The 144,179-nt window shown below is 39.2% G+C and overlaps 1 protein-coding gene across 1 annotated transcript; it reads right to left on the reverse strand.

The window, feature by feature from the left end:
• Positions 1 to 14,375: 14,375 nt before the first annotated feature.
• Positions 14,376 to 99,692, reverse strand: SPTLC3 (serine palmitoyltransferase long chain base subunit 3). Its single transcript, XM_053974638.1, has 14 exons — positions 99,621 to 99,692; positions 96,153 to 96,234; positions 94,029 to 94,200; positions 65,389 to 65,580; positions 63,761 to 63,915; positions 62,709 to 62,857; positions 51,734 to 51,858; positions 49,489 to 49,582; positions 40,824 to 40,929; positions 33,284 to 33,503; positions 31,069 to 31,195; positions 19,623 to 19,758; positions 18,515 to 18,644; positions 14,376 to 16,181 (listed from the first exon to the last, which is right to left on the reverse strand). Exons 3-14 carry the CDS (start codon positions 94,146 to 94,148, stop codon positions 16,068 to 16,070), a joined length of 1,668 nt encoding a protein of 555 aa, XP_053830613.1. The 5' UTR covers positions 94,149 to 94,200; positions 96,153 to 96,234; positions 99,621 to 99,692; the 3' UTR covers positions 14,376 to 16,067.
• Positions 99,693 to 144,179: the final 44,487 nt, after the last annotated feature.

Consider the following 144,179-nt stretch of genomic DNA (forward strand, 5'->3'; position numbering starts at 1 on the left):
CAGTGATAATTTAATGGGATGTTTTCCGAGAGCATCCCAGTGATTTACAGTTTGTATTACATTTTCAGATGTCACATAGAATGTGGGAGCCTGTATTAATTAGTAATGCAAATGGCAAATAATTAAGGTTGGGGACCTGTGGGAAAATTGAGCAGTCATGTGATGAGAAGCTATCCTAATCCCTATTCACAAGGAAAATTACTTTAGTTTGCACAGATAATTTAATCCTGGCATTTTTTACCATTTGAATACCTGAGATATACTTTCTTACCTAAAAGGACGAACCATATTAACTGTTCAGTCTTGCAGGGTTTATGAGTTTCAAGAATGCAAGAGTGACCCTTTCCAATGAAACATAATCATTTATCCATCAGATCTTTAGTGATGTTTTGACTTTGATTTCCACAGGCCCTTGTTTCCTCTCTTAAAATTTGCAGAGCTGCCCTAAAACTTGGTCTCTTGTCAGGTAATTGCCAGGTGTGATAACTGGCAACCTTCACTACAGATGATAAGGCATTTCAGAGGGTAAAGAAACATTTAAGTTTCAAGTTCAAAATCAGATACTTCTGCTTTTTTCCAACTTGTGGGAAAATGGGGGAAAATTGTCCTAAGCAGGAAAATTTTCACTCAAGTCTACACAGTGGTTGAGAACAGAGTGATCTGGCTAATGAAAACAACTGATTACAGGGATTTAACACAAACAGATTTTAGGAGGTCTGAAATTGGATTTAATCTGTACTTGTGCATGCACTGGCGAAGCCCACAGCCTGTATCTGGGCCAAGGCTGTCACAGTCACTGCTTCCAAGATGTAAACTGTCATCTGCACTCTTTGTTCTCAGATATATGACCTTGCATTTTGCTGGTTTATAACACATGTTCAGAGGAGTCCACTTGTTTGCAGTTTGCCTCACAGACTTGACCTGTCTTGTTTATTTACCACTGTGGCATATCTGCAACTTTTCCAGCAGCTGATTTTTTTTTTCTTCCAGATCCTTGATAGCAATAATGAATAGCTTGGGGGCAAGAACAATTCATTGCAGGATCTTGATAAAAATACCCTTCTGGTACCTTTCTGTTATATCAATTTACTCATTTAATATGTGCTGGGTAGTGACATGTAAAAATTATTTTGTACCACTACATTTATGATCAAAGCTATAATGACTGGTGTCATTTATGTCATGGTCTCTTGAACTTAATGCTAGCTCCTTTGTGCACCTGATTTTTTGCAGTTGTCAGAACTGACATCAGGTTCACTGGCCTGTTTTTCCTTAGGGAGCCTGGGAGAAAGAGGTCACCGCCTTCATCCTTCTAAAATAGTGAAGTGTTTGCTCAGTTCTAGTTCTCTGGAATTTCCTCTATACCTTATGAGGTAAGAATGTCCCAAGAAATGTTGATATAAAGTAGAGCGTGCAATAAACAAGAGACAAAAATCTCATCCTCGAGGCTTGGACACAATGTTGTAACACTTGGCTTCAGCCAGATCAGGATGGAAATGGATAATATTTGTTTCTGTGGATTAGTAATCTGTCCTGGTTTTGAATCTGATCTACTGAGCTTCCTTAAAGGTACACTCAATTTCTGCAATTTAAGTCCATCTAAAATCTCGAATGGCAAATTGCTGAGTGGTGCTGACTTCAGCAGAAACACCATGTGGCTGGATTGCCAAGCGCTGCCTTGTTACAATAAATTTCCTGCATTTCCACACAACTGTGCGCCAGCTTGCAAAACAACTGACCTGAATTGCAGGATTTTATGAAACCTCCTAAAGCAGGCAGTTATACCTGGTTTTGAGTTTCATTAAAAAGCTTTGCTCCAGCTTCAACCATTTTTAAGGATACCAGGGCATCAGCAGTTAAAACTGGAGACAAAGATCCATCCTTTAGGAGAACACCACTGCATGGAGACATCACTAGGAGAAAGTCTTTGACAGCAGACATGTTTCTCTAACTTTCTGTCAACCAAATTTTAAAGGCTAAACTTTAAAATTATTTTACCACAGAAAAGGAATTGTATCCTGTTTTGCACTTGTGTATTTTAAGGCTGTGCATACACGGAATCATTTTAATGGGACGGGAGAGTGGCACTGAAGTCACAGAGTGCCTCTGGAGGCAGATAAACAGATAGCAAAAAAGTGAGTTCCTAGGCAGTGAGGAGCAGCAGTCAGTAGACAGAGCTCTGAAGAACAGCAAAAAGCATACCCTGCAGTACATGCAGCTATGTCCAGTTGATATTTCTCCCATAAACACCAGAGAGAAATTTATGCTATTGAAATTTGAGCCTGTCTTTGGCATTAAAATTATCTGAAATAAAATCCTAAATTGTGAAGTAAAAAGGGTACTTAAACATTTTTATCAAATTAGGACAAATCCAGCAAGAGAGAGCTTTTTGTCTAATGATCTGTCTTTAAAAGACCCCCTATAGATTTTCAGAAAACACATATATTCATCTGCTTTAGCTCATTCTTCTGGTGGGGAGGAAGAAAAGAACAAATACTTTGCTAGGAGTTAGAGATCCCTCTTGTCTTTTTGTGCTTTATTTTTGTTAGGGTGCCTCCTGTCCGTGTGCTCAGAATATTATTTTTTTTTCATCAAGAAGCATGGTTTTCACAGATACTCTGTTTACATGGGCACAGGGTCAATCTCTGCATTTTCTTCCACCACTACTCACAACAGAAAGAAAATAAAATTGCAAAATCAGGGAAGAGCTTTCACCACTACTTTTAGGGTGTCCCAGATGCAAGGCAAGACGTATTCCGTTTGCCGTCTGTATGGCAGTTGTCTTCTGTTAAGCAATCAATTCCACAATCAATTCTTCCTCCTGGGAGACATCTGCTGTTAATGGCCTATTGAATGTTATTGCATGTCTGATAAAAGTTACAGCAGCCCGTTGTGAGATGCTCCGCCCAGAGGGTGGAGCCAAGCATTCCTAACTGGATATAATCTGGGTTTTTGGGACACCACACTCAGGCTTTTCCACTGGATTTCCAGGAGGACTGCAGCCATTCCAAATTGGACTGCTACCCACACCCTGACCAAAAAGATGTCAGGTTGTATTCTGACTTTGTCAGTGTTTTTTTCTTTTGTATTATTATATTTTTAAATGTATTTGTATTATTGTATTTGTATTAATTTGTATTTTGTTTTCTTTTTCCCTTTTCCTACTAAATTGTATTTCCGACTTGGAGTCTCTCACTGATATTGCTTTCAAACCAGATCATAGGGCTGATCCAATATCAGCAATCCTCTTTCAAGTGTAACTCCCCCTATCAAGATCACTGATGTAGAACTGGTCTTGATTCTTCATTAAACATCCAGAGGGCCAGATATGCTGCAGGAGTGTGTTAGGGTAGAGGAAGCTGAGCTCAGAGAGAAAGAGCTCTATTTGATCCATAATTCCTTGCAGTTCTTGTGGACTCTGAAGGTTGGTTGCCCCAGATGAAGGCTCAAGTGCACCTGCAGAGACAGATTCCTAAGCTGGAGAGGCAGTACCAGGTCTACATCCTCATTTTCACACCTTTTTCTTTAAAGATTTATTCAGGAGGTCAAGGTCTTTGACTGATGCCTTTATGTAAATCAGGGGTACTCCTGTTCAGTGATTATCCATTGCAATATCAAATTGACCAGAAGGTTTGGTCAAGAGTTTGTGAACAAGAGTTTTTGAACAAGAGTTTGTGAGGCATCCCAGTGGTTTAGAGAGGGATGGAGAGCTCCAGCTGTTACGATTTGCTATAAATAAATTTATGATTTAAAAGGTTCCTTCTAATCCTTATATGGCATTTCAGGACATATCCTATATCCACTTAAACTTTTACATTTATGTTGCTCAGAACTGGACTGAACAGTGATGCAATAATTCAACCAGACCACTTTGATTCTTGGCATTTCATACAACACAAATTTGGGAGCACCAGATAAGACACAGCGCAAGGGCTCTCCAGCAGTGGCCAGGCAGGGACAGCCAGCCTCTCTCTCAAAAATCTCAGCAGTGGTGTCCCAGCTGCACTTTCCCTCAGGTATGTTATTAGATCAGGAGTAGGAACCCCCTGTAACAACTGCCTGGTTCAGCTAATTTTACTGTAATCACACCCCACATCTTCTCTGACCTAACTGGGTGCAAGCTGTCAGCAAAAATATGCGGGCTCTCTCCGGCAGTATTAATTCTGTATGTCATACAGATGTTATTTCAAAAAGATGGAAACCAGTTAAGAACAACATGTCTTTTGTCTCCATTAATAACAAAGGGTGGAATTTAATGTTATCTTGATGCATTTGCTGCCAGAAGAGTTTCTTCTAAAGTACAAAAAGCCACTGAAAATCAATGTGTTTCATTGACATATGCCAGAGAATTTTAAGAGGCTTTGCCATGTCCGTAGAGACATGGGCAAATGCATAAATTTCTGTCCTTAGCTCATGTCTTGGGCTGCAGCAAACAAGCACTGCAATTTATACTAGATATTGGAGAATATGGATATTTTCTCTACTACTCAGCTCTGGGAAAGGATAATTATTATAAGCAAAACCAGATGAAAATCTGAGAATATTTTATGATCCACTTTCATTACCACCCCCCCAGCAAAAAAAAAAACCAAAAAAAACCAAAAAAACCCCAAAAAACCCCAAAAAAACCCCAAAAACAACCAAACCAAAAAAACAAGGAAAAAAAAACCAAAAAACTGAACAAAAACCAAATCTCTATTAGCCTTAGAACAATGAGACCAAATTCACACTTGGGGTAACATGACTGACATCAGTAGAGCAGTACACTTAATTTGGCCCATGGGATCTACTTGAAAATATAACATACTGTCACAAGGATGACAGCCAGATTCTGTGGAGAAAATCTTTCTATACTGACTAATTTGGCTTTAAAAAGACAGCACAGCTGTACAAGCAGCAATGTAGAGGGCTGAATCTTCAAGTGCAACTCTGCTCACATCTGTATGATAAAGTTCAGTTATAACCATATGAGAATTTGGCCAAGTGTCTTTTCCAGACCAAATGGGAGATAAGAATATAAGCATTATTAGGCACCAAAATGATACTTGCATGACATGCATAAAAACAAAGCGAAAGGTACTGGGAGGTAGAATTCAAGAACGACCAGGTAGCTAAAGATCTAAGTGAAACGCTGATATCCCTTGCTAATCCTTTCTTATCCTGTCTCCTCTCTCTCCCACCAAGTAGTCTCCTGAAGCATGTTAAGCTGCAGGGAGGATCAGAATAAAAAGCAGAAGGCTCTTTGGCTGTTTCTGTCGTAATTTATTTATTTTTAAACAAAAAATTCTTGTCCCTTGCAGTGATGACGTTTTAATGAATCCATCAATCACTGCAAACTCCAAACTAGAATCCTACATAAAAGAGACCTATTTGTAATACGTGACCTAAGCCCATACCTAGCGAAATTAGTTCTCAGGGAGACAATGGAGGTCTTTCATTGCTGTCTCCATGGAATCGTAGATGATTAAGCTGGACAGGGCCTTGTGGGTCCTCAAATCCAACCCCATACACCTAGCATCACTTTATCCCTGCCTTGTTCCCCTGAGTGCGTTATCTAATCCTTTGCTGACTGATTGTGACCCACCCTACAACTTCTCTTCCATGGGAAAATTTCCATTGTTTGTTGCCTAAGCAAGCTCTTGATCCTAGAGGATTGATAGTCCTCTAGGTCTTCAGTTCCCCTGTATCAATTAGTTTTAGGGTGTTTGGATCCAGGCTATCTCCCCTCCCCTCAATTATTTTAAGTCTTTCCCAAATTGCCTCTTATTTTTCCTGGTTTCTCACCCATATTCTGTGTACATCTCAGTGCTGCAGGCTGTGTTGCATCACACCTCTGCCACCATGTTGGGCTCTTCAGGGCACATTCATAGTCAAATCTTTGACTTTATTTTGTTGCTGCCATAGGCAGTAAACTTCACTAAGTCATGACTCAATTTTTTGCTTCTCTTTTTACAGCTAGCAGACCCATTACAATTTGCTTTCATTTTATTTGCACCATTTCTCCCAGGTAGATGTTTCAGAGCTCTCACTTGGTGCTTTCTTACCACAACATTGTTTTTCCTTGCTGCTTGTCCTGTGCCTACAAGAGCTGAGCTAACTTCTTATCTCAGATTGAGAGGACTACATAAGTTATGAGGTCAAGAAGATTCTCCCTGCCCACTCTTCCTCCCCAGGACTCTCCCTAGTGACATCACTGAGATGCAAATCTATAAAATGATCATGAAATTAAAATCTGACTTAGAGAAGACCCTGAATCCACATTCAAAACTTCTGAGCTTTCCACTCTTCAGTGACTGTTGTTTTGGCTGCTGGTGATTTAACCGTAGGTAGATAAGAAACATACTTAGCGTGCTGCATCCATGGGCAACTCTATGGACAAATATTCCTGCTGGCTTCAGAAGTATCATAGAAAGCAGCTGCTGCTCCCTCGTGGTCAGCAGCATCATCTCTGTTTTGAAAGTTACCATCACCTAAACTTTGCAGCAATTTACAATCTTGTATCTCCTATCTGCCTACTGAGGTGCTTTTATCCACAGCTTGGTTAAGTCAAAGCAAACCAAGGTAATGGAGATTTATTATTGAAATGGCTTAAGCCAAGACATGTCTGCTGCCTCATGGGATATCTCGACAAGACTCAGACTAGGAGACTGTTACAAACAGTAGTTTCTAAAGCAACTGGGCAATCCTGAAGTCAGTGATTCCCCTTTGAAATAATTACCCCCGCAGCCCCCCAGAGTTACTAGACTAGCCCAGATCTCAGAGGGCTTTGGGGGGAATATTTCAGGGTCAAGGCAAAAGATTCCAAAAGAGGCTCTAACCCCTGATGTAGTCCAAGACGTTTATTCTTGAAGGTTTCCAGGGGAGAAAGAGACCAAACAAGGAAGAACAGGGCCTTTATCTAGACTCCTGCTCAGGAAAAGATAATTGGCTCTCAGCCATTTAGGTCAAGAAAGGAAGGAAGGGTTAAACTAACATGGTTAAAGCTACAGGGGTTTCTGCAGGGGGAAACAATTTCCCAGAGGAATACAACATGCCTTCATCCTTTTGCACTTTCTTTTTTACCACTTGGTAAAGTGTTTTCACTGACTACATCTCCTGTTGGTACTGTCTAGCATAACTGTGCATCCATTTAAAAAGTTAGGTGGCCTCTTAATTTTTAAAGAACAGATAGAGACCAGAACATTTGTATACAAAGCTTAGATGTCATCACACAGCTGAACTCCTTCTGTGTTCACCCTGGATGGCATCACACAGCAAATCTGCAATTATAAAGTGAATGGTAAGTCCAAAACCTTTAGGGAAAAAAAAAACCAAAACAAACCATCTTCATGTATTGGGACCAGCACAGAATGAATACTTTGTTGCCAGTATTCCTGTCTTCTTTTGGGGTCCATTGTCACTTGCTATATTCACCACCAGAATATTCCTTTACCCATCTGTTAAAACCCAGCATGAAAATCAGACAGGGCTCTTGTGCCCGTTTCTCACTGTTTTACACTTGAAAACTGGCTTTACTCACTGCAATTTTCAGTCCTGGAAGGCAAGTATCACAAGTAGCCAAATGGAGCCTGCCCTCAGAGGAATCAGCTTTAGCTGCTTGCCTCTCAGCAGCTTCCTTCACACAGCTAGTTCTGTGGAAATATAGCTTTTTTATTAGTTTATCATTTTCCATTGGGACTGGAAGAGTTTTGTGGAGAAAATCCCAGAGCATCTGTAACTTACAGCACTGTCTTCTCTCTCTTGGGGTTGTTCTTCAACTGTTTCTACAGTATCACTTGTCCTGAATAGAAGACAATCCTCAATTCCACCAGTTTTCCTTATTTTCTTTGCCCTTGGTTCACATCTAACATTCCTACTCATGGAAGAGCAAGGCGTCTCTCTGCTTTTTTTGGCTCCACATTGTTCCTCCCATGTTCCAAACCACCAAGGAACCTGTCTGCTCCCATGGACACCCCTGTCCATGGACACCACTGGTGTGGTGGGATCTCTTTTCTCCCTCTTGTGTGAAAATGTCTGTCTTTTATTTCCCTCTTCATTCTTCACTGTGGAGTCTCAGTCCTGGCTGTCTCCACTGCCATGTCATTTGGTCTTTGAGGGGTAGTTCCCCTTTCTTTCTTCTTCGCCTCTGAATTGTCTTCCTTCTCTAGCTGAATAAATTTGTTGCTCAGCTTCATCTCTCCCACACTAGCTAATTTCATCCTCTCTCCTACCCTTGGCTAGAGTTGTCCCATGGTTATCCCTTTCCATTCTTTTGTTCTCAAGGCCACCTTCTTATTGAGGAGTTGAGTGCTAGTGTTGCTTCTGCTCTCTCCTCAGGGTGTTCCTCAATCACATCTTTGAATTTCTGTCTGAATCTCAAGTTATGTCCACTTGTCTTTTGCACTGGCATAATTTCGTCCATGAGTGTGGTCAAATTATGTTCTATATTTATATGCCTTCTATTTTGTGCCACACCACCCTGATGTGAAACTGGGAGATTCTGTAACCATCCATCATCCTGTGAACTCTTTCCTCTTTTGTCCCTTTGAAATTATTCTTCAGAAGAGCATAACTGAATTAAGTACCAAAATTCCATGGACTCTTGCTAGGTGCACTGGTTTATAATATTTAGAGAAACAGAAGACTATCACAAGCTGTTAGACAATAAAAATCCCTGCAACATAATCTGTTGTGGTTGGACATTTTATTGAAATCCTGGATAGTCATTTACAAAAAAGCTGACATGCAGGGTTTGGATTTAATCTTCGCATTTCCACTGGAACTGTGGCATTGTTTGAACACAACAGCTTTGGGATCCTGGCAAAAAAAGAGTAAAACTGTCCAAGCTGTTCCACTCTGGTTTGAATTATCCCTCTTTTTATTTATTTGTTTCCAGCTTTGAAGTCTGTGTACTTTAAAAATCAATGAACATTATATTAACAAGCAGACACTAATTACATTTTAACAAACTGGAAAGGCTTGGCTACAAATCTTTGAAAAGATAGATTCACATTTTAAAAAGCTTTCTAATCCAACTGGCATCATTGCTGTAAGACACTGACAAAGCCTGCACAGAATGGAAATGTTAAAGGAATCTGTTTACCAGAATTTTTTTAGTATGATTTATAATTAGTCTTCATCATTGTACTCTTTCATACACTAGGTCTTGTAAACAGAGTACTTGTGACTTTTACAGGATTAATGGAGACATTCTGAGATGTAGAAATTAAAAGATCACTCAGCTCTTCTCATCAGTTCAACTTATTGTTTTAGAAACAAATTAGGGTTGCTATCAGAGTTCTATAGAGGGATAAATTGAGACAAGGAACACTAATGTTTCTCATCTGCAATTGCTTGGCAGAACAGAGGCAGATCAGAACTGGGTCTCTTGTATGCAGTTTAGAGCTCTAATTCTTAGGTTACAGTGGTTCATTGAGCAGATTTTAAAATATGGGTATTGGAGTATGCAGTGGGGGTCAGACAGTTTGTACCAGGATGTTCAGCACATCAGGAAATGCTAAAAGTGTAACTAGATGGTCCTGGAATGATAAAAAATATCATGCCTCTTCTGACCACTCTGAGAGTAGCTGTGTCCTTGGAGTGAGGGTTGCTGGAAAAGCAGCTCCCACAATGAAAGCAGGAACCCCAGCAAAGCACGGAGCAGCTTCTGCACAGATGTTCTGGGGTGACTTTATGATGTTTGTATCCCCAGTCGTCTGTTCTGTTTATGCTGAATAATAAGTTTTGCACCTTTAAGACTTGTTCTGAGAGTGAAGGGGGAGAGAAGAAGTGCGGAGTTTGTTTTCAGAAACTGCACTCACTCCTCCACATTCCTGCTCCTGGGCTGTGTTGTCTGCGGAATAGACAGTGGGACAGAGCTCTCCTTTGCTTTTAGTTAGATTTAGCTAGCTGAGGTGAAGAAGTTCCCTGGACTGTGGCTTTTCTTTTCTTTGGACCTACTCAAACCTGCTCTGGACCCAGAAGAGCAGCGGCAGCTCGCACCTGTGGCCTGGGCCGCGGCATTTCCAGCGCTGGAGGGACTGATCAGAGACTGAGTGAGCTGAGCTGCAGCCCACCAAGGGGACTTTCTGAGTTTGTCATCTCTTTTGGAGCGGCGAGAGGTTATATTGTTCAATATTGTTCATTTTTTTTTTTTTGTGCTGGTAAATGCTTTGCCTGCTAAATAAACAGGTTTTTCCACTTTTCACCAAGGAAATATTTTTCCTGAACCCGTTGGGGGAGGAGCCACTTGACTTTGTTTTTCTAGAGGAAACCCCTTTAGAGGTTTTTCTCCCAAAATTGCCCTAAACCAGGACAAATACAATTTTTGGTGCCCAACGTGTGCCTTGAGAAAGTGGAAAAAACCTGTTCTGGTTGCATTTTAGTTGTGCTTACTCTGTATTGGGATAAAGCAGTCAGTAGCCATGTTGCTTGAATTCGTAATGTCTCTCGGGGTGGAGGTCTTCATGTGGTTCTGGTCTCCAGGCTTTTTTGAGGTTTTAATACCTTTCTAGTCCCTAGGATTATTTTCTTATCCAGAAATAGCTCCAGTATTGTCCCTAACATGTAGTTTTTGCAGTAGAGGGGCACAGATTAGAATTGTGCTGGGCTCGGTGAGAATGATTTATAGGGAGTTTACAAAGGTACTGGAGTCTGTTCAAGTTAAGCATGGTTTATGGTTTCTTCATCCTACCCTGTGTCCTAGTTCCAGTAGCATGTCTTGGGAGTCTATTAGTAATTGCACCCAGTTTGTTAGAGGAGGAGCAGGGGATGAGGCTTTTCAGCCTTTCCTTTCCTTCTTCTCCTTTGAATCTGTTATGTCATTTTTTGAGAATGTTCAGTTTCCCCTGAATGTTAAAGGGAGCCAAGACATCACAAAGTTTGTGTGGTAACAACAAGGGGAGAGCAGGACACAAGAGGACACAATCCTTGTGTCAGAGCAAGCTCCAGGAAACACTCAGGAGAAGCTATGCTTTTGAAATGTCCCCACTGATTTAATCACTTCTGTGCATTCTAGAACAGCTGCTTGAGAGGCAAATGGACAAGGAACCCACTCCAGACGACGCTGTCTCGGCACACCAAAGCCAGCCTGTGCCAAGGAACCCTTACTCACTGTGATATGCTGTCACAGACCACATGGGGACTTGTCAGAACCCAACAGGCTCAGTGGGCCCCTCCATGCTGTGCTCTGAACTGGTGAGACAGAGATGCCAAAGATCAGGGCAACAAACTTGATGGCACATCATGGTATGAGTGATCAGTTCTGAGCTCTAGGAACTGGAAGATACAAATACTCTGGTCCACCCACAGGATAGCAGAATCAGCTCACGTCCATAGCAAATTCCTTGAGACAATTTTAATGGAAACAATAGCAAAGCTCCATTGCTCCATCACACACATCAGCATTTCTCTGTAACTACAAGTACTTGACTTGTGACAACTGATTTTCTAGAGTTCCTACAGAGTCCTGCTTTCCTGGCTTCTGGCTGAGCTGAAATGCCAGAAAGAAGCTCATCTCCTGGAGTGACCTACAGGCCAAGTCCTGTATCTGCAAAGATGAGGACAGACTGTCATGCCTGTCCTGGAGCCACATCAGGTATGCCTGGCAGAGGAGCACAGGCAGTTGTCACCTCAGCACAGGCAGTCCCAGCAGCAGTGATGCCCAGTAAGGATATTCCAATCATCAGTGGTTCTGTGCACTCTTGTCACTTAAACAATCTCCTAGTAATTTCTACCATCAGCTATAGCACAGCTATAGCACAGCTTGCTATAGCTGATGACTCAAGCAACCATGGCCACCCCTGCAGCACAAGCTGTGGAATTTGGGTATATTGATAACACTTAACAGTTTTGGGCCCTAGCACAGCATCTGGCAGAAGTGACTCTCAGAAAAGGTTCTAGGAATAGAGTACCAAGTGTCAGGGTCACCTGCTATGGCACCCTATCTGCCCTTCCTTCTCTTCATAAGCAAACTGGAGCAACACAGGTGGTGGGATGTCTCTGTTTGCCTCCTTCAAAGTCATTATTTTTATACTAAAGAGCATGTTTTCCACTATTCCACCTAGCTGGTTAAAAAGATTTAACAACTCTTGTAATGCTTGCACAGCTGGATCAAGAAGTCCCTGTACACAACTGGATCTAGTCCAAGTCTCCAGGTCTACCACATCTCTCCAGATCCTGTGCCACTACACTTACGCTTTTCATTTGGTTAGCACGTGATATAAGTGGATTTATCTTTGCTTCCTTATGCCACTTGTCAGTGACATGCTACATGTGTGGAAACACACTCCCCTCTTTAGTAAGTGCTGAGCAACCAGTCTGACTCAGGCCCTGGACTCCTGTTCCAATGGTGCTGAACTATTATTTTGTGTGGTCAGGTGGATGGTGGTTTTGGGACCATCCTGACAAGTCTGAAATTCTGTCTCTGAAATGGATAAAGTGAGTTCTCATTATCTTGTGACTGATCTACACAAACCACCCTGGATGTGGGAGTAAATGAGGGAAACACCTAGATGCTGTTTTTGAAGGCATCTGGAGGCTCAAATGTTCAGCTGCCAATCATGGCATGACATCTGCCATTTCTCAGCTGGTGGTGTGGTTTCTTTAAAATTTGGTCCTGATCTATGTTTTAAATTGAAGAGCAGTTAAACTTCATTCACAAATAAAAAGCAGATCATATATTAGAGAATCTCTATTCGATTTTGAAGTAGGCTAGAAAGTACATAAACACCTTTAGTACAGCCTGCTTTTCCTACATCACTACTTTGTTCCCTGTCTTAGTAGGACAGGGAAATATGCAACACACCTTCAACCAAACATTTTGGAAAAAAAAAGAAAAATAAAGAAAATAAAACCCAGCTGAAATCCTACCTTAAATAGATTCCATATCTTGGTTCCCTGTGAAGAGCAGCGGCTGTGAAACAGTCCAGAGACAGCAGTGTTCAAACCCTTCTGAAACAAATGCAGGCAGCTCACCTCACACTGACAGGTTCCTCTCACAGTTGTACTATTTTTAAATAGTACTAGTTGTAAATTGTACTAGTAATTAATTGCACTAGTTTTAAACCAACAGTATTGATTTCAAAGCAAGACTTAACCTGATCTACACTTGCATAAATGACAGAACAAGCCCATTCTTGGTTCAACAGCTTGGGCAGATCAGATTTGGTTCATCATAGGAATTTATCACCATCTGCAGAAAACTTTTCTGCTTGAAAAGGAAAGATTAAAGTCTGCAAGAGCTGATGAGAATACCAGGAAAAGCAGGCAGTGAGGCTATGCCCAGAAAGCCAACTGTTGTGCTCAGGTCCACTGCAGCTGCCTGTGTGTTTCCCCCAGCAGAGAACAGCAGAACAGAGAGAATAATAGAAAAAGACAGAAGTGGAAGGGGAAATACAAGATCCTGTGCTAGAGGTGCAAATTCCCTAATGGGTACTCTATCAGATTTTTTCAGACACCAGCTAAAATAGAGTCTTCAAATGCTGATCAACTCTAAATCTTATAAAAATTGAAGTAAGACAGGAAAAACTCCACACGGTCAGAAAAGCAAGTGCCAGACTATAAACCTCATGGGGAAAATCTAGAAGACTGAAGTTCCTGGGAGTTTTATTATTGCATGAGTAGAACAGAGATTTCTCCCTAACTGTTCCCCGAGCCCAGGGGTAGTCAGTCTGTACTTTCTCTAGTGTGTAAGGGATGGAAGAAATCAGAAGAGAGCACATAATAAATCAACTGACAGTCTCTAAAAAAATAGCTGTCCTGTCTCCTTAATATGAGTGAGAGTAATGTTCTGAGGGCAGGAAGAATTTGGCTTTAGACTGAAAACATTCCTCTATTGGAGTAAAGAAAGTGATCACTCTGTAGTTTAATCAATCTCAGACCTCTCTTTGAGGGAAATGGCGTGTTGCCTGCAACAGTACATGTAATAATGTTTGCTGAAATTTAAACTATGGCTGTATACCCCAAAATGGAAGGTCAGAAGTCAACTGAGGATCTGGCCGCAGAAGTTCAGCAACAGAGATCAAACAGCAATATATCAAATCCAGTACTTTTCCTCAAGGAACAGGTTGCAGAAATTTTTCAACCCATCTCCTTTCAGAGTAAGTGCACTCACCCTGCATTTAACAAAGCTGTGCACCACAAACTGCCAGGTTACTCAAAGATGAAGTTCATGTTTCCTAATTTCTCCTTGTCCTGTGCTCGAGTATTTAAATATTTGTACAGTGAGTTTGCTCTTATCCACAAACACAGCTCCCCTGAACCTCTGCAGTGCTTTACAAGTCCGTCTACCACAGTGAAGAATCACATGGCACACCACTTAGTCCTCCCCCAGCCCTTGATAAATATTTCCTAAAGCCAACATTTGGTATTACGGAATGTGTTGTAATCAATTCTTAAAGTTATAGCACCACTGGATTTTTATTAACTTGCACAACAACAACAACAACAACAAAAATCCAACAAAAAATGGGCCCTCATAATCAGTCAGCCTTGTTATATCCTGAAAGCTGCTTTAACAAGCAGGGAGTAATATAGTGTAATTGGTACTCCGCAATTTAATTGTTCTGTTCTTAAATCTAATATTGCAGCTGTGGGTTAAGTTTACACCACAGCTTTCAAGAGAACATGAAAGTGTGGTACATCTGTGCAACAGAAAGCTAAACATCTCTCATCTGATGTGTTTACAATGACATTTGATAGTGTGGAATTGTTTGGAGTTCATTCTTAAAGCTGCAGAACTGCTTTTCAATGCTGGGAAAAAAAAAAAAAAAGGAAAAAGCCTCCAAACTCCTTCCAGCAACTCAGCCCACACAACCCTGATGCTTGTGGCTGCTGGCATTGCAGTCAAACTGTTGGCTGGAACAATTCCTTCAGGTAGCCTTGAGCATTTGTCACTCGGGCAGTGTACAAGGGGACAAGGGCATCTTCTTCTTCAGAAGATATGATAATTATTTGAAAAACAAATGACTCAAAACCCCCCCTGGACAGAACAACCCCTGTCATATATAAAACAGATGAAAATATTTCAAGAAATGTTATTTCATGGATGACTGTATCATGTATAGAAATGGTGAAGTTTTCTGTTTAGCAGGTGGCAGAACTGCTTATGGTATCTTGAACTTCACATTCTGCATTAAGTAACAGCTTCAGCATTATGTACTTGTTAGTGAATTTATGAGGCCCATAAGTAGTTCAAGAAACTTAGGAATGAGCCCACAAATGTCATCTGCAGTTTGTGAACTGTAAGTATCTGACTGTTTTGATCAAGGTTTTTATGGGAAAGTTAAATGTTTATTAAAATTATTTAGTACTACCCCACAAAAAGGGAGCAAGCCTGTGGAAGAACTTAAGTAGTGATAAGATGTGATCGGTTGTAGGTCAAATGAGTTGGCAGAAAAGCATTTCTGTTTATGTTTAAGCCCAAATTTTTATACAATTCAAAGTTTAGAGTGCATTTAGGTGACTGAGAAAAGGTCTGTGGAGAGGAGGAATTTTCCCTTTCCCATAACCTGCTGTCAGAAATACATGATCTCATCAGGCCACTTTTCATGTTCTCAGCATTAGCCTTTTTCTAACACTTTCTGTCCTTGGAGAAATGCATGATAGTGAAACTTAGCTAAAGAAGTCACTTTCTGCTCATTCCTTTGTAGCAGTCCACACTGGCATCTCGATTTATGCTCTTTAACAGATCAGTCTCACTGATGAAGCTCAGCTATATTACACTGGAATCTATTAACTTTTTAAACTTTATTATTTCAGTCACAATTAAGACTATCTGAAGCCTCTTCATAAAAAAGGGCCATATCAAAAGCTGTATGTTAGCAACTGGATCAATGGATGCATTCATTCTGCATCAAAATTACCTTAAGAAGGACAGATCTCCAAGGGAGGCAAATCTGTATCAATATTTCAGTCTCTTGAATACAGAAGTTTGATACAACGTGATGCAACACCTGAGCTTCCCCTCCTTTCAATTAACTGAGAAATAAAAATTGTCCTTAGAAGGGAAGAAATGCATTTGTATTGTTTAGTTTTCAGGTTTTCCGCCCTTTCATAGCATCATAATGTTCTTTTCATGGGTGGAAAACTTAATCTTCAAGTTCAAGTCTAGATTCTTCATACAGTTCGGGATGAGATGACTTGGAATACCGGGAATATTTCAGATGTAGAAAATCACCCAATTCATCCAGAGCATTCAAAACCTGCAAGACCATGATACTTTGTCAATTCTATTGGAAAATAAATGAACTTTTACTAACTTTTACTTTACTGAAGAACAAGAAGATTATAAAAAACATCAATTAAAGTTTAAAGGACAAATGGGCAAATTTTCCATTCAGTCTACATCAGTGAATATCAGTGCAGTTGTAGATGTACAACAGCATTTATGAGAAAGGAATTTACTCCTTCAGTAATGGTTTATTAGTAAGTACATTAATTGAGCACAGATGAAAAAATTACTTTTTCCAAAAGCACAGAGAGGTAACAATCAAGATAAAAAGTTATCTTCGCATGTACAAAGGAAACATGTGAGGCTATACTTCAGTATTCCTCCATAGCTCCCAAAGACTGGAGTTGCCAAAGCATTTTCTTAGGTAGTACTCAGCTCACAGTGCTGAGCAGAGTCAGCATAAATAGTCTGAATAATTTAAGATAATTTTAGTGAATGCCATTATTTTATATATCACGGGGACAAATTTTTGTTCATTAATACTGTAATGCAATTTGCTGAGCTGTGTCCCCAGCTCTCAGTGGATTCAAAAAGTAGCTGAGGAACTCTGTACCACAGGGAAGCAGCTCAGTGTTTTGCAGCATCTGACCCCCATTCAAGAGCAGCCAACTTTTTGGCATCAAAGAAGGAAACAGCAACTTTGATTTTAAGCCTGTTTCTGTTAAGCCACTAAAACAAGCTCATAAACAAAAAGTAATTTAGAACAAAGAGAAGTAATTTAGTAATGGTTTATGCAGAAAGATAGCTTCCAGGTCATTAAGGAAGTTATTCTTGGGAGCTTGCCCTTTCATGGATCTTTTCTCTTTAGTTCTAGGCTGAGATACAAAAGGGAAACGTTTTCATTGTGCTTATTACCTGTTTTTACCCTGGGTTTAGGCACAGTCACAAAGTGTTTTGTCCAAAAAGCTTTCTTTCTGCAAGTAATTAAACTCAGGGCATTTCCATTCCCCATGCTGTAAGAGTGCCACAAGTACTGTGGCAAAAGCACAGCATGTTCAGTGACGACTGGGGAGTATCAGACCTTCCCTGGAATCAGCAAGGTGCAGATAGGAGGAAGTGAATGCACAATGATGGCCCAAAAATGAGGTGGGCTTGACATTTGGGGGTGGGGAGAAAGGAAGAAAATCAAAGCAGCAACCGCAAGAGATAAATCTTCAGATCAACTTCATTGCCTGTTACCAGTTACATTAGCCAAAATCCTCACAGTCAAACAGTGAAAGCTGGTAAGGACCAACAGAAGAAGCTATGCTCTGTTCTACAAAATACCACCTTTATGGTATTGTACCTTGTTAATAACTACTGAACCTTTAAAAGCAGCAGGAATTTTACACTGCACAGATGCAAAGCAGGTTTTTGATGTTGTTTTAAAGCTACCTACACTGGTATGGGAGCTGCTCAGCAGGGCAGGCCTCCAGCCCCCACATCCAGGTATATCTCAGGATGAAAAAGGAGAGTCAGGAGCTCTCTGCAGGCCCTAGTGCTTGTCTGCATGAACCAGTGGCACATTTAACTCAAATGCCTTTCCATGTTCAAGAATTTTTCGCTTTGACCATTAGCACTCGTGCAAAGAGAGGAAAAAGCAAAGCCTGAAATTTATTGTTAATCCTCTTTGTTTCATGCCTCTAAGTTGGCTTATTCTGAGAATGAAAGAACGTATCTCAAGCCAGGCCAAAAACACCTTTGGCAAAAAAAAAGGAAATGAAAAATTTCAAAGCGTTTATTTTAAACATATTTCCATGTTGGAACGGAGGTTTATAATGGAAGTCTCAACACACTCTTTATGGTATTTCTGATATCAGAGAAAGACACAGAACTGAGACTTTCCAGGCAGCACCAATTAAACTTGATTAAGTTCAAACAGTTTCAAAACTGTTTGCAATTTCCACCTGTACCCCCAAGGCTGTCCCATATACTTCTGCAGTTCAAGAAACACATGGAAATATGGAATGGAACTATGGGTATGGAAAACCTGATTTTCAATTATTTCCATATAGTTTCAGGTTTCCTGCTATAGTTTTGACATAGCATTTAACTTTTGTCTTGCTGTGATCTTCATGTAGGTTTTTATTAGTGATGACAGATTTGGTCACTATTAGAAATAGAAGAACATAAGAAGTTAACTGTCTCATAATTTATTTTAGAAAATAAAATGTATAAGGCTCAAATGCCATTAAAGATCAAGTGACAAGGCCACAAAAACAATTGTAAAAATGAATTATTGAGATTCAAAGTAACAGAGGCACAGCTTCTCCCAGCCTCCTTTGCACCTGAAGTTAATTTGGGCAGCACATCTGCTGCACTTACCGTGTCTAACATCTCCCGTGTATGTGCAGCTGACACGCAAAACCGAGCCCTGGATTCTGTGATAGGAGTAGCTGGAAACCCAACCACAACCACCCCGATATTTTTTTCTAACATGCGTCTTGCAAAAGCCCTAAGGAGAGAAAAGGTAGAAGGAGAAAAATCAAAAATTAATTATCCCAAATAAACTGAACACAGACAGAAAACATTCACATATAATGCAACAATAGGTAAAATCCTGTTTTCAATTGATTGAATATTCCTACTGATTTCCATAAAAGCCAAAATTTTACCAGCAGGATTGAGATTCTTTGCTGTTTAGCAGCTCATGAAGCCAAGTGAGTGTCAAATACTAGGAATGTGATGGCACAGAGGGCTCTGCAGGGAGACCATGATTCATTTATGTCAATGAAAGCCTCTGAGTACAAATCAAACCATGTGGGCATTCACAGTTCCAAAGCATGGAAGAGATTGGGCTTGTGGAAGGTATAAATTCTTGGTTCCTGAACACCAATAGGAATAAACCAATCTGTGTGATGATTTATTTGCTCTCACAATTGATCTGCTAGTAAGGAAGGCATGTGTGGCATGTATGAGACCTAAAGCCCACAGCCACCCTAAGCTACCTGCAAATACTCCCTACAGCTCAACACTTAACACTATGCTACTACTGACTTCTGGTCTCTGTGTCCAAGTCAGTGCACAAATGTTGCTTGAGATGAACTAAATGGTAAAACATGCCAAGACATGATCAGATGGGGGGAAAAAAAATCCTTGTAAACCAGTTCATACATCAAAGGCAATGTGTCTCCTTTAAAAATTACAAGTTCAAAACAAAAACAATTAAAATTCAAAATGTTATCAAAAGTATTATTCCAGACCATGTTAAAAAAGGAAAAGAGAAAAATTTTAAAATTCTGATCTCTGGAACATCTCAAAATTAAACCTAGGGGCAAAAAGAAAACAGGACTAAATGATGAATTCAAACTACAGTGTATGTTTCTCCTGGGAAGCACCTAGCACAAAAAACGTCATCTTCTGCAGTGTGTACCAAATAACCCACAAACTTGAATAGTGCTTGTTTTGCCAGCAAGGTTTTTTCAGTACTTACCCTATCTTACCAGGCATATAAAGGAGCAAGGGAACAACAGGAGAATCATCATTGCCATAAATAATGAAGCCCATTTCATGCAGTTTTCGTCTGAAGTACCTTGTGTTTTTCTCCAGCTGACGCACTCTTTGGAGCCCTGAAACAAGCCAGTCAGGAAAAAAGTCAGTGCAAAGATCATAACAGGAGTCTAGTCACAGGCAAGAATCAGGGCTTTGGGTAACAGTTTGGTTGAAATGTAAATGTTGCTATTTGATTGAGAAGAAAAACATGGAATGAGCTAAATGCAACTACATTGATTATTATGGCATTGTAGGACGGATGGCTGATACTCCTGTACTTGTGAGGTGCCTTCCCATGGACAGAAACAGTCCCTGTCTGGGGATAGACATGTGGACAATTCCGTGGACTTTGTTGTGCTAAATAAAGCCTGCTAGAGAAGTAGCGCAGACAGGACATGGAAATCAAGTGTGTTCTTTCTCAATGTGACTGACTATTATCTCTGCATTGTCCCTGGCCTCATTTAGTCATGGATGCACAGATGGGACTCCAGCAAAACTGATAGGAGAGTTGAAAACAATTATTTTTAATAAAGGAAAAATACAAAAAAACAGCAGAGAAAAATGTGCTTGAAAAGACATTTCAGCCATTTCTTTTGCAGTGCCACAAAGGAGGTGGTTTCTGACAAATGCAATTGCTTCCCAACCCATTGCATAAAGAGGCAAGAAACATGCTCTACATTACTGTAGTAGGAGATATAATATGTCTTTTCACCATTCCACCTGCATTATCTCTAATCAGTGATCTGATCTATGTGCTGCTTTTGCACCGCTCTGAGGTGCTGACAGGCATGGTGCCACCTCCTCCATATCCACATGCCTACCCAGTGCCAGCTCAAGTTCACACAGCCAAATTGAGCCAGGTCTGTCATCTGCTCGACCTTGCCAGAAACAAAACTGTCAAGCCACCATTAAGCAGATCGAGCCTCTAAACCTAATCGCTGTTCAGTAGCTTGTGTCTGCCCAGCAGAGGTGGTGAGAATGTGTGGTAATACTGGGATTTAGCAGGACACAGTTACACTCTTAACTTTCATCTTCCTGCTGTTCATCAGCCCTTACTTTCAATATCACTTACATTATGGCACCAGACATGAACATTGAAACCTCCAGTGTAACTAATTTCCTCTTTTCCCCTTGCTTTTCCCTTTGCCTTTGCACAGATACTATGTTTTCACTCTCCATTTATGTTTTCATTTTACTTTACATTTCATTATTCTTCATTTACCACTTTTACATTCTTCATTCTTCATTTACCACTTTCTGCTGTCACCATTCTCTGACTGGACGCCCACTTCCTAATTCCCCATCTTGCTCTGTGCAATCACAGTGGCCAGTAAGGCATTTGTAGCATAAAGCTACAAATTTGTAGCTACATGCTACCTTTGGCAGATTTGTCCTCAGACCACATTCTGCCCCCATCATCTGCTCTGGCTTTTCTTCCTTTTCCCTCTTGGCTTAAGTGGGGATCAGCACACCTACATGAACCTCTTCTACATTAATATTTTTGAACATGTGTAGGTTTGAACAAGACCTACTTCTTCATTTGTTCTGTATTTCCCAGAGTCAAGGTTCTGTCAGTGTTCTGGCTGGGAAATTTATAGGGAAACTGGGACTTGCTTCATAGTGTTCGGTGTTTTGCTTGAACAAATTAAAAGATCTCATAAAAACAGTGCATTTGTAACTTCATGCACAAAACTGCCCACGCAGACAACCTGTTACTTAAAGTCTCAGTCATTCAGTTTAAAGCACTCAGTGGAAGAGATCTGCTGGGTTAGAAAAGGCCACAAATAGTTTAACTATCTCTCTAATGCTGCTAAAGCAAAAACAGCTGTGCCAGAGCAAGGAAAACAAATGAAACAATAAAACATCCTACTACAAAGCTTTCCCATCACTAATAAAAACAATAGTCTGTGGTATTTCCAAAAATATTTTTGGTGTAGTAGATCTCAAAGAAACAGGGGAAAGTATTGAGGAGGAGGAGAAGGGAAGGGGAGAAGATGGTAAGGACAGGGAGTTAGAGAACTACAGAATAATGTGGTTGAAGTCTAAAGAGAAAATTTTTCCCTTTTTAGAAATTGTAAAAATGTTATTAGCACCTCCTTAATTTCCAAGTTATGAGGAGGAGGGTGAAGGAGTAACCTGAACTCAGGGCTCAAAGCCACTGCTGTTTCTTGCTATCTTAACAGCCCCTGAGCTAGTTTCCAAACTCTCAGTTGGAAAGCATTTGAAACTACTAGATTTTCAATTAGGGAAAACTTTTAATAAATGCAGATGTTCTTGACAAGCGCAGTTTAAGACTTGCTGCCTTCTCCTTTCTATTCATGTGTTTACCACAGAGCTGGAAACACAGTGTGAGCCATGCAGGATTCCAGGCTGCACTGTTTGCTATTTATCAAACCATATGTGCAGGACCCAGAGTTGAACAGTTTTGTCTCTACTTATTTTTGGTGCTGAACATTTAGACTCCAGCTAAGGAAACTTTAGAGCTGAAAGAGGAGGTTCAGACAACCCCCCAAAAGTCAAACACCTCTTCCTTTTCTAATCTTCCTTTCCTGATTCTACATCCTCAAACAGTTTGTGATGTGAGATCCCCCCTTTCAAGGCTCCCTGTGGAGCTCATTTCAAGCCAGCCAGTGCTGATGCAAAAGAGCCACTTGGATGTTTTAGCAATATCCCAGAATACTAATTTCATTTGCAGGGATGCATTAAAGAGTCAAATAAAAGATCAGAGCACTCATATATATCTGGAGGGAAAAAAAGCACATTAGGAGATCATTGCTACACCACACTGTATTTGTGGGTGGGTGGCTGGGAGGAACCTATTTCTTTACCAAATGTCAACACTTTCCTTTCTCATGTTAAGTTTCGTGGTCAAAGACCACAGACAGACATCATATACACAGACTTCTTATATGCTGTCCCAATAAGAGCAATAAAACCATTAAAATTTGTAGCTGTATTTCAACACTCTTTTTAATTCTTTTATGGGACCTTCCAATATCAGATAAGGAGGCAGATCTGAGCAAAATGTTTATTTTTGTCTCACTGGTCTGATTTTTCCCCCACACTGCAGATTAAGAGTGATGAATTCAGTTTAGAATCAGGTCTTAATCCAAATTCATTGTGGGAGGTTTAACTAAAAGCACCACATTTTAGAAATAATTTTCTTTGATTCCTGAGCCTGGGATCTTTAATATTTATTGAGTGAAAATCTGCTGAGCAGACCCTTGAGCTAAAAGAATATGACTGCATCTATGTAAGTGTAAGAATTTACCTGTATGGGACTAATTAGAGGATCAGGTCCCTAGATAGTAAATACGTGTTACAAAATTCTTACTTTGCAAAATCCTTGAGGATTTACAGTCTATGTAAAGAGCTTAGAGCACAGCATGCAGTATATCCAGAGAGTTATATCCCATGAAATATGTGAACCAAAACACAGCATATGTTTGGAAAAAACCAGCCTGGACAGGGAATACCAACACTCCTCTATTTAAAACTAAGCACACTAATGCTCCAGAATATTCAGCTAAGGCTGAGAACAACTTTATTAAGTGCTCTATATCTTCTTATTGGCTAAATTAAGAAAGGACAGAAGGAGAGAAAAGTGAACGATAAACAATTTCCAAATTTCACAAGTTATCTGCACGCTCCTGGGAACACACACAGATGGTTTATGGGAATTTTTCTGAAATAAAGGATTAATTTCCTGGATGGTACATGAAAAGCAAATTTACTGCACCAGCAATCCACCTTCTGCTGACAAATTTAGAGTTTTCATTTGGTTGCACCACTTTAAAAATATTTGGTTTACTGCAAAGTTCTAAGGTGTTGGCAATTCTGGGAAAAATGCTGATTACATTTTTATGTGACATTCATCATTGCATACTGCTGGCTTTAGCTCATTAATTTATGCAGGCTTTTAGAAAGCTTTATACCTCAAAATTAATATGGTTTAGTTGAAAGAAAAATACAAAAAGAAGGCAAGAGAGAGATAAATAATAAAATGCAGTAGCTTATAATTTCTTTGAAGCAACAAACTTTTTAAGAGAGCCAGTTGAAGTAACAGACTTGGCAGAAGCTTTGTCACACATTTTCAGGGCACCTGACATCAGGAAGGCATTCTGACTAGATATCTGAGGGCCTGATCTTAGGCTGGCTTTACCTGTCACAGCTCCATGCACTTCAATAGAACTTTGCTGTTCATGCCAGCTGAGGACCTTATCCTGGCAGCAAAAGAGGCAGTAAAACTATCAGCCCTCTAAAACAAAACTTGGTTTTCCTCTTCCAGGGATGTCTGCTTTTGCCTCCTGCAAAAATGCTCATAAGCAGAGAAGTTGCCTGCGTCCAATTCCTGCACAAACATTCCAACTTTGAACTCTTCCTGTTGGCTCCTACCCTTGGAAGTTGTGACTCAATCTATTGAAAAGAGGAATAAGCAACCTGTAGCCTTTCATATCAAGATCTCAGGTGTAGGAGGTGAAGGAGAGATATTTTCCCTGAACCCCCGCCAGGAAAGATAACCCCACACCGTACTGGTTTTTGGCATGCAGTGGACTTTTCAAGACACAAATCCACCTGCTTTAATCTTCTCCAGCTGTTGTTTCATAGTGTCTTTCTAGATAATTAGTTACACAATTGAGCTTGTACATACTAGTGTCAGTGTTCCTTGGACGGAGCACTCAACTCCCTGCCTTCCTCCACTAACAACTAGATAGGAAAAAGCAATCTTCCATAGGCTGAAAAAAACTGGAAAACAATAGCTCTTTCCCACTAAACTACTGTAGTGGACAGATTTCCTTTTTTTCCTCTGGTTCCATTATAAGAGTAACACACATGTACTGCCATGTGCATTAAATCACAAATAGAATGCTATAAAACCAGGGTGCCTAAAGGAAATGTGTTCTCATATAAAACAATCTTCATAAAAAGTAACTTTGCTACAAACTGGGGAAAAGTGAAGACATTTACTTCTACTATCTAATGCTAACTAGAAATCTAGTCATTTCAACTCAATTCAGCTGCTAAATAATCCCTTAAAGACTTATTTTAACTGTGAACTGCTGTAGAGCTCTTTTCAGAGAAGATTAAGGGAAGAAAAATAGCATTTTCAATTGAAGCAGAAAGGAGAAAAACTGTAAAGATTTGGTAATTTTTACTTTATTTCTCGAATGAGTCAGATCTGCCTACCCAGCACCTTATCTATATTCAAATATACAGTGCAGGGATAGAGCAGCCAGCCTTGGCTGAGCCCTATTTACTCCCAGAACAGGTGATTTATCATAGAGTGGGTCCATCCCACCGCTGAAAATCAGCCAGTGCACAACGCACTCCATCTGCATCCCATCAGGTGTTTCTGAGGTGCCAGGGATCCAAATGCTGCTAGGATCAGCAGTGGCTTGGTGCTCGGGAGGCTGAGAACAGTGCTGGACTCCTCGGGCACTGCAGTGCCAGCAGCATCTGCAGCAGAGGGATCCTCACTCCCTTCCAGCAAGAAAGACACCCTGGAAAGGGGACTGTGTCATGGAGCTGCCTGCTGCTGTCCCTGGGGAAAGCACAGCTTTCACTGCTGGGGGACTGGCTACAGGTGACAGCCAAGTCTGACATTCCTCCTCTGCCTGCAGTTGCTGCTTCTGTCAGGATGCAGGGAACATCAATCCATGGGCAGGGTCTACTAGAGGATTACAGTACTGGTTTAACTTTGAATATGAAATAACTTTGAATATGAAAAAAAGGAACTGCAAATGAGATAGAATTTGATTAATCCTCAGAGAGGTTGCAAATCACTGCAAACACTCTTAGTCCAAAGCCCCTGATTGTTCAGATCAACAGACCCTCCATGGACACATTTGATGTCCTGTGGCAGGTGGATCACATGGCAGGTGTCTGCACTAAGACAGCATGTCTCCCTCATTTTGAGCAAAGATGTCGGAATTTAGCTCTTGTTTCATCATCCACTGCTGGGAGAACATCTGTGATGTTCACCTTAGACAAACAATAATTGTGGCAGCGTATTATCATCATTAATATCTTCACTGTTGTCATGACTGGGAGCCCTAGTCATGGAGCCAATGCTGTGCAAACAGAGAATAAATGTGCTTAAGGGCTTGAATTGTAACCACGTACTTATTGGGAATATTAAATTAAGCCAGGGTTCAAGCATTCTGCTTGCTAAGGACCTAAGAGAAGCAATCCCCACCGAATGAAGCAGCAAAATAAGAATTTGAAAAAGGCTTTATTTAGTATGACTCATTCTGCAAGCTGTTTTGAGCAGGTCCAAGGGGTCCATCACTAAGTCACTTGCAGATCTAAAGCTTACAGCAATAGTTTCATGATCAGTCCAGTCTGGCACAGATTTATTTTGCTGCAAAATGGATTGTTCCTCTCGGCTCCAGTTGCTCAAGTCCCAACACTGGGACTCATGGAGCCATATGGCAGATTGGCTCTGGGAACCAGTTTGGGTGTAGGCTAACTATTTTGTGGGAGGGTTGATTATTTTTCAGATACATCAGTGCTCTGATTCAGTTCATTGCATGGCTGCATGAACACTCATGCTGGCATAGGGAGAAGGGGCATGAGAAAGGGGATAGGCAGGGGGAGGAGAAACTGAGGACAGGGCTGCACTTCCTTGCACCAGTGTTGGTTTATGTCAGGTCATAGCGATGCGGAACTAAGGTTTCTGAATCTATAGACGATCCTGATAGAGCAAAACTAATGTTTTCAAAAGACTGTTGAGGACAGATAGCAGAGGAAGATGGAAACTGATTTTAAGGAGCTGATCCTCCAGTTATATAAAAAATCGGAGACTGATGAAAATATCTTTAAAAGGAACCTTTTAAAAACAATTTCTTTAATACCAAACCAAAACAGAAAGTAGCATTCTGCCGTTTCTCACAGTCTAAATGAGCTCAAATGCAAGAACTCAAGTTTGCTAAAAACACAAATGAAAACAAGTAGTTTCAAAAAGATAAACCAATCAGCACAAATGGCAAAGTAAATGAACATTTTAAAGAAACACAATCTAAACAACTTCGGGAATTATCTTTTAACAAAACATCTTTTATTAATAGATTCCAGAGGACAAGTTTTTAAATGTTTCAGCATCCCATAAAAACATAAAAAATGCCCACTTCTGTTAGTGAATTATTGTTTGCCATGCATTAAACAGAAGAAATGTTTCCTTTACAAATGATGCAATTTGCTTTTTACACCAGTATAATCTATTATTAGTCATCAAAAAAATTGCTTTGGACTTCCCAGGAGTTTTAACTCCGTCTGCCTAGTGGTTCTATTTTATACCTATCAAATTTAAGTGTAAAAATATGCTTTGAGTATTCTCATGCAGAAAGTGAGGAGGAAGAAAAGGTCTCAGGTCACAGCTGGAGGGGCTGTGTGGCATGCAAGTAAGTGTACTTGCAAATTTGTGTGGGGTCCAACCACTCTGAGTCAACTCCAGTGTCATCATGGGATAAAACCACTAAGGCAGCTGCTGAGTTTCCTGAGGTATCTCCAGTGGTGTAATGAGAAAGCCACGAGGAAAACACATAAAGAATGTCTATATTATGAATTATAAAGAGTAAATGCCATGGGAACTTCTGCTTCCCATATTTCCTAATAAATGAGCAGAGACACATTTGAGATGAAAAGGCCACAAAGGCTTAAGAGGGATAAAATGATTTTTTAAAAAAATAGACTACATGAGCTGAACTGCGGAACTTGCTGCCTTATGACATTACAAGAGGAAATACAGCTGCCAGAAGTTCATACACTTTTGAACAACTCTATTATAGGAACTATGAAGGTGTCTATGGTGTTATGGTACTAAGAACAAATGTGTTTTGTTCTACAAGACATCGATTTTCAGAGTTCTGTAAAACATGGCACTGAGAAAAACAGGTCTTTTACTCCATTAAAGATTTGATTTCACATTTGCATATTTTGTAGTCAGTTTCTGATTCTTTGGATATAGTTGCTCAAAAAGTACTAGTAGTATTGATCTCAACCTGTTCCTCTTTCCCTGGCAGGAACAATGCTGTGTATCAGTTTTGAGGGAGCTATTACATTCTCCTAATTTAGCATTTCTCACCCTTCATTTTCTCGAGTCACCACAGAAAAAAAACCAAAATAAATGAAACTGTAATAGCTGGCTGTGGGTTCTGTAATATCCTCCCAGTAACATTATCATGACATTGATGTCTCACAACTATCATAAATATTGATGTGGGATATACCCACATGTTTATGCCTTTCAGCGTGGAACAGACACCGGCTGTGGTTAATTTCCAGCTGAAGAGTTTAGGTTTCACAGAATTACTCTGAAGGTGCTAACTTGTTCCTTCCTTGTGATGAAGCAGTACTCACTGGGCCCATAAACATCTATTAATATCCTGCAGTCATGCATCCCCTATACTGATCCTATCTTGGAAATGCCTATCTTGATTCCTTTTCCAAACAACCATATTCTTACTAACTGAAAATAAAAGAAGAAAATGTGGAATCAATTGGATATACATCAGGATACACAAGCAGTATCTGCACCTCTGGGCTCTGGCATCACCCACTATATAATTGGATCTGTGGTAGTCTTTTCTAAATCAAATTAGACTCTTTTCTTAACAAATTAGTTAGATGTTCCCTGTATCCTGACAGCAAGAAATTCAAGGGATTTTAATAGTCTTATATCTGGGAAAATAAAGAAGACAAAAAAAAAAGGATTTTTCTGAGTGGCAACTTAAATGACCAAGTCAGTCTTCCTTCTCTTAGTTGTCTATTAATATGCCAAGAAGTCACAAAGTTGAGACTTAAGAACATGCTGGGTTAACACAATTTTGTCCCCTTATTTCATCTTCTTTCCAACAAACACCCTCTAATTCACATGGAACTTTTTAGCAAACTCTAATTTCATTATTTTCTAAAACATTCCCAGTGATTTTTGCAAGGCTGACTCCCCTAGAGAAATGACCTCTGGAAGATAAGCCCTTGGTGGACATCTCCTTATAAAGGATTCTCCAAATTGACTGGTGGGAGGAGAATGCTATTTGAAATAAATTGCAAAATAAACTCCTTCTATGGATCTGAGAGGCTTCCAGAGAACACATGGTCGACACTGCCCTGCGGCAGCTTCGGTTTACTTGAAACTTCTCTGCTCCACAGCTCATGCTCTCACAAGAATGACTCTCAGGACCAAACAGTGGACCAAAAGAACTCTGCCAAGGTCATTGTCCTTGGAATGAAAAATATCTAAGGAGAGACAGCACTGTCTCCTTTCTGTTCCTTGCTCCTTTCTAAGCCACCACCTTCCTCTCTCCAAAGCCAAAGCAACGCATTGTATGTAGTGTGGTCTAGCATAGCATTTTTTTCCCGTATTTTGGCTTGTGGGGTTTTTTTGTAGACCACAAGACAGCCCAATGAAGGGAGGCCCACATGAAAGAAAACCCAAAGACTAAAATAATGAGTCTGGCTCAGAAGAACAAGAAACATTTTTACACATCACAGCCAGCTTGCTAGCCTTTGTGCAATGGTCTAAGTTGTGATATATGATTTATTCATTTGTTTTTCTACTCATTTGCATTTCATATTACAAGACAATTTAAAAAAATGACAGAGTACTAATTTACTTCATAACGGATTTGCAGAAGACTTAATAACCTCTTATTTTGTGCAGAAATCCAAACATTGTCTCATTAAACAGCACTGCTTGTTGAAGGGAAAGTGCTTCAAACTCTTAGACCTAAGACAGACACACACATCCTAAAATACTCCATCTTGAACCCAGTTCTCCTTTTATCCTGCACTGAACTGCATGCAGAATCACGCTAGCTGAAGAGCATTTTTAAGAGGCTTTGAAGGACTGGAAATGCTCTGCATGTTTCGTGTTTTACACGCAGCAGCTGGGAGCGCCTGAGTCAGCGGGTCCCGGGCAGGCTCAGTGTCAGACCGCCCTCTCACGGCAAGCACCAGGGCAGGAGCGGCGGCCGGTGCCACAGCCCCAGGCTACGAGAAAGATGTCAGAGACGGTCTCTTATCCCGACCATATGTAGGCATCAGCACATGCAACCGGGACCTTCCAAATTTCAAGCTGGAAGCAGTTTTTATGCTCTGGCTTCTCTGCCAAAATGACAAAAGTATCGCTTTCTCATTGTCTGCGCATCACGCTGGAGTTTTGCTGCCTTTTGTCCTGCACTCAGCAGAATTTGGCACAGGGACTGGACTCTCCATCCCTCCTTCTGTACTCTAGGTCTTGTAAATTCTGGCCTCATCAAAGCACTGCGATGAATGTCCTAATAGCCTTGTATCTATCATGGCTTGAAACAGCCCTCTAGGGCACTGCAACAGAACAGTGCACAGCAGTGTCTTACCTGCTCTCATCTACCCTTTCTCTTCCATTCCCACCTTATCCCAGTCATATCTATCAAGGAGGACTAATACAGAATTAATTCTCTTAGTCTCAGACAAAGTAAGAGAAAATAGCACTGCTGGACCAGTATAAAAGAGATTGCAGTTCACAGCAGAATCTGTATCTTCAGCTGCACGTTAAAGAATATCATGACTCTCCAGCATTTCTGAAAGAAAACTACACAAATTCAATCACTTTTTCTCCCTATTGGGATTTAAGTCCTAGACTATCGAACACATATCAGCATTGCTTTGAAACAGTAACAGATAGGTATGTCACAGTTGTTTTGTTACTTGTTGTATAGAAAACATATTACACAGAAGATAAAACATCACACAGAGGATAAAGCATGTCACAAGAGGATTGGACAGTAGCTGCATCTGCAACTTCAAGAGATGAATAGAAATACACCTAATTTTTCATAAGGACACCAAGTAGTCAATTCTTTTGGGACAAAATGTAGTACAAAACTAGGCTCAGGAAACCATAATTGATGCCTGAGTGAGGTAGGAATTATTATAATCATCTTCTCATACTATTATTTAACATACAATACCTGTTCTGAAATGTTGCACCATGCTTGAGTTGCTTGCCATTTTGAAGGTTTACACTTACAAAGAAGCTAAACTGACAGCATCTAGTCCATAAATGAAGTCATATCCTTATGAAATCTGCTACAAAGTCAGACCATATACTCCAAGGGAAATCTATGTATTTCAATTTGTTGCTGCAAAGCAGGATGGGCTGGCAACTATACAGCCAGAACTCCAAAATATTTCTATCTCTATTGTATGTGGATGAGTATGGAAAAAACCTCAGGGTTGGCAGTACTTAGAAGTATGATGATTTGGATATTAATTTTACAATAAGAAGGATTTCTTTTGCACTGCTATTGCAATACTTCTTTGCTGCTGGATGATGTTTTGCTCGTGCATGTACCCAGAGAGACACTCTGGTAGCAGCTGAAATAAATGAAGGAAGGAAGGAGGCTTACCTTGTGTTGTCCCGTCCAGTCCCATGAGACATCTCATTGCCCTGATGATTTGCTCTGCTACGGGGGGACACATAGATGTGGCGTACACAGCACTATGAGAATGAGTTCGTAAAAAGTCCACAAGGTCCTTACACAAGCAAAACAAAGCATGAATGAGCTTTGAGCTGGCCAAACAGCAGATCTCCCTCTTAACTACTGCAGGAGTGGGAATGTGCAAAAGGAAGAGGCTGTTTCACCAGCTACTGGATTGCATTCTTGGCTGTCATTGTTAATACACGGCCTGAAGAAACATCAGGCAGGTCCATTTACTATATAAGTGGGACAATTACAGCTGAAACAGGAGTCTGGAATAGAATAATGTTTACTTCTGTGCTCAGACTTATTATAAAGGAGCCAAAATAATTTCAAGACCAATGAACAGCCGCACTTAAAATAATGCTGCTCAGTTCCCCTCTGGTAATGTTACAAAGGCGATATGACATCAGTATACGTCTTCTGCTATGTGACCTAGCCCAGGAAAAGCAGCCTCACTGTGATCTATCTTTGTCCATAAGCACATAAATTTTCAATCAAAACTTTCAATCAGTGTGGCAGGTATGGTCATGTCAGAGTTAGTATAATTAATTTTAACATTTCCTAAGAACACAATCTGTCCTCTTAGAAAAGCCATTGATATACTGTAGGCATGTCTAAAACAATAGTAACTCTCCTGAATTCAGGCATGCAGTAGGAATTCAGATCTTACTAAAATCATCATTATTATAACAACTTATATCTCCTAGTGCAAAATATCAGAGTTACAGTTACCATACTAAAAGTTGAGTGCATGTTAGTGAGAAAGGGATGAGGCCTGCTTGGAAATTGATTTTGATAAAAAAATATAATCAGAAAAGAAAATCCAGTGATGAGTCTATGCAGTAACTCCAGTGCTGAGGATAAAGATTTACCTAACTTTACACAGGCTGTGCATGGCCATATTGCAATTGTATTCCTAAGGGTTTGGCTAAAAGCTAAGAAGGCTTCTGGGCTCCAGCTGATGCAGAATAAACAGCACCATTGTGAGTTTTTGGCTACAGAAAGGAACGTTAGAGGCTGAATGGGTGACCAGCTTTCCAAGGCTGAGAAGCCTGAGGCAATACTTAGTGATACACATAGGTGTGAAAAGAGTGACCTGTTTTCACTAAAAAAAAACTCCCAAGGATTAGAGGATATATTACATGAGACTACTTTTCACAGGTCTATACTTTCTAGCTACATTACCCACTTTATTTTTGGTAAGGAATAAATGTACAGATACAAATTCAGGAAGCCAAGAAAGCAAAGCAAATTGATTCTTGATATATTATGACACTTGGTTTTAAGATCTCCAGGGGCAAACCCAAAAAAGACAGTAATAAATACACAGTATATACTTTCTTATAGCTCTTTTATTCTACTGTAGGGCTACCCTTATTAATGTTATCCTGACAACAACCATATGGGCTGAATAAACAGGCTTCCCACTCATTCAGCAGACTGCTAAAAAACTGCATTCAGATGGGTATGAAAAGAGAAAATAATCAGCAACCATTTGATCTCTCTGTCAAGCAACAAAACCAATGACATTTCACAATGGTGCTGATTATGCTTTCTCTTCTACACCCCCAGTTAAAGCAAGCTCAGCTCTACTTTTGTTGACATCTGTTGTTGGCAAGAGATTGTTAATGTATGCGGAGCAACTGAGGACACAGAATTTACTATTGCAAAAGGCCCCCAGTAACCTCTTTCTCCATTCTCCTAAAAAATGCAACTATGTCAATTCACAACTCTTTAGGAATTTTATTATCAGTGGATGAAACTGTGGTTTTAGTCTCTCAATATTGCTTCACATACTGTTTACAAATGTGAAACAAAGTAATGAGCAATCCACATGCAAATTAATGTAGTGAACTATATTAGCCAACCACAACATGTCCAAACATTTCCAAGACAAACAACAATCATCAGAGTGGCACAGAATAATCCAACTCAAGCAAATTACATAATATGAACATGAGACAAAAATAAGAAAGTCTGACTGTTTGATGTGCATTTGGGATCCAAGCAAAAATGATGCTAACTTTAGAACAGTGCTTGTGTTAAGCAGTCTGTTCAAAAAGATACTGAAATATATCATACATCATACAAAAGCAGTTCCCACACCCTTGATGTGAAATTGTTTATGATTTCCTCTTACCTTTTTGCCAGCTATGTATCCTCCAGCTGCACCAAAGCTCTTTGTGAACGTTCCCATTAATATGTCAACATCATTGGGACTCATTCCGAAGTATTCCACAACTCCTCGGCCCGTTGCTCCCACTGCACCAATGCTGTGAGCTTCGTCCAAGTAGAGGTATGCTTTGTATTTGTTCTTCAAGGAGACTATCTCTGGCAGACGCACGATGGACCCTTCCATGCTGCACATGGAGAGAATCAGGGGTGAACAACAAACCCTGTACTCTTTCCCATACTGGCAGAAAATATAGTCATTAATTGCCTTAGTCCACCAAAGTTCTTCTGGAATCTCAATTTTTACTTACAAGCCAAAAAAAACCCTCACAACCCATTCCCACTTGTAGGTGAGTACAAAACAGTTAAACAGTTTTAGAATTCAAACCTTGAAAACCAGTCAAAAAGTCTTTGAATGTTTGTAAATTGTCAACATGTCAGAGGAAAGAAGGAAAGGTGTAAAGCAAGGCGGAGATACTTACCCTAAGCAGCACACTACAGTTCATCTCTACAAAACAAATATTATAAAGAACAGTTATAATTCAGTCTGGTCCTTGCTTACTTCATCGTCAGCTACTGTGGCAAAATTTGGGCATAACAGCTCTAGAGCAAACTCATCTGGTGCAGAGGAGTTGGGTCCAACATACACTGGAGATGGGCCATGTGAAACCCACAGCTGGTGCCATAAACTCTAAGCATTCCCAGACTTCACAGAATCAGGGCTTAAAACAGGCAGCTGAAATCCAGTCTTGCCAATTTTTGCTTTGATATGAACTTTTTAGGAAATATAGCCTGCTACAAAGTAGTCAAAAGTAAAAAAAGTTTCCATTCCTTTTCTTTTTACTTTCTTACAGCCATGCAGAAAAACTAAATATTCAGAACTGGCACAGGTTGCCCAGAGAAGCTGTGGATGCCCCACACCTGGCAGTGTTCTAAGCCAGGTTGGATGCGGCTCTGAGCAACCTGGTTTAGTGGAAGATATCCCTGTCCATGACAGGGGGGGTTGGAACAAGATGAGCTTTCAGGCCCCTTCCAACTCAGACCATTCCATGATTCTGTGATTAATGGTGTACTAAGATTTATAGAAATGAGAAGAGAGGCTCTTTTGCACTGTTGGTGGTCATGTCAGTAAATGGGAAGGCACAGAGGTGTCCAGCAAAATGAAAGCGCAGGGAGATAAAGAAGAAATGCTCTCTGATCCCATGAAGATGACATATGCAGAATACTGCTGTGAAGACTTGTATCTTGAAAACCTTTGTGAGATAACTACAGCTATGCTTTGATATGCTCAGATGCACTCAGTATTCATTTCATAATGAGTTAATAGTGTCCTCTTCCACTAGCTCTAATAAGCAGGTCTTTAAAAGCTAAAAACTTCTTATGAAACACAAATTCAGTGTGCCATGGGCCAGGAAAACCAGGGCTCTGCAGCTAAGGCCTACAGCTAAGGCGTATCCACTTGCAAATGCAACAAGTTTCAGATGACCAGAAAGATGGACTTTGGTCCCAAATAGCAAGTACAAAAGAGAAGTGCAATCAGTAGTGTCTTGGAAATTTTTGGACCCTGGACCCCAATGGCTTTCACAGGCTGCTTTGTTGCCACTTGCACTGTGTAGCTGGAAGTTTGGCACCACAAAATGAGCACGATGTGTTTTTAGCACTCTGGAAATTTCTTGCAATTTTAGTCCTTCTTCATCTTTTGGTCTCCTGAGTAAACTTGGAAACTGGTCTCCAGTTTTGAAGGAGACCTGCCCAAAGACAAGTCTCCATTAGTGTAACAGCGTGGGGGAGTAGCCATGGACAAGGGTTGCCTGTGCTGTTCACACTAGGAGAGAGTCTGGCTGTGTGTGCCTGGAGGCATATTTTTGGCTGTTGGTGACTGCTGGCAATCATGTCCTTCTGTCTTGCCCAGCCATAAAAGAGGCAGCTGTAGGACTGTGTGTTGGCACCATGGCCCCTTGCAGCAAAGAAGGGTGGGCTTGCAAGCTCCTGAGGACTGGGCTTTCTCACTTTTCCCAAATGGCACTTGGCAGCTGGGGGAGAAGCAACTTAAACCACCACAGCTATTTTCCTAGTGAATACAAGGGCAGGGCCCACAGTCCTCACATAGCCCAGAGTCAAAGCATTAGTCAGCTAAAATGACACTGAGCCACTGGATGTGCTTGGACGTGCACCATCATATGTGCTGGGCTTGGCAGCTTTCAGCTGTGCCTGGTCGGTCTGCAGGGAGAGCCAAGGAGCACCTCTGCAAACTGCAATCCCACCCTCCACCCTCCTGCAACGCTTGGGCACAACAGCCAGGCAGAGAAGGACAATAATAATTTTTCCACATTTATATGTGTCATCATTAGGCTTAGTGGCTATTGGAGATTCAGGCAGGAGAGACAGCATTTAACTTCAAAAAGAGTAAAAACCGGTAAATTAAAAATGCTGGGTATTTGTGTAATGGAAGGAAAGTTGTGCTGAATCCCAGAATACATGAAGCTGGTACATGGCTGATGCAAGATTTAACCATTTAGAAGATTTAATGAAAACTTTTTTTTTCTCATATGAGTAGATTTCTCTTGGAACTCTAAGCTGCTTAGCAAAACGAGACACTTGTATTCAGTTTCAGTTTTGATCTCCTGCTCTTGAAAGATGCTGGTTGACATAAATGCAACAGTTGACAGAGGTCTTAATGTGGCCTTGAAGCATCCATGGAACAGATAAAGTGCTGCTGTAGTCGTGTTCGTGTTCTGTGCTGCCATTCCAACAGGTCTCAGCCATCCTGATGACAGAGATGAGAACTGTTTTGCTGCCAGCTCTGGTCTTGGTCTCTCTTTTGATCCTGGGAGATGGTTAGTGATATGCACATCACTCTCTCTAGAATTGCTTCAAGATAAAAGCTCACATGACCCCTTGAGTAGCCCAAATGGAAAGTTTACTAAATCCTCCAGTAAATATTTATGTCAAGTGAGCTTAAATTAAAGAGCCAGAAGTGAACTGTACTGGTTCGGTCTCACCCTGGCTGGGCCTCATAGTTTTGTGTATTGATCTGTTTCCAGATCTGCTCAAGCACACAGGGCATATAAAAAAACCCCAGATGCAGATGAACTAAAGCTGGCTCTGCCCAGGCCAGGTGTTCTCATTATGTGGTATGACATCCTGTCTGGTAGCACAAATTCCTAGCTTGGTGGCAGGGATGGAAAGCTTCTAGATTGCAGCTGACCCTCATCTCCCTTGTGTGGTGGACAGGCACAAAAACTTGGGTCAGTACACACTCATTTTGAACGTACTTCCAGATGTGAGGAGATAATCCTAAATTTTTAGAACACTCCACTTTGAAACTTGATTCAATCTCCACCAAAGCACTGATGTTCTCCCCGATGCTGTTGAATTGTGGATCCAGGTGCTTTGAGAGACAGGAGGTGTGTGCTTGTAATGGTCACTTCACTTGGAATACAGGCTTGCCCTTGACATGATATTGATGGTTTTTTTGCCCAGTTTATCTTGAAACTTCTTGGGAAAAGGGGTTTCTACATTCTACTATGGTACCACATCCTTTTTTTTTTTTTTCCTGTCAAGAAAACTAATTTACAAATATTCCACCTCTTATCTACTTCATCTCTAAACATGCCCTAGAGTACCACTATCTTTTCAACATTTGAAGAGCTTATCTGTTCTTCTTTCAGGCTAGTTTGTAATTGGGAAAAATCCCTCCTTTCCTGGCCTCCTACTCACAAGACATATACATTCCACTTTAACAGTTACTTTAGGTACTGTTTTCTTACATAAACCTTGGACATTCATACAACAATCTCTGTTTTGTAGTTTAGAGTAATAATTTTAAGAAAATGTTTCAACTCTGCCCTCAAATACAACTCCATTTCAACACTGAAATTATAGAAATTTTAACCTTTAATGCTGGTCCTTGGCCAAAGATATTAAATGCTACCTCATTTTTTTCCTGGAAGACCAGTCACCTAATCCCAGGAAATAAAAAATAACCCTGCTAAATTTCCTACACTATTGGCATTGAATCCCAAGGAACTTCTAATGCATATGAAAAGGCATTGGACAATATCTAACTGATCAGAGCTATTTTCTTAGCTGGAAGGGAAAATACACAAATTGAATTAAAAGTAAGGAAAAAACAAATGAAAACCAATCTGTTTCAACCAATTTCTGATGCTCCATAACTTCTGCCCTGAGCCTTGGCCTATCCGACTCCTAAGTAAATATGCATGGAAGAGAGCAGAAGCCTACCACAAACCATTTAAGAATACAGTAACTGATTAATCCTGAACTGGAAATGGTAGAAGCCAAGGAAAACATTAGCTGGAATTCAAATAATAAAAATAATATTTAGCAAGTCAGTTTAACTTGTGCCCTGGTTACTGCCAAAACTTGTTCATGCTTTTTGGAGTCAAGATTGATGGCTAGATGGACTCCCTCATTTTGGAACACAAACGGAATATATTTGCTCCTAGGCTGGTCCAAGTTAAAAACCAGCTTTCACTAGGAGTTATATTTACTTTTGATGATTTTTTTTTCTTTTTAAGATAATAGAGACATTAAAAAGAAAACAAAAATATACTTAATGCTATTTATTTGACATGTAGCTTGAGTGCTTCCCAAGTGAAGGGGCCAATTTTGCATTCAGTTGTAACCAAGCAAAATCCGTGGTTTATGGTTCCAAACACAAGTCTGATTTCCAGAAATGCTCATGTTGGCTAACAATGACCCTTTTCAAATTTTGCCAGCTGGTAAGTGTAAACATTTTAAGATACTCCTAATGGAAACAGAAGGCAAATTTCTTTCCATACCATAAACCTCACCACACTAAGACTGTGGTGTCCCATATAACAGTGTTTTTTTGAAGAAGGAAAGCTTAGTGTTTCCTTTTACATCTCTGGAAAAGGCATTTCTGTAAAAAATTGCCTGGGCAAACTTGCAAATCAAGATATTTTAACTTGGAGAATGGCTCTGACCAAGTCATTTAAATTCTATATTTGCTGTCTCTGAAGCATAACTTAAGGAAAAGAATAAAAAACAGTATTAACTATTGTAAGAAGAATACATTAACTGCACTCTAACTCCTCTTAAACCCTCTTGATGAATGTTAATTTGACATTTGGTAAACCTTCAAGAAAAATATAATTAGCCAATATGGGGCTGGAAAAATTTAGTCTTTCAAAAACCTGGGCCAAGAAAGGAAAGAACATACATATAAAAAGAGTATTTCTACTTTTTTTTTTTTTTTTTTTTTTTTTTTTTTCATATGAAATGTTCTTTGCTACCAACGGGCTCAGACTGCCCGGGCTGTGAGCCAGCTCCTGACAGTGCAGCGGGGCTCACCCAGCTGCACGTGTCCTGGGCTGGCAGCGGCGGCAGGGACACAGCGCGATGGCACATGGTGGCATTTGCCCTCAAGCCACAGCAGATTTGCTTTACAACCAAACCACACTCTCCAATTTCTAATCAGCTTAGACTGTGAAAACAACTAACTAACTAACCAGCCTAGCTACTGCTAGGGATAGATTCCAACGAGAGACTATTAGAGACTTGAGCTTTGTTTTTTCAGAACCTTATGCCTTTCAGAAGCGTAGACACTCAAGGCATCAGTGGTCTTAACATTATTTAACCTTTATGCAGCTGAAGGAACTTTATGGTTCCTTTAAGTAGGTACTCTGAGGTTTAAGGTGCTTTTATTTTGCATTCCAACAGAAGGTTTTTGAATTCTGGCAAATTAAATCTCATTTGAGAATGAACTGTAAAACTACAGGAAAAGAAAACTCTACACCAAACATAAATCTGGAAATACAGTTATAAGTTAGTATAGTTAAATAGCTGACAATGGGTTTGTTCCACTTCTTGGACTGACCCACACCTCTGTGTTACCAGTCTTGTCATTCCCTAGTGGTCAATATTCAGGGTAAAGGATTTAAAAATGAACAAAGCTCAGCAGCTGGAGCCTTTTCTGCCAGCCATGTGACCCATGGGAACATTTGTCAGTAAAATGTTGGTGGTCCACTTAATTTCTGTGTGATCAAAGTCCTTAAATCCAAGCTTTCTTTTAGTAGCGCCAAGCAATGTTTATTTGTAGTTTTGCTCTGTTTATTCTGGTTGAAAGGACATGTTCAGCCTGCTTTGGATCAGCTGATCTGCTGATCCTGTTTCACCTCTGAGTGACAGGTGTTTAGATAAGGACCAATTTGGTCTGTTTGCAGATGGAAAATGTTAGGCAAAAAGAAAGCACTGGCAACTGTGAAGTTGTGATGACATGAGATCCTAGATTTCTTACAAAAAAAAGCTAATTGGCTAGGCTGTGCCAGCATTTTGCAGTAAAATGGCGTGACTGCCTGTCGAGACTGGTTGTGTTTCAGCAACACTATACAATCCCCACATATAAAGTTTTAATGTCACTTTTATAAACCCTGTCATGTCCAGTGAATGAGTGGTTCTGGTTTCCTTCTCTCTGAGGCACGTGTTGCTACTCCCCAAACCACCCTTGTCCTGCTCCCCCATCTCCTGTCATCACTGCAGTAGCCTTGCCTACATCTCTGCAAACCCTCTTTCTGTTCACACCCCTGTTTTTTCAGCCCTTCCTGGTTTCCCTTCTCCAACTCCCACCCATGAGCGGCTCCTCCTCCATGAGCAGCTCCTCCTCCATGAGCTCCCTGGATGCCTTCCCAACGACCTCCTCCAGACTGAAGCAGTTGCCAGGATGAAGCCCAGGATGATGGGCCTGGCTGGTGCCACTGCTTTGCTGTTCAGCTCCAGTGAGTGTTTGCCTTTCTGGCTGGGTGCAAGCTGCACCACACGAGTGCACTACACTGTGTACCTATCTGACTTAGGTGCTCTACAGTTACATTGTATTATTGAAGCTGCTATCAGATGAATTCTCAAAGGCACTTTGCTCATTTGAATTCCTCCAGGGAAGGACTAGGGCTATGTTAAATACCACTATATAATTCTTTGAAAGCCAGTCTTTCAATTTTCCTGTTAAATTGTGAGTCTATTAGATCCAGCACTAGTTACTAAAAAGGTTCTGATATCACATAACCTAAGTTTAGCTTAAGATTTCAACAGCTGGGCAAGAACTGGGCATGCAGAGCTTAATCAATTCTATGTAGTTGTCTTTTGATCTGCCCACGTGTAACAAACAACTCTAGAAAGCTCGGCTTACTCAGCAGAACTCCTCACCAACTATAGTTCCACAAACTTTATCACATCTATCACAACATACATCACTTTACTTGTCTTGCTTTCAGTATATCTCCCACTCAACTGTGTTGTGCTAAACCAACATTCAGCACAATGTACAGGATCTAATTGGAGCTACGGGATACAAGGTTCAAGCTGTCATAATGGAAATCAACATATTCATGAGATCACAGAAAGTTATTGCAACTTCCACTCTCATTAACATTTCCCTCAGATACCTAGAGTCAGAGTTTGCCCCACTCAATTCATAATTTTGTCCTCAGAAATGATAGAATGCTCATCTTTCTACAACACAAACATACCTGTAAATGCCCTCCACGAGGATGATAATTTTTCTCCATGCTCTGTGAGTGCGAGGCTGTCCATATATTATTGCATCTCTCAGCAACTTCTCGAGGCTCTGCATATCTTTATTTAAAAATAAGAAAAAGGAGGAAGGAAAAACATTAACAGTTTTTTGTCAAGAACTTCCAATTTTCTCTTGGGTGCTATTTTTCCTATTCAGTAAAAGACGACATTAAAAAAAAAGAAGAGTGTCCTAAAGATAAACTTCTCTTATTAGTAGGCAAGACCCACCATTGGTCTGTGATGTGAATGCAATTTAGTGACAAGAAGAGTTACAAAAAGGTTCCAATTATGCACCTGATCTGGTCAACTTCTAGAAATAGCATACATTTGTATTTAAAGGCAAAAGGGAATCACTTTGCTTCAGTACTGAGGCTAACTGCCAGCAGTTCTGTGTAGAGGCTGCTGACACTCATAATTTATCAAGGCTTCAGTGTGAGTTTTGGTTGCTTTCCAACCACAAGCTCACAAACAACAAGCATTTTTCCAGCAAAGGTTTTGATAGGGCTGCCCGAAGCATGTAAGCATGGCAGCAAGAGAAGTCTTGTCCTCCTCAAGAAGGCAAGCAAGTGGAAGGTTGCTGATGAGAGAGGAAGAGGCAGGTGGATACAAGCACCTGGCATGGATACACTAATCTGGTGCCTGAATGCTTGGCACTGGTGGGGCTTCAGTATAAGGAGGGCTTATGATCCTTAGCTGCTTCCTTAAGGGCTGAGTGTGGGTCATCAAAAATATCATGAATAAAAGCCATTGAAATTTTAAAAGATGGAAGAAGCAAGAAAAAATACCACAGAAATAAGGGTCAGACCAAATGTGACTCTCAATGCACCAGCATTCTGGTGTCTCCAGTGAATGGACACTTCAAAAGGAGCTATTTGGGTACTTTTCAGGAATCTGGATTGGCATTTCAAAGTGTTTTCCAAGAACATCCTATAGAGTCTCATAATACCTAAATAACACTACAGAGCAGTTCAAACTGTGGGCTGAGAAAATCAATGGTATTTTTCCACAATATAACCCCATTTGCTTCAGCAACACATCTTAACACAGTTGATACAACCTTCTACAATAGCACAAAGTTAATGTGTAAAATGAATTGTTCTGAGGAAAAAAAATACACCTTAGAAATATTAATATTGATCCATAGGTTGGTTTCTGCCCTAGGGGAATGGAGCCATCTGCACATTAATTGCCCATTGTGAGTAACCTGCGCCCTGAGAGATGGCCAGGTTATGACATGACCCATTCCACATCCTGATGCCTCACCTCTTCCTAGGAACATTCAGTGATGTTGGTGGAAGGTGAAGTTCTCAGTAACGAAACTGCCACTCTGCACCTGACCTAGCAAGTCCCTGCTGTACTCTGCAAAGCACAAAATAGGCATGGACAATATCAGTTGCCCCTTCTTTCAGTGATGCAATGGCCTGCACACCTCAGTGAGCTCTGAGATGGAAAATGCTGCTAGGAATAAAGCAATGCAGACAGCACACTTTCCACTAGATGGCAATCAAGGAAATTAAAGTTCTTTGGTGCTTTATATGGGAAAGTTATAACCAAACTGAGAGTTTGCAACTGCTCACATTCTCTTTTGTTTCAAGTAGATAATATTTAGAACTCCTCTTAAAGGGCTCCATCAGGATGACAGAGAGCTCACAGTAAAATTTGGACACCCCCTTTTCTCCACCACCAAATTATTCTCTACTGATGTCACTGTCTTCTAAATCCTTTTGGGACCTTTGAACCCCTTTTCTGAGTCACACAGAGTTTTCCAATTCAGTGCTCTATGTGTCAGTCCAGATCGGCTCTTGACTTCAGAAAAGTAATTTTGCCTCTGAGCTAAAAGCATGGCTTGAAGATTTAGTTGTTTTAGCACATACACATGAAGAGAAAAAAAAAAAAGGAGAGAGGAAATGAAGTTAAATATATATAATTCTATTTTAAAAATACATGTCTGTGAATAGGTACTCTGTCCGAACTACTGTGGGACATGAGACCTCAGACTGGGGAGAACCTCTCCAGAGACGAGGTTCCCTGATTTTACACATAATATAGTCCTGCTGGAGTACAGGCTAAGAACATGTCTGTTTGCAGGATCAGGGCTAGCTCACTTTCTTTCTGACATCTCATTTTGAAAAACATATATGTTTGACCCTTTCTGAAGCCTGTAATAGTCAACACATACTTTGTTAATGTGCAAATGAATTTTACTGATCTATTAACTGCCTCATTTAGAAAGGGGATATAGGCAGAAAGAAAAAAATCTTTAGTATTCCCCACAAAAAGCTGCTTCTGTTCTTCAAGGTGAAAACAGTGCTATATGTGCTTATGCTTAAGCTTTTCAGAAAGTGGGATATACTGAATGCCAGGAAAAACAACAGCACAACCCAGATGACTTTCAGATATCAAATTATTTACTCATTAAATATAGTTAGATTGAGAGACGTTAGGATATTAAGATGATGAGCTGCACAAGTCCATCTTGAATAACCAGTTATAGAGAAAATAGCAGTCCTTCCTTGTTTGACCATCACCAACCCAGGGTTTTCAGCGGCAATGGCCAACAACTGCTCACCAGCTCAGGAAGTGGTGTTAAGAATTTGACTTGATTAATCAGTCAAAGCACAACCAAATCTATCCATGTTTCACTTTCCACCTTCTCCTTATAGCGTATTTCCCAGATATGGAGGATAAAGTTTCCTAAGAGGGGACAGTGGATCCATCAGTGGGTTGGTGGACTTGCATAATCCTTGTTTAGGATCTCTCATAGTTAAATCAAGAGTAATACCAAGAACACAAACTGCCAGTGGGCTGAAGCAAGTCTGAACCTGGGCAGGCAGCATGTCATACTGCCTCCAGTGCAGGTGGGACAGCAGGCTTCTGGCGGGAGCATGGCATGCTCAGGGAGACACGATGTCTCCACCCCTCAACCTTACACTGTAATGCTGGGGATGTCATCATCATTCCTCTGTGTGGGCTGGAAACCTCCTGTGTGATGTCAGCTGAATCCTGTTTAATTAAAATAAACAGGCTGCTGCTACTCTTGTCACATTCTTCCTTTTGCTTTGAGCTTGTAACTCTGATTTTCAGTTTCTCCCCTTTTGCACTCTCATGCACGGTGGCTACACACAAATATCTATGTTTGGGACATGAGAGTGGTGATCACTGCAGCCACAGTAACAGTCTGAGACTCCCCTCCCTGCCCCTCAATAAATACCGATCTCTGAAAGTAAAGGGCAATGGCTCAAGAAAGCTCCCTGTCCACACCTGGCGAGTCAGATGTCACTTTCTCAAAGCGCAGACACAGCGTGCAGGGAGCAGGACAGACCAGTCTCCTTGCCGTGGCAGCGTCTGTATGTGTCACACGGAATTACACGCCCAACTGGACTAGGCTGCAGTCCACCTATCTGGGCAACAATCTTGTCTCTGATAGTGGCCAGAGGCTTCAAGGAGCACAAAACCTTAGTGGGTAATGTGCCTTTCATCCTGCTCTGTAATAGCTGTAACACTGCCCTCCCTTCTGAAATTCAAGGGCTACCTACACAGTTGGAAAAAAAAATGTCTTGTACTAAGCCACCACAAACTCCTGGTGTTTTGCAACCAAAGAGATCTCTTTCTTATTTTTATCCATTTATTTATCGCTTTCATTTCCCCCCTATTTTATTTGCTTGCTTAATTAGTTGCACTTAGTTTTCCACTTTCCTTTTTTTTTCCCTTTTATTTCCTTCCTTTTAGCTAGAGAATATATTTGCTCTGAAAGGTGAAGGCCTTCTGCCACCTAGAAGTTCCTTCATTATTAACCACAGCTCCTTCAGGTAGCTGTGCATTCTCAAGGTGTCCTCATGGCACTTCTATCTGAACTGCAAAGCAGTAATTTGACTGAGTAGACTGAGAAATGCCAGAGTTGGATTAACATAAATTCACAATTGTTGTCCAATCTGGAAACTGTGTTTTTTATGGAAACCTGGACAGCTCACACCTGCATCACAAACTTGTCATCAACTACTTGATCTGTGAGAAACTAAAAAATCCCTTACTACTTTCACAACATTGAAAAGGTGCATAAGGAGGAGCTAAGAATGTATTGCCCTGATTGTCATTTCAGATGCTGATTCAAGCACCAGATTACAGGCTGGATTTTCACCTAACCAATGTGTTTGGTTATGCTTTGCAATTTCCTGCCTTCCTCATAGGATCACTTGTTCTGACTGCTCAGTGAATGCAATGCATTGCAATCCCTCGCAATGAAGAGAACTGCAGTTTTTTTTTCCCCCATGGCCTGAGGTCTGTACCTTGTCACAACATTCCCACAGACTTTTCATGCAATTGCAAATCTAAACCTGAAAACAGGACTGCTATTGAGTTGCTTGATGCTACATGGGGAAATGTAGTAGAATTAGAAAGAATAAACAAATCTTAAGCCTTGTATGGTGCCTTCTTTTACAGGCTGGTAAGAATAGAACTCACTTGGATATAATTAGTCCATAACACCCTCATTTGTTCACTGAAGGAACACCTGATACCAGTATAAGACCCAGAACTGCTGTGAGAGAAACACCTTGATAAAATCACAGGCTGATTAATAGTTAAATATTTGGTTTTGCTTTTCAGGTTTTATTGGAAGGGTCAAGGATTTTGGCTAATACTTAACCAGATAAAGGTCAGCAGTCCTGAAAAAGGGTTTTTAAATGTATGATGTTAGTAAAAGATTACCTTAGAAATTAAAAAAAAAAAAAAAAAAACAAAACCAAAAACCTACAGTCAGTCTCTCTCCGAGCCAGAAAGTAAAAACATCTGAGTTTAGCCCCCATTTAACTGAGGGACCCTCAAGCCTGTCACTTGGGGAAGGTGGGAGACCAAGACTGGTGAGGGTAGCATCAGACAACTTCTGGCAAAAAAACTAACCAAGGCCAGGCCACTGCTGCCCCAGTGGTGGAGAGATGTTTTAGCATCCCACCTTCTCCCACTGTACACTTGGCTGTTGGACTGTGCTGCTGCCTGCATTCCTGTGCAGCTGTGCAACTCTGTCCTATCTTCACAAAAAAAAAAAAAAAAAAAAAAAAAAAAAAAAAAAAAAAAAAAAAAAAAAAAAAAAAATCACTGCCTAGGAAATGGCAACCTGAGTGATGTCCACACCACAGCAGGGGAGATAAAAGGCAGGTGCTTTATGGGCAGGTCAGAATGATCTTCCATTAAAACACTACTGCATACATTTAGGACTGCTTAGACCCTAAAGTAAAATTGAAAAAAAAAATTAAAATCCCCTAGACCTGTGATTCAGAGCAGGGGCTCTAGGGAGCTGAACTTTGCTGCTTGCACCCACAAAACCTCACAAATGCCTGAAACAGAAAACCTCCCTTAAAGGCCAAAACCTGTGTGCCAATACTGCTATACCCTTAGCAGGGTGAAGACTAGAGACAGTGCTAATGAGAGCCCACAGGAAGGGAAGGCCCTCTTCAGTGGATTTTACTTATGGGGCTAAAATGGAATATTCTCTTACATTTCTCTCACACAGATGATCTGTAGGTGTGTGTGCCTGTGCATTTCTTTCAGCCCAGGCCTGTAAATTCCTGTCTGTTTACAAGGAAGGGATTGTTCACTGCCAGTCAGGATGCAGGGCACATTCCTATGTCCAAATAAAAACAGACTTATAGGTCCACAGCACATTTTTTTTTTCTATTATTCACTTTAAGGCTTGAAAACCTTCTCATACACCCATGCAATGTTTTTGTCAAAAAGGAAAGATATCCAGATGCTTTTTAGTTCACCTAGGAAAAGCATAGATGTGTAAGGATTTTGTCTGTTCTAGAAAAGCTATACAGAATTTTACGGAAAGTGTAATGTCTAAGAGAGCTACCCACTTATTGAAATAGAACTTCATTAACTTTTGTAAGAATAAGAACTACATTATACATAATTAAGGTAATAGGTGAGATTCTTTTATGTCTTACAAATGAAATAATTCTCTATTAATAATAAAATAATAATTATTTACTTTTGAAAGATGACAAATCAGTCCTCTATTACAGATTTCATGGTTTAAAATAAAGTAATAGTTTTACAGAATTAGCTACAGTACAGCCTTTGAAAGATGAAGGTACGTCATAGCAAGTTTAAAATGGTAGATTTTACTCTCTATTCTGTGAAATATTTTTGTCACAGAACAAAGTTTTGTATCATTTTTCTTTAGACAAAGAGTTTTTCAATAACAGAGCAGGGAAAGTAAAGAGGAAAGAGATTTATGCACTTGTTAGAACCTGATGGTGAAATCAATGCTTATTAAAGATCATAAAATGGTAGCTTAAAGTGCAAAGTTTTCTATTCATGCACAGGGACAATACAGCACAAGGAACCTTGCATTCACACCAAGCAGCGTGACATGGAGCATGGCTCAATTCTCCTATTCCTGGGCATGACAACAACAGCACGAGCACAGTCTGACAATTTGGGCATGCCTGTATATGTCACATACCCACACATTAGCAAGAATGACTCTGGGAGCATTAAGAACACGACTCTGGTCTAACTAAATAAACATCTGTCTAACTGAAAAGAACTCTCCCAACCCAAGCTGGAATTTTTGGTTACTTAATTAATACAGTTTTGGTCCTTAATTTTTTTGCTGAACTGACTTGTGTTACACTACTCCCTGACAGACTCAGAGGGTACAAGGCTGTCTGCTCCATTTAAAAAAAAATGCATCCTACAAAGGCAGTCCTGCTGGGTTATGCTTTCCACTGGTATCTACCCCAAAACACATCCTATTTCCCCCAAAGCAAAAGGCACTTACATACATCTCTGCATGTGTGATTTTAGTTGTTAGTGATGTGTAACTCATGGTATGATTAAGGAAATATTAAAAGACACAACTTTCTAAACACAGAAATAACAAGCTGAGAGACTCAGAGTGAGCTGAGAGAAAGCATGGGCACGTGAAGCTTCTTCACGTGAAGTGATCTCTAAATGCAGCTTAGGCTCAAGACTACAAAATTGTGACAACAAAAGCTGTCACTCAATTCCAAACAGTACTTGCAGAAGTTTCCAAAGTTTCATTTTGGAAGTAAGCTAAGGTGATGTCCCAGCAATGGCATATAAGATTGTCTTTGGTAATTAAGATCTTTAATCATGAAACGAATGAGTTTTTCCAAAGCAACTTGGATGGGCTTCCACTGAGGTTTGCCAAGATCCTTAAAGGAACTGTCTGCATTTTCCAGTGCTAGATTAGTGCTGTTTGGGTAGCTCACTATTATTTTTAGGTTCACCCATTATTCAGAAAAGCATCAGCTTTAATTTACTGTCAGTGCAACAGAAGCTGGTTAGGTATCAGGTTTCTGGGGAGGAGAATGAGATACTGAGGAGTGGTTAGAGGCTGAATTCCTTAAAGCAAGCATGACAGCTCCAGGTGATATCTTCACAGCTGAGAGTAATATACTCCTCAAACTGGAATGTTTTCTGAAATGATGCTGGAAGTGACAAAAGCCATCTGGACTGCACACAGCATAGGTGGGTGGAGAGGCTGAATGTTTGGATTTGGGTGTTAAAAGGTCAACCTTCAGCATGTGATGTAACCTGATTGAATGGGATAAGGCTTTGAACAACCAAAGAAAAGTTGAGAAAAGTCTGGTGTGACAACCATGCTTAGCATATCCAGATTTGTGGAAGTTGTCCAAGTTGGGGAATGCTACAGTTATTCTATGAATAATTAATTCTGTAAAAATATTCATGCTCAGATGGTCTTTAATCCTTGAATGATCTTCAGAAATTGCTTCTTGCCCAAATTATGAATTGATATTAATGATAACAACATCATATAGTATAATTATAGTGTGCTTTTCATTCCAACTCATCCTTAGGCCTTTTACAGCATATGCATAATTCATTTTTGCTTCCCTTAAGCAACACTTAGTAACGACAAGGGATTGTATTAGCCATTAAGAAAGGTAATCAGACCACTCTTCTGATTTCTCACCACTACACTAGCTTCTAAACCTTTCTTACAATCATTGCCTGGTGGCAGCAGTGAGGATGGAAAAGGGAATTGGAAAAGGGAAAAGAACAAGCTCTTGTCATCAAAGGCAGTCCCAATGTCTCTGACAGTAACCACAGCAGCTCTAACTAAATAAAAGTTAGCATGAACATTTTAGAAGATAACTATACAATTGCAAAGCTAATGTGTGATTTCTATACTAAAATTCTATTTCAAAGAATATTTAGGATGATGCTGTTGATATAACCATCTGCATCTTCACTATTAGATCCCTGGGAATTCAGAGCAATTGCTTCAAAGGAATGCCATATTAAGGTAATTCTGGTTTCACTGAACCTGCAGAAAACAGGCATGTTTTTGTAAGTATGTTTCTACTGTTTGGGCTACAATGACAATAACAATAAAATTTGTGGCAGCACACAGTCATTCACCAAGTCAAAAAGACACAATAGCAATTATAGTATTGCACTATTAATTTTTCCCATCAGAAACCACTCATAATATTAAACAGTTGATCCTCCTGCCTGGACAAAAGTATCATCTGGCAACTGACAGCAAAGTAAGCATTAAAAGAAATCATTCTTGCCTTTGAGGTGTGTATAACTCTGTCTCTAAAGTTTTCCAACTTCAATACTCACTATTATGCTTGAAGATTCTAATAGTGGCACCTGAAAGCCTCGCACCGAGAACGAGAGAAGTGTGGTTCAACTCATCACTTAAAATGAGGCAGCCCTGTGGAGAAGGAGTACAGTGAGCATCTGCATGAACTGGGAGGCTGCCGGCTCGTGTGCATGTGTGTGCCAGCATACACACGTGCCTATGACAGAGCATCGCACCAATTAAGCTGTAAGGATTAAACATTAAATGAATTTTCTGCCACTTTCCTGAAGGTGCTGGGGTGCACTGCAAAGGCAGGCTGAAATAGTGGGATCAGATTCTCAGGCATTCCCAGGTGATGCACAGGGGTCCAATATTTCCTATAACTGGAAAGCAGCAAATAACCCTATTAAAGACTGAGTGCTTTATAGTAAAATCAGGCAATGTTGCTTCCTCTATCACCTGTTTACAGTCCATTTTGAGTTGTAAGGATAATGCAGCCACCACCCCACATATAAAGACTGTATGACAGTAGTGTAAGGAGGAGTAATACTGAGGCTGGCCTGACATCAGCCCTTCAGACTGCAGAAATGAGATGAGGAGAGACTGATGCCTTGTAAGTCCCACCTCCATTAAGATGTGAGTGAAGTTTAGGAACCAGAGTCTTTCTCTGGTAAATGCATGTAGAGTTGACCTGTAGTATACTTTTTATTAATTAACTCAGTTCAAAACTCCTTTTGTTTTTAGAAATGAAAACAGAAATGCAGGATAAGTAAATTTCTCTATTATATTAACAAGGGGCAGGACTCACAGTTGAAATTCAAGCTTGAACGCTTGTTTAGCTCTGCTTTCTATTGAACATGTTTTGCTGTGTTTCATTACCCAAAGGATAACACATAATTAAATAAAAACTTATTCTGGAATCATAGATTAGGCCTAGGTTTAGAAATACTCACACAATCTCCATAGAGACTGGTTTGCAGAACTAACAGTTGCAGCTTGACAAGAAAATGTAGCTGCTAGGCTTAATTATAGAGGAAAACATAGGAGTAAATCTCTCAAACATAGGGTAGTTGAATAATATTTGTAATTTATATAATAATACATACAAAATTTTCAAATATATATATACATATATTTATTTATTAAAAATACATACAGTAATATCTATATTTGTGCCACTTATATCTATCCCACCTCTGACAGAGGCTTGAATCTCTACATGAAGCCAGGTAAGGGAGGAAAAATGATCATACAGCTAAGAAAAGTGTCACACACTGCATATCTCCAATTTTATATATTTACCTTCATTAATTCTCTGTATCTGTTCCCCTTGAAACTGCTGGACAAGTTCTCCAGCACTGCTGCAGACTGAAGTTCAAGTTCTGGATAAATGAAACAACTCTCCCTGCCCAACACTTGTGTACATGTATTTTAGAGATCTTGCAAAAGCTGCAGTCACTTTCAACAGAGAGTGAAGAAGTGACTTCACCTCTCCGCTGGTGTTTCAGAAGTCTTGGTCATACACCACAAACTGAATCCATTCTACCTTCACCAAGAGGGAGGTCATGATTTGTGCTTGCATGGCACACTTCAAACTGCTCCACACCTGGACAAGCTAAGGAGGAGTTACCCACTTTCCAGCTAGCAGCACAGTGCACCTGTTTGTGATGTCTGCAGCTACCAGTGACAGGATGATGGATATCCATGCCTTTGAGTTAGGTACTCCAAACTGGAGAGGAGGTCCCTTCAGCACCAAGTAAGAACTCAACTTTTGTAACATGATCACAGCTTTAGACTTGCATTTGCTGCCAGCTTTCTTTGCAGGGCTGGCTGGAGCTCTGTTCACCAGGAATGCTAAGCACTGTGCTTTTCCTTTTCTCATAGTGTTGAAAAACTATCCTAATCATCATCTTTCATTACAGGCAGCTGGGCAAAATCTCAGCAAGTAGCCTAAATACTTCATCCCACAACAACTGGACATGGGATTCAACATTTGGTTACTTTTTAAGGAGAGCAACTTCATTAAGAGAAGCTAGAGAGCTGTATCACTGATCCTTAAGCAGATGTTAGGTATGTGTGATAGCAACACTCAGTGCTAGCACAGATGATAAAAGAGCATATTTAAAGTCACAAGGTCATCAGCTTTATGACTCACACATTCCTGATACCAAGCTTTGTTCCTTGATCAAGCCTTTCCACTCACTGAAAGCCCAGAGTACTGCAACAGTAGTTAAAACAATTAATAAACAATTGTTCTAGGTGTTCCTTGAAGGAAGTACTCACCTTTCCAACAAGGGCTGGAATATTCATTGAGTTAGTTGCAAAGCCCATGCCAAACACCATAGCATCTTCCACACCAAGGAACTTGGCCACAAGTTTCTCTAGTTCTACATGTTTGTCTAGCGTGCCTGCAGAAATAAGCACAGGGAATATTAAATCTGATTTAACTGTGAAAGTTATTATGACACAAAACATACAAAAGACCAGGCTAGAAGTGTGTCATTAAGCTATGTGACATTAAGTTCTAATGAGGGTTTTCTATTTGTATCCTGTGCAGGTGGGCTAATGCAAGAGGTGCAAACCAGCTGTGACTAATGCTAACAAATACTGCTGTTAGGGCAGCAAAGCAGTTGCTATGGAAAAAAGCTTCCTTTTCCCACAATAACTTTTGACATAGTTTATTCTGAAGACTAAGTTTTTGTCTTTTTCTCTCCTCTACAATGAGGGCAAAAATATGTCCTTTTTGTAGGAAATACAGGACAAACATTTTAGGCATCCTTGAGTTCTCTCCAGATGTGGAAAAAAAAAAAAGGTGACAACAAAATTCTTCCTTTTCTATTGTCTGTTGATACATGTGTACAAAATTCTTAATTAGGATTTTATATGGATAGAAAAACAAAAGCATTCTCCATATTTTTCTCCTTTGGAAGGTAAAAGCTGTTCCACTCCCCATAACTGATGATAACTCTGCTCTTTCTTTCCTCTCAACAGCAAACGTAAATGATAATGCAACACTAGAGACTCTTCTTTATTGCATATTAATTATCTAATACTAGTGCTTGAAGTCTCCAAACAAGTAAGGTTCTCCAGCTCTCCAACAAAAGCAGTATCCTTCCTGCCCAACTCACAGTGAAGGATGACAAAATACAGAAGGCAAACAAACAAAAGAGTGGTGTTAAGAGACTGAGATAACAGATAGCTTTGAACAGTAAGGAATCATCTCAACTTGCCAGCTCTCTAGTCTTTGGTTGCCTGGCTGTGCATTGCAGGGACCAAGGCAGAAGGAACTCTTACAGGATGATCTGTGGGGAAGAAAAGACAGTAGCCTGTGGATTCTGAGAGAGCATTTCCCCTATGAATAAGGCTGTAATCAGAGAACAGAAGAAAAAAAATAGGCAAGTGAATATGTTACCTCGCTTGCACTGCACAAGCTGATGGCACAATAATATAAAGTGAATTACAATGGATGGAACAAGAAAGCTGTGTTCACTGTGGTGGACAAAAGGCAAATGAGTGGAGGAACCCAGAGGCTTGGCTAGAGTGTCTCAACAAGAATGATGAGTCAGGATATTCTCTTCATCATGGAGCAGAGCTCATTAAAAAAAATCAAATATAAATGGCAGGAGAACAGTTTCAGCAATAGCAATAAGTCAGCTGGTTACAGTGAAGGAGTGTTTTCATTATTTTTTCTCATTAAATATCTGAAGTAAGAATGACATCCATTTGGAAATAGAATGTGACAAATACCTATCAGGCAGGCAGGTAACTCTCCAACTATCAGGGAGATAAGGAGCAAGGATCATGTGGCTTCTTGAAAAACCTGGATTACATGGACAGTAAAGAACAGCAGTACTGCTGAGATTCTGCAGAGCCTTCCTGGGTTGTTCTAGACCTGAGCCTACTCCAGCAGAGCTTCAAGAGTGTCTCTGCACTCCTTGTATCACATTGCATGTACCTGGAGCTGGGTTGTCTCTGTGCTCTGAGAATTAGGTAATGTGACACAGAAAATGTGGCTCTACAGAAACTCCACTAAGTGGGAGCTGAGTCTGTGTGAAGCTCTTTGAGGATGACTATTTTTTGAATTTGTACATCCCAAGGCACACGAGGATATGAGCTGGCTCTGCACACAGCCACTGTTTAGGACTCAGGTTCCATGAAATATAAGCTAGTGTTTCAGAGCTGAGCTGCTCCCTGGAAATGTGGGTAAGAATCTGTCTTAAGGTGTAAGCCCAGCAGGACTCAGCATGTATTTCTGTGGTTCTGTGTTTTTTGCGAATTGGGCCCAGCTAGTCTTCAACCTACAGCACTCATGAACATCTAAGAGTTCCAGCAGGATCAGCTGCCTTAGTGTTCCTTGCAGATGTTATTTTGTCACTCAAGGGCTATCAGCACACCAAAAGAAGATGAAGTCTGAAGTGGAAGCTCGAAGCCAAGCACACTATGGTCACAGCTTGAATTGGAAGGTTTGTGAAAGCATGAGAAACAAGCAATGTGTGCTTTGCAAGGCAGGCATTTTAAGGCATGACACAATAGTCCCTCACTCTTCTAGGGATAAGTCTGACACTAGGGTGGAGTTAAATTGCTTTTTGGGGTTGCATCATATGTTTTCTGTTTTTATAAACAGGAAAGGTCTGACTCAATACAGACTGTTCTGTTAAAACTCCTATTACATGATCAACAAACAAACAGCACATTCTGCATCTATTTTTATTGATTTTGTCATGGTGAAGAATGACTCATTTTGACAATGACTGATTCCTACTTATTATTTACTAATCCTAAGTGCAAATGCAGATGATACTGTACATCACTATTGCCTACAAATCCTGGAATACAAATTGAAATTGTTTAGCAAAACACAATTCTGAATGACAAAGATTTGCAAAATGAGCCCTGGTTTTGAATCATGTTAGTTGTCGTGGCAATATTGTTGGTGGTAGGGTGTTGCAGAAGCAATACAACACACACCAGTACTGTCAGTGGGAGGTTCATGACAGCTGTATTACATTGAACAGAGTTGAAAAAGCATATAATTATGCAATTATTTAATCATATCAGGAGATATCTCTACACAGAATGACCTTGGACACTGTACAAATGGCATCAATTCTATCAACTCTCTGCACTGGAAGAAACAAGTGGTCAGATATGCGCTGCTGGGATGAGGTTTGTCCACTAGCATTCCCAGCTGGTCACAGTTACAACCATGACAAGCATAAACAGCACTACAAGACAGATGCAAATTTGATCCAAAGGAACTGGCACAAGCTGAAACATCTCAGCATCTCAAACTACGTAACAAAGGTAGTAATTACACAGCTCTTCATTAAATACAACCGTAGAGATGTCAAGTAAGGTTAGCTTGGCCCTTAAAATGTTTTGTATTGTGCTAGATTCAAGACCAGTATCATGACCTGATGAATGAAAAGTGATATATTAGATATATCTTTTTAATACACTGTATACACAGATACTTTCTGTGCTTGCCCTGTAAACAGATATTAGAATTTCCCTGCTGACTGAGTACAGCTTGGCTTGACCCAACAAATGAGGATACAACTAAAAAATGTACGCCAAATCACCAGGAAAGATTTAAGACAAAAAAAGAGAAAGGTACCTGCATCTTTAAGAGACAAAATTCTTTTGAAAGTTATTCTTCCCTGCTGAACAGCTGTATGTAATACAATACAGCAGGAATTACTGTGATCCAAGACTATATAGGTATTAAGATCACAGATCATATCAAAAGTGGACTTTCACAATGGGAAAAGTGAAAGTGGACTTTCACAATGGGAACCACCTCCACAGATTCCCACACTTCTCACAGCAAATCCCCTCCTTTTCAAAATCTGATGACCCAGTTCCCTCCATTAACTTGCCACTGCACTCTGGTGACAGGTGACATGAAGTACACTGTGTTTTGACAGGCTTTTTCATACACTTACCCATGCTGTTGAGCTGAAAGTCACTGCCAGACTACTAGAGAGATAAAGCTGGAAAATGGACTTCCCATGATCCGTAGAGTCATTATTTACTTTGACACTTTCAGCTTGGACAAGGTGGTTTATACCACTGGTTAGTCTGCCCAATACAGTCTTTCAGGTTCTTATACACTAATGACACAGACTAGTTGAACTGCCAACACTGGCAACAGTATCCTGTAATAGAATTTTATGTTTGGAATTCTAAGACTCAAAGAAGAGAGGGAAATACCTGCTTGCCCCAGGTTAAACAAAAGCTGGAAGAGTAAACTGATACAAGCAACAAGCCCTTGAAAGAAAAAAGAGCAGCTGGGAACACTGTGCATCCCTGACGTGACTCACGAAGGTGACTGAGAACCATTATACTATGAAAATGAGGGTTTGTCAGCAGCATCCTTGGGAGGGTGAGAAGCAGAACAAAACATCTGAACTTCCTTGTCACATTTGAAACTTAAGGTCACGAACTCACTCTGGTAAGATGCTTGTCACAGATGAAAATATCTCAATTATTGAAAGACATACAAGCTTTTACAAAAAGCAAGATCAGATGAGTTATTAATAGCAAGGTAAAGAGACAGAAGCTGTGGAAATGATCTTATTTCTTTACACTGTGTTACCAGAGCAGATGATGTAGATGGTATCACTGTCCTACAGACCCACTAGTAAAGGAAAGCCTCAACTTGCAGAATGAGACTTGTTGGAAAGAGAGGGAGAGAAGCACACGGTACTGTTATGCAGTTGCCTCATTTAACACTGTCTGTGCAGAAAAGAATCTCCAAATAAGGGGGTTTTGATGAATCATTTGATAGAAAGGAAACACTCAAGTTTTCTTAACATTGCTACCAACTGACAGGGCTTTCATACCACAAAGATGCCGTGGGTGTCATAAATCTAATAATGTACCTGTGTAATTTAGTGATTCTCAGAAAAAAAAGTAGATTAGTTTTAACAGAACTTCCAGCTGAATTTAGATCTTCTGGTTTTTTTTTGGTTTTTTTTTTTGTTTTTGTTTTTATGTTTTTGGTTTTTTTTTTTTGTTTTTGTTTTTGTTGTTGGTTTTTTTTTTTTTTTTTTTTTTTTTTGCCTTTAGAAAAACATCAAATTTCTAGTGGAAATCCAGCATCTTCATGCCAAAGTCTGTATGGCAGCATCTTAAGTATCTAAATATTTGCATGCAGATAACATCATATATATCAGAGATACTTGAGGTATTAAACAAGTCACACAACCCTTAATTCCTATAGATGCCTTCAATTCCACCTGCTATAAAATGGGCTATCCAGACTATTAATCTTGCATTGCAAAGCATACTTTTGCAATGGTGAAATACAAGGAACAAACCTGACCCAATGATTATAAATTGATTGTAAGCTGGATTAGTTATTTATGAGAAGGTAGGCACAAAAAGGAAAAGGATGTCAGTGGACATGACAAAAGAGAATTCTTTGCATACACTGTTTCCTAATTTATACCATACCCTACCAGAAAATAGCTAAGATTATGAAATATGTGTGTATATACATATATACATACATACAAATTCTCATTTTTGTGGCTTCATTTCTTCTTAAAATCTCACTTGGAAACTGTAAATTATGGGACATTCAGTTCTTTATCTCTTTCTCCAAACTGAAAAATGAAACATTTATTCATGTTTTTACAGTATTATGTTTAAAATGAGACTTGGCCCTAATTAAAGCTTTAAAGTAGTATAAAAGAAAGAATGGCCAAATAACTATTTTTATCTTCTTAAAATGCTGCTAGAAATTCACATTAGACCTTAAAACCCAGTGGAAGGAGGTTAATGAGTTTGAGCTACTTTTGTATATTAAATGTTGGCACAGATTTTCAGATCTGCTTTTTAGAAATGAGATCACAATCAAGTTTAAAAAAATCCTCAAACAAAGAAAAAGCCCTAAAACTGAGTGCAAGTTAGGTGTTAAAGGGTAATCTCCTAATATGCCCTCCAGAGTGAATCACCCTGCAAGTGTTCTGTGCAGGCTCCATCCTGTTTTTTGGTCCAAGGTATAATCACAGGAGAAGTATTACAAAAGGCAGGAATCCTGCCTGGCTGCTTAACCAGCACTAATCACAGGTTTGCTCCGGTTACTCACGTATGTCATCTCCACGAGGAATACTGGTGAGTTAGACAAACAGAGCATTGGAAGTACTGGCTGTCCATGTGACAGTCCTGTCACCAGCCTGGCCCTAGGAGCGCTCAGAGCACCATAATCTGCCTTATCTTAAAAAGAGTGTAACTTGGCTGATTTTGTTATCATCTACAAGCAGCAAGCAGGAAACTAATTTGCATGTTTCTCAATAATTCTCAGTCACGTTGCTTAGAAAAGGCTGACTATCAACAGGATGGGCTCAGACAAAAGGCTTTTGAATCTGCCTTTAACAGTAGCCAACTCCCACTCCAGCCATTAAAATACATTGATTTGCATGGGAAAAAGGACTTTACATTCAAGTTATTCATTTTACATTCTTTTATATTTTTTATTATATAGAGGGAATGCTTGCTATTTGATATTTATTTAGGTTCCTATGTGCTGGCAGTTTTATTAAGCTAAGAAATAACACTTTTGAGAGAAAAAGTAAAACACATATAACAGTAGAGATATTTTTGTGGGGCAGTTTATATGGAATGCCCTAATATTCCCAACACTCCAGGTAGTTGAACAGTTGGTGTCCAGTTACTTACAGAATCATAGAATGAATCACAGAATAGTTTGTGCTGGAAGGAACCTTAAAGATCATCTAATTCTAAGGCCCCCAAACTTGGACAGAGACATGGATACCTTTCACTGGATCAGGTTGCTCCAAGCCCCACCTAGCCTGTCCTTGAAAGCTTCTAGCAATGGGCATCTACTGGACAACCTGTTCCAGAGACTCACCACCCCCACAGGAAGAATCTCTTCCTGATATCTAATCTGACCCTGCCCTCTGTCAGTTTGAAGCCATTCCCTCTTATCCTGTAACTCCACGCCCTTGTAAAAAATCCCTCTCAAGCTCTCTTGTAGCCACCTTGAGGTACTGGATGACTACTTAAATCCTTCAACACTCAAGAATAATTTTCTCAGACCCAACATTTATTCCTAAAAACCAAAACTTCCTACTTCTTTTTATGCCCCAAGTTGGTTTCTTGACGTATAAGGAACAAGGCAAAGAAATAAAAAAAAATTCCTTTTCCTGAACGCACAGGAGAGACTGCTGCTGAGAAAAGCTGTTTTAATTTAAATAATACCCATGGTCAATTTTCTCAGATATAATAGGTGTAGATCTCTTTGTATCCTCTCTTGGCATCTCTCAGAGTTAATACAGACATTCTGAATCAGGTACAGTCTGGGTATTTCTATCAACTATCAGTGAGCACTTCTCTGCACACATGGCCAGTGTACCTTAGAATACAAGGGAATGTGAAGTTCTGCAGTGTTATAGATGCATATTATAAAATTGGCTTTTCGCAAATATTAAAATGGATTTTATATGTGGGATGTTAAAGTAACTTTGTTATAAAGATTTAGTTTTTATTTCTGTTGTTAATTAAGCTTAGACATAGTAGTGAAATAGCTATGCCTGTGTTAAAATGCCTGCTTGGATGGGATAACATCCAATGAACACAGGATGAGGACACCTGCTATCCTCTCACCGTCTGAAGGCAGCGCGGACCAAGGCCCAAACTGGAAATGAGAAGGAGAAGGAACCAAAACCACGGCCAAGAAACTCGCATGCCCTAAAAAGGCGGACCCAAGGAGAGGCCATGTAAAATAGACCCAGGAATATGTAAACTAGGTTATGGATATGCATAAGGGCTGTGAATATGCAAAAGGCTGATGGAAGGGAAAAGGTATTTAAGGGGTATCCCCGAAGGTAAGTGTGCTCTTGGCTGAGTGCCAAGGTACACCTGGCCGTAATAACCTTTGCTCTGTGGTCCTTGTCTCCTGTTGTCCTTTATTAAACTTCTAAAATTTTCACAGGAGAACGAATGTGTTTTTCACAGCAGCAATGGTCTCCTCGGGTCTGGCAGCATTTAGGTGAAAACCTTCTACCAGCTTCATACACTGCCCTGTATATCTGGTAGTGGGAAAGGACAGTGAACCCTGACCACTCTTCCACATCACACATTATGTTGAAAATGTCTATAATTTCTCTCCTTAGGCTCTTTTTTTGAGACAGATGACAGGCATTTGTGACAGCTGGAGACAGCAAGCTCAGTAGTTCTTCACCCAGAAGCTGGCTGAGGCCTTTGATGATCCCTGTGGCTCTTCTCATACACTTTCCAGTTTTGCTAAATATTTTTGATCAGACCTGCACAAAGTACTCAAGACAACAACAAGCAGCAGCTTTATCCAGGAGTATACTGAGGCTCTATAGTTGGCTTTCTGTGTACATTCTAGTAATTTCTAGTGTTTGTTTTGCTTTCTGATTGTGGAACAGCAAATTAATTCTTTCATGGATGTACCACTTAAAACTTCAAAATCTTGCTCCTAAGGGCTAATAACTAGCTTGGTCTTAAAAAAATGAAAGTATTTTTATTTCACATTGAAAGTTCCACAAAACCCTCAGAATCGTGTCTCAAATGACCCTATTACAGTAAGAAAGTAATTTATTATTATTAAGAAGAGCATGGAATTCGAAATGGATTGAAAAGCCTTAAATCTTTTTATGGGGGATAAGTCTAGGAAGGTCAGCTACTGTTTTCATCAGTTTTAACCCTGTTCTAAGAGGTAACTACCTGCAACAGCATTCTGATATGATAGCATTGTATACCTTCTCCACAGCCTCCATAGTTTTAAGAGGAGGGGTGTAGGCAGAAGACCATAAAGGAAAGTTTTACCATCTTGTATTCTTTCAAACATCACTCACATTACTTTTACTTGTGTCCTCTTTGTTTTACCCTCTATCTGAAATCCTCTGAAAGTAATGGAATGATCCTTCTCAGAAAGAGAGCTACCACTGCTTAGAGAGAGACCTTGGTAAAACTCAGACATGCCAGACACTTAAATGCACACAAGCAGAACAGTACTTTCAAAGTGAATTAGCTTGAAAATACAAATACATTCAAGTGCTGTCTTGGCCTAGAACCCTACAGGCAATTTACAGCCTTGGCTCTTGCAGCTCATTGCACTTTTACTTCAAAACACTTTAGCTCCACATACAATAACAACAGAAGTTTTGAAATGTGATCTGCCCAGAAACAAACTCATCCTGTTTCTTTTATCTTAGATGAAGATGAGAAATGATAATTAAAAAAGGTAAGATGTTTCATTCAGACCCTTCCCCGTCTCTCTCTTTGATATGTGTAACTCAGAATTTTTCTGTTCGACTGTGATGAGAATGGAGCAAAAGAACATAAAGGAACAAGGAAAGAGGGTATGCACTATGAATAAGAGGCTGTTTTCCTTAGGTTGTTTGTACAAATCTTGGTGACAGACGAGCTCCAAAGAGCCAGCACCAACAAAGGAGCCACTGCTCAGCCCTGCCCTGTGGAGCCACCTCTCTCCATGGAGCACACAAACACAGACCCTCTGTCACCTGCCCAGGATAAACTGCTGTGACTGCTCCTTTACACCAGCTAAGCCTGGCCTAAACACTCTGCTTTCCTTTCTTAGCAGGTCGATGTCCAAGCTGCTCTCTGATATCCACTTCCAAAGGACTGGGACTCACAAGGCTTTTAGGATGCTCTTTATCTATAGCCCATTCTTGCATCGTGAATAGTCTTGATGCAGTTCATGGGACTGTTTGTTGTGAAGGCAATTAGAATGAATCTAAATCCTTGCTCAGTCAGTCAAGACAACTTTGAGTACAGCACAGGGGTTCAGATGAAGAGAATATCCTAGAAATCACTACACATCTGCTCTCAAATAGACAGGGTGAAGTTAGTAAGATTTTTAATATTTGGACACAGAATCAATCTTTTAATAAGCTGGGTTGGTGGTTTTTTTTGTGTGTTTTTTTTTTTTTTTTTTTTTTTTTTTTTTTTGTTTTTTTTTTAGTTTTGTTTGTTTGTTTGTTTGTTTGGTTTTCTTTTAAGAAAAAATCTTCCAGTAAAAAAAATTTGGCAAAAGCTACAGAATAAGGAACACCAGCCATAATCTTAGATGTCCTGAAAAGAACTTGAAATGTTCTTAGACAAACTGGAATCTGGGAGAAAAACAGAGAAAGCTTCCTTCAATACCTTAAAGGATTGACTAGCAATGGTGACCACTTTCAAGCATGCAATTCAGGTTAAATAATATATTGCAGTCACCAGATGGGTCACCTACAAAAGGAAAGTAGGGTCAATCTGTAAACCTTCTCTGAGTGGTGTCACTGACATAATCATTATTGGCAAATCAAATCACAATGACAAGATAAGAAGCAGACCACAAAGTTTGAATTACTTTTTCTTCTGAAATGGAGACTTTAAATAAAAAGACTAAATTAAATACAGTATGTATTAATGTAATTTTTTTAGGTTGCTGGATTAGAAAAAAGAAATCTTTTATAGACTTCTCCATTCTGGGAAGCTATCTTTTTTTGTTTTTTTTTTTTTTCTTTTTTAAACTTCCCCTTGCATTTCTCTGTCTGGCTTGAAAGTGTTTTACTGGGTTTTCTTTTTTGTTTGTTTTGTTTTGTTTTGTTTTGTTTGTTTTGTTTTGTTTGTTTGTTTTGTTTGTTTGTTTTGTTTTTTTAATGTAAGATGATTGTACCATAAGGAATGCAAGGCTTTGTGTAAAAACAGGAAGCTGAAGGTAACACTGCATGCAGCCTACAAACTAACAAAGCAGACAATCATAACAGATAAAACCAAAAATGTCAGATGGAGCCTTCCTGAATTTATTTGCTAAAGCCAAACTAGCAATTTCTGCTTTGTGCCAGTAGTATCTCATAAAACATTCCAATACATTCTTAGGACATGGGATTAAAAACATTATGTAAAAGATCATTTTACTAATCCAAAACCTCTGTGTGTGGTAACTGATATAAATCTGTGATGCAGTTGAATTTGCCCCAGAACAATTGTTGAAATCTCAATGTGTGTGTGTTTCCATCATTAAAAATCCCAGGCCAGTAGATGACACATTTGGTTTAGCTTTTCCAAAAATCAGTATTAGCTTTCCTTTTTGAAAAAACCCTCACATGAGAACAAATAAAACCCAGCATTCCTTTTAACTGTGAAACAAGTAATTGCTGATGTGATTAAAGTTCCCTGTACCGAATTCTTTTAAGATATCTGTGAGAAAAGGAGCATAGTTACAGAATGTTTGGTGGTCATCTCGCTGTTTACTCACCCATTTCTTGCCTGGTACTGCAGACTCCCGTCCCATATTTTTCTAACTCTATGGTCACAGTTTTCAAAGCATTAACATCTGTTTCTGCAAAGCCGAGGTAGTTATAAGAACCCATATTGATTACATTCTTGATAGTCCTTCCTGTAAACCTACAATTAAAGCAAATTTTGAACAATAGTGCAATTTTCCTTCCAATCCCAAATGAAAAGAAAAAATCTCAAAATTTTCCCACCAGATTTTGTTCCCGTGTCAAATTCCTACTTGCGAATTTACAATCCTCATACTCTAACAGTCCAAAAATTTCTCTAGCCTTCCTCTTTTCCTAAGTACTGCTTGGTCAGAGTGCTTTCTAGAAGCCATGCTGTAGATGGAAATATACTGGTGTGGGATCAATGGCTGCTTTTATGGATTTAAATAAACAAACAAACCTATGACTTGATTTAAGGAACAACTTACAGACATTAATTTTTCAAGCAAATTGTCAACTGCTTCCATTAAGTCATGAGTGTTCTCATACACACACAGAACTTAAACTTAATGAAAATATGGGAAACACTATGATACATTCTCAATAAGCTCAAATATAGCCAACCTACACATTGTCTATGCTGTGGATTCCCATAGCTATGTAATTCAGCTGCAATACACCAAAACCTTCAAGCTGTAATCTGCTTAAAACCCACTGCCAAAGACTCACTATGAAGGGAAGAAGCCACATTCATGCAGAGCAAAAAATTTTTATATAAAACCTAACCAAGGGATAAAACAAATTTTGTTGTAATATTCAGAGTCAAGGTCTGTTGTTCTGAATGGTGTGTGAGCAGTCTTGTGCTGACACAGCCAAAACCATTTGCAATTGAGTTGGAAATCTATACTGCATTTCCAAACAGATACTCAGAAGAAAAGGGTCAGATTGTCAGCATGATACTGACTGCAGAAAGAAACATGCTGGTGGATATTAGACAAGGATCTGGACACAACTTTCTGTGCTTTGTAGAGGTGTCAGTAGTATGCTCATGAGGCTGAGAGTGGCAGAGGGTAAGATGACTCACCTAAATGTCCAGTTGTAATCATCTGTAACGCGCTCCATGAGGTCAAACTGTGGCCCAGGGACACTGCAAATTGGACGATTCCAGTTATCCCGTATTCTCAAATAGAGGTTTCTGGTGTAAAAGTTCTCAAAATCTTGATAAAGTGGCACAAAATCCTGGTTTGAAAACATGCACAGGGTTATGTTGCGGTGAGAATATCTCCTTCTGTACCCAAGTCACTCCTATTAACAAGGAAAAACTGATTCATCAATAAACAGAGTCATAGCAGCCACATGGTCCTATGCCACAACTCCAGACAGCAATACTGTATACTTACTATAATTCTTTTAAAACACAATGTTGTATTTCTTAGAGGGTAGAGTATTTTGTTTCTGTTTAAAGATTTTTGGTGTCTTTTTTGATTGGTCAGGTTGTTGTTTTTTTTTTTTTTTTTTTTAATGGTAAACAAGTTGGTCTAACTCTCCATATATATCCTGAAATTTGGAAATGGAAAAAAAAAAAAAAATCAAGATTCTTTCACTTGAAGAAACCAATTGCTTCAAATTGAGCATTTTTAGAGCAGATTGAAGAAAAGTAGGATAAACAACTCACTACATTTCATGAAATGATGGATGCATTAGACAAAAGTTAGTGCAATATATGTCATTTTGGCACGACTGGCCTAGGGTGGAGATGCAAACATCCAGTTAAGACAATTTTTTTGGTTGAGAATTAATGAATATCCATGGATTTTACTTGGAAATTAAAGTTAAACAAAGCTTTATATGAAACAGCAATATATCCATGTTGGGCACTGCATACAATAAACTGATAAAATAACATGGCGTGCAGTTAACATATGTGGGAAAATTAAACATGTAATCCATAGTGAAGGACAAAAAAAATGTAACTGGCACAACTGGAATTAACAAATGGCCAGATCATGAAGTGAATTGAAAGTGATATTCATTAAGTTATGCATGCATCTTTGAAAATCTAGAACAGGAAACAATTTCAGGATTTTTATTTGCAAGAGAAACAGTAAAACTCTTCATGTTTTTCCTTCATTATGCCAGGTGTTACCATAAATGATGACTCAAACTGCACAGAGAAGGAGGAGGAACCAAAAATTTTAAACAAAGTTGGAAGGCAGTTGATCTTGCTAAGGTGCAAGTTTCACTTGGAGCCATATGGGATGAAAAAAATTTGGGAGTTACAAGAATTCAATTAGAACAAAATTAGAACTTCCTCACTGTGAAAGACAGCATAAGATAGCCAGATGCGACAAAGGAAAATCGGGGTTGACGAAATTTGGAAAGATGATATATTTAACAATAAGGCATTTATGAATTTTCTTTTTCTGTGGCTTGAACTAATATACCGAGATTATGTTTCACTGAGAGTATTATGGCACTCTTAGAATGAGGTGAATATGTCCCTGGGTAAAAATGATGATTTTACATAAATGTAGGTACATAATCATACACATGCATACAACTCCACTGGCATGGTGTGTCACTCCTCTCACCCCTGTGCAACGTTCTGTAAAATGAAAGTTGTCTGCCTTGTTACTTCCACAAGTTGCTGTAAATCACTTGCAATCAGAGGAAAACTCAGCTGTGGGTACATAATGACTTTTTCATACATACTTTTTGTTGTTCTCTCTCCGCAGCAATGTTACGTTTTTCTAGTCCCCAGGCTCTCATAAAATCTCGCAGGTAGCCAAATATTGTTCCCACTGCAAACCCCACGAAAGTAAAAACTGCAACATACATTGGTGCCTGTTCAAAGTGCTCAATAAATGTTTTTTTGTAGAGGGTTCCATTTGATACTCCATTTTTCTGAAAAAACAGAACAGAAACTTTTGATTAATACGTTTAATCTCACCAAGCTTAGACCCTTTGACCTCAGGGCAAAACTTTTTCTCTAATTAGGAGAGACATTTAGACCTCACACTATATATCAGCTGAAGAAGAGGACCTTTAACCCTGCAGTTGCTACTGACCACTACAAGTATCTTCCCTTTTCCCTCCTCTCATGTCCTCAGTTGCAGATGTCTTCAACACCACTCCCTCGTCTATTTTGAAACATATGAAACTTATGAAAGATTGGCTATGTATTATTGTGCAATTGGACAATTATTTCAAAGGTGATTAAATGGAAACCACAATACTCTGTCTCGCAAGACAGAGCTATAAAAAGGGAAGGGCAGCATTAAAAGCTCACCTACACTATTCCTGACTGCTTCTGGAAGTCTTGTGTAACCAACCCATTGCAGCAACTAACCTATATAAAACAAATCCTGCCTAAAACAGGGCAGCTTTACCGCGATGTTCTCCAGACCTGAGGAAGTATCCAAAGCAGTTATGATCCCTGCCTTCTATTTCTGTTCTGATTTCACAAATGCTTTTAATCCTATTTTCAGTAACGTCTCCCCTAATTCTAAGGCTACTTAATACAAAATAGAGAAGAGGGAAAGTAAAGAAAAAAACCTGAAGAAGACACACAGACAGCCTTGCTTGTTGGAATTAGTGATCCCATTGTGAGCAAATTCTAGAAATTTACAACAGTGTGTGGACAAAATATTTTGTCATTAAAATATATTAATATTTCAATTTTCAAATTAAAGAAGATAAGTTTTTTGGTTGCCATATTCTATAGGCTCATCAGACTATTCTTTGGGAGTATGGTAACTCCCTTATTTCTGCAAAACATGATGACCTTTACAATTACTGTCTAGTAACAGCCAATCTGCTAAATCAAAATTATCAAAACACAATCCAGAAAAAAATAGTGCCCTGTTAAAAAAGCCAAAACCAAACAAACAAATACCCAAGACGTATATTTTGACATACTATAAAGCAAAACTGTCAGTATATGAATAAATATCAATAATACATTTCTGTCTGTGGGAAAGATGAAGTAAAAATGTAGATTATCTAGTTATGTAATGTAGCAAGCTGAAATAGAATATTCATATTAAGAACAATTGCCAATTCACTATACTTATAAGTACAGAATATTATTGATCTTCATATTGCATCAAAGTGTCTTTATCCTCACAGGATTTAGATTACTGTTGTAACTTGCTGGTCCAATCACTGGGCTCCCCAATGGGTTTAGGAGAGAAAAAGAAATTAAAAAAAAAAAAAAAAAGGCATTGTTGGGCAGAAGAGAAGAGAAAATAGAAACACAGTTAAGGAAACCCAAAAAAAGAAAAAAAAATGTTGGTTGGGCTGAACAGAAACATATTTCTACTTTGGAAACACTTACTGCCCTGCAAGAGAAAAGGAATGCAGGGCTGGCCCTCAGCATGTGAGGGAACACCTTTGAAGAAATGATACACATGCACTTCTACCTCAAGCTAATTGGTCTTTTAGGGCAACCTATTTACCATGAAAAATATTTTATGAGTATGAGTTAAATACATGGTGAAGTCAAATTTCACATGAGTCACAACAGCTGTGTGCACATTGTGATGAGATAAAGCAAATATTTCAGAAAGGATTAAGCTCAGTCCTATTACTTTACACTTGCCATGGGCTAAGAGCATGTTTATGGTCATCTGTGGAAATTCAAGTGGCATTGTAGTTTGATGTTCTTGAATCAACTGGCATCAAGCTATGATGATGTGATAATGCACCTGAGCCCAGAGGAGAGAGTTATGATGTTTCTGTTCATTGACTTTATTAAGAAACACTTTATTGCTGTAAACCTTATTGGTGAAGGAACAGGAGAGCTCCTATCAGACATCTGCACTGTAACATCCTTCTTCCACAATAAAACTCTGCTGTTGTGGAACTCTCATTTCAGCAGGTGCCATTTGATGCAGTCAGTATGACACATGTATTTAACCAGGTAACCACTGCCACTGTCTTTAATACAAACGGCTGGGAGGAACGAGCATAGATGGTAGTGAAGTATGAAGAATATGGAGCCAGATGTGACCCACATTCTCCAGGCTACGAAGGACAAAACCCAAGAGTCTTTGAACAGTTGGTACAAGGCTGGGAGAACAAATTCAAAAAATACAGTGACACCTTATATAAAAATAAAGTGAGAAAAACAAAACCATCCCTAGAATCCCACAAATAAGTAAAGAGAGAAAAAGAATAATCAAAACAAGTGGATTTGCTGCTTCTGGAGAGTGGGAGAGTGGAAGCAGGGATGTTTTTGTACTGATCCAAGTGTGGGGTGTATGAGTGACTGACTGAACATCATGTGGATGTTCAATTTCAGCCAGTCTAAATTGGCTGAATTGGTCAGTGAAGCAATGGCTGTCATTTTGCACTATGTTACTGTTGACTTCTTCTATTTTATCATGAAGTTTTATCTCAGAATAAGGAGGTGGATTTGGAGACTGTGCATTTAGAACAGCAGCTATACAGTGAAGGGAGATGTAATTCAACTGTTGCTGGCACTGAAATCAAATTCAGCAGATTTCCTACAAATGCCTGAAACGATTCAGAGGTCATTAGTTACACCATTACACAGCAGATGCTCTGCTGAATTATGTCTTATTACCTGTAATAACACCTGCAGTAGACAGTACATTTTCTACTCCATACCTTAAACTGTAACAATTGGTTGGGTAAAGATTCTAAAAAACATATATATCCTTCCAACTTTAGCAATTGGTGGCTTTGAAATTTTATGACTCTAAGACTGTCTTATCACCTTATAACAGTCACCAGGGAATAACTATGAATGTGTTCATCATTTTTGAACCTGAAAATGCCGGGGAAATAAATTGTGACTTTTGATAATTCATTTAACCTGTAAAAATGTGTGTCCTTTTTTATAATGAAATTACCTGACTGTGTCATGACAGTTTACTTTGACTGCTGTGCTTTCCTACTCAGTCAATTATACAACTCATAATTTTCTATACCTAAATAAATTCTGCCTCTCCATTTGTCTCTTCCCAACCTAGAAGAATCTTAGTCTATATAATTCTAGTCCAGTCTCCGTGTCCTTACATGGATTTAAACTCCAAAAAATAAATTAAAAAATTCTATATTTTCATGCTCAACTTTCTCTTCACTCTGCAAAAATCAATAAAACCTTTTTGAGATGCAGAGGATGCAAATTAAAATTGCATACCCCACTTGAGGGCACAGTACGGATTTATACATCTGCAAATGATGCTTTCTCTTCTTATCTGTTGCTTTTTAAAGACGGTTAACATTCAATTTGCCTTCTTGCCACAGTTTACGGTTTCACCTCATATGATTACATATATCCTTCCTCAGACCAAATCTATAGAACACTGCTGTTTGTGCATTCTTGGGACCATTTCCCCTTCCAATTAATTATTTGGTTTTTATTTAGAGACCTGCAATTTTTTCTGATCTTTTGTCAACTGTATACACACTACCAACAAGAAACTTCTGCAGTGTTTCTTGTTCAGACCTAATTTTTCAGCAACCTGAAGAATTCTGTACTGTCAACACATATTGTCATCTGCTTCTTTTCAGCCCTTTTTCCACATCACTGATGAAAATATAAGAGCACTTGTCCAAAAAGTGTTCCCTGGGGGACTCCATTCCCTGCATTTCCCTCATTAGCTTTTCAAAAATTGTTTATTTGTAACCCCTAATTTCTCTGGCAAAAAGGGCAACATAAACAGCAGCCCAGAGTTACTCAGCAACTTCATCTTTGGCTTCCTCTAAAAATCTTGAGTAAATACCTCTTGTGATATGTTAATCCACAATTTACTAGCTTGTTTTAAAAATTCTGCTGGCCTCTCAAGTCAAAATAGTTTCTCAGTGGCCTGTCACAAAGTATGTTTACCTTCCAGGCACAAATGCAGGGAATCTACTGGTGCAACATAAAGCCACTCAACACAGAAAGGCAATAGGTGAAATTCAAAGAGAATGGATGTTTTACCAAGGAGTTTTACAAGTCTAGGATTTCATCAATTTCTTGGAAACCAAAAGCGCAATCAGGATATGCAACTTTTGTGTGTTCATCCTCTGCTTAGCTGGTTTCCAGTAAGATACTGCAGCAAGAGAATTCCTTACAGCAAGATTTTGATGCCAAGGAAGTCCACAGGAGTGATGGCAATGCAGCAAAGTCAGCTTTAAGTACAATACCTCTTGGATTCCTATTTTCCCATTAGCCATAGTATTTCAAAACTCTCCCCTAATGAAGAACCCCTTCCAAATTGCCTTCAGATTTTCAAATGGAGAAATCAACTCTGACAACAAATCTGAGAGTGCTATTAGAAAGGACATAAGTAGAAAATACTGAATATAAGGGATACACAATTTTAATTGAAATAGCTTGCTCTAAGTATAACGAAAACTCATCTTGAAGTCTATTAAACACATTTCTGGCAACACCTTTACAAGCAATAGTTACAAAATACATTTTCATTAGCAAAGAAAAAAATGATAGCTATGCAATAGCACGAATAATACTTAAATATTTGTTCATACTACTGTTAAAATGAGGAGATAATTTTTCATTGTATTTAGGTCCTGCAGGCCTTGGAATTGTGCTAATTGGCATGAGCCAAATTTGCATCAAGGGGAGAATGGAGAATTGAACAACACAGAGTGCCACAGTACCAAACCTGTGTGCTGGCTGTAACTCCCCAGAAAAGACGTAACCATGTATGCTGGGTGAGTGGAGCTGTATCAAGGAAACTGAGCTCCAAAAACTCATGTTTTCATGCAAATCTGTTCTACAGAGATAACAAGCTCTAATTAAATATTTTCCTGCTATTGCATCCACTTCCAATATAGCAGCAGTAGGTGCAGATAGGTATATCCTTGAAATAAAACTACTGGGAGAACAATAAAGTATTTTTCTTTAAATATAAGTTCTCTACCAGTAATAAAATCTGATCCAGGGGTGGATGTAGCTTTATGTATGCTTCTGGATCAGATTTTATCAAGTTGTTGTATACAACCTATTAAAAAACAATGCAAGCTCACTGATCTCCATAATGCTTTCCATACAGATATGTATATGAAGTGGGAGGTGTTGAAAACTGTGAACCAAGTGACAGCCATGTTTGCTCAATATCTGACAGACCTACAAGATGACAGTGAAATCTTAAGCAAATTAGGACAGTGTGCTCCTACAGCAAAAAAATGATGGGAGAATAGACGTAATTGCTAATGCAACATCTAATTGCTTGCAGACAGTTTGGTTCTAAATAGATGTTTCCTCCTCAGCATTTGAAGAGGATCTGGGACAGGACCCTAAATGTAGATTATTTTAGATGTCCTAGGATGTGTGAGACAGCCACATGTGGAAGAGTATAAATATCTACATAAATAATGACACAAATGAGTGACAGGATCTACAGAGGCCTGTAATCTGGAGCAGAAGCTGAAGATGGGATACTACAGGATTCCATTTCAGCCAAGGGAAGGGCATGGTCCAGTTGAGTCCCACTTAGCATGTGCCACTGGATAGTCACAACTTTAAGTGTCTGGTGTGCAATTCTGTCTCCTATAGATCATTGTCACCAGAAGGCTGGGTCCCAAAGAATAAAACTGTCAGGTTCTGTGCAAACTCACCATGTTGACTGTCACAATTACTAAATTTTCCCAAAATCACTTAGGAATCCATTAGACATTGGAGGAATCTGGGTGATTGTATACCGTTCCCAAGAGAAAAAAAAAAAAAAAAAAAGCGAATTGAAATTATGAAAGCAGAAGTTTTCTGTAATGAATATACTATTGACACAAATTTAGATTACTTCATAAATCTGTCCACTTACTGGCAATGATATCCTTCACTTTAAATGAGTAGTTTCTTTTCTGTAACAACACATTTCAGATCTTATAGACTCAAGTTTCTAAACCATAAGCCAAAAATAGCTACATGGGGAATTCATAGATTACTGAACTATAAAGACAAGACTTAAATTAAAAATAGTTGTGAAACTTACAAGTCTAGAAGGTGCTAAAATGAAGGTCACTGCCTCTTGCAATGTGACAAAGCCACAAGAAAGTGGTTACAACACAAACTACAAGTAGCAACCAAGCCAAAAAAGTTATTAGTGTGCCTGCAGAATCTTTGTTTAGCCTGATGATTGATTTCTACTGAAGTTTCAAGAAAAAATATACACCTGGTAGTAATACAATCAATAAAGACTAAGAGTAAAATCTCCAAGACAGTCCAAAAGGTTTAGGAAATATAGGACACCCTTAAAATAACTTAGGAAATCATGTACTCTTGAACTTGCAGAGATTTAGGATTTAGCAATTCAGAAACTCTAAAAGTTCACTCCCTGTAAACAGTATTAAATGCTGCTTGTTCTGCTGTTTGAGGTTTGTTTGAAGGCTGGGTCTTCACCACACTTTTCACAAGCATCAGGAAATGTTTTTTCATTTGTTAATGATCTGTCATCTAATTCCTGACTAAAAACTTGCAGCCTCTCCTCAAGACGGCACACTACAGGTAAACACCACAAAGGTATGAAAAGACAGGTTCTTCACCTTCCAGACTTGCCTAATCTTTTCAGTTGAACACAAATTAAACTACAACATATTAATCTTGCAGCAATTCTTCCAGCATCAAATACACAAGCCTAGCAATTCTGACTATGACATTAATACTATGAAAATACAGATGTGAATGACAAACACATTAAACTATACTGTGAAATGCTATTATGTAATGAGGAAAAAAATACCCATACTGTATAATTTTCAGGCTAACACTTTACTCTGATGCTAAAATGAAACTTTTGATTGCAATATAGGAGGTTGGGAGGATGCAGAAGACTTTCCCATAAATAACATTCAGGAAGAATATTCAACAGTGGCAAGGGTGCCAAACAAGAAGAAATATGAACTCAGAAAGTACACATTTTATCTTAGTTTTGTAAGATTTTATTTAGATATTTATATTAATTTAGTAAGTCTCTTATCTGATATATCAGAAATTCTACCACTGCACACATTGCAAGCAACATGCACTCCAGCATCAATGAATGTTTAATTTCAACTATTGAGAAACTGCCTTCTGTGTGCAATTTTTGCAAAACCTACAGAAAACATCAGCATGTGTTTTCATCTTGCATGAATTTAGTCCAGCAGGCAGAACTGCACATTGCAGAATGGTCACGCCACAGTGCTTGTCAAAAGAAAAGCCACCTGTAACTCTTTATAGCACAGAAGCTTAGACTACTGCACACAGACTCAGGACAAAACCCAGCTGCAAACCATGCTAATGCAATCTGATGAAGGGGAGAAAAATCATAGAAAACACTATTCTGAACTTCAAGGTTCATAAATTGCAATGTAAATCATAACAGCTACTACCCAATACCAAATAACTAAGGCACTTATATCAAACAGTACACGGGGGATAAAAAAACCTGAATAGCAAACTCTTTTCCCAATGGCTTTATATTTGTACGTTTCAAGCAATAGTAAGAAACATTAGAAAGAAAAAGTAATGTGATCGTCTTATACAGCTGTTATTCTCCTATTACTCCCAGAAACTTCAAAGTTACTCAACATAAATAGGAAGATATAAGGGCAAAGATGGAGTTTAATAATTTTAAATTATTAGAGACAAAACAATGAAGTTCACTATCCAGAGAGACTATCAAACACTAAAAGGTATTTCCTAACCTTACAGCAATTACAGAGCAGAAAGCCAGGCATGTGGAATCAGAGAGGAGTGGATTAAACACCTGGGTTACAGCAATCCCCACATAGTTTGTAATGTCAAGTTGCAGCATTTGCTACGATTTCCAAAGCTTAGGGTAAGTTACAGGATTCACACTGCTTAGCTGCATCAGAATATTTCCTGATCATCCAAATTCTATGGCTTTGGCTTTAAAAATACACAAACAAACAAGATGATGATGAAGTGGCATCACTTCAAAGGCTGCCAGTTTCTGCACATGAATGGTGATGATCTGCTAATATGGGAAGCTACTTCCAGAAGTGATCTAGCATTTAGAAATTAATCCTATGGAAATCACATATATCTTTGATATGAAACTGTTTATTGGGATGAAGACCATAATAGGGTAAAGATTCTCAAGATGTGATAACTAGATTGCTAGAGATTTTGCCCAGTGTGGATTCTGAGTTAAGATCCACATGATGCAATCCACCAACTCCTACATATTTCCTACACAGTGACTGTACACCAGAAAATATTTTAGTTAGCTATCAGATTCCTCTTCATGCAAAATTCCCTTGTGGAGAAAATGCTTCATCTTCTGATATAACTCACATAATGAATCCTCTCTGGATCCCTGACCTTTCCTCATTATATGGCACAACAGCCTCAAACAGGGCCAGGATTTTGCACAGATTTAATAATTAGTTTAATAATGAGACACACATTCCCTATCAGAATGGATGTGGCCGTGGATGCTGGATCATGCCAAATAAACATTCAGAAGCAGTCTCAGGGCATTCTTCATTCCTAAGATTATGGCACCTTTTTGGATAAAGACTTCTGGAAGTCACAATACATTCCTTGTTAAAGGAGGACAAATGTATTCACACTTCTTACCTGAAAGCTTCATATCATTAGGATAATTTGTACATTATTTTCCTGATTCTGAGAGTTATGCACAAGTTAAGCTGAAACTGTGTGCCTTCCAAGACATTCCTATGATTGCAAGGAGTACCTTATCATATTTCAAAAATGTGATGAAAGAGAAAGTCATTGCCAATTTTGTTAATGCAATCAGCCTAGCTGGATTTATGCTACCTCCTCCAAGGTAATTAACTACTTTAAAATTATATTTAAATACAAATATCTTGACATACCACAGATGGAAAGGAGAGAGAGATAAGAAATTCCATAGCAAAAATCCCCAACAGGGAAAGCAGAATTTCTCATGAACAGGTGAGAAAGAGGCAATCAAATTTGTTCCGCTAGCTTGACAGACAGGAGGATTAAAAACTCAGTTGGAAGATGACCATCTGGGTAGACAAGGACCACCTCTGACTTAAGATAAGAATTCAGCATCAAAAGAGAGTCCTAGGGTGAAAAAAGAATCAGAAGAAATTCAGTTAAGGCATAGCATATAGGTTTGTAGGACAGAAGATTTTGAGGAAGGCGAAGACAATACCCATCGTCATGAACATGTCAAGAAAATTAATAGCTTGACATCTTCAAACACAATAAAAGATGTTTTAAGCAAGAAGACAAAAACTCATTTAGCCAATCATTAGGCAACTTGGTAGTAGTGAAAATGGCTAATTAAAGTCAGTTGTCCTACACCAAAGCCAGCATCACAACTGGTACATGTGATCAAATCACTACACCATTTAATTTAACAACATGACGAAGGCGATCAACCCACCTATTGTCAAAGTGTCCTCAGAGAACCCCAGTCTAGAGTAACCCAGATTCACCAACTTGTTCCCTAGTGTAGAAAAGCCACATAGATTAACCAATGACAACCAATTACCTTTTTCTTTTTCACCTAAAAATCTACAGAAGCGGTAACATCCTGCTCTAGCTACTTTTTTGTTTGAAAACTATCAGGAAAAGGCAGTTTCAAACTATTATGGTTAAGTAGTGCCCACACCTACACCGATGAGAAACTCACAACAGGATGCCTCCAGGTACAACAGTTCTGCAAGAGGCTCTGTCCTCTTCCCATCAATTTCAATTTCTGCCTTGTACTATTGGAAAAGATGATCTTGGCCTATACAACTTCTTAATTGCTATTTAATTTTTATATTAATTAACTATTATTAAATTGATTAATTCAATCAGAGCTCAAAAAAAATTCATTTTACTCCAATTGCTTGAAGATCAATTAAAACAATCTAGAAATAAATTTATGCTTTTTTTTTTTAAGTGCATTATACACTGAACATTTCTTTATAAGCTGTTCCAGTAATTATCTAAGTCATAACACTGAACATGAGACCTGATGGCTTTCACCTTTCACTCATCTGAACCTTCTGTACCTATCCAGGTTTGCAGAAACACCCTTAAATAAATGCTCCCCTCAGGTTTTACAGCAGCCTAGATACAGACAAAAAGGGAAGTCCTCACCCCACCAGGTACTGATTTTCACCAGTGGATCAATGTCTACCTAGAAGTAAACACCTAGAGCCTGTAGTTCTTGGCTGAAAAGATAAGGGTTAGGAAAAAGAAGCACATGAGAAGTTCAAGAGACAAAATCAGGTGCAAAATTACTGAGGTAAAGGGGTGACTGAAGTGTTTTTTTGTTTCAGCAAAGGAAGACACCTTTTCAAATGCATAGCAAAAAAGCGACTTGAAAATTAGCCTTTGCATCTGAACAATCTTAATCTTTTTTTTTTTTTTTTAAGAAAGCAATGGCCTACTCCCTCATGTTACCCCTATGTCTGCAAGTACCCATCTACTAAAGCTTTTGAGCTCACAGAGCAATTTCAATCAAATCTGATTAGGCCTCCGTGATATCAACTCTTCTAAAAACTTCAGGAAAATGTGACCTTGACAGCGCAAAGGGATCCAAATCCCTGAACTGAAGGACAGACAGCAATAACTTGGCTCTTTAGGCATTCTTGGAGTGAATTACACAAGTGCAATTGCAATAACCCATGAACCAGCATCTCTTTAGGTCTGAACAAGGTTCAGCACATTCTGCCTCTTGGCCCTCTGGAAAGAAAGGATGTGGTAGGCAAGCTGGGATGTTCCAGGTTGGTGGAAGATGCTGGATGTGTAACAACATGAAATCACTGCTTGTGGAAAAAAATGCTTACAGGCATTTCACAAGTCTTTCCCTTACCTCCATTATTATTTCTTCCCATATTGCCATGGGGCAAATCGGAAGACAATACTTAAAACATTGCTGCACTTTGGAAGTAATTTCAGGAGACATTAACGGTGTATTAAGTCGAGGTTTTCATTTATACTGATCATAAAATGGTAGAAATCAAGGGACTTAGGAAAAGCAGGAAATGGAACAGCAGAAGCACAGATTTCAGGAGAGCATAACTGTACCCAGAAGTAGCAGGTATTGCTATAAGAAGCAACATTAAAAGTAAAAGGAGTTAGAGAAAAAACAGCCATCTCTTAAGAAACTCATGTTAAGGGCAAAAGGACAAACCATTCTAGAGCTACTAAGCAGTACTAATGCAGGTCTCAGCTGAAGTGTCCATCCAGCTTCAGACACTGCTTTTTGAGAAAGAAGAAGTGAACCAGATGGAGAGAACCGGGAAAATAAGCATAAAGTCTGGTCAAGTAAGTTATGAGGAAAGAATGAACAAATCTGAATTGTCTAGTTTAAAGAGAAAACCCTAATGACTGGCAGCCTAAGAGTCTTCAAACATAAAAGATAACTGCAAAAGAAAGACAGTAATCTGTGCTCTGTTAAGCATCAATACATTAAATTACACCCAAAGTGATCTAAATCAGATATTACAAAGAACTTTGTACTGATAAAATGAGTTAAATGTGAATCTAGAGCAATAGAGGTGTTTAAGATGGCTATAAACCTCTAGCAGGGACGTTTTATGCAAAGTCAAAGCTGATATTGTCTATCAGAAGACAGAAGAAAGCAGTGCTGTCAGTCTTAACAAAACCCCAAAACATAGTGACACATCTTATGAGTTAAGAGGCTCCAGAATAGCCTTCAAGATATTCCAGCTGAAAACCAGCCCTGGATAAAAGTGATTTGCAGAAATTGACTAGATAACATCTCAAAATACTTTTAAGCTTCATGTCCTATTTTTCCTACTTACCTCACGTTCCTAAAGTTCATTATGACATGAAATGTGGAACAGAAATGACTGAGAACTGCAAAAACAACTGGTACATATTTTCAGAGGGTGAAATGTAAGCAGATAGAAAGAACCTTTGATTCATAGATGCTGGAAGAAGGAAATAGGTATAGAGACTTTCTACTTAAATTTATCAATCAAATTTGGGAAGTACAGAGATACAGCAACAATAGTTGGCAAAGCAAAGACTGGCAGGGTCATCTAGAAGGATCTAGAAGCTCTGATCAAGAACACACTCTCCTGAGCTACCAGATATGTTTCAAGAGCAACAGAGATGCCTAGACACCAATCAGATTTCTTGTCAGCACAATCCAAAAGGAAGGCTCATGTAAATGGAATGTGGTTTTAAAGCCCAACAAAATGTAAAGATTTTAAAATACTAGTAAAGTAGTCTCTTACTTCTGAAAGAAAGAAGTTACTGCTAAACCTTATACATGATAAGCAAATAACAGTAAAAGTTCACACAGAAGATAAAGTGCTTCATTATTAAACTTCTTTTTCAGAAGACCTCATATTTTACCTCTACCCTTCCTCATCTGCAAAAAAACCCAACCCAAAATACAAACCTGAGCATAAGAGAAATGTTGTGTCCTTCTATAATGACTGCTACAAATGTATTTCTGCAAAGAGGCAAATAATGAGCGATGACAAAAGGTCCCAGTTTTCTCTCTCAGCTGCAGTGAAGAGAGGTCTCAAATTTGTTCCAACAACTTTAGTTTGTCCAGGAACTCCCCTGAGAGGATGAACTACATACTTACAGCCTACCATTCAGCAGAGAAAAATATAATTTACTTGTGAAAAATGTCCACATATGCAAAATCATCCCAGTAGCGTGTTCCATGATAGAAATGAGTTAATAAAGAATGAATAAAGTTCAGCTACAATAGGGGAAAAAAACCCAACAAACTACCTGAGGTCCCATGACAGAAGCTCCTAGCAAAATCTGTCCAAGGAGACATTCCTTTAGGTAGGTATTTAGAGATTTCAGACATAATGCTTTACAGTGAATTCTGAAACAATATTAGTATACTCTGATAACTCCCGATTTTATGTTCTTTCCCAGTCCATGGGGAAAGCCGGGAACTCCCCTCATACTCAATATGAAATTAATAATAATTAAGGAATTTTATGTGCCCATCCTAACAGCTCCCTTATGGACAAATGGAATAACATCAGCCTGTGCAAAAAATATCAGTTGATACAAAATCAAGAATGGCAAGCAGGACATGCAGAACAACCATCATAATTCAAGAATATCCCCCTCTGAGGACCAAATTCATACTAGATAGTATTGTCTCTTTTTCCACCCCTCTTTTTTTTTTTTATTTTCATGGATCAAAGCTAATCTCTTAAAGCTGCTGGAAAATAGTAACTATAGTAAAATACTATTTGCACTTCCTATGCTGTAAATTTTTGTCTGCATTCTGTTTAGGAGGAAGACAGTGGAAGCCCTTGAACAAAACTCAGGTAGAGCTGCCCCCCCAGCAGGTGATGAGGCAAATCCAGAGTCTCTCGGTGGGGAACGCAGCTAAGGCAGTATGAGCTCCGAAGAAAGTGCGACTTGGTACTCGGGAAGCACAGCTGTGGGCACCAGAACAAGGTCCTAGAGAAACTTTGAAAAACCATGAATCTTGCTTCCAGAAAAACAGTTCCAGAGCCTAATCCCTGAAGTGCTCTACAAGCTCTAGCTTTGAGTCAAGAGAGAAGTGAATGAAAGTTTTCCCCTTTTGGATGAAGGCAGTTCAGACTAAGCCCAGTGCTCAGTACAGCCATGTCCACTGGAGCTGTTGTGTGAAAATGATATAGAAATGTCCAGTGAAATGCAATGGCTTCCCCAAGAGACCTTGAAAGGTACCAGCAAAAAGTCACGCCAAATTTGGAAGAGCCAGACAAAAGCATGCCAAGAGATGATATCGCTTCATATCAAATATGCTAAAACATAGATTCTGTACGAGTAGTTTACTTAAAGGTCTGCCTTGACCAATGCATTTCTGCTTTATTCTGACAGAATCCCAGTAAGTGAAAGCATGGGCTAAAATCCAGTATCCTCCATTATTTGTTAATGAACAAAACAGATCAGAATTTAATTTAAAAAAACCCGACCAATGGAGGAGTATCCAAATTGGGATTCTATCAGCTAAGGAGTAAGGTTGGCTCCTACACCAAGAGAACTGAAAATGCAATAGGCATTGCAGTGAAGATGTACAGGAAGATACAGGAAGAAAAGATAATTATGTTTAAGGTTCAGATTATCACATAGGTCTTGATTGGAATAGAATGTAAAATCTTTAAAATATCTTCTCTCAGGTGCATCACACCATATAGATTATTTACATTAAAACAGAGCATAACCTCTGGGGGAATAAATCCACACCAGGAATAGAAAATATTTGACACAGGCATTCCTGCACCATCAAGAGAGAAGACCACAGACCACAGAATTTTGAAATACTTTTATTTTCTATGGGAGCCATTCCAAAAATCTGACCACTTAGTTTGCAAAGCTGAGTGGAATTATTTTGAAATTCCATATATGTTCCTTTGTCTCTGTAGCAAACTTAAGTGCTAACAACTTTTTCCTGTGTTACAAATCTTAGTAGAATAATGTGGAAGTATCGCATTCCTACACAAATCCTTACAATTCTATCCTCATTTCCCAAGATTCATCTCAGTCCACACAACCTTCAAATCTGCTTTTGGTATCTTATGAGGTATGCTGCAGAGGACACCACATTTCCCCAGAAACACTACAATTTTGGAGCTAGAAAAAAAATTTTTAAAAAGTTAAGTGTATCTTTGAAGAATGTATGACAAAATGGATTAAAGCACTCTTACACACTCAGACAAAATGAAGAAAAGTATTGCACGAGTTACAAAAGAGCTAGAATTTTCCTAATGGGAGTATAAAATAGAGCTGGCAGTAGCAGCTGTTTTGTTTTAACTAAACGCTCAGTCACCACTAAAGTATTTCATTTCCAAGTACTACACGCTAGTCAATACACGTGCCAGCTGTAAAATTATTTGTGATTCTGCAGCTACCCACTTTACAGTCTTACTTCTTTGCTATTTATGAAGAAAGAAAAACAAAAAGAAAATCAATTCCCTTCAAGGCTGCAGTTGCTTACAGATCTCCATCTTCCCCTTCTCGAGCCACTCCTCCCTGTGGTTCCTCGCCGTCATCCTGGCTGAGGTCACCTGCCACAGACTCAACCTGTCCACCTTTCACCTCCTCTTGGCTTTCCCTCCGTAGCCCGGGGCTACGCCAGCAACCCCAGCGCACCCGGCACGCCCCTGCCCCAGTTCTCACAGCGCATTTTGCTCCCTCGGGCAGCTCCACCTCCCTCCACCCGAGCCCCACCGCACTGCTGAACGCTGCTGACAGCAGCTCGGCACAACCGAGCGAGCCAGACTCTCCGGTCCAGCCACTGCTTTATCTGACTCCCTCATTTCCACCCGGCCTGGCCCACTGGCGCTTGGAGAGAGCTCCTTGTCCCTTCACGAACAGAGATTGCGCTGACCTGGGCTTGAAAATGAGGAGGAGTTACAACAGTTCAACTGTGATTCCTTGTCCCCGATATTGACGCTTGAATAATTACAAATTGCTGCAGACGTGAGTGTCTCATTTCCAAGTATGTCCTTCGCAGGTGTGAAAGTGGCACCTAAACCGAAGTTTATAGTTGTTTATAGTTGCAACATGCTTATGACATAAGCAGCTTTGTATCCAGCTGATGATCACCCTTAATATGAAACTAACTAGTATTAGGTAAATTAGATATTAGGTAGCTTGAGAATAAATTTTTCTTGCGCAAAAGTGACCACTATCCATACATAAAACCTATTTCTGTCAGTGTTTGAGACATCCCTTTCAAAGTCTTTCATGTGTATGCACTTTTTAATTCCTCCCATCTTCCCCATTCAATTGAATTCTCTTTTTAAAACTCAGTGTTTCAATGCACTGGTAATGTTTTTATCTACGCAACTGTTAAAACACTGTTGTTTATGAGCTCTGCTAAAACTTACATGTTGAACAAGAGGACTGAAAAAACCCTCCAAAATCACAAACTCCTATTCAGTTTTGCAATGATCTGTCAGAAGATGTGAATAGATAAAGCACAGGTGTGTCAGCTTGTTTTATTAATGAGGCTAATAAAGAAACAAGACTCCAGCATCTGCTTCAAGTTAAGAAAAATATTCCTTTATCCAATAGCACAGAAAATAACACTGGTTTATTTGCTTCTACCACAAGTTTCAAGAAATTGTGTCAGAAGATTTATCATCAGACTTGGTAAATCTTTTTATCACCATAATCTTGCAGATAAACCTGTCTCCTATTCCAAGAAGGTACAGATGATTGATGCCCACCTCTGCTGAAATACTGCATTGCAAACCCTGCAATTTCTTTCCACATTTTCCTGTGGAAAATGTCTCTTTTTTTTTTTTTTTGGCCATGCATCTAAGTGGGGATGTAGCGCAGCCAAGAATGCCACACATTGTGCAGAATGATTAAATGTAGCCTTGAAATGTAGCCATAAACCAGGAAGATGTCCAGGGCTAGAAAAAGGAAATATAGGAATAAGCAGCAAACAGTGGAGTCTGTGAACAAATTATTGTCAGTCAATCATGGTGATTATTTATTGAGAAGTGTCAAAGTGCAGAGATGTTTTGATTAGCTTTTCCAGAAAAAAATCACTCAATAAAAAAAGAAAACTAAAGAACCCTCAAACTATCCTCTACCCGTCTCTTTCAGCTATATTTTAAAGGCACAAGCCTTCTTGGATATCTGGTTAAAAGCTTAAACTCTTTCCACACTATTAAAGTAATTCTGTGTGTAGCCCTGAAAAAGAAAATATTCTCATCATGTTCATGATAATTTTGTGAATTAGAAGTATTCAAAGCCCTCTAAAATGCCTGTCCATCAACTTCCAGCCTGAGCTCACACCAGTTACCTGTCACAGAGTGAGAGGTTTGCATTTCTGTCTTTAAACTGGTGTCCTGGAACACAGCTCCAATGAGAATGCTGTTGCTGAGCAGGTGAGAGAGTTGATCAATAGGAGGTGAACTGAAATCACATGGCCCTTGTGAACAGGAGAAACAGCAGCCAGACGACAACGATGGGTTTGGAACTGCAAAGTTCCAAGTCTGATCCCCTTTGGATCAGACTTCATTTGATCAGACTTCTCTAAAGATGAAGAACTGATGTCTGACTGGGTTAGAAATAAAAATTATGGAAAAAAATAACATTTAACATTAACTCAAGTTTCATCTGTTAGATAGACTGGTAGAACAGAAATGTCCCATGAGAAATGACACCAACACACACTTTATTCTCACTTAGTAGCATCAACTAGAACATGAGACGGAGCAACTGCTTTATACAATACTGATGACAAATCACTGACATTTGAAAAAGTGGCACACTTGGATAAAAATCCCTGTGAATAAAGGTACCCTTAATAGATACTGATCCCTTGTGTGCCAAGTATTTCACAAGTAGAGAACAAAATGAAGTGTCATTATCTCAAAGTTTATGGACTAAACAAATTTCTGAGAAATGCAATGGTAAGATACACACCATGCAGAAATGAGTGGGAGCAGAAGTAAACAGGGCACTGTGAGCTCCGGGAATAATAACTTCTGGAGGTTTTTATGTATGCCTCATGTTGGCTTTCATGTAATATAAAGGAACACTCTGACAGAAGCTTCTTTCTTATTTGGAGCATAGGTTGAATCTCCTTCCTGCTGCAGATTGCCCAGGTCACTGGAGGAATGAGTTCACACTGCAGCTTCTATTATTTCAGCAGGGAAGGTGCTGGGCCTTTCTCATGCGTCCAAAAGCCCACTTAAAGCAGAGAGTGGATGATACAAAAATGGCTCATGAGTTCACAAGCTGTTAAGGAGTTGACAGACAGATAGCATCACTATATAAATTTTGTTTCTTTAGGAAACCAGCCAAGATTTTATAATGCTACCATGCTGAAAGCTCAAACTATTAGGTGGGGTTTTTCCCCTCATATAATTCTCGTCTCCCCAGTCACATACATTTCAGACAGCTACAAAGTGTTCAGTGGGGAATAAAAACATATATGTCTACCTGAGGTTTTAAAAATCTGCATAACTTGCCATTGATTGAAATTTTGTTTCCTATAAATGTTAACATCTTTATAACAAAATCACAAGCTTACAACACTGGTTCTCAGCAGGCACACAATGAAACAGTAAAAAAAGCCCAAATCTCTGATAATGATCCCAAAAAACCAGATTGAAATTATGCTTCAATTTACTTAAATAAACCCATGTGATTCTCAGCCCACATGCAAGAATTCTAAAGGTCTTTGGTTATATTATAAAGATATAAAAACCTACTAATGTTACCTTATCTCTGCAAATTATGATAGATAAAGCTAATTTTTACCTTCTGACTTGCTTGATTTAATTATGCTGTGGTGGAAGCATAAGGAAGCTAATACAAGATTTTCAAAAGTGTAAATGAATGGATATTTTGGTTTGGGATGACATGGAAGCTAAAAGAGCTCCATTTTTGATCTGTCATGCTTGGTCATACTATACTGTCATACTATTACTAGTAGAGTGTCTGTTGACTTTAATTCTTGCATAAGCTCCAGAGATGTATCTCTGGTGCAAAACCTACTGTGATTTCTCTACCAAATCATAGAGGTGATGAGGAAGACAATAAAAGGAAAAGATTTCTCTCATCTCAACAGAGATGAGATTAAGAGCCAAGCCACTAATGAAGTGCAGAGAACATTTTGTTGGAAAAGGATGGGCGACCTTGCGTGCTATGGAAGACATTGTACGTGCAGGGAAGTGGAATGATCTTGCAGACATTACTTTATGCTGAAAACTGCTGCTGTAACAACAAATCCTCTGCTAGAGGACCAAGGGGCCAATCTGTTCAGCTCCTCACCCTTACAATAGACATGTGGACAAAAGACAGCCTCCCTGAAGCCCTTCTTGATCCTGAATATCTTTGGCTCAAGACAGTCATCGTGTGCACAATTTTATTTCTTTACCTTTCACTGCTGAGTAAGAGATGCAAGGAGGTCAATTAATTCCTTTTCAGGGAGGTAATAAATTACACATCTTTTCAGACAATAGGTTCAACCCAAGGTGAAACCAGATTTTATTAAAGCTGCACCTCCATTCCCAAAGCACAAGTCTCCTGTCTCTGGACACAACCTCATAATTATTTTGCTAACTTGCTAGTGCTCGCAGCATATCCCACATTTCACACTACGCACACCACTAATATGCATCTGAAAATAAACACAAATTATGGAATTGATAAATTTTCTAACCCTTGAAAACAGATTTTAAGAAAAAGCAACTAGATGTGGCATATATCAAGATCATACTTGTCTCAGAATGAAAAAACAAAAATACTAACTTTTTTCTTTAAAAGTTGTAGATTTTGGCAAACACATTTTTTTTTTTTTTTTTGTTTTGGAATCTGTACTTCCTGTTTGGTTATGGGTAAGAAATAGATTTAAGAAGCAAAGGTTCTGACTTCAACCTGAAAAGACACTGTTAAAATATGTATTGAGAGCCAAAAAGTAACAATAGACAAGTTTTGACCACATGAGATTCTTCCCAGATCATTTGATAAAGTAATTTCTTATTTGGGATAAAGCTGGGTTTTACACTGAGAAAAATGAGAATCTGCTTTGTAACACCCCTTACTACTTATTTACCCACAGATGCACCAATCCAATACTTAAAGGCTTATTTCCCCAAGAGTTTTTTGTAACCTAAAGCAAGTGGAAAGAAACCAAGGATAAGCCCACAGGGGTGGATGATTGTGATTACAAGAGAGGAAAAGGGGTGGAGATTGCATCAAAACAGTTTGATGAAGAGTTTTGTTTCATTTCTGTTCAAAATAGATCAAAAGCCAAGAAGATTCCCCTCTTCAAGATTAACACACCCTTATATCTGCTAGAACCTCCCAGACACTTTTACCACCCACATATGCAAACAAACAAGCTGTTTATGTAACAGTGATGCAAGGAAAATATTGCACAGGGGAGAAATTTATAAAGACCCTTTTTTATAAACGAGATGGCTTCAAGAGACTTGCAGACACACATTCTGTGCCAGAGACAAAGTAAAACATTCCCTCTGAGCATGACTGATGTCAAGGGATTGTTGGAAGTTCAAAAGCTCAAACTCAGAAACTTGTATGAATATGATCTCAAAAAGCAGAGGAAACATGATTTTTCAAATGCATTCTTGGACCATGAAATGCCTTCAAAAAATCTTGTTCACTTTGAATTGTTTTATAGTTTGGTGTTCGGATCTGTGTAGCAGCCAAAGTTTTGAGGCTGGTCAGCAGGAAATGCATTCGATCGGATCATGGGGCTGGGATTCTTGCAGGGAATAGCTGACAATGAGGTACAATGTGACAGCCATAGGTGGTCTTAAATTTATTTCTCAGGTTGTATTTCCTGACCTGCAAGATCTCATATAAATCACTAGTCACTGACACATGGCTGCTGGGACTGGGTGGAAACATCTGTGTCCTGCCCTCTCCAGGCAGCAGTGTGGCTGATCTTTACAGATTTCCCCCACAACAGTGTGCATAAGAACCTGACTGCAGCTCACCTTTACCTGCAGGAAGTGCAACCTGGTGATGACAGAGGAAGAAGTGTTCCTTTCAGAAGACAATCCAAGTTTTGTGGAAAGACAACAAATGGGCAGGAAATGGAAATTCTAAGCTAGATTGAGGCATTCTCCTGCAGAACAGGCCCGGGAAGCTCAAGAACATAGAAATTGGCTGCTGTGATACCAGGTGTAAGCTGACAGCTTTGGGCTGTGAGATTAGCCAGGCTGAAGTCTCAGATAGATACATGTGAGTCACATGGAGAGATGTATGGCAGCTTTTCAGACCGTATGAATCAGCAGCAGCAACAGGGAACCAGAAACTCAAATGGAAATTCCTGGAGGAAGCAGAGTGCAGCATTATGTGAGCTGAAATGGCTACAAGTCTCAGCTCTGCATCTCAAATTTGTCTTTCCATATTTCTTTTTTAGATGAATAAATCCTCATGTCTTGGTAGGCTGATGGAGAAGACCAAATATTCTGGAAGCGGAGGAAATGACAGAGCACATGCCTGTGCTTGATCAAAGGAATGAAGGCAAGGATACAGCTGAATGACTTCCAAAAAAAACCCTGAGATGATCAGTAGAACAGATAAGGCATTACTGTATTACATCTACACTGGATGTTCAGGAAATTCAAAATACTTCAGGTGGGAGAAAGACACCTGGCCAGAATAGGTTAAATATTACTTTGTTCTGAAGACATGGGTGTATGTAGATGGCATCTACCCTGGAAATTCAGCTCTTCACCTCACAGTTTTATACTAAAGGTATCTCACAGAATGTTCTGGTCATCTGTCTGAATTCATGTATCTTTAAGCGCAAAACGCTTCAGTTCCTCTTCAGTCTGGCACAAAACACTGCTCTTCTCCTTAACTGGCATTTTTCTTCCATATTCCATCCCACAATTCCATATCCATCCCACAGTGACAACTCTCAGACAATAGCCTCACAAAATTCCTGGCTGGGTTGCTTTCTCAAAGTATTTTCTGTCGAAAAATTAGCTGCCAGGAATGACAGAAATTCTCTGGCTGAGCCACTGGTCATTGTAGGGAAATTTAATTTCCTGCTTTGCTGGTTAATGCCACAGTCCTAGCCACAACAAAAATTACTTTTCTTTAAAAGGAAAGTAAAATCCAAAAATCCACGAGAGAGTTCATATGTCTATTGGCAGAAGATACAGACCTGCATATCATGATGAATTAGGATCTTTACAGTTGTCTTGTACCCTGTAAACCAGGATTTGAAACACCACTGCACACATGCAAAGAGAAAGCTGTGAGAGAGGCAGCATGATGCTAAACATTTTTCTGGTGAAAAGTCTGATTTTATAGAAACTGTGGGAACATAACAGAAGATTGTTGAGGAGAATTATAAACATGCTGAAGTGATCTGCAGCTGAGGTGTAGAAAAACACATATACCAATAGTCGTTTAGGTTTGTGTGTTGGCTAAGTTCAATGTCTCTGTTTCAATAAGAGACCTGAGATAGACTTATAGGCACTCAATCAAACATGCTTGAGATTACATCCCTGCTGTAGGAAAGATCACAGCAGGGAGGTAATCTACACCTGTGACAGCCCCTGAAATACAGGTGAAAACAGCATGTTCAGAGATCCTTTAGCAAGGACTGAGCAAGAACTGGTGTCCCTGCTCATATGGGTCTGCCTAGGTGCTGTGTTGGGGATCCCTAGTTTGACAAGGTAATTGAAATAAATTTACTGTTTTCATTTCATTCAGTGTTCTGTGGTCATCCCTGGGTCCTGTATATGCCAGCTCACAGAGACCCAAACAGGCCCTAAGCAACCATTATCTTATCATTCAGCTCATTATTATTCATATTGCTTCTGCAATGGAACACATCCAGCCACATCCCTCGGTGACATAGCAGGTAGAAGATGCATTTCACCTTTCACGTTTCTGAAAGCCAGACTGCCACTTAAAGCTTGCAAAGGTAATTAATTCTCATGCTGAAGGGATGTAAATAGACAGGCAATAGCACTACCCATGTCATGGCTTTCTATTACTTATTACCTCTATTGAGCACAAATAAGCTTCTTGCCAGACAAATATTCATAGAAGCCTAACTGAGGTTCTGCATGAATTCCATCCATTTTTGGATCACTGTTGCTGACTCACCACAGAAATGCTGCCTCCTTGCATTGAAAGGTCACAGACTCACTTTGACTGGATGGTCTCTGTTTCATCTTCATATTTTAAAGGCAGGTCAACACCAAATTCCCAGCAGGGCACTTAGGGTTTTGCCCTGAAAGGCTCCATATGTTCCATTGCTATAACCCATATTTTGATTCCCACTCCCTCTGCACACATGAAACCCCTCCAGCCTGCAGGCAAAGTATGAACCATTAACCACCACTCTTTGAGCCTGATGATCCAGACAGTTATTACCCATATAGTAGTCTGCCCATCGAGACTGTAATGTCCCAAGTAACACATGACGGTGGTATGACCAATGTCAAGGCAGGTGACATCTATCACTTACCTCTCATAGAAAAATCTAGTCACCTCAGCATAGAATAAAGTCAGTCAAACATTATTTATCTCTGGCACATCTATGCTTGCTGTTCCAAATCACCTTCCTCTCCATGCTCCCAGAAGTGACCTCTGCTAGAAATGATCTGCCTTTTGAAGACAGGTGGGACATTTCTCTTATCAGGGATCTTTGACACCTGGGAGCTTCCAAAGCTGATAGCATGTGGTATCACCTACCACACATGAGTGCAACCCTGTATGGGTTGCCATTTCTCAAGAGATCCATGACTCAACCTTCTTTCACTGCTGGTAGTTTGACAACACAGAGACTTGGATGACTTTGATTGTGAAAAGTGAATCAAAGAAAGCACAGAGTACATCTTACCTGTGGTCACTAAGCATCTGCAGTCACTAAGTCACCCCATTTCTTGATGGGACATGTTTTCCTTGTTCATTCATCTCTTACTAATGTAGCAGTAGGATCTGTTCTTGCTTCCCTTGATACTCTTTGCAAATGTTGATTCCAGGAAATCTTTGGCTTACCTAATTCCACTGCTACATGCCCCCAGAATGCTTCAAAATTCCTCTTTCAAAGGCCATTCTTGTTTCTATCTCTTGTATACTAATTTTTGCACTGGAGCTCAGCCATGGGTTATGTGTGTGTAGCTAAGCCAGTCTCCCAACACAATTACTTGCTTTCATGAGCAGAAGGATGGGCTGTTACTGTGCTAAGTGGAGAATGACCTTAAAGATCTGACATGCTGAATCTTTCAAGCCAAAATAAATTACTATCTGCTCTTTCTGTACAGGCTTAACTGTCCAAAATTTAATTACCTGAATTTAGAGATTTCCAGGAGTTAAGAAGGTAATGACTTTATACCAACCTTATATATTGAGCTATGTGAAAAATCTCAGCCTTGCATGTAAAGTCTCATGCAACACGCTCAAAGCACTGCCACAAGAGTCAGAGACTGTTACATGTGCCCACACAGTGGTGACACCTCAGCTGCAGAAAGATGTCCTCAGTGTTTCCTGCTTCCAATGCACTGAGCTCATCACATAGCAGGGCAGATGACTGAAACAAGGGTGTGGATCCTAGACCTGTGATTATCATCTGAGAGGGCAGGTGCAAAGCAACACATTTCTCAGGCTTGAAACCAAGGAGAAAAGAAGGCAGGACTGAGGATGAGGAGGTCTTATCTGTCATGCAGCTGAAGCAATAGGTACAGTAATTGGCAGAGAATTTGATTGAAAACCAAATCTCAACTTTTTCCTGAGGGAAAATTGCAGTTGCACTTTCCATGAACACATGCACAATGAAAAATGCCCAAAATCCTGAGCTGCTGCAAGTGAAACAGGCTGGACTCAATGAAGTTCCCTTTCAATTTGTTTTTACCCAAACCAATATCAAAATATGAAGATATTTCAGGAAAAAAAATCTTATTATGTTGGTAGATCATTATGGCTGCACAACTAAAGCTGCAAGCAGCTGGAAAGGCCTGATCAGCCTTAACCCTTTCTTCTTGCTCTTCCCTTATTAATAATAACCCTTATTGCTTGACTTTGATTGTGGGAATTAATTTATTTCTTTTCCTACCAGACTCTTTAACATTTATATTGAGTATGCATCTCAAATGACCCACTTACACCTGGTTTGCAAAAACACTTGAAGTGCTGTCCGCATTTGTGAAGAGAGAGCAAAGAAATTACAAGAGACCTTTACAACATACAAGAAAGTTACTGCCGTGAGAACATTTGCATGGCATATTCCTTTCATGACTCTCTTTCTAAACAATCAATGTTTTCTTCAAGATTGCCATTGGGCAATAAATGACATTTGAGAGGAAAGAAACTAGGGTGCCAAGAGCATGGAAGGGACTGAGACTGAATGCTGGAATATTGAACTAAATAGCTAAGTAGAACAGCTAGGAGGAGATTCAGATGTAACAGGACAGAAGTTAAACATAAACAGCTTCTGAATTTTGGAGCCTCCAAATGTTGGAGACTATCACATTTTTGGGTCATCAGATAAGTGGGGCAGATGTTACTGTGCTGGATCTCATCCCAGGTTCTTTTTTGGTTTCACACAGGAGCTTGAAATCCTTGGAAAAGCCTATAGTCTTATTGACTACATGTTTCTTCCAAGCCCTGCCTTTCTCAATGCAGAACATAAAAGTAATGAGTTCACAAATAGCTTTATAATGTCTTGGAGGCTAAGGCATCCAAGGAATTAATCTATCAAAGAAATGGAACTGTTGCATGTGTTTTATAGGGAAAAAAGTTTCCACTAGACAAACATATTTATTGTTTTAAAAATCCAATGTCCCCTATTATTGATACCCAATCAACAGCAATATAACAGCAAAGAAACCATCACTAAGAAAATACCTTCTCCTGGCCAATGCAGTTACATAAATAAATAGGTTAGCTACTGAATTGTGCTTTGGGCAAAGGCAAGTCCAGACTATGGATTCTGGAAGAACACAAAGCATCTGTCTCTGTTAAAAGCACTAACAAAGTGGAAGACATGATCCACAACCCACCTCCCAAAGTTCAGGTCTTACTATGGCCCAGCTTCCAAAGAATACCAGGATTCAGCATGGCTGTGGGGACATGGTAAAGCCTGATGTCCATTAGTACATGGAGAGTCTGTGCTATCAGCTAGAATTGAGTGAATCTGACTTAAAATAATCACAGAACCTATCTGAACAAGCAGTTCCACCCCAAAGCACTCTATCACTTCCCCAAAAGCAACAGCTTCTCTTCTGGTAGGATGCTTCACTGCTTCTTTATCACTCAGCTACCTCCTTTCTGTCCTTGGTGTGCCACAGAATGCTAGAAGCAAAGAGAGCCTCCCTGCTCCCTCACATTTGATCATCCCTAATTACCTTTCCCAACCCATTAAACAAAATTCTTTCTTTAGAAACCCAGGGGGTTTTGTGGTATCAGAATTGCTTCTCTATTTCTGTTAAGCACGCACAGGCACACAAAATGTTCTTACATCATTAAGATGCAAAACACATTGTTCTTGAGCAAGTGTTTTCAAAAACAATGTTTCCAAAGCTAGCATTTCCTGAAGCCAGTGCTTCCTGGGGATTCCCTTGGAAAAAAAAAAAAAAAAAAAAAAAAAGTTTATAGAGCTGATTTCTGCAAAGCCTGATGTTCCAGTCAGACAATTGTGAAAAACGATTGCTATAAGCCTAGAAGCCTTCACTGTGCCATTCACTCACTGCAGTCTCTGCACTAGCTGCCTCTCTCAAACCACAGCATCTCTCCCTCCCCCCCTCCTTGCAAAGTAGCACAGCTGTAACTAAGCCCAAAAGTTTTGGAACTATCACAAGTCTAAAAACAGCATCACCAATCACATCCCTTGAAAATACTAGCACTATATTTCTGTTATATAAGGTGTTTAATGGTCAATTAATTTACTGCATGGGCAGTGAAGTACATAAATGTGTGTGTCAGAGTGTTAGGGAAAATAGGGGCAAGGTGGCTGAAGAGCAAACGAGGAAGAAGGAAGAATGACTGGAATTAAGAGAAACTTGGAAGCCTTGTACAGGCTTCCTTGTGCACCAAGCTGCCATATTCCTTGCTTCTCAGATCCCAGCTTGTAAAATGGGAAGCACACCCCAGCGAGGAGTAGCCAATACAAGCGCACGGAGGACTGTGCGCACACCTCCAGCAGTGAGGCTCCTAAACAGCGCAGGGAGGAAGGAACAGTATCTGTTCCTGTAAAATAGCATCAAGCATAAGCACTGAACAGGGTGAGGCGGCTGGGGCGGGGAAACAGACCAGACAGGAATGGGGAGATTCCTGCCAGGAATGAGATTCCTGGTTCATTCAGGACTCCTGTCTGTTATTGTTTCCTTCTTTCTGTGTTTGGAAGAACACTTCCCCTTGAAGAAAGGGGAAATGGTGTGTAATTTGGTGCACGGTGCTCGACCCAGACTTACCAAATCCGCCTTTGATAAGCCTCCTGAACTTTCTAAGTCTTCACTTCCTCACCACTTCCCTCAGCCATGGATGGCATTTACAAGTGGCTCAGTGCTACTGTCAGATGTCACACAGCAGGGTAAAACACTTTCTCCTCCGACCATGTGGTGCTTGTGAGACTTCACTAATCTTCAAGGTACATCTAATAATATTTCCTTCATTTCTTTGCCACCCTTTCAGGCCAATATTTATTTCCTTTTTTTGCTCATGCTCAGTAATATTAGTCATTACTTTTCTAGCTGTTTACTTCTCTTTTTTATTAAGTAGGAAATCCTAATTAATGCCCTCCTGGGATTTCAAAATCACTCATTTGCAGCAGGTTAACAGTAACTGAATGACAAAGCTTAGCCCTTGAAATCTGTCACAAGTGGAAAGCAAAGACTTAGAACGCCATTGTGGCAAATAGTTAATGTACAAAATGACAAGGAGGTGTATGTGTTATATAAGAGGATAATGAATTAGGTTTTTGGAAGCAAATCCAAGAAAGGCCTTTTTCAATAATTGTGCAAGATTTTTTGCTTTCCTCAGCCAACACAAGTCAGTGATTGGGAAATACTTATATCAGGGGAGACACCTAAAGCCAGACAACCATTAAGCATGACACTGGGCGTGCCCTCATTAGAGTGCTAAGGTGTGTGAGCGCCCCATTTAGAGAAAGATAAAAGATAGCAGTTTATTTGTAAAACAGCAGAGCCCTCACCACAGTCCTCGTCTAAAGCTTCCAGCAGGGATGATTAGGTGAGCGCACAGGCTCCGCAAGCAACCTTCTCCATCCCCCCTGTCACTATCACACCGTGCTGTAAAGCCAGCCTTCTCACAGTCACAACAAGACTTTCCCCTAATGATCACATCAAGATCCAAAATTAGGACGTTCCAAGACAGACAGTAAGCTCCCAATCAGAACAGGTATCACAGAGAGACAACCTTTAAGATTTGGGCTCTTTTGGTAAAAATATACTTTTAGATTTGTTCATTGGATAGCAGGCATCAGTGAAGTGCAGGGATCAGCTATGCCATCCCTGCATAAATGTAAACATCGTGAAAAGACAGCTTTGCCTGCCTACATATTTTTGTTGTTATACTTGAACAGCAACAAATCACACTTTAAAAATTATTCTACACACTTGAAGCTGACAAAACAGCTTTCCACTAGTGATTAATACATTGCAAAGTCAAGTCCACCACCGGTTAAGCTTTAGAAGGAAGTTACTACTTGTGTTTGTTGCATTTGATATGAACTAGATGCTAAGTCAGTCCATGGGATCAACACCATTTGCATGAGCATTCCCAACTCTCTCTGCAGTTTAGGAGAGACAAAAGCAGCGTTAGGTCTCACGATTACAAATTAACACACAAGCCTAATCCATACAAGGTGTTCAATGGACATTAAGATGACCATAAAAATAGCTTAATAAGTAATGTTGCAACTACCTATTTGTTTTCAATATTGAGGCAATTAGGATAAACAATTAAACCTTACCTTTGTTCCTTTAGTGATTCCATTTTTCTTAGATATTCCACTTTTTAAGAGGTTATTCTGTTTCTGATGATGATGATGATGATGTAGATGTCCATTGCACACAGCACTGGGATTAGCCATCTGTTTAAATTAGTCAGATTCTCAGTTCTTAAGGGTGTCTCGGGTCTTTCTACTGTAAAAAAGACAGTGGGATGAGAAGATAAAGTTCTTGGTTAAGGCCTGAAAGGTATCCAACTGGTCTGTCAGGATTTTCCAGGATGAGAGGAGGAACTATCTTTTGCAATCTCTTCAAAACATAAAACTTTCTTTCATATAGCTTCAGCCCCAGCAAGCTAGAATGTGAAATACATAGCAGGAGGTGTGCTGTTAAAATCTCTGAAAATTACTGCTCATTGCTGGCTCTTGCATGAACACGGCTTCTGTGAGTCAACAAGACTGCTGCAGCTACCAAGAAGTGGGTGGATTCAGAGGCGGAGACACTTAAAGATACATAACCTCTTAAATACCTCGAAGGGAGAAACTTTGTTTCTTTTCTCCCAATTACACTCAGTGTAGAGTGACGTCACTCCATAGAAACTGCCAAAATGTTTTGAAAATTTTAACAGTGTAATCTGTGAAATTACATGGTTCATTTTACGAAGAGTATACTAGCTGAAAACAAGTAGTATTGCCCTGAGTAAAGCAGACAAACACTTAAAAAAATTTCTTTTAATCTCTACTTATATGTGTAGCGTGACAGACACAACATTATACCTGCAAAGAAATGGAAAGCATTTTAGTAATAAAATGAAAATTTATCTACAAGTAGATACTACAGACATGTGCACAAGTGTTCACTAGAGTGAACTGTCCCTTTAAACTCAGTTTGGTCAGTAGTAGGATAAATGGCATGCTATAACAATGAATGAGAAATTAATTTTTATAAAGCTGATTCATTTAGTTTTAAAACAAGTCAGGCTTTAATTATATGTGAAACTACTACGGACGACTAACATACATCCTTTCTTTTATGAAAAAAGGTTTTTAATTGTGAAAATGCATATATGGTCTTTGCTGAATCAAATTCTTGTGCTTCAGATTTTAGTGACAAAAAGTAAAAGTAGAAACATCTCTGGTAGCATTTAATAGAATCTCTTCCTCCCAAAATAATTCAAATTAGTGTGGAGATAGATTAAAGGAAAGCTGTATTATAATATCAATTTTGGAAAACAGTTAGGAGGAAAGGCTGGGAGAATAAAAATACTTGAAGTTCTTTAGTTAGAAAAAATTGCTATGCCACCCTGGCAATGAATGTAAGTTATATACAGAAAGAGCAGCTTAGAACTTGAGTACATGGAATGCAGGAGATGAAATGTTAAATAAACCACTGTGAAAATACACAGGGAAACACACTGTGTTGGTTTTGAAAACTTATCTTAGACACATATGAAATTGCTAAAATATATTTTCTTCTTTGAAGTAATTTGCAAAGTGAGATATCATCAATGTACTAGAAAATTTTGGGTCCTGCTTAAGAGTGATCTAAACTTAAATTAATAAGACTGTAGTATTTTGGGGGAAGAAAATAACCTATTAACTCATTAAAATGAACAGAAGCTGTAAAACACCAAAATGTCTTGCCTCACAGTTTTACAAGATTCACCATCAGAAAGCAGATTTTTAAAGTTTTACCTTTTTGGTGCGTTTCCTAGGCAAGAATACCTCATTTCTGTATGAATCAGTTTTGTTTAGGTTTCATTAAGGCATCTGTAAGTATAGCTCACTGACAAATTATTTGTGAATTTAATAATGTCAATTATAGTGGCAAAATAAATTGTTGGTCTTAAGTGGTTAAGAGTTCATATTTGCAAAGAAAAAAGGAGACTGAGATGAGGATAAGCCTGCAGGAAGAATGGTTGGTAATATCTCCTGCATACCCATCCCCTATGGGCTGCTGAGAAATGGAACAAGGTAATGCAAGGCATTCTCTCTGCACCTGGCAGCCCTCTCCCATCAAGGAGCTTTCTTAGCTTGGGAATTGTGTCCTTGATTGTCACAGCAAATCAAACACCTGTAAAACATGCCATCTGCTCAGTCAGTTACTGATCATCTTCCCCCTGTTGTGATAAAGACAAGGACACTTACCAGAGTAGTGCTGTTCCCCTTAGCAGCTTCCCATGTCCCAGCTAGCACCTCTGTCAGGTGCTTTTCCCAACAGGCTCAGCACCTTTCAAGGCACAAAGCAATAAAATGAACATATAGTATGTGTCTTTTTTTCTTCCCCAGTTAAGTTCATGAGGGAAGTGGAATCTCCAGTTAAAACAACAGTTCACATAAAGCAAATTCTGTTGCTAGTTCCAGGCTCTAGGTCTATACTTGCTATCTGTTTCAAGACCCCTGAAATACCAGTGTCCTTACATGAATAAAATTAAATGTGTTATGGTAATTCTAGTTTTTAATGTCTATATTATTTAAGATAGCAAACAAATAGAACTTTAAAAAATACCACATTTAAATATGAGTTTAAATGAGCAATTAAAAAACAAACTCAGAGAAGAGCTGCCCATTTGGATATCTGTTAACCATGACCTAAAAGCCAGGGTTCACAAAACAAATACCACTAGAAGCTGACTAAAATTCCTGCCCTGATCCTATTCAGAGCAAAAGATTTATAGAAGGGATGAGTCTGGCCAAATACACAAAAACCAACCTAAAAAAACAAACAAACAAAAAAACCCCAACAACACCCCCCCAAGAAACCTCCGCAAGTTCCCCCCAAACAGAAACAAACAAACAGAAAACCCCACAAAAACCCAAACAAAACAAAAAAAAAAAAAAAAAAAAAAAAAAAAAAAGCAGAAAAAAAGCCAAAAACTCAACTCAAATCAGAAAAAAAAAAAAACCTCAAATATCATTGTGCCCTTCAGAACTCTATCTTACTCAAAGCCACCTCATCTATTACTCAGGCTTCTATATACAAATTTATCATGTTCCTTGCTACCTGCACCTAAATCTGTTACTCAAATGTATGAGGATCTGTGCTGCCTGGACACTGGAGAAAGGACTCAGTAATTGTCTACTTTGCAACACCAAAACCACCACTAGCAATACCCTATTTTTATGATTCTGAGAAGTGGGAGGAAATCATCTGCTGTGCTGACTGTACAAGAACTGTGTGTATTTAACTGCAGGGGACACCAATCCTACTAAGATTGTATGTGCACTTCTCTTTAGTGGCTTGTGTACTGGTCACTCTTCATACTTTGACAAGAAGATGGTGAATTTCTATGAATCCCAGCAGACCACATACAATGTTCTACAAAAATGCTAGTAAAGTTTCCAAGATGTGACTACAATTACTATAAATCTGTAGGAAAGCCATCAAGGAATTCCCAGGTTCTAGGTTATGAATCCCCAGGTTCTAGGTTTTATTCCTTGCTTTGTCATCATCCTGTTAACACCATCGCATTTTTGCTAACTCACACTGATACCAGGAGAAAAGTGTTTAAGTCCTTTTTAAATGCTCTGAGACCAACTGCTGAGGAGTATGGAGCAAAAGTGAAGTAAAATATATGCAGTTTAATTAGCCAAGGTTTAACAACAGGGCAGAGAGAACAGAGAGGGATAGGACTCTAAGTAGTCTCTCAGTGTTTGAAGAAAATTACTTTTCTGGTAAAAATTCCATTGTTACATAGGACAGGTTAAAAGGCTGAACTCTGCTGATGCACTCAAGAAACAGGGACAAAACATTCTATTAGGTTTTTGGCCCAGTCAGACATGTAGTGTCATTATAGTGGTCACAATGTCCCCATTTAAAATAACAATACTGGATTCACAATGTTCCCATTTATAATAGCAGTACTGCATTACCTACCAAAAAAAAAAAAAAAAAAAAAATGTTGCAAGAAAGCATGAGAGCTCATCCCAGAAAACTGTCATATCATAAACCAGAAGGATTTCATAGGATTCCTGCTCATCCCAGAGTACAGTTACTTACAGCAGTGTTGTGAAATGGTCTCGCAATCTAATGGCAAGACCTTGATAATTTCTGTTCATGACAGATTCCCATTTACATACTACATGAAACAATAAGGGTCTAAACAAAGACACCAGGTAGTGTTATGTTTGTTTTGAGTGGACAAACACCGATGTCAAACAAGAGCTGAAGAAACTAGAAACCCATATTTATTCCTCTGTTAAAATCCAAGATTCTAGTAGTGTTTAAATTGGCAGCAGAGCATGGTGGTAATGGAGTACACAGTAAAAAAACCTTTTTTGTTCTCACGATCATTTCCCTACAATAGGAATCCATCTCATAAATTCCGTGTACCATTGATGACTTATATTTGCTGTATGTGGATACATGGATGTTGGAGGCAATTCCTGCTTTGGATATGTAGAAGACTTCATGAACAAACAGGGAGACACCACAACAACAAAGCAAGAGCAAGTACCAGCCATCAGCTGGTCAGTCACCCCCAGGGTGTCTTTTGAGTCATCCACATTTCACCAGCACCAGCTATAGAGTAAATTTCCCTAAATCCTTACATGGAAGACCCCCCCATCTGTGTTTGCTTCTTTACACCCTATCTAGCAATACATATGTGGAATGCCACATAGGGATATGCCACTACACTTGGAAATAAAACTGCACACCAATACTGAAAGATCCCTCAACTGCCCTTGCACAACTTGAAGGATACGTAAAATGGTTTGATATTGGTCAGAGAATAATCTAGAGCAACTCAGAGCCGTGGCACAGGTGGACGCATGCAACCAGGGTTGCAACAGGGCAGGGCATGGTACAACATGCAGGGCTTCTCTGTGTCTGGCAGGTCCATGCAGCCCCTGCAGAGCCCTGGGGCTGGCACAGCTGCTTCTTGACAGCTCTGCACCATCTTGCTCTTCATGGGGCACAGTAAGATGACAAGACAATGCTTGAAAACCTTAAGCATTTAAAGATGCCGTCAGCCTGGTTTCTTAGGCAATATTACCAGAACCAGTTTTCTGACTGCATCTGGGTGTCAACAGGCTTTGAGTACTCATGGCACCAGGAAATTGTTGGGATTTTCGGTCTGATACAAATATCTGATTGATATATGATACACAAATCTAGTTAGGAATCTGTACCTAACCTGAGGACCGTTGAAGCATTTGCGAGTTTTATTTCCTTTCAAGGATTAAGGCTTCTTAAATTGCACAATTGATACAGTTCTGTCCTTATCTTCTGATACAAAAATAAAATAAATCTGACTAAAATGTCACAATCAGACAAAACCAACATAAATTTTAAAAAATCATACCAAGACAAAAAGAATAACCATATAGCAACTAAAAGCCTGCTGCAAAAATCCAGCATCAAGTGCAAGAGAGCCCAGTGTGCCTTCTGCTCTATCTTCTTGCAATTACAAGGCTGATGCCATTACTACACTCTTATCTGGAAATTTCTCATAAAGTTGAACCTGCAATTCTTACTCCTTAAATAAAAAACTTAGACAGCTAGATCCAGTGATGCCACTAGAACTACTTAGCAAAGCCAAAGGATAAAAAAAAAAACACTTTACAAGCACTAGGTAGAGGCAAAATCTCTTTTGTGGGACATTTCTCACTGACTTCTTTCAGCAGCAATGTGATCCATAGCCATGTAACCTCTAGAGCTGTGCAAGGCAGATTTCAGTTTACTTTTCCAAGACCTCTGCCAGTCAGGCTGATATGTTTGCTGAGCTCTGTAACTTGCCGAGAACCAGTGTGGTATTGTCATTGTTTCCACTGGACATGATGGATGGAGCAGGGGCAGCTCTGTGCCATCTGCTCCTCCTCTGTGTCATCACCACATTGATTCAGACAAGTCATTCTCCACCACAAACATCTGGAACATTAAAACGACTGATACTTAACCAGGTAGACAAATCTCATTATTATTATTACTAATAAAACTGAACAAAACAGACATAGCTTTAACCTATGTTTAACGATGAAATATCAGTCTCTGAACAAGAAATTATGAAGTGATTTCACACAAAAGTTAAAAGTTATTGCTTATTGTTCTTATAATGTAATTTTTCAGTGCTTCCAGAAGCATGAGATTTATGCAGGCCAAGATGAGAACTCGTAATGCTACTCAGTTGGGAAAAAAAAAAATAGCATTGCAAAATACCCCATTTTTTAATCTAACAAGTGGCTCTGTTTTGCAATTCTTACTCACTCAATGAAGCACTTCATTGAATCAGACCCAGTGAGGTCAATAGCCCTACCCATGCAAGTAGTAGTTATGCTTCAAAATCTTTTTATTAGCATTGCTAAATTTAGATTAGTAGATTATTTGCCTTCCCCATTGCCAGTGAACAAATCATTTCAAGACATGCCACAGAATTAGATTTTTGTGTTAAATGTGACTCCATACAGGGGGTCTCTGGAGATTTATTTCCTCTTGTCACTGCCTACAGTTTTGTTATTCACCATTTCAGTTTTGTTTGTCCTATCTCTTAGGGAAGTACAGGTTGAGAGATAAAAAAAAACCAAACAAAATGCCAAAACCTGTGGTTGCCAGTTATGGTAAAGGGGTGGTAGCTGTGTTGCCTTATAAAAATTTTATATTTTTCATTCAGTTGCCTCATGATACTTTACTATGGTTGACATTAGATATTTTTACCCTACACTGTCAAACAGGTGGAAGAAACCAAAATACTGTTCACTTTATCTACTTAACTATAAACATTCAAACTTTCAAAAGCTTTGTCAGATCAAGTTTTTTCTATTTTCACTTGTAGAGGATTTCTTTTGACTATTGAGAGTTTGGTCTCCCTATGGCTTGGCACAAACGGTTGCAATTCTGTTTTAAGCAGACTTCACTGCAATTCTTTCTCAATTTCATGCCTCACTGAAGTCAGTGGAGCTCTGAAGAGGCACCAAGTGTCAGATGTGAGAATGAAAGGGGGAATGAGAATTGAGAAATTTATTCTAGAAATTGTTGCCAAATGCAGGAAGGACAACTGTACAAAATTATCCTGAGAGTTTTTTAAATCCATGAGTTCTGAGAAAGGTGCTTTTTAAAGCTGGTTTAAGATTTATATTTATCATTTTGACATGCAGATTAAATGTTTTTCCTTACTTGAAGTTATTTGTATTAAAGGTTCAGTGCAGAAGTCTGAAACACTCTGCATTTGTTACAGAAGCTTTAGGAGCACAGTCTGGTATTCCAGAAACCCTGCCATGTTTCAGGAGCTACAACTCCAGGAGTTCAGTTCAAAGCTGGTACATATACCAGAAAATAAAATCAATCGAAGGCTCCCCAGATCAGCAGGTCCTATTCAACACAGCTTCAGTCACAAAAGATTTTCATTAAACCCCCTCAAGTTTATTGGAGTCTTTTAATTCTCCTGCCAAGACACTAGAAAACTAAAGTTACTTTCCTGTAATATCTGTTTGTTTTTACATTCCACGAAATCTCTAACTTTAATATTATGCACAGTAAGCTTGTCAGATCTTGGTAAAGAATTTTATCAAATGTTACTATTTTCCAGTCTCTACAGTTCTCTTTTGAAACAATCCCCTATTCAAACCAAGCATATTTAATATCATTGGAGAAGAGTTGAGCAAGTTGGGCCTTAGAGTACTTTTATACAGGTGTCATTCCACAATCCAGCCATTCATACCTTAGCTGGGGAGGCAACTGTTGCAACTCTCTCAGCTACATTTAGCAGCCTATTGCTTGCAGTGGATTTCAAAGCAATCTTTCCTAAACAGGATAGAGGTCCTCTGCTGCTTTTTCAATGCTGCTAAAATTTCAAGCCATCATGATCAGCTACAGCTTGCTCTGAGAGCAGTGCATGTCCCTCAGCTCCTGCACTCTCACTGTAGCTAACACACGTCTGAAACTGTCTCTTACCTGGAGTAGCTCCTCTCCTCACCTGCTATGCACTGTGCTAGCAAACAGCAGCTGATGTCATAGAGTTACATACATCATTACAGTTTCTTTGCATAAGGTTTCCTTCTCTTCTTTTTATCTGCTAAAAATGGAACAGAGGTAACTCATGACTCATGACTGAGACAGGCAAAAATTAAATACTCAGCAGTAAAGGCTCTGCTACGGTTTCCACTGCCTGAACTGGTTCCCTGCTTCTGCTCATCCATGGGATAGATGTATTCCTGGTACCACCTCATCCTCTTGGACCATGCCACAACTGTGGGGGACCTGGCTGGATCCCCCACCCCAGCCTCTCCACAGTGCCATGCATTCACTGTGGCAAAAGCAGTGCTGGTGCAAGGTCTTCACCTGGTTGATGGTCCAGAGCTTCTGCTCATCCCCTTTACCATGGAGCCTGGCTGTGGTACTCCTGCCAGCCTATGCAGGACAGATCAGCATCACCCCCAGCAGGGTGGGGGAAGGTTTAATAGACTGTTGTCATTGAAAACAGGTGCATAGAGGAAAGGAGTAGAGCAGGGTTTGAGAACTGTCAGGAGAAATTCTCGAGATCGAGGTTTACTATTGTACTTCTGTGAAAGAAATGCCAGGAAAAAGCCCTTATTCCTCCCTTCCTTCCCACAGCAACTGCCATGCTTCAAACTGCAACCTTTGCCAGTCCTAGCAGCCAGTTTAGTTTGTTAAGATTTCTGGTCCTGGTAATGAAGACAGCTGAGCCATGGCCCTTTGATTGCCCTCTTCTGTCTGACGTGTAAGGCAGTGGTGGAACAGATCTGGCAGAAGCACTTGTTCATGGGGACCAGTTTCTACGGCCCTGGGAGCCAACTGACATCAACACGTGCCTACAGGATGTGCTACTCGTTGTCATGGAAGAATTTCAGAATTACGATACTGTTTTTAGCCTTTTAAAACAGTGTGACAACTGCATCTTTATCACTGGATTTCTGAGGCCAGGAGACACCGACAATCATTAGATTCAAGATTAGAATAATTAAATTCAAGATTAGTACAGTTTTACTCAGACAGTGTAGCACTCTCATGGACCAAAGCCTGGGGCTCTATTAGTGATCTGAGTTTGACTAAAGGATCTCCCAGGAAAATTCTCTCATGTAACTAGAATTGCTCAACAGTAGGAAATGTAACACCTTTGCAACATGTTCAAAATTACTCAGGATCAGATTTTGATGTTTAAGACAAATGAACAAACACACACACACGCACACACAAACACAAACTCATCAGTTATGTATTAAAAAAAAATCTAGAGAGGAAACCAAAAAATCCTGTAATCACTCTTGCAGTGAGTCACGGCCTTCTCCTTAAGAAGACACATGTGCCTCTACAGGGCTTCGCTGACTTCTGGCACCCTGTCCAGATTAAGATTTATACCTGGGTCTATCCAGGTCTAGTTTATATTTGCTTTTATTCTTACTATTTAATTCACTATCTTACTGATTTGATAAGAAACTTAGATATCAACTCTGACACTAAGCACAAGAACTCTCAGACCAAACCCACCTTACACATGATGCTTAGCGAAATACTTTAATTAACTTCAGGAAGTAATTAAAGACAAATCCCAGATTTCATATACTATAGAACAGGAAGAAAGTCATCCACACATTTGCTCCTTCCCACATAAGCTTAATTAGAACTGTCGGTGGACTTTACAAGAATTCAAACCACTGCTCACTATCATGACCTTTTGATAACAGAGCCCACCTTTAACTTAAGTCTATTTAACAAACTATCATTCCCAGAACACCAAGGCTGTTCCAAGACATCCTTGCCTTCCTACAGTTCCACACATACTTTTGACACTTCCAATTAAATCAATACAGCTGTTCACAATGCAAAGTTAAGGCTTAAAATAATTGTTTTTAAATTACACCAACATTCCTGACCCTTCTCATAACATTCCTCAGATCATGATTACTAAACGTGGTTACAGTTTGGATTCTAAGGAGTTTTCTCTCCAGGGTTGCCATGGCCTTCCTAAGACCTCACGTTGTACCTCTGTTGCTCAGCATCACTGTCGGTAAAATACAAGTTATTTTGCAATCTCTTAAAGGTATGAGACAGGTAATTATTACTGAATGAACACCAGTAAAAAGCAAAGACTTTTGGGTTAACAGTAGCTAATGTGGCAACAAAAGTCAGGATACTGCCATGTTAAGTCTCTCCTCTGACCTCACAGCATATATGAAAATGTTTGATCTGTATTTTACTAGATACTGCTATGTCCCAAGTCATTCAGAAGAGCTGTGAAGGCTTTCTAGTCAGTTCAAAGCTGGTTCTCTTAACTTGTATTTACTGGACTCACATTTGAGCTAGATATTGGGAGAAAATTCTCTTCCTATACTCAGCATTCCAACTGGCAGTTTTATCAATGGTCTAACAGGATCTAATGTATTTTCCTGTAGATCCAGCTCCTGAAGCAATGGAACTTTGTGAGAGTAGTGCCTTTTTTATTGTTGTTTTTTTTTTTCTTTTAAAATAACTCTTAGTCATTTTAGTAGAGCTTTTTTTTTTTTCTTTTAAACTGACTTCAGTTCAGTGCTTTTTCTGCTTTCATATGGTCTTCTACAGGCACAAAGATAAAATCATGGTATCTTAATGAAAGCTGAGATGATAAATAGCTGTGGGAACTAGGCTTCAAAATAAACAACCAATATAGCGAGACCCTTGTTGAACCTAAAGCCTTGGTAATTCTGGCTGTGCAGCATTTTGTAATTTTTATTATCCTGCGAGACTGAGTCCTAGTGTTCCAATAAAATCAAGTTAATAAACTGCATTTTTAATTTTCAACTGACCTTCTACACTTGAATTTTATTTTCAGATCTTAGTTACAGATAAGAAGTAGTTCACATTATTTTTTCTGCTGCCTCGGGAATGAATAATCATATTTAATAAATTTTTTCCTATGTTTCAATATTTCTTTTGGGTCAAACCCAAGATTGTTTAGCAAGTTTTTCCTAAACACTTAAACACACTCTAGTTGCCTTTTTTTCCTTTTTTACCTTTTCAATTTATCTCTAGATGGTAAAGATCCCCTAACTGATAGACCATTTTCATAATGAGAGACAAAAGTTCAAATTCATTCTCTGCCAGATTCATAACAGCGATTCTCAGCTCCTTTCTGCACCAGGGACTTAAACCACCAAATTCACTGCTTATTTTCACTCTCTGCCCCTATAGCCAAATAAAATTTTATTTGTTCCCTTTGGGAAAATCTTTCAGTGAAACAGATGCAGAAGAGTACAGAAATAAGCATTAGTTTGGGAAAAAAAAAATCAGAACTTCCTGAAACTTTTTTTTACCTCAGAGCTTTCAAATTTTTAGCAGTTCATACCATGGGCTTTTTTTTTTTTTTTCTTTTTAAATAAATATATTTTAAAATCACTTATAAATCCACAGAATGTGGCCTTTGAACCTTTATGTTCTTTAGCTGAAGACGATTTAGATGTTTTTTCCTGAAGTGCACTTCACTGTGATCCATTAGTACTGGACTCCAATGAGCCACTGAAATAATATACATTGCAAGGTGTCGGCTCTTTGCTGTAGCTGTCCTGGGGCCACTCTTAGCACCTTAAGCTTCATAACCAGCAGGATTAATGTTAAACAGAGCTCAGTGAGGCACAAGAATTAACCAAAACCTGGAAGAGCACTGGGTGTAGCTATTCCACCCATTCCAGTCCTTTGTCAACTGCTGTGTTAGACATCCAAAACTAGAACAAACATTAAGTGGTGCTTTTCCTGGGACACTGCATGGAGCCAAGACATTTGCCTAAGCATATATTTTGTGTTCATTAGCTTCTGCTCCCAAGAACCTTCCTACCTAGTTAGAGACATGAAGGGTCATTTGCATGATTAGCAAAAACCTGCTATGCAAAACTGGAGGAATAAAGGAGCGTAAAGCAGCTTGGATGAACGAACTTGTACTGACCTCTGATGGCTGGGAATGTGTATGAAACATGGTCCTACAAAATTATTTGTGCTTCCTTAGGAGCTCCAGTGCTCTAATTAAAGTAATGTTGACATGACAAGAAGAAAGAATTTTTGGGGTGGAAACAAAATTATTTATAAGGGCATCCTGGGATTATTTTTGCTTTGCATCACCATTCTCTTTTGAAAGCATGGTGAATAAGTATTATCAAGTGTTTGCAAAAAAAATAAGTTATTTTCAGTGGGAAGTTGTTCTTCTGTCTCATGTGTTTGGAAAATTCCCAAGAATGTTTTCTTAAAACAATTGTCCACCTTATTTCTTCTTCATAAATGATTTCATAAGGCAGAAAACAAAAACACATGAGCATGAAAAAAAAATTACTGTCACAATTTCCACGGCTGCTGAGTTCACAATACACTAGAGAAGATCCAGTTGCTAGGGCTGATAAGTCAGAAGAAACACTTGTACTTAAATCACTGTCAGCATGGTAGAAACTACCTTGTGATTATTGGAATGGACCAGCCTGGGCCACCAAGAAGGGTAGGGGGCAAGGGAGAAGCTGACTTCATTTTGACAAGATTTTTCCCTTGTGTTTGTCTCTGACGCAAACTCTGAGAACTTCTAGAGCTTTACCCTGCGCCCCTCCTTTAACAGAGCCTTATGGGCAGCAACTTTCAAGAGTGAGACTGTGTGCTAGAAAGTATCTAAGATAATCCAGTATAACTTCTTTAAGGGTATAGTCAGGAAATTCTGAGTGCAGTGGGAATTAAGAAAATATTTTTTTACATTGATATACAGAGTTTTTTTCCTTCTTACAGTGAAACGCAGAAGCTGAGTGGCACAGGAATAGGGTTAAAATCCTCACCTATTAATTCAGAGAAGAGAAACAATTAAATAAGAATCATGGGAAATGGAGTTTGTCTATTTAAGTGCAGGAAACCAGGAAATCTCAGGCTGCCACTCTGAGGTGGAAGGATAAATTGTGCAGAGATACCAAATGCTGGTCCTAAATTAATTGTATCTGCTTCAGTGGAGAGCAGGTGACAGTGAAACAGGAAGCTCACAGCTGGACAAGCACTTTAAAAGTGACTAAATCTGAGCAGGTACCTCTGGGAAGGAGAACAGCAGAATGCCAGATGAGTAATTCAAACTGAAATATGCAAGTGAGTAACAATCAGGAAATGAAGGAACACTACTTGCCTGTGGGGGGAGATTGACTAATTCCAAGACAGAAATTCTACTATCAGCACTGGAACCTCCATACCAGCATATATTAGGAATTCTGCACCTAAAACAATGCATTTATTGCTCAAGATGCTGTGTTTAGCTGGGGTAATTAGCACACACTAGGTTGTAGGGTTGTTTTTTTTTTTTTTAAACAAAACAAACAAAAAAAAAGCAGCAATGTCACAATACTTCGGTTTCACTGTGAGATATGTCAACTTTAGGCAAATGCATAGCACTGATCTTATAAACAGAAGTGTCTTGCTTTCACTATGCTTTACCACAGAAAAACAAAGGTGTATTAGTTACCCTGAGGTAAAAGAAAGGAAGAAAGAGAAAAAAAAAAGCTGCTTCAGCCCTAGTGACAAGTAGTCAGTTTAATTTATTGTAAGTTAAGCAGAAAGGCTATGCCTAGATAGGAATACAGCACTGGCCTCACATACCTAGCCAGAGGCAAGCACCTCAAGTGTCACCTTCCCCTTCTGTATTTGTAGTGACATAATCCACACCTGTTAGCTTGCTCTAACAAGCTCATCTGTCTTGAGCAACAAAGGTAAAACCTTCTTATCTTGGTTTTGGGGTCAAAGGCAAAGCCTGGATAAGGTTATTAACAGAATCAAACATATTCAGAATTCCTGGGAAATTATTCCATTCTATTAAAGAAATTGGTTTGGTTTTGTTCCAAAATTTCTAAGAATTTTTCTTTAGCTTTCAGTAAACATAAAGCCCCCATCACCAAGTCTGTCAAAGCTGTCTTACCTTTCCCTTGCCATCAACACAAACACAATATATCAATTCCCACATCCCACTTCAGATTGCTCTGAGAATGAAGTTATTCATGCAGGATAAAAGCTGTACTTTCCTCTGGCATTAAGGATCAGTCCTTCTTTCTCAGAAGCTTTTGGAAGTGAATACCCCCAGAGACCTGCAGTCAGCAATTCCAAAACCAGGTCCTGTAAATTAAAGGGAAAAATCCAGACTTTATAGATTTAAATGGAGGCAAAGTCATGAAATTCATATTAAATATAATGAAATCAGAACTAGTCTAGACCTTTTTTATCACGATTTGCTGATGAAGCAAGAGTAAAAACTTACCTAGCAGAAACGTCAGCTTCTCAAATCCAGCACACAATCTGTCAGGCATCTCCCCTGAAACGATGTAAACATTTTCCTTCCATTCTTTCAGGGGTCTTGTGCTCAGGTAAGAGGACTCTATTAGCAAGTGGGATGTGAGGAATATTCCTATTCTAATAGTTGCATACACATAGATTGGAGTGCCTTTCCAACTGAATTGTCCATTGAGTTTGGACTCAGACCACAAGATTTACCTCCTGTACATATTGAGAACATTTCTGCACATTGAGGTATATTGTCACATCAAAGAATGATTTTAAACCTCTGCTAGGGACTGGAGAATTCATAATTAACAAATTTTCCTTATCCAGCTTTAAACTCTCAGAGAGTTACAACCTGAGTGGCAGCATTCAGCTCACAGTAAGATCTGTAGGGATGTTAGCAAGCTGGCCTGCCTCAGCTGGTGCCCTTATCTTTCCAGTTCTATCAGTTCAGCATTAGCTGAACCTCACTTAAAACAGAATATTGATCTCCTGTTGAAAATGTGGGATAAATGCATCCCAACCAGAAGCTGTCACAATCTAAGCCAAATTCTTGAAGCGGGGACGTGAGGGGTGGGAAAGAGCACAAGGATCTACAGTATCAGATGTGATCATCTCATGGAATGCAGTGGTCAAATTCTTGGTGTTTGCAAACAGTTCGCAGATCTCCACTGAAACAATCACGGGTGTCAAATGTTCACAAAGGATGTGTGCCACAAATACATCAAACATATCATTAGTGCAGTTCAACCAGTATAGCCTTCTGCCCCGTTATTTAGCATAATCAGTTGTCGCCCTGGTTATCAAGAGTTTTCTAAAGCCTTCTGAGTTTACATTCTTGTAGAGAACTTTCTCACACAACTTTCTGTAAACAACCTATTGTTTTGCATTCTTTCATCGAGGTGGAGAAATTTGATGTACAGGTAGTTTGTCCAGTGTCGTTGGAGAGGTGGCACGTTCACCCTCCAATCCACTGGCATCTTTTGAGAACTATAAAAGATTGGAGTCAGAAAAAATAAAATAGTCTCTTCATCGTGACCAAGGCTGTGGTGCGTCATTTTTGCTCGTGTCATCTGGTGACAATCAGTTATTGTGGTTCAGACACCCTTGCTCCTTGGCCTTTAGCTTTTGCAACCAGTGGTTGTATTCCCTCCTTGTGATTTCACTGATCTACAAAAGGATATGTGAAGAACTTAGAGAAAAACCCCCAAAATTAATTTACATCCATTTAAAATTACATTAGAATTAACAGGGGACCATTTATTTAATTCTAATTTTAATTGAAATTCAATCTATCTGTGCTATGTATATGGTGTGATTTTCAACAGTGGCTCAATTTTTCCTGGCTTTAACTGTAATTTGCCACAGCAGGGACAAAAAAAAAAAAAAAAAAAAAAAAAAAAAAAAAAAAAAAAAGCAAAAACAGAGACCTTTAGAAAAGTGAAAATTGTAGTTTGTGCCAGTTAAGAGCACTGATAACATTTCCATTGAAATTGCTGTGTTTTGGAGCTTGATCCTAAGTACCAGCATGCAGCTGTATTGGCTATTGACAGCAGCAATATGTGAGAGGCTCACAAAATCCCTGCCCACAGTACCATATCAAGAGTGCTCCTTCATGTTATCACTTGAAAGAGATATAATCTGCTCAATCATTAGACTGTGGTAAGAGGGAGAGCCAGTATATCCACTATTTTGTCTGTATCTAATAAAAAATCTGGAGACAGACAAAAAAGTTACCTCTTTTTTATTGGGAATTGAACCTACCTAAATGGTCCCAGATCCTGGAATAGTTCAAAATAATCCCAGTTCAAAATAGAAGCCTGGGAGAGTATCTCAGATGGGAAAAAAGTGCTGCTCAGCCCCTCAGCACAAATGGCAATGATATGTGACTAGTCTTGTTTATCAAAGTGTAAATCTGTGTCAGGAGATCTGGGACAGTCAAAGACCCAATTATTGACTGTTTCATTTAATGATCTGTATGATGAAAAAGGTTTTTAGTAAAAGCCAATAGCCTACAAACCATAAAGATCCAAGATACCTAATTCAAGCTTTACCATAACCCCGAGTATTTAAAGATAAATTATTACCTTCACTTGTATGCTCTTTACAATGTAGACCTGAAGGTGTCACACAAGCCCAGGGACGAGCAAGTCTCCTGTACTGCACTGCCACACATTTAGAGATCAGCTGTGCATTTGCACTCCCCAGGAAGTGCATCAGTGCTGAATCCATCACCTTGGATAGCACCTGGCTACATAGTCCTGCAGCAGAGAATTGCTGCTTGGGAAAAGATGCAGAAATGCTCTGTCCAACCAGTAAGGTGCTGATGACAGAGCCCTGCCTGTGTCCCGGGTGTCTGCAGCACTCCCAGGACCCATTTTCACAGGCACACATTTCCCTCTTAGTGGACTGGTGCTCAGCCTGAATTTTGACTGTGCACAAACACCATCTGCCCTCGCAGGGAGCGCCGTACTCCTTCCTGCCTGGGCTGCAGGCAGCCTGCCCTGGAAACCAAACAGGTTTCTGCACAAGCCAACAGATGGCTATCTTGCATTTCTTTCCATTAACAACCACATTTGCTACAGAGAAACAACTGTCACTATTCTCTGGAATCTATTTCCCATCAGGATTCTACACGATTTTGCAAAAAGAAGGAATAAGAAAGTCTCTAAATCATTCTACCTTGTATATGGAAAAAATCTTAACTATGATTTGAGTGCTGCACTATTTAAATATGTGACTGCTGTACTAACCATTCCTTTTTTCTTATTCGGCCTCATCAACTACTATGCCAGATTATTATTTTTTTATTTTATTTAAAACTTTTCAGTCTATCTATATTCAGCAAAATTAAAACAATAAATGCACATGGATAGAATCATCATCCAGCACAACTAGGGAAGAATACCAGATCAGTGCTACCTAGGAAATAAAAAAAATGACCCAGTAGTTCTGCCTGGCCTTCACAATCTCTAAGTCAGCAGTTATTTATAAAGCCTAGGCAGACTTGGCTGAATACCACAAAAAATAATGAATAATTTTGTCATAAGCACTGTCAGCTTTTTCAGTTATTACTTGTGGCTTGTTATTAACGACTGCATATGCGTATCTGCATGACAAATGTTTTTTTGCCCTGAAGATGTTTGTGAATCCTAAATACTTTGCAAATAGTCAGTGAATAATTATTCATGTTGAAAAGTAATATTGCAAGTCATTATGGGTTAGATATTTTTGGTGATTTTCTCATTTTAAGACTAAATTATCTAATCATAGTGTAGAAACAGAAGACTTGAGTAAGCAGACAAGTCAAATGCCTGAAAAAAATTACCAGATTCTTAAAGAACCAGTAGCAGGGGATTTATAAAAAGCCTCTATAACAAGTCCTTTTTTTCTTAAGTGGAAAATATTAGAATTTTTGAGGAATTAACATGTTCATAGAAAACCTAATCAGTTCAGAAACAGAAGAAAAAAACAATTAGTTCAGTAGTTCATCAGAAATAACTTTGAACACTTCTAGTCTATAATGGACTTAAAGATGTACAATAAATCACCATTTTCAGAAGGAAATTCCCAATCTACATAGAAAAATAGTTTCAAATTAACTATTCTAGGATAAAATCAAGAATCCTAAAACATAAAAACGTTTATGGCTCAGCCACTAAGAGAACAGAAACACTGTCACACAACTAACACATCAAATAAATTATTAACTCCTCTGAAGAGATGTTGAAAGGAATTTATAGCTCAAAGTTGCCCAGGTAATCATTCTAAACAGATATGCTTAGGGAAACACCACTGCTAAAGTCAAAAGAGAAAGGAAAAGTTAAATGTATCAAATACATTTTCTGCTGTTCCTTACTTCCCTTAACACACTATTTCTCAATATGCAGTTGCTAGGCTTACAAAACTGGGCTTCCAGAGGAAAGAGAGCAATGATGGTTAAGCAAAAGGTTCTGTTAAGACAGAAAATAAAAATCTACAGTTACATACTTTGGAGACAGTTCTCATGGTATCAAATCCTCATCTTGTCTTTTTTTTTTTTTTTTTTTTTTTTTTTTTTTTTTTTTTTTGACATGGTAGAGGTCAAAAATGAGCATGAGTTCAGAATCAGAGGAAGAGACAGATGATGATTTTGTAGAATGACTTTGTGTGGAGTCTCACCAGAGTCCAACCTCCCAGTGTTGCTGAAGACTGTGAGGATGATAATGAGTACATTCACATGCTGGAGAGCAAGAACAGGCAAACACCAGGGATGGGACACTGATTACAATCACAATACTCCAGAGGTCTTTTTGGTTCCATCCACCCTGACACTTCATTCTGCAACAACACCTGGACACAGGAGAGTGAATAAAAAACTCACATTTCTTCTGCAAATGAATACAATCTTGTGTTTACTGTGGTGTATTTTTTTGAAAGCATATATTGCACAGCAGGTTAGTAATCTGCAGTAATCAAAGGACAAGTATTTTTGTGCAGCAGTAAAAGGAAAACAATGACCAGGGTTTTTTTTTTTTTCTGGAAAAATATGTAGCCCACATTTATATGACAGCAGAATGTATTAAAGAGTAATATATCTGTGAAGTGAACAACCACAAAATTGTTCCTGGCCTAGTACTTGACACAGCTCACAGCCTAAGGCAAATTTTATTGTTTACACAGTGGGGACTTACCAAGCAAACACCAAGACCATCTCTGCTAAGAACCAAGTTCTTTTCAGACTCTCAGCAACTCTTAAAATCTATGGTCTCATTATCTTGCATACAGAAGATAGATTATCTTGCATACAGTGTGCTCTTTCTTGCAGGACGTTATTTATGTAAACAGAAAGGTTTTCTACAGACAGGATGATGGGAATTGTCCAGATTGCTGGGTTCTGCTGAAGTGACACAACTTCTTCACAGACACTCATCTCCACATGTGGCTGATAGAGAGACTGACAGTGTCTCCTCAGAAGCTGAGTTATCATCCACAGAGGAACAACTACAGCCAGGTCTCCTTAAAATACTCCAAGGTTACCTTGGCATCTAGATGAAACTTAAAATCCTTAGCAGCCAAAAATAACTTGTGGCATTAGCAGTAGAGAAATTCCTACACATGTAGGAATCATTCCTTACACATGTATTGGAAAGGTCACTGTGAAATATTACCAAGACCCCTATCAATATTAGTACCTTTTCATTCCAGTCTTGATGGACACTATTCACAGCTTCTGCTAAGAGGCTGCATTTCATATTTACAGCTAATGCATTCATAATGGAGCTGTCAAACCTTTACTTCTTACTTTAATTTGCTTTCATATCACTTTAACTAGAACTTGCAATTCTTCCCTGGAGTCTCCATCCCTTTTTACCAAATTCCCATCTGCTTCAGAATACTGTAACTTTTTATGTTTCTGAGTTGAAGCTAGTGAGACCTGCTGGCCTGCAAGTGAGCAGAACAGCACCACATTTCTAGATATGGACTGAACATCTCATCCTGTATCAAAGTCTTTAAGACAGTGCTCCTCGCACCCAGAGCTCTTGAGTTTCTGCAGTCACTCACAGCCCTGCCCAGGAATAAGCTCTCTATTGGGAAATTTTTCAGAGTTGCTGATGTAGGGGATGCACAGACTGCATTCCTTAACCTCCTCATCTTGATTTAGCTTCATGATTGACATCCCAATGTCACTGGAGCTAACTTAAAAGACACAAAAGAGGCAACTATGCTTTGGCTTCATGTCTGCACACTTATTCCTATGCTCATTTTAGGAGCGTTGCTAAGATTAGGTTGCTATTGAATAGATTTTTCTCTATATGTACTTAAGCTTGGCTATTTCAGATTAACTGGCAAACCACAGAAATATCATTCCTAGATAAAAAAATGGTCTTGGAAGATTCTCATGGTGCCCACAATCCAGTAGGTCTTTGGCAATACCTAAATGGATGAAGATTGCATAAGTTATTACAGAAATTGTGTAGCAGAGGGTCTGTGTGAAAGAGATAATAACAGCTGTCATAGGAAAGAGGTAATTTAGAGGTGCAGGAAGATTACACATATCTACACCCAGTTAGGTTAATCTCATAAAACATGTATCCCTCCTTAAACAGGGGAACCATCCTGGATCTCTGCTTTCATACTCTTCAGGAGAGGAAAATATTTATTGTGGAGGAACCATTTACAGAAGTAACAACACAGCTGGAGAAAACATCCTGTTTTCCTAAATGGAGTATGTTCATAAAAATATCTTTAAGCAAGTCATACTTCATGTAATGATACTAATATTAAAAAAACCTCAAAACTTTCATACACTTAAAAGAAAAAGAGAAACATGTATGTAAGTAAAAAATAAATCACATACATGACAGAAAGAAATTCCAGTATTATCTTCAGGTTGGAGACAATCATCATAATTTCCTTCTTTTTCATTAATATTTGTCTTCTTTTTACTATGATGTGCTTACTAATAGCATGTCTAAAAATGATTCTGAATACCTGTCTCCATCCAGTCACTTACTGGTAAAGTTTATGAATGAACATTCTCAGTTTCCTGACTGAGACAGCAAACTGACAAGGAAAAACACTTAAATCTAACAGGTGCTGGTGCATATTCAGCTTAAGAATGGTAAGAGTCAAAATTATCCCCACAGAAGTAAATTGAAAATGTTCCCAGAAGATAGAAGTTCTGTGGTCCCCACTACAACCAGCACTCTTTAATCCCTTTTTAGAAGAGATCTGATAAAACTTAAATCTAGAGATACCCCCAGCTAGAAACTGAGACACACTGCTGGAGAGGCTTATTCACTCAATCAGCATAAAGTCAGCAGTTTCTTGTCTTGTTGTAGTTGACTGTGTACCCTGCTTGTTCTAAAGTCGGTGATAAAGTACATATTGACTACAATGGAGCAGAGCTGACCAGACTATGGCACTGCCCTTTAGGAAATACCACTCATGTGTAATAAAACAACAACGAATTAGGACAAAGAAGGTCTATATTCATCTCATAGATCTTTCTTAAATTTCCTGTGTGGGTGAAAAAAAAAAAACAAACAAAAGGCATGCCATCCCTCTGTATCAGAGCTGTCAGATTAAAACCAAGGCAAAGAAACTTAGCATTTCTTCACTTTTCGTATTAGTCTAAAAGGGGTAAAGAAGATTTATCTCCATCTCTTACTATCCTGAACACCATATTTGTAGAAAAATAGAATCATAGAATGGTTTAGGTTGGAAGGGACCTTAAAGGTCATCTAGTTCCAATCCCTTGCTGTGAGTAGGGACACTTTCCACTAGGTCAGGTGGCTCAGAGCTGTTCCAGTGTCTCAACACCCTTACAGTAAAGAATTCCTTCTGTTTATCTAACCTATATCTCCCCTTTCAGTTTGAACCCATTAGTCCTTGTCCCATGATTACAGTTCCTGTGGAGTCGCTCTCTGGCTGATTTGTAGACCTCCTTCAGATACTCAAATGTTCCTAGAGGACACTCAAAGGCTACTCTGAGGTCTCCACACAACTTTCTCTTCTCGAGGCTGTACACCCCCAACTTTCTCAGCCCGTTCATGGCAATGAAGTGCTCTGGTGTGCACCAAACCCTATGTGCACAAGCTTAAAACTGCTGAGACTGGCACCAAGCAAAGGGTTGTTTGAGGTCCTGGGAACAGGGCAGCTGTTGGACATGTTGCTCTGGGACTCATCTCATCCTGTCCATTTGCACAAACACCTGAATTTAAACACCTATGAAGCAGAAGCACCTGAGCTGCAACAACACAGAACTTTGAACAGGCTGCTGTAGTTTTCCCATAAACCAGCCCTGGTATCTCTCCTCTGTGCTGTGGCACTGATGTTTCCTTTGTTACAGGCAGGACATTGCTCATCTCTCCCTCCCCAAGTACAAATGTCTTACAAGTCAGTTCTGTGGTTAATACAAACTGACAAAAGGAGGTTTATGTACTGCACAACAGTACCACTGCCACTCACTTGAACAGAAGATACTTCAAGGGCAGCCTGCTCCCGTGTGACACAACTACTGCTTTGCCAAATAGAACAGATGACTTGCAGTCGTAATGCTGTTTTTTGCTCTGAGTCCCTCAGCTGGACTGTTAACTTCTCTCTTGTGGCAGATGTGCAGATTAATCACTATCTCAGCCTGCAGCGGTCCAGCTAATTTAAACACAGATGCACTGTGGAGAGTACAAAGCCTGGAGGAAGAGGGAGGGGAAAGCTTTGAAGGAAGCACAGCCTGCTAATATCTACAAAAACTGAACAAGAAATAGACAAAACTAAATTAGCAATCTATTAAAAATAAATTAATGACATCTGCAAATGAAACTAAATCTAAAATAATCACTCTAATAGCAGGGGTCTCTGGTGAGTGTTAGTGCTTAATTTTGTATTTGATGAAGGCATCTATTAATTAAAAATATTTGTGCAAGGTGGAGGCTTGACAGGAATACTCTGTTCAGCTGTTCTTAAGGGAGCTTCTTCTAGAAGAAAACACCTCTAGTCTATGCAATTAAGGCAATATTGTACTTCAATAAATCATATTTAAGGCCTGTGCTTTCTAAATACTCTCTGCAACTAGAATTGGATGAACTAGGCTGCTTTCTACAGATGATATAATACATTTTTCTTTCCATTGTTTAGTTGGCTTGAACTGAAAAGAAATTTTCATCTTCATCTTCATTTCCTCCTTTTTTACCCCCCTTTTATGCTAACATCTAATTGAATTGTTGAACATTCAAGAATGAAAGAAGATTATCTGATATGTATGAATGCATTGTACAAATGAGGAGGACAAAGCTAAACATACATTCAGTAGGAGGTATGAAAATATTATCAGACATTGAAGCAGGGACAAACCAAGACTGTGTGTCATTAATGAGGCTATTCAAAGTAATTTTGATGAAGTTATGATTCTATTGTCATCCAGGACTGAAAAGAAATCACTTATAATTTGAAAAAAGAATTGTTAATCATTATGCAGCTCTCTGGGGCACTAACTTTTTCAGAATTTTCTTCTTTGTCTCCTATCCTCCCCTTTTTCCTATTCTTTTTTCCCCCCTCTCATCTTTTCACTGCTATAAAAACAGAGAGGATTAGAAGTTGTCCCTGGTAACATTTCGCTGTAAGGTTGTTAGTTTTGTCTTTCAGCATTTATTAGTTTGAACTCTGTATGAGGCACCTGTTGGGTGATGAGAATAAATCAACAGAAGGTTACACATGGGTTGGTATTGTACTCTTGCCTTTTTAAGCCTGTTACTCACTGCTTTCATATACAGGAACAAATGCTGGAAAAAGGGCAAACCAGGCTGTTCAACTCTATTTCATTATGGGAATTATGTGTGCATTGTATAGACTGCTTAAAGAAAATTAGGGTCAAAGTCCTGTTGCTCACGTTGTCATAATTAACTGAGGCTAGCGAGGGCAGGAGTCTCAGATCCTAACACTGGTTAAGCAATCCACAGTTCAGCTCATCTACCACAGCTTTTGTGATGCTGCACAGATGAGAAATGAGCACTGCGAAAGGGCACTCAGAGAAATAAACACGGAAGGTGATGGATGGATGTAGCTTTCCCAGAGCTCTGATAAAAAGGCCTGGCTGTGCAGTCCATCACATTTGCTAAGTCAAAGATGAGTGGCATAAAAACAAGTGATGGATGTGTTAAATTGCTAAAAATGGTTCGGGGGACAGTCTAGGACTTGGACTTAATGATTTCTTTTGCTTATGCTACTGCTATGATAAAACACTGTGGCCAGCTATGTGCGAACAACAGAGCCCCCTCACTCTTTTAATTCAGGGGACAGAGCTAAAGTACACTCTGGAGTAAAGAACATTTCTTTTAGAGAGGGGAAATAAAAGAAAATACTTTTTATTTTAGCACACAACTTGACATACACCATGGCTTATGAGAATGTCCAGTTACCCATGCCCTGTACAAACTACAGCTGGGCTTCACAAGAAGATCTGTTTCTCAGCAAGACTGCCCATTTCTTTAACACTGCAGTATATCCATAAGACCACCTCTTGAGCAATGGAACACTAAATCAATTCCCACTTTGGGATCAGGAGGGAAAGGGATGCAACCCTCCCAAATCTAAAAGCTTTTCTCATCTGGCAGTCAACTCCACAGGCACTCACTGCCCCATCCCAAGAAGGCACATGAAAGGAGAATTCAGGACTGAGGAGGACATAAAGAGGAAGCAAGGGCTGTTGTGCTCCAGTCCCTGTCCTAAGTCATGCTTATACATTTTGATTCAACATAGCTAAGTATCTTGGACTTTTCTCATTTTCTCACATGCATAGAAAAAAAAAAACATTCCTCCTTCTCTTCTTCTGTATGACCTCCATAATCCTGATATTTTAAAAAATTATATTTTTTTCTATTATTAAAGATACATGCTATTGATACATTCACAATTGATACATTCACAATATTTTGCATCTGTGGCCAGTTATATCTCTTTTTCCTTTCATTAATAAAATATATATTTAGACATTTATCCCTTGGGTTTTTTTAAATCAGACTGGGTGTTTGATGAAATATTTCTTTTTCTTACATTATTTTTTTCACTCATCCCTGCCACTTTGAACTCCAGACAATGCCAAAGTCAAAGCACAGCCAGAACATCTTTTTATGTGTTAAGTGAAACCATTAAGAGTTGGAAGTTTAATTCATTATTTTCAAAGCTTATGTCAAAGCTTCTAATGGTTTCAGTGAATATAACAATTTTCCAGGTTATTTCAATATATGAAGAGACAAATGTTACAGTGCAATCTACTGTCATTTTATATAGCTTTAAGGAACATTCCAATTCCAGGTAGTTATAAAAGTCAGGCAAACCCCCCTCCATTTCTAACCCAGGAGGAGAGTTTCAAATATTGTGAATCAGACTACTTTTTCCATAAACTCACCAATATTCCAATTCCAGTTTAACAAAAATACGTACTAGCATGGTAAAAATACATATTTTTCAGCTTCAAGAGATTATTCCAGTAATAATTAAGAACTCCCAAACCTTTAGCATTTGCCCATCATTAAGATGTAGCATAAATTGGCCTATTCCCCAAACATTTCATTCAACAATAAAATCTGATGATACCGGCACATTAAGCAACAAAGAAAAATAGATAATAGAAAAAATATGAATCATCATTTTGTTAGTGAACTGGCACTATTAATTTTTTTCAGTTCCATTGATGTTTGCCATGCTGCATACAACATGCAGTGCAAGCTCAGCAGTTCACGTAATTTGTCATTTTTCTGACAAAGTTAATGGATCTGTGTACATTTTCTCTCCAATGAATGTGACCCAACGTTCAGACATGATATTGCTTTGATAAACTTGCAGTATAAAAAAGATGGTGACATGACAGGCAAAAGCCTCATTGGAAAGGCAGAAACAAGGACAACTGTAGTCTGTCAGCACAGGTGAAAGAAGAGGGGCTGAAGAACACAATAATAGTGATAAGTAGCAGAATTTTATTTCACTACCTAGAGAAGATCTGAGGGGTTTTGCTGGCCATTTTACAATTCTTTCACTTGACTTGTTTACTGATGGAAACGTTTGCCAAGGAACTTTGGAAAAATAATGACATATGAACAATCTGTTGTGGCATATTGTAGTGGTGGTGTTTGTGCTGCTATAGTTACCAAGATTTTAGCATTTTTGTAATTTGTCTCGAAAAAACTGGAATTTGGCATGAAGTTTCTGGGTACCTCCATGTTCAAGTCAGATGGTTTTCATATTTTTTGTTACATTTCTTATGTGAAGAAAAGCCTCAAGATAATGCTGTGTCAAGGAAAAGGAAAAAGCATGCTCAGATAAGGAAAGAAGCAGAAGGTGGGAAAAGAACCAAATGCATTGCAAGATGAGGAAGAACAGGTGCAATCTTGTTTTCAAGGTGAGAAGAGTACTTACAGGATACTCACGGGTCTTATGTAACTGCAAAATTAATCAGGTTATGATAAAAATGCCTTGCAATTTTTTACTTTAGTTTGATTTCTGATCTGACACTAACACTGTAAGGCTGGTTTTCACTGCGTGATAAGCTTAGAGCAGAACCTCATGTTCAAGTACTTGAAGTTCCACATGGCTCTGCTGTGGTGGGACACAGAACCACCCACCCAAAATGTGGCGGTACAAGCAAACATCTGTTAGAAAGAAGTCTAGAGAGAAGCTGAAGGACAGGGAAAGAGCAAAAAAGGGAATAAAATGCAACAAAATTTTTGATGATTAATCAAACAATAAGAGGAGAAAGTACCATATAAAAGTTAGTCATGAGGGAAGCTGGGAAGTGATAAGTGTGGTCAAAATACTGTGCACATTATTCTATTTGGGAGCCCTGCCATCACATCCTAGGGTTCTGTATACAGGTACTTCCCAGTACAGCTGAGTGCATATGAAATACTAATCTTCTGTCAGAAGAATACTCTGCCTCTCTCTTCCCAAACTACAGCCCACACAGAAGATCCTATGCTCCTGCCAGGCATCATCCTAAACACACAGAAAATCTTACTGACACATGTTAGATTAATAAGGCATTTAGCCAGTGTTATGGAAGTCTTCACTGCTTGAATGTCATGCCTTATCACAGTTCTGCAACAATTTTCTTGACACTTTGAACTTTCCAGAGGTCTTTCTGAGGGAGAAGGAGGCTGAAAGGAGAGTATTACAGTGCTGTTAATGGACCTATTAGCAATCATGCTTGTTCTGTACTTCTCGGGGAAGACAATATATAGATAATTCTGTTTGCTTTTAGCATTTTGACTTTCAAAGTAGTTTAGCAGGTGGATGCATAGATAAGTTGACTATAGCAGCTTCAAAAATAACTGAAAATTTACACAGTGTATGTTTAACCAGCAGAATTGATTAACTAAGGAAAATATAGCAAGAGGTTTGTTGTGATTAAGTGGGATTAGACATGCACATGTATCGTGACATATAACCCATCAACATTTGCATGGAAAGATTAATATCCTGTATTACATTACCTGAAATACATATATATTCACATCCATATATAATATTTTACAAGATATCAATGCATGTATTAGAAACAATTATGAGCCAAAAGAAAAATGGCTAGCCCAGAGCTCACTGAAGGTTTTTTGAAAGAATATTCTCCTCTGGGAAGTTTATTCCACAATGTGTCTTCTAATCTACTCTTTAGGAGCTCACAGCAGCCACAGCTGTATACTGGATACCTACTTATGGCCCTCCAGTACTATCCTGCAATATGACTCCTACGTTCTGATGTTCTTCCCATCAGTCCCTGTCCTGCTGTCTTGTACCATGAAACACAAATTACCCATAAAAATGATAATTCTTTTATTAGTTTTAAAGGTCAAATCAAATTATGTGGAAAATATGTGGTGGTGTGACATATAATTTGCATAACTGCCACAAAAACACTGCACTAAAGCTGTGTGGAAAAATAATACATAAAATAAATCAAGCTCCACTCTGAGGAAAAGAGAATCGGCCAGATTTGTGATAAGAGTAAATGTGGGCTGCACCACCAACATACAAATACCTGTAACCCAAAAATCCCCACCACATTCAGGTCTGAATTTACTGACCTCTCTTCTCCTTATCCCTTTCCCCCAAATATACATAAACAAACTTTGAAAAAGAGAAAAATAGATCTTTCCCACCAATCCTGGATTTTAAACTGATTTGTTTCTAGGTGTGGAATGTAATTTTCAAAGTCCTTATATAGCACACTATGCTTGAGTGAGGCGGGGACACAAAGATGGCATTGCCAGTCCTAACTCATCTCCCAGACAGGGCCACACATGGGAACTAATGAGATGTGAGCAGAGTCAGTGCTGGGGCCCTTTGCAGAATTTGCTTCTCCCTTGCCCAGGCTCTCAAATCAAGCAGGTGAAGGACTTCCTTTGGCTTTTGGGTGAAGGTGTTGCCAGCACTGGCCTTCTCTTCCAAGGCTTGCGGATCCTGCTTCTCCTCATGTGGAGAATTCATGTGGGAATAAGCAGGAACTTCAAATGCATGGAGTGCAAGAATTCAGATGCCAATGGATCTCACAAAATCCAAAGCAGCAGCCTGTACAAGAAGGAATGGAACTCAGCTTGTAGCTTAATTAATTACTTCCTAAAAGTGCTCACTCACAGGAAACAGACCCTTGATCAACATAGTCTGAATCCATTAAAGAAAAAAACTTACCCCAAACACCACACTTCAAACAAAACCTGAGCTGTTTAAAAGCAAGCTTTGGATTTCTTCTAACACCCTGATGATGCCTGACTGCTTGAACTGATTAACATGGTAGCTGGGTTTGGCTTATGATTTTAGAATTATTTTACACAGGAATTAGACAACTCAAAAAATTGGCAATAAGCTTGACATCTGCCCATTCTTCTGAAGTCTTAGAGTGCATCCCTCTCCTCTTCCTCCCTAGCACACCAGTCATTAAATCAGCTTTCTGCTTGGTGCATGATATTTACGACACAATGATATTTATTTCTGAGATGAAGACAGCAATGAAGCATAAACCCCAACTACATACTTGGTTACTCTGACTCAGTTTATTAGTATATCTTCTTGTCTTCTTATATCTGAATTTATCTGTACTGTGTTTTAACTACAGATTCATCTATTCCCCTTCTTTTTAAAAAGTTAACTATTACAGTCTTGCTCTCCTTTGATTAATTAAGGTTGATCTTACCTTACAATAATTAAGCTGACAATAGGTGTCTACACATTAGAAAAATGGAGTATGATGTTGAAGAAAAGGTGGATTTATTACATTACATCTACATTTTGGATTTATAATTCAGTTAATTTCATATAATGTATATTTATCATCCATGTTCTTAATGGAACTTTTTAATCAGCAGAAGAGAGATCACTTATTCATTTGACATATTACAAATTAATAAAAATTCAATGAATGAGCACCAGAAACTTTGCTGCTTCTGAAGTGCAAAGCTCTCTTATGAAAGAGACGAGCTGAAATTCTTTCAGCTATCAACGGGCATTCATCTAATTCACTGCATACATTAAAGGAATCCCCACAAGGTATCTGTTCAAGGTCAAGTTATTTTACATTTCCATAATATTAAAAAGAGGAAAAAAAGGTAATACAATGACACACTGAAAGAGGGCATTGGGTAATTAGATATGGAACATTTGTGATCTGGGCATTCAGAAAGCTTTAAATTAATTTTAGAAGTAATCAATACTGCTCTTTTTTTTTTTTTTCTTTTTCCATATCAGATTAACAGCACCCTCAAAATATGGCTGAGCTGAATTATACAAGTGTCATCATAAAAATCATTTGGCAAATGTCTATTAGACACACCACAGGTGGAGAAAAAATTCAGGCAGTACTGATCAATCACCACAAAATCCTTACAGTTCTGAAGCATTACCAGAAATTCAGAGATATAACAGTTGAGTGAATTTCCTTTATTTCCCATGCCTTCATAGCATTATATGTATGTTGATGTGTATTAAAAGTACTAAAGCTTAGCAAATAAACAGCCTAAGTACTCCATAATCAAATGCCTAATTTTTACTTCTTTATCCCACCTTAACCCCAGGCTTTTGTTTCTCCTGCCTGTGTGCTCTCTCTTGTCTCTGACAGTAGATTAGAAGGGTGAGAGCCACCACCCTTGTTACTACAATTCCCAGCACAGCCAGGCTTGCAGATATCGCAGTAATAATAATAATAAACCACAGTCTGAAGGGACACCTCAAGCAAGGGAAATATTCTTTGGCACAATGTAGTTGGATCTCATGTGATATCTGGGCAAGCTTTCCTGCACTGACCATGAACACACCCTGATGCCTTTTTGGAGGGCCCATGTTGGGAATGAGGAACTCTGCACTTGTCCCACCTCATGCATTTCCCTGCTTTCCTTGGCTGACACTACACAGGGTGCTTGTGTTGTGCTGAACCTATCCTACTAGACCAGCTATTATTTAGCAAGTTCTAGATTTAAGTATGTCCATTTTCATCAATTTGAGAAGAATAATATTTATAATTACTTTCTCTTAACAGTATGTTTCTCAGACACTTACAGACTTCTACCCACAGATAGCAGGTTTAAATATGTCTTAATGCTGAAATGGCACAAAGCAACTTTAGCATGAGTTTTGATCACTGCCTGCTTCATTAATTGTGGTAATTACTGCATCTGATGCCATTCCAGCCCAGCCAAGGAATGGGAGATGTGGGCAACAGGTTTCCCCATGGCATATCCTGGGGGACAGAGCTGCATCCAAGAACTAAGACTGATCTGGTCACCTTACAGTTAGTCTTGGGTGTCACACTATTAAGAAACTGAACAATTTTTAATTGTTCCAAGTAAAAATTAGGCATTTGACTATGCAGTACTTCCATAACCTGATTTCTGCCACTATTGTTGGATGACAAAGATCAGTAGAAGGCCATGTGATAAGGTAAAACATTAGCCTCTGATTTCTACTGTCATAATGAATGAAGAGACGCTTATAATTTTTTATTCACATTGACTGATTTTTTTCTTTGGTATATGATGTTCATTTTCCTGGACTGTAGGGTTTCAGGGGCAGACACTGTGTGCTGTGCCAAACAACACAGCTCTAATCCTTAATGGGAATTATTAAATACTACTGCAAAAATAAAAACAACATATGTTTCTGGACAACACAAGAAGAGAGAGAAAGCTGCAAGGTCCAACTTGAGATTTGTGAATGTAACATGATATGGGTGCAGAGCATCACAGCGGTTAATTGCTCAGGGATCTAGTTGGGAGTTTTCATTCACAGTCCTGCAGGTAGCTGCACCAGCCCACTCGAATGCCACACAAATTTCATGCTTATTTTCACTTTGTTCCTTGTGTTTTTGTGACAAATAGTGTGGGAAAGTATAAAGAGAATAGAGAAGACATTTAAAATAAGTAAAAGTTGTTGTTTAAGACAGCTGGAAATAGCAACATTTCCACCAAATCTCAAGAGCAGGCAAGATTTATTTTTCATTTGTAGCTTGGTTCAGTATGGGAACCCACAAACTCTGTAATCTGTCTATCATATAATAGTTCCAGACTGGATTTAGATGAAAGAAAGCAACATTTCTAAGAAATGTCAGATGAGAAAACAAACTGAAAAGACAGCAGACCTATGCTGCAAAATGGAATGACCACATACACACCAGCTTATACATCATTACTGATTGCTGTCCTCATAGCAAAACAAGTTTTTAGTGTATTTATTTCCGGCTGTAAGATAGGATTAGGAGAAAAGTAAAGTAGGTTTAAAACTTTAAAAGGGAATGAAGAAAAGTTTATTAATACTAACTAAAAGAAAAAAAAAGGAGTAGGAATTAAAATAAATTTTTCAAAATACTTTTCTTCACTGCATAACTTTTTCTTTTTTATTGATAATGTAAAGAAACAAAACTTAAAATTCCTAGTCAGTTTATTACATCTAAAATAGTATTTTTTTAGTTTATTTAGGGAGAGAAGTTCTTTTTGTTAATGTTATGGAGACTTCTCTATAAGAGAAAAAAATAGGTTTCTTGTGGTTTTTAATTTTATTATGAATAGCAGCCGCCTGGGGAAAGCTGCTATCGTGAAGCTTTTTTTTATTTTTCACAAGTCTTCTCACAGCTTGTCTATGGGTTATGTTGATTTATGGGGCATTATTTTAAAAATGTGTTGTTCAAAGGCAGAAGGTTTTATTATTTCTCTTTAAAATCATTTTTATACTTGGGAATAGAGATCTGCTCCTGGGGGCACTGGACTACTCTCTTTCTCTGTTTAAAATTCTTATTGGATCACAGCTACTTTAACATCTGCTTACTTTAACACAGAGGCCTTTGCTTGATATCTACAATTTGAACCCTTCATCTCCCTATAGTTTCATGCGCTATAGGGAAAAGAGTTTTTTCTTCATAGCTTATATGAGGATTTCAGCTCTATAATCAAGGCATCTTCTCTTCCCTCCCATCTGGGACTTAACTTCTTCCTCACTGACCTCGATGTCTTCATATGTTCTTTTACATACTTATATCTTGTTCTTTTACATACTTGTATCTTGTTCTCACTCAAGAGAAGATTAAAACACTGACAGGGTTAATATCACACCTAGGGCTACCAATGATCACCTGGCCCACTGGTAACTTGTGGCGGGAGCTGTGGCTGGGTTGTGTCAGGATGGGTTTCATGGTTGTTCTTTAGTTTTCTCTGTGTTCAATTCCAGCCGCAGGGCCATTCTGCCCGGGCTGCAGGGCTGCCTCTGGTCCCAGCCGCGCAGGTGGGAGGGCACCTGACGGTCGGATCTGAACAGGGGGCTCCGCAGCCTCCCTGCCTGGCAGCTGCTGGGGACACAGCCCAGCCAGAACGGGGCCGACAGGGGGGCAGCAGGCGGCCCGGGGGAAGGGACCCAAACCGGGGTCTGTTACCTCTTTGTCAACTGGAAAAGAAAAAAAAAAAGTTCTTAGGTTCCTCTTGTCTTTTACATATATGTTTTACAGAAGCGTATGCAATTTCCACTGACTAAAAGTTTTGCATCACTTCCCTAGATTTCCTCCCATTCCAAATCACAACAGTTGTAGATTTCTTTTACAACAATTTTCTCATATGTTAAGAATCAGTTTTCCACAGTGAACTAACTACCACTGGTTGATCCCAACATTAGTGTTTTCCCAGTCAGAGAAGAAAATACAGTAGCAACATAAACTTGCCAATTTCATACTAAGTAAAATTATTAGGTGTGTAATGTGAATGCATAATCTGTCTTTTTTAGGCAGTAATTCAAAGTTGTTTTCTCCATTGCTTTACATCTTGCTTTATGCATTGAAGAAGCTACCAAGAGGGGAACCTTGTTATCTCCCTCCAAGGTTGATGGGCCAGAGGAACTGCAGTTCTTCTTGCCCCTCTGGAAGTTCAGTTGTTCACATCAAACTAAATCATGATCTCTTCCCACAGAAACCCCCTTTCCTGCATGATAGCAGGCAGCCAATTAGTTCCCAACATGACGAACTCTTAGGTTCATGCCATAAGCTCTCACAGTGGGAATGATTGGGATATCTGGAATAATGGTCTGCTGTATCCATAGGGTAACTCTTCCTATTCTGAGACTGGGGGAGTAAGGAGGTTACACTGGGATTTCAGGTTGTGACAAATGGGTATTGTGTCTTGTTCTAGATTTGATTTGGATGAGTGAAAAAGATTTTTTGTGAGAAATGTCAGACAAGAGAACACACTGGAAACATAGAGAAACCCAGCTGCTGTTATCTGACCATTGAAATGTTCCTAAACAAATGCTTTCATGTGAACATACTGAATTTAGGTTTCTGGAGGAGAGTGGGTCTGTATAGCAATGAACTCTCCTGAAAAGCAGCAACCAAATGCTCCTAAATGCAAACTGCCTCCTCAGCCACCCTCCCTGCTGACACTCAATATCATCATTTGGAGGCTGTGGGTGTAATAATGGTGTTACTTGAAATGATTTCAATGGCGCAACAGCAGTGATTTGTCTCCCTAAGGCTGGTCTTGACAGTAGCTGCTGAGATATCAGAGTCAGGCCAAGAAAACCATAATTACGGATTATTCTGACAGCCAGTCTGTCAGCAAATCATTGCCTAACCTACAGCTACTCATGGCCCATTCCCAAAAGTGAGTAAGGCTCGAAACAGATCACGACCAAATGCATTCCAGTGCAAGAAAAGCCAATTTACTGACCGCTCACTCTGCAGAAGACACAATGCAACATTACTTATGCTTGATCAGACTGACAGCAGGGAGGAGAAACTTCAGATCAGGCATAAAAAGCAGCTTATCTCATAGGTTTCAGCTGCTTGTCTAGAAGATGTCAAGTCCTGAAGTGAGCTCTATGAGGTGTTCATCTTCTGATGGCAACGTACTTTTTTTTGTGTGACTAAACCTTGTAGTGGTTTGGAAATATCAATTTTTTTTTCTTTTTATTCAAAAGGGAATCAAACAACAAGATCACAAACTAAGCCAGCAAATGGAATGAAGCCCTGTAAAGTACATTCACACCCATATTTCAAGAGCTGCTGTCTAGATTTTTGTAAGAGGTTTGGAAGCTTTTTCCTCAAATAAACTCTGTGTGAACTAAGGTACAGATGAATAGAGAATGCAGAACAAATGACATCATGCTGGTTTGGTAGGGTTACATCACGTACTCACTAGGGTTAACATGGAAGACTGTTCTGAGCCTTCTGTCACTATGTTTTATAAGCAAGCTGCAGCAGGACTTCTGTCAGTAGAAGTTAAGTGTACCAATTGAGGGCAGTCTATCATCTGCACAAGAACTTGCTTTGAAATGCAGTGTGTGTTTGTTCGGTAACATTTTTTCAGCCAACTAACTTTTCTTCCTCATCAGAATTTTTTTCCAGCAGATTTTTCCAGCCTGTTACAGAATGGATGTTATGACACAAAAAAAATACAGTCTGTTCTTGTCTGTACAGAACAGAATATTGTTTTCTGGCTTAGCCTTTCAGTGATCACCAAACAGTGTGGCAAATTATTGCTGCAGGAGGTCTGAAGCAATTTATGCAATTTTTTTTTTTTTTGTGAAGACCTACCGTTATTTCTCAGCAGTCACAATAGAAAAATATATATTGAATACCATATTGCTTTTTAGCATTCATAAGTTTGTGACAAACATGTTAGGAGCTGTCAAATGCACTAACCAGATAGAGGCAAGGCTGCTGCACTCCATGTTCCCAGGTTCCATGAGTAGTGAGGCTGAGTGTCTATCCCAGATAGGTTAAATGCCCATAAAACACAAGCAATATGACCAATAGATGTGGTTATTTCTCAGCAGTCACAATAGAAAAATATATATTGAATACCATATTGCTTTTTAGCATTCATAAGTTTGTGACAAACATGTTAGGAGCTGTCAAATGCACTAACCAGATAGAGGCAAGGCTGCTGCACTCCATGTTCCCAGGTTCCATGAGTAGTGAGGCTGAGTGTCTATCCCAGATAGGTTAAATGCCCATAAAACACAAGCAATATGACCAATAGATGTGTAGGCACATGGCCAGCTATACAGCTCACAGCACACAGAAACACCAAGCACTCACACAAACAGCAACAGCTTCCTCTTGTTTTCCTCTCGGGCTGAACAGGATAAAAGTCTGTTGATGGAAAATACACACATGCACACACACACACACACACACTAACACATGTATTGACACATCTGTATCTAACTGGCCTCAGATGGTCCATCCACCAGCCTGTCCCCAGTCCTTGTTCTCCCCAGCTGCCTCACCTCAGGCCCAGCAGCCCCACTGCAGCTGTTGGTCCACAAGCACTCTTCCATGCACATTAGATACCCCTCCAGTGACTGGCCACAGGCACTCAGCCTATCCAGTATCTTGCCCTGAATCCTTTAACCTCTGTTTGCTTCACAAAGAGACACTCACATGCAAATGGATCCCACTAAGCTGACCGCTGCTCCCAGCTTATGGATCTTCTAGTCTCCCTAGTCATGGGCTTCTGGGACCCTACCAGAGCCAGCTTGCAGACTCCCTGGTCTCACTGGTATCTGACCCAGACTCACAGTTGCCTTGATACCCAGCTCACAGGCCTCTTATACTACTCATTGGTAATCCAGTTTTACACTCACTAGCAATCATACACAGATGCACACAGTTGGTCCTTTTGTTGTCATCGCAGGCACATCAGCCTGTTCTGTGGTCCAGCTCCACTCGGGGGCCATGAGACCCCCTTGCACACAGAGATGCACTCAGAACAGAGCCCCACACCCAGCAAGACCTGTAGAAATTGAGATAACTGAGATACTTTGAGACAATTGAGATAACAGGACTAACTGCAGTGAGCAATAGATCAGTAACTTTTGGCCCCTTTCTATTTCTCCTTTCTGTTCCTTTCCAAAGTACCTTGATCCCTCTCATTCCCTTTGTCTTCTCCCTTAAGTCAATAATCTCAACAGCAGATTCAAGACTAACTACCCAGTGCTCCATTTTTCCTGTAGAACAAGGCATTCCTCAGAGGCAGAGGGAATTAAGTTATATTGTACTGCAGAAACACAGATGTAGAGGTCAGCACTACATTTGCTATGCTACCAATTTAATCTATAACTTAATACAAAATGTTTCTGTTCTGCATTCTGATTTCACTGTTAAATGCTAGTGCTTTCTGACTGTAAGCTTCATACAGAACCAGAAAGATACGTAAAATCAGTATATTTCTATACTTCCTGTATGATATTTTTAAAAGAGAAACAATCATTTGGCACACTCTAACATGTATAAGGTATAGAATACATATATTTCTGCATATATGAAAACAAAAGTACACGAAATGCAATTGAAATTCAAAGATTTTTGGATTATTTGAAGCTGACAACAAGGTGCTAAAGCTGAGGTATTACCAGCATGCCGGGGCTGATTGTACAGAAAAGATTAATTTCAAACTCAGATTCTGTAGTTTCCCTGTAGTTTCTCTTTTGTCCCAACCACTTTCTGATGATTTACTGTAAATGAACAACCTGGCATAAAAATGGCTCACTCAAGATGGGAGGCAAGAGCTCAACAGCTGAAACAAGATAAAGCAACAGCCTGACTGCTTAAATGGCCTGAGATCTTGCCACTGATGTGGTAACAAAATCAACAGGGCAGTTTGATATGGAGTCTCTATCCCTGATTAATGGGACCAGAAACTCTCTGATGACCCATAAAGGGGATCTTGCTGTCTGCAGCACTGAAGTGAAGGAAATCTTTAACAGATGAAAAGCTCAGAGAGTAGGGGGAAAAAAAAACCAACAAAACAAAAAAAAAAACACCCCAACAACATAGAATTCCAGGTACTTCCTAGCTCTGGGGCAGAAAGAGGCTGTCTTATTTAAAAGGGCCAAGTGTCCTGTACAGACCAGACAGCCCCACCCTGTGGGTCATCATAAGACAGGAATTAATGGAGCAGAAATTCCTTATTTCTGTGGGTTTTTAAAAGATACATGTCAGCCTGCATACACCTTCATTTCTGGGGATTTCTGAGTAGTCCTTGTAGTGATTTTGGTTCACCAATTTGAGATTTCACCAATTTTGAGATTTCCTGGGTGGTGCACCAATGAGTGTGGTGGGTTTCAGTGCTGGCCAATCACCAGTACACTCACTTTCTGTTGTGAGGTAGGATTAGGAGAAAGGCAAAACAGGCTCAAAACTTTAAAAGGGTATAAAGAAAAGTTTATGAACAGTAACCAAAAGAAAGAGTAATGAAAATCAGGACAAAACCTTCAGAATACTTCTCCTCCCCCCAAAATCTTTTCTTCCCATTGAGAATGTAAAGAAACAAAACCTAAAATTTTAGTCAGTTTACCACCACTGAAATAGTATTTCTTCAGTTCACTTAAGAAGTCCCTCTTGTTAATGTTATGGAGACTTCTTCACAAGAAAAAAAAAAAACAAAAAAAAAAACCCACCAAAAAAACAGTTCTCTTGTGGCTCTCTCATGAATTGCAGCCGCCTGGGGAAATCTGCAATCGTGAAGTCCCTCCCATTTTCCACAAGCTTTTTTCCCACAGCTGTGTTTATGGGCCATGTCAACTTATGGGGAACTGTTTTAAAGATGAGCTGGTTAAAGGCAAAAGTTCTCATTATCTATCTCTAAAATCATCTTCACCCCTGGCAACAGAGTTCTTGTTCACTTCCTGGGGGCACAGGATTTTCATCACCCTTCTCTCCTTCTCTGTTCAAACTTCTCATAGGATCACAGCTACTTTAACATCTGCTTACTTTAGCATGGAGGCCTTTGCTCGATATCTATGATTTGAACACTTTCATCTCCCCATACTTTCAGATGTTATAGGGCAAAAGTCTTTCTCCATAGCTTTACAAGAGGATTTCAGCCCCAAGATTAAGGCATCTCCTCATCTCTCCCATCTGGGACTTGACTTCTTCTTCACTAACCTCGATGTCTTCATGTTGCTCCTTTACATGCATGCATCTTATTCCTTTCTCTCACTCAAGGGAGGATTGAAGCACTGAAAGAGTTAGTGTCTTGCCCAGGGCTTGCATATGGTAACTCTGACCCCGGCCGGGCTGAGTAGCTTATGGTAGGAACTGTGGCTGGGGGTGCAGCTCGAATCTAATCAGCCAGGCCAGAACTCCACAGCAGCATGCTGGGGGGATGTGGTGGGTGGCTTCTCCTTTCCCCTGCCCGGTGCTTGTGGGCAAATTTCAATGGCAGTAGAATGGTGGCTGAACCGGCCCGGCCCGGGGCTGCTCCTAGGGGCTGGCGGACTCGGCACTCCCTCCCCTGCCCAGCAGCCGATGGGGGTCGGTGGGGGCCAGGGGGAAAGGGGGAAAGGGGTCTAGCCCCGTGACAGGGCCGCCTGGCCCAGCCAAGACACGGGGCCGGGGTGTGTAACCTCTTTGCGCGGGAAGAGAAAGAGGAAGTTCCTGGGTTTCTTTCATCTTTAACATGTGTTTTTCACAGAGGCGTGTACAGCTTTTCTAGTGGCTAAAAGCTTTGCATCACTCCTCTAAATATCTCCCATGCAAAACCATGACAGTCCTCTACCTCTGTCAGTTGGGATCTGGGTATTCTTTTGAAACTAATCCCCCAACTGTCCTTACATGTTTTAATTCACCCAACCAACATAAGATTTTCTCAAAATGCACAAATTGCATCCCTTTGGGATGTACTGGACCAGAAGATGATGCCTGAGAAAATGTCCAATACACTCCAGGTAACAGCAGTGGCCAGTTCAGAGTTGTGCTACCACCAGAAAAAAACAATATTCAAATCCAGTGCAACACATCCTTTGAGAGAGAACAACCTCAGCACCAGCTGTTTCACTGCACATCCCAGACCAGCTTGGACCCCTCACTGCTTATTGTGGATTTAGTACGTTGAACACAAAAGCAATCACCAAGGAAACAGATAATATCTACTGTGGTTTAGTCAGGGCTGCCTAAACCAGAACTGACATTTGAGACAGAGAAGGAATCTACAGCATTTTCAAGAAAGAACAGTGTGTAAAATTAAGATTACATAGGATCATGAAGAATCTGAAAACATTCTGCTCCTGAAAGCTAACACAAAGAGTCAAAACTACCGTGCAACAGAATCTAAACACCTCTCAGAGTTTCTAAACAGAGCCATATGAAAAGTGACCCACCAGCAGCTGCTCTTTGCCAGAATCAGAGAGAGATGTCAGATGCACCAGGCTGCGTCCTGGTGAAGGTTGGAGTGGTGACCCATGCGAGTCCATCCCCTGAGAGCCAGTCCATGACACACCTTTGAGGAGGGCACAGAGCTTGTGGGAAAGAGCAGCTCCAAAGCAGAGAAAAGCACCTGCAAGAAGTGACAATGAAAGGAAGAGGTAAGAGTTCAGACCTTCTGTGGTGTGTAATAGAGTTGACACAGGAAGGTGACACAAGTAAAGACTGAAGACGAAAACAACATTTTAAATGGTCTGATCAGGCACTGTCGACAATGCAGCAAATCAGTGGAGATTCACCCTGCTTAAAAGTGCAGACATGGACCCTAAACTTGGCATTAAAACTACATAAGCATTGTTCTGATATTTCTGCCTAGCCAATGTCTGAGAGCACAGGTGAGACAGGGGCAGCAGGTACACTAAATACCAAAGGGGAAATGGGAAAGGTGGTAGAAAGGCAAGGTTAGGAAAGGCAGTGCACTGCAGACCAAGCTGCAAACACCTTTTTCCTCTGCATGTGAAAGGAACTTTCTCTGGGTCCAATGGAACAGCCAGCTGTTCCCCAATGTTAGTCAAAGATTTACCATCTAGCACAGACTAGGCTCAGTCTTACTCAGCCAGGCTGTGTTTCAATTCTGGCTGTAATTTGGACATCTGTTGAAATGCTCTTTTGCATTATAACATGCAATTCAAATGCTCTACCCTTGGACAAATTGTGATTGTGATGGACTTGGCACTCAGTATAAACATCAAGAGTTATGGAAAAGCACAGAAATGACTGGGCTGTTTTTCACAACTACAGAGCACCCAGTATTCTAAGAGCTCAGGGGATTATGTGTTAAAGTTTTGGTTCATTCTGTTGAAAATAAAACAGATGCATATATGTATTCAGTTGAACATCTCAAAAGTTGAGATGACTTAGCGTGATTATAATTTGCACCCATATCATCTTTGAAGACAAGAGATGAATCATCTGCAAAATTAGCTGCAGATGGAGGCTCAGGTCTTGGGAGGCTTGAAAGATTCCAGGCTGCTTGGAAAGGTTTCAATTTGTATCCACAGCCAGTTCAAAATGAAAGATGAACCAAACCAGATAATACACATTGCAATAGACTGTGAGGATCTCTTTTGTCTGTCCCCTGGAGGAAAATTTTGGCTTAATAAAAGGCTGCTAAATAAAAAATAGTGTTTCTTTTCATATATTTTATCCACATTGTAAAAATCTCTTTATTGTTTTCCTGTACGCTGTTGTGTCCCCGCTATAACTGAACAGCCTAATGCAAAAAGAAATATTATACAATCTGAAAACAAACATAATGGGTATTGAAAAAAATCCCTGGCAACAGGCAGAAGTTAAACAAACAAACAGAAAAATTATCTTGCCAAGACACAGCATTTCTATTAAAGAAGGCAAAGAGATTGAATCATGATCTTAAAAATTTAAGATTTTAGCTGAGGATTAGAACCAATTCATATTGAAGTTAAATACACCAACAATAAGTTGATGATTATTAGATGCTTTAGCTAAAGCTAATTGTTATATTACGAGCTTATTTATAGAAGGAAGTGGAGCAAGTGAACCATTATAGGAACATACTGAAACCAGCAGAACAATGCCCAGCACCTGGACTCTGTGTTAATCTGTCACGAAGCAGGGGGCCTTGGATCGTGCCAGAGGGTCACAGAGACCTGACAAAGACCTTCCTGACTTCATCCCTGGGACCACCGACCCAGTTTGAGACCACTGACCCAATTCAAGAGAAGAACTGTGCACACATGAAGCACTAATAACCTCATTTTAATACAGAGCAGGGATGGGAGGTGCTGGGGTTATGCATAAGTATTATTTTGGGAAATAAATAGAAGGTAAAAATCCTTGTGTGGTGCAGTCACGCATTTCGGGGATGACCCCACCTGCACTGCCTGCCAGCATAATAAACATACCACTTTCTACCTTTAACTAGTTAGAGAGTCTTTGTCCATGATTTTTGGTTTTAATGATTAAAGGTGAAATGCCTTTGTGTTTGAAAGCAAGACATTTCTACATTTCTCTATATACTTGTATATATTCAACTCTAGATAGTTGTACACTTTTGTTACAAAAACTTTTGTGATTTTGGAGCATGGATATCTACCTCTGCTGTCCTGGAAAAGATACCTTTGCTATTCAAACCTGTCACAAAGGTTTGAAGAAGAAGAAATGGAATGAACCAGACTGAGTGTTGGGGTTTCTGCTGACCAACATTATCACTCAAACATGATCTTGCAAGAAATATTTTAATATTTTTTAGATTAATGGTTCAGGTTACACAAGGAAATTAAACCTATATGGTACAGTGCTTAGAAGAATAACCAATGGGTTTGAGATGTAGAGCCATCAAAAGCAAAGAGACAGTACCGCCAGTGTTTGTAGATTTGGTAATCTTGTTTTGTTTTAGATCTGTTAATATCAAACAATATTATAAAAGCTTTATGTCTTTTTGTCTTCCCTTTTAGTTATTTAGACAGAACAACAAATTAACTGGTTTTGACAACAGTTTGGAGGACAAGCTGATGAGGAATGAGCTGTAAATCATGCAGGGATTTAATTAAAAAAAAAACAGATGTTGAAAAACTGAGAAAAGCAATCACTGATTGGAATTTCCAAACAATTAAAGAATGACAAAGATAAAAATGTAATTAGCAGGCAAACCTATATCTTCCAACAATTTAGACAGGAACAATAGCATTAAATCTGGAATTTTCCAAGTTCTACTAAGATATCTGCAACCATTGTTGTAACTCCAACCCCTGGCAAAGAATATTAGTACCTTTTATTGTCACCACATCTGTGAAGGTGACTGTCAGCTTCCTATTGTTCCTTCTAAATATTTTATGTATTTCTTCCATATAATAATATAATAGAAAAATATATACACACGTATCTATATATGAAATGTGTATATATGCACATACACACACACACATATATAAGTATATACATACACACATACATACATACATACTTTTATGAAATTTATACATTTTTTCTCAATACCCTGCAGGCCACAGCAGATGTACTTTGCTGGCTTTACAAGCATGACATCCCTCAATGATAACTTGAAATGAAAGAGATTAGATTGTATGTGTGTGTAGTATCAGTTCTGAACATGTCAGGGCTCTAGGCACTTAACTGTATGAATATTTTGGAATATTCAAATGTGCCCTTTTCAAAAAATACTGGAGAATAATGCTAATTAAAAACATTTTTCTTTGGGCAGTATTACATTCAATTCTTAATTGCCACGTACATTTCTCACAACAGTCCACTTGACACAGCACAAGTTTTGTCAGTGAAAGATTCTCCTTATCCTCATTTTTCAGCATTTTGTCTGCTATTTTGGGATCCTTTAGCTGATATTGTGAAATTTATTTCTGGAATGAGAGATGGCAGATAGTATGGGAATTAATTAATCAAGCCCCATGGATGTCTAACAACATATGTGCATCTTAACTACTCTTCTACATAAAAAGGACTTCTCCAACTATGGCTGGGCTGCTATGTTCAACATAGGTCACATGGAAACAAGCTCCCTTGCTGGATCAACTAATGACAACTGAAAATCCACACTAAGATGTCTTCTGATAAGATAATGGGATACCAGTCCCATTTATTTAAATTCCTAAAACACACAAAAGGTTCTGTAAAAATGTCACTGTCCCCAGGAATGCTGTAAAAGAGTGAATGCATATCCAAAAGAACTATTCAAGCAAGAGTAGAGAAAGCTAATAAACAGCAAACATGAGGAGAGCTGTGCTGAAATGCTAATGCCAGTTTGAGGGAATCACCTTTTTAATAGTACCAGCATGAGTATCTGTGTTCATGCATTTCTCATCAGTTGAATGGGAATTGGAGTAATCCTGAATCCTGCTGTGATACCGCAGGGCAGAAGTTCTAATGCATCTTTGGGGACCTCCACACCAGTAAGTGTCCTTCCCCTTTCGCAAAGGCTCAGTTCTCATTCCCATCAAGAGCACCCTTGATTTTCTCCTACATAGAATGGCCACTATCTGAGAGAACTGCTAACATAAATACTTACTAAAACTCCACAACATGCATATGAGGACTCTAGTCCATGCAGCAGTCCTTCTAGAGGAAAATTTTATGGTCCAAATAAGGAAGGAAATCAAGAAGTGTATCAAAGTCTTGATAATGATTTTACAAATAAATGGCTCCGGTATAAGATGTCTAATTCTGATCAACACACTGATAAATAACAGCTGCCATGGAACCACCTCAGAACAGACAGTCCCTTAAAGTAAAAAGGGCCCAAGCTACATTTTGTGCTTAGTCTGGCTTCTGTTCAGCACTAAATTTCTGTAAGTCTGTGCTCTCTTAGTACATCAAAATGAAAGTAATATCATTCCTGCCTTATGAGAATCAACATGTAAGTGTATTTTACTGTCTATCAGACAATAATTGGCTTGCCTTCTGGAAGCACAGTGCTGACTATTATGGAAAGCAACAGAGCTCCAGCTCAGCAAGTCACCTACAATGGGTTTTGCTAAATAGTGCTTGATTAGTGTCTACTCCAAATCCACATTCAAGGTGATAGCAGATTGAGATGCAAAGATTAGGAATGCAAACTTTGGAAATGCTGGTCAGGTGACTGGAGCAGCAAAGACTTATTAGCTGTAGCCTCCACTCATTTTGGGCTGTTCTGCATTTTTTCTTGCAGGGGTTAGTTCAGCTTGTTCCCTTCCTTTACAGAATATAGGATTTTCAGTGGGGTTTTTAGAGAGGTAATCTGTACAGTGCTGTACTCAGGGTAAAACACAGCACTCAGGACTGATCTAGTGCAAAAGTATAAGCAACATAGTGTCATTACAGCCTCACAGAATGGATGGAGGTGACAGAGTTTACCTTAACCTGGGTAAGCTGAAAATAATACTGTGAGTGAGCAGTGATGGATGGTGTGCAAAACACACTCAAAAGGGGAATCCAGAATGGGAAGATGTCACAGAATTGGTGATTCTATTCAGACTCTTCTAGTGTATTTGCTATCATGGTAACCAAAGGTTAATCTTACTCTTGCCATTTATACCTCATTCATGTCACCCAAAAGCTGTTGCAGGGCCATATTGGCACAGAACAACAAGGAACATTTCCAATGTTGCTATACAGACAAAGCTATGAGGTTTGTTGAGTATGTATGACAACTTCCCTTTAACATGGAAACCTTCAGATGCCTCTAGGAAATGTTCAAATATGTGTCAAGATTTGGAGCAGTTGGGATCAGGTGTCCCTTAAGACTGCTTCATCTAAGTCCAAGCAATTGTGAAGAAGCAGACAAAACAGTATTCCAGTCAGAAACCCACTGCTCTCTGTGGCCAGCTGTGACACGGGCTCATCACATCTGTTGAAAACAGTCAGTACCAGACAAATGGAACCTTGAGGACAGAAGTAGGTCCACTGGCAGAAGGAATGAAGGATTGATGGAGGGAAGATTGTTCATGAAGACCGTCTATTCAGGGAATTTTACTGGAAGCACATTGGTATATTTGTGTCACTGGAGAGCTGAATCCATACTGATATCTATCTGTCTAGATTTTAACTTTATGCATGCATTATTTGAACAGTGAGTGATCACTGTGTCCCACAAGAAGAGCTAGGAATAAAGTGAAAGAAAAGACTCATGTTCAGGGTGATAGCAGTTCAATGAACAGGAGTCATTTGTAGTACTATGGCATCCCTATTGCCCAAACAATGACACACCATGAATCTAATTTATTTAGACTCTACAAAGGTAGATATCTTGTGATAGCTCTGACCCAAGAGCCTTGCTATTGATTCCAAAGATACAGGGGGAATGGACAAAGACAGGGCTGAATGGAGGGCCAAAATGAATGCGCTTCCCCTCTTCCTGGCCACCCATAGCTTGCTCACTGCTCTCCACAAAACAAGGTGTTTTCTCCTTTCCTCTGCAAAAGCAGATGATGTGGTGGAGAAAGTGTCAGGAATAACAAGCAATACCACAGGATAAGTAGCAAACCCCTACAGAATATATAATCCTTTATGAAAAACTCTTTCAGAAATACTATAAAAATATCTATCTATTGCTTCCTATCAGTCAAAAATAGTCAGCATGGACAAGCTTTAATTTGCTCTGAAACTTGGGACAAAAAAAATTACCTTTCATTCAGGGCACTAACAAATAACCTAAGCACAGAATATGTTTTTGCTTATGAAGTATTAATGTTAATATTATTTCATCCCTGAGTAAATAGGATAATAGGTCTATTTCTATGCATGTTCTCTTAAGAACTACTTTGAGGGAGCTAGTTTTAGTCTATCTATTGAATAATAAAATAAACCCTAAATGAAGAGGAAAAAAAATACCAAGAGCTTGAATTTAGGGTTAATTCCTTCAAGCTCCATAAATCTTCAGTGTCTGTCAAGGAGTATGCAAGGCATACCTGTACCTGAGCAGCAAAGATTAAAGTATAAGATCAATAGCTGTAATCAAAATAGGTTTCTTTTTTTTTCCCTCTTTCTCAAGTGGTAGCTATGAAGACCTGGAAAGAACTGAGACTATGTCTGCAAAAAGCAAATAAACTTCAGAGATACAATCACTTCAAACAGAGACTGGTTAAAGGTGTTATTGTTGGGAGCAAGCACTGGAACATTTCCAGTTCTCTGCAACTTGTGGAAAAAAATGAGAATAACCAAGAAGCTAATACTAGTATTCTCTTTGTACAAATACACAGGGACAACAATACAGAGCCTGATCCAGAGCTCACTGCAGACACAGGGTTGTAGTGAAAAAGAGCAAAGAGCTTTGTTACAATTTTGCTTCTATGTTTAACCTCAACTGCATCAGGAGTACTGTAATCTTCTGCCAGAAAGCATAAAATTTTTGTGCCTTTCATGGATAATTCCATCCAAGGTAGATGGAATGAGAGAGATGCAATTTATCACACAGAAAGTCACAAGTTTGCACATGCAGGTCCATGAGAGTAACATAGCAATTCCCTGTCTACACTGCCAACCTTTGGAGTCCAACACACACCTCCGGAGAGCACCATGGCAGTGCCAGGCTGTAAGCAGCTCAGTGTGCTCCACTTGAGCAAAGCCTTCCAAGAGTGCAGTTCAGTACCTAAACAGGTATTGTATTAGGGCATCCCTGGCCCAGTAATGATTAGGATTGACTCCATAATTCCAGAAGGCTGATCAGTTGCTTTATTATACTACACTATACTATATTAAGAAACTCATCGCCCTTGCAGACAGCCCGATACAGACAGACCTAATTGGTCCTTGATATCCAAACACCATCACCATTGGCCAATTAAGAAATCACCCTTTGGTAAACAAATCTCCATAACACATTCCACATGTTCACAACAACAGGTGCAGCAAGTGAAGATAAGAATTGTTTCTAATTCTTTTCTCTGATCTTCTCACAGCCTTCCCCAGGAAGATGCCTGGGAAAGTTGTGTGCCGCTCTCTGTAGCCAGAGAGCTGTGGCCACAAACAGGTGCCAAATTTTTGGGCTTTGATGCATGAAAAAGACCCAGTGTCTGTTAAAGTTAAGAACTTGTTAGAGAGTGCCATAAAGAGCTTGATGGAAGCAAAGAGTCTGGGATGTGACAGCAAAGAACAGAGATAAAGTTACATTTTGCCAAAAGGATAAGCATTAGCAGATTAATGGCCACATGATAGTCTAAGTACGGTTCTTATCTATAAGGTTGAAGGATATTTTCTGGTGAACAATACTCCCAGAACCAGCATATAATAAGGAGTGAAAAGTTAATTAAATAATAGCTTGAAAATGGACAGGTTGCCTGTGCCATGTCTTGAAACTTTCCAAGTTTGTAGAGTGCAATTATCTGCTTAAAAGCACAAGAATGTCTAGAGCAGCTGCAAGCTAACATTAAAGAAATATGCATGCTGTTTAAAAATCATGTTTTCCACATTTGCAAAGCTATGTTTTCAAGGTAAACCTATTAATTTAGCCTTCATCTTGTCTAGCAAAAAATCTGACCTTAAGCAACCTGACATGCATGAAGCAGCCTGTACTTTTGCAGGTGGCAAATCTGTTCACTGACAAACTTCTAGAAAACCTGTCAGGCAGCAGGCTCTGGAGGTCCTCAAAAGCAGTAGGACAATCTGCTACAGACCTGCCTGGGCCTTAGCTATAGGTGCATAACACACGTGACCATATTGTGGGGCATTGTTCTCTCTTGGCAAGCAGTGGCCAAGCATCTTTGGCAAATGGCAAGAGAGCAGGGAAGAAAATTAGAGGTTGTGAGGATCACCATCAAAATGGATTTATTGGCAAGGGCGTGTTGCGAGACAAATAACTACAGAGAGGCAGGAGCTTCAGAAACACCTGTGTTCACCAACTGACTTGCCAATCACTACAAACTGTCCATTTCCATGCCTCCAGTTCTGCATCAGCACATTCAAAGCTTATTCTTTGATATACTGAGCATTTGTTCCTCCTGTATTATTACTGATATGAGTTACGAGATATAAAGTCAAATTGTGTCATTTAATTATGTAAAAGTAGGCCTATTTTAGTTTGAAAACAAACTGGAGTATGAACAGGCTTAGTTTTCCTGTCAAAGCTCCCTTTTTTCCTGTGCCAATCAATTTTGGGTAGAAACTATATAAAACATACCTCTGGATAGCAGTTGATCAAATCTATAAAACCCAAGGCTAGTGATGATAAAATATAGCAGCAGTAAAATTATGCTAAATTATTAAACCCATTTATTTATAAGTCTACATGAAAACTAGGAAAGTTCTCATAGTCTAAGGAACAATCAAAGGGCATCACCACAAGCAAAAGAAAGAATCTATATATCTGAAGGTGTCTGCAGAATTTTGATTTAGTACTGCAGGTTAATCCATCCTAAACTACTATCAAACAGTAATGACACCATTCATCATTCTTTTGACTGGAAGTAATGACAAGATCTGTAATGCTGAGTGGGGAAACAGGAATTTTTGTTCCTCAAAAGATACAGAATTTGGATTTTCCAAATTCAAGTAGAAAACGCAAAAAATATACCAAAAGTATTTAACAGGGACATTTTAAAAAGCCAGTTTAATTCTTCAGACATTCAGATTATTTTGATTTTTATTTTTTACTATGTAAAAATTTTGAAACTAATCTTAACCACAAAAATCCTAAATTATACCAAGTGGAACCTTCAACAATTAATCACTTACTCTTTCATTATTCCAAGCTTATACAGGAAATTTATCTACTCCCCTCCTCCCCAGAGAAGCTTATTTGTTCATCAGGCATTTATTTAAAAATACTCTGCTAATTTCCATTCACATTGCAGATAAAAATAGATGCTTTTTATAGATTTGTTTAATTCACAGATGCTATTTTAATTGGTCTCCCATACAATTGTCTCTCACTGGAAGGAATCTGGGTGACTCTGTGGAATTGGCAGCAACTTTCAGAGCTTTTCCAGGTCAGCGATTCAGATGTAACCAGCATCACTGGTGGTTGAGAATTAATGTGGAGAAAACTATTTGATGGCTTACATGAAATAAAGTAATTACTTCACTCCAGTCCTGGTTTGACAGATTACCAGCAAAAATAATCAGTGCTCTTATGGTTTTTTTCTTTTGGAAATAGACCCAGAAAATTAACTCCTGCAAATTTTCTTTCCCATTAGGGCTGAAGGCAGCCTTCAGAGTCATAAGCATGAAGCCTTTATTATCAGTTCACGCTTTTCATTATTATTTATGAAGATTTCATGGGTTTTTTTTCCAAATTCTGTCACTTTAATGTTCTGGGAACTGTTTGCCATGCTCTGCTTTAGACTAAGATGGTTAATCTCTTTAAGCTTCATCTATTGTTGCAGGGCAGGTGGAAGGGAGAAAGAAGAGAGGGAAGGGGATGCTCATCCTGCATTATTCTATATAGAACCTTACTGAGGGAATTTGGATAATCTTTCTGCAGTGATGGAGAGACTGCCTAGGGCACGTAACCTTTAGAAGGGTACAATTTGCTTTTTTCAACCTTCTCCCTCATGTCCCTGCGAACATACTCCAAGTATTAGGTTAGATTGTCAAAAAATGTGTCAGACCATGAACTGGGATAAAAAACCCATTAGCACAACAGTATGAGTATCACTCATCACATATTCCAGTAAATCCTAACTGGATGTTTTGCTTACAATTTCTGGTAAAAACAGGCAGTTATCCGCCATGCTTCTATTTGATTAGCACATGCTTGTTTTTTAAACTCCCATTTATCCTACCAACAAGGCTTCCTCAAGAACTGGGTTTTAAAACAACAGCAACTAAAGACATAGCTCAGGCCTTTGCTTCACTTTTTTTTCCCTCACAGAAAGAATTCACAAAGAAAACTTGCATGTGTAGGGAAATATTTTCCTCACAGGCCACAAGATCCTGCAGTCTTCAAGGACTGGATGCACTGATGCAGCTAAAAGTAATGTATAGAACCAGGATGAACAGAAGATGCATATGTTCTTCAAATTCTAATATAACCTTTCCCATTATCTCAATAATTCCTAATTACAAAAAAATAAAACCAACCAAACCCAAAAACTAAGGAGATTAGTTTCTTCCCATTTACTTTGGCTCTCAGTGGTGCACCAACACAGGGATATTTGGGCTGCTTTTCTTGTGAGGTTTGTAATGAACTGCCTCTGGTAACAAACTAATGAGGTTGTCAGAAGCTGCAACAAAACAGTTTTGCAATTTATATGAGCAGGATAGGGTCTATTCAAAATATATAAAAAGGTACACAAAATCCATCTCTCCTCAGTGCTATACAGAGAAGAAAAGGCAC

The sequence above is a fragment of the Vidua macroura genome, chromosome 3, assembly GCF_024509145.1.
Source record: "Vidua macroura isolate BioBank_ID:100142 chromosome 3, ASM2450914v1, whole genome shotgun sequence".
Taxonomy (NCBI): domain Eukaryota; kingdom Metazoa; phylum Chordata; class Aves; order Passeriformes; family Viduidae; genus Vidua; species Vidua macroura.

Coding starts and splice junctions, on each gene's coding strand:
- SPTLC3 (XM_053974638.1), bottom strand. CDS start 94,148: ATGGCTAATCCCAGTGCTGTGTGCAATGGACATCTACATCATCATCAT. Junction 65,581..94,028: donor GAATCACTAAAGGAACAAAG/GTAAGGTTTAAT, acceptor CTGTTTTTTCAG/AAAAATGGAGTATCAAATGG. Junction 16,182..18,514: donor CACGGGAGATGTTAGACACG/GTAAGTGCAGCA, acceptor ATGGTCTTGCAG/GTTTTGAATGCTCTGGATGA.